General features: G+C 35.3%; 2 protein-coding genes across 4 annotated transcripts; one reads left to right on the top strand and one right to left on the bottom strand.

The window, feature by feature from the left end:
- Positions 1-42722: 42722 nt before the first annotated feature.
- On the top strand, positions 42723-58875 carry Scox (Synthesis of cytochrome c oxidase). 2 transcript variants are annotated; one of them, XM_089233611.1, is made up of 9 exons: positions 42739-42960; positions 44632-44748; positions 51606-51696; positions 51868-52065; positions 52248-52334; positions 53814-53929; positions 55724-55869; positions 56783-56819; positions 58743-58875. In XM_089233611.1, coding segments are annotated over exons 1-8 (963 nt in total). In that variant the 5' UTR covers positions 42739-42753; the 3' UTR covers positions 56784-56819; positions 58743-58875. The 2 variants fall into 2 exon arrangements, with proteins under 2 accessions (XP_089089738.1, XP_089089737.1); XM_089233612.1 differs by lacking the exon at positions 58743-58875 and having other exon boundaries at positions 42723-42960; positions 56783-56995.
- A 338-nt stretch (positions 58876-59213) lies between these two features.
- On the bottom strand, positions 59214-131917 carry LOC149085542 (solute carrier family 2, facilitated glucose transporter member 1-like). 2 transcript variants are annotated; one of them, XM_089233609.1, is made up of 10 exons: positions 131618-131917; positions 78055-78153; positions 77616-77901; positions 72836-73114; positions 69773-69861; positions 67954-68052; positions 66110-66322; positions 65579-65654; positions 60555-60682; positions 59214-59718 (listed from the first exon to the last, which is right to left on the bottom strand). In XM_089233609.1, the coding sequence occupies exons 1-10, from the start codon at positions 131777-131779 to the stop codon at positions 59575-59577; spliced, it is 1575 nt and encodes a 524-aa protein (XP_089089735.1). In that variant the 5' UTR covers positions 131780-131917; the 3' UTR covers positions 59214-59574. The 2 variants fall into 2 exon arrangements, with proteins under 2 accessions (XP_089089735.1, XP_089089736.1); XM_089233610.1 differs by lacking the exon at positions 131618-131917 and adding an exon at positions 107306-107524.
- Positions 131918-144179: the final 12262 nt, after the last annotated feature.

Genomic DNA, 144179 nt, shown 5'->3' with positions numbered 1-144179 from the left:
AAACAATTTTTTGTGTATATATATATACCTGTATAATTTATTTTTTTACAAAATAATAAAAAGCAACTTGTCTTACCCTACATAGACACGAACTAATTATTTTCGCTTGGTTTCTGCTACGAATACATCTGTATAGAAAGCAGTTTATTTATTTATTTTTTTTGAAACCTTTATAGAGACAACATATTTTAAAGAAAATCACCTTAATTTCTTGAAGGAATGCGTTGTTGTAAACTCTGTGTTTACGGAAAATTACCTAATAACATCTCTAAAATTGCTCGGAAACGCCGCATTGCACGTAAACTCATCTACAGGGTGCATAGAAAGTCCCCTTATCCAGAAATAACCCGTGAACCGTTGATCCTAGAAGCATACTTCAAATTGCAAAAGTATCCAAATACTGTGTAGACATCGGATGTATCATTCATATAGCAAGTGGTTGTATATAATTGTGAAACTAAAAAAAAATTACCCTTCCATTTTGCTGAGATATTTGAATTCGAGATTTTGCTGAAAATGAGGGAAAGTACTGAATATGAAGTGTAGAATGAGCTTAGTTTATGCTGTTCTTTCCATTATTTTCGGCGGTTTTCGAATACAAAAATATCTAAGCAAATATTGCACTCAAAAACATGGAATTTTTTCTTTGTGCTCAGGAGAAACAGGGCAAGACCTTTTCAATTGAGTTTTTTAGGACAGAATGAACAAATAAGAAAAGTATTTTTTTTTTTAATTTTAATAACTATACAACCCCCTTGCAATATTAATGACATATCTGAGATTTACATGATGTTATATTTGGATTCTATGTACAATTGAAAGTATGCTTCTAGTATCAATGGTTCGCGTATTAATCTAGGATAATATGCACCCTGTATAAAAGACCTTTAAATAGAATCTGAAACTGGGCAGTTTATTGGAAAATGTTTATTTTTTTATAGTGTGGAAGTGCTTCCATTTTAATTCGAAGCTTCGCGTGTACATACATTAGAGAATATCCTAAACTAGTTTCAACATATGGCATTCATTGTTAAAATTGTTCGAAACACAAAATTGTTATGAAAGCTGCATTGGAAGAAATACCGAATTGCCTCAAAATAGAACTTTCAAACACATTAACACCGTAGCGCTTCTTCAACGCAGACAACACGAAGTTCGCATTAAAAAAATCAGTTGATAATAGGGAAATGTTTATTACGTACAAACATCAGGTACAAAATTTATTAATTTTTGTCGCGTCATAAATTTCTAAGAAAACCAAAATCATCTTTAGAGAAATAAGTGAAGTAGAAATTACAAAATAATACAAATAATTTCTTGCGGATTTTCTCTCATTATTCATCTGTAGAATATAATATTCTATAGACGGTATTATGGAATATCTTAGACGCTCTCGCTTTAGACGTGAGAAACTGCAGCGTGATTTATCGTCGACGCCATTGCTTTTGCTCTCGTGCGATTCACTCTTCCTTGTTTAGTCGTTACAATGAAAACGCAGTGCTGTTTGCAAGAGGTGAAGGGCCGTGGAGGAGATAAACTCTGATGGTAAGCACCATCTCTTAAATGATGTTTCTGATGCAAATGAGGCCGTTTCAACGTCACTGTATGCGTCTGATTCAACTGCTTTGTGTGATATGTGTGAATCATATGAATTTCTCACATATATCGGGTGTGCATAATGCATTGGTACATCGGACATTGCTTATTCATACATAGAATTTTGTTGAAAAAGTAAAACGTTTTTGAGAATGGGCCCAATATGCTTTTATACGAGTCATATTATCATAAATCAAGCAACAGCATAAATATACTTTATTTATCAAATTATTTGAAATTTAAAATTTATTCACACTCATATATACAACATAGCATAAACAATACACACAAAGACAAAATACACATAAAATGCAAACACAAGTATAAGTACATATATATATATATATATATATGTGTGTACAAACATATCACCATTTGCCCAAGGGATTACATAGTGCGTCCAAAGGGCAGATTGATATTATATATATTGGGCGTTGACAAAGATCAATGATACATAGATAATATCCAGTCCTCATTATATTCGTAAAGAGAAAAAGAGAGAAAGTATATATATATATATATATATATATATATATAATGGTTTTTCCGCATTCCGTTTACAATTCCGTTTGTATATAAAATGGTTTTTCTGCATTCAACGGTGTTCTTTCTCAAATTTCCTCCGTTTTTCGAATTCGAATATCTCTGTGAATATTGCACTTAGAAACATGGAAGTTTTTTTTGTTGGCATCAAGAAAGACAGGGCAACAACTTTCTAATTGGAAGTTGGAGCACAGGGGGACCGCATAACCATTTAGATTTTTTATTTTGTTACACACTGTATTTTCACTATCAAAACTGGAACAGGGTAATTTTTTAACGCCTTTTGAGCATTTTTTAATTGGAATCATACCTCTATGACGGACGGTTGATGATATAAAGGCTGCATTAGTACTTGCAGGACACCCTTGTATTTGACAAGGCTTGTAATCCTTGCAGATGTGTTTTTGTTTTTGAGGATTTGAGTGAACCATTGTTTTCTATTGTATTCGGAATATTTGTACATGTGTAGATTCTTTGTAAATTTGCACTCTGTATCATAGTGTACTACTTCACCAAACACCAACTCTGACCATATCGCTGTATTGCAATTTACTGCCATTAACGAGATGAGTTGGAAATGAAGGCGCCGTCTGTCGGCAGTCGCCTCAAGCTCGTTAAAGAAAATATATTTTCTATATCCTCCCTCGGGTTTGAACCTGGGACCCTGACAGCAACCTTTTTGATGTCAGGGGTCCCAGGTTCAACCACAGCTGGTAGACGAGCATCTTACCACCACGCCACTCGGGCATAGTGTACTGGAGTACCCACCATACCTCAGGCATATTTGTTTATTCGGTGGCATTTCCGTTCGTGTAGATATTTAGGAAATGGGTCGTGTCCTGTTATGAAGATAGTCACCTCCATGTTCCAGTTTAATGTGTTGTGTGTGACTCGAGGGACAATTTCGTGCACTTTCCTAGCTGTTGTTCTTTGGTTCCAAAGTTGCTGTCATTTCTGGAGGGTTGCTTGTTTAATTTGTCGCTTCAGAAGTGTTAGTGGGAAAGGGTTATAAAGTTTATTGTCACAAGTTGATGGCAGTATATATTTACAGTATAATTCATTACTCCTTTCTTTAAATTTGAAAGAACAAATTAACCGATTGACATGGATTTTTTTTTTTTGTATTTCATTTTCAATTAAATGAAATACAGAAAAACCTGCCTATAACGATACAGCATGGACCGAAAAAATATTGTTATAGACAGGTTATCGTTGTGGACAGTTTGAGCATTTGCACTATTTCCTATTGAATAGGAATTCCACCGGCACCGAAGAAAATATCGTTTGAGGCAGTTTATCGTTATACACAGGTTTCACTGTATTTTTTAAAGTCATTTTTGAAAAATCGACTTCAAGGGTCGCGACACCCCTTTAATTAAAATTTTCAATGAATTCAGTCTTTGTTGCATCTATTTTACTGAATCCTAAAATCATTTCAAACTAGATCGCAGTACAAGTATATTGTGTAAAGGTGCTTGAAAATTGCACAATTCTACTGAACTTGAAACTTTCATAGTTAGCCATTAATCCAATTGAAAACATGACCTAACAGACGTGAATAAATTTAATCATTTGCTTCTCGAGTTGAAACTCGCGTTTCCACAAGATGAATTTCCTCTCGTTCTCTTCATCTAAATTGGCTTTTCGCGCACTGTTGATTTCGACATGCTGATTCGCCAACCAACCAGTCACTGCGTCCAGTAGTACAGTTTCCTTGCATGTAGTTTTGACGTATGTTCAGCGGTGACTTTATCTGAAGAAAGGCATCACAAGTCCGTTTCGAGAGTGTCTCTTAAGCTAAAACTATTCACTGGAAAGTATTCAATTTTGGTTGAATTACATCGAGCATTGGCTCATAGCCGTAGTAGTGTTTCACAAGTGACACCAGTCAATTCCTTATTCTGCTACGTCGTTGATATGTTAAATAAGAGAAAAAAATTTTAAAAAAATTGAGCATGCACATGAATTATATTCCTATATAGTATACAGGGAGATTTCATAGTTCCCCTTGCCGCATTTTACTTGCAAATCATTGATCTTAGAAGCATACTTGCAGTTAGAAAATGTATCCAGTCAACGTGTAGAACCCAGATACGTAATTCCTGTTGCAAGGAGTTGTATAATTATTAAGATATATCAAAATTAACTTTTTATACGGTTACCCTGTCCACAAAAACGCAATTTAAAAAATTATTTCCTTGTCTCTTCTCAGTCCAACAACAAAAGTTCCATGTTTCTAAATGCAATATTTGCAAAGATATTTTTGTATTCAAAAAAGAGAGAAAAGTTTTAAAAGAACAGCATTAACTAACGGACAATGCTTTTACCCTCATTTATGCTGTTCTTTCCCAACTTTCCTCCTAATTTTGGATTCAAATATCTCTGGGAATGTTGCATTTGGAAAAGTGGACATTTTTTTTGGCCTCAGGAAAAATAGGGCAACAACTTTCTAATCGGGTTTTTTGAGGACAGGGTGTTCGTAGAAAATGTTAACATTTTTATTTTAATATTTATACAAGCCTTTGCAATATGAATGACGTATTTGGTTCACCTGTAAAATGCGGCAAGGAGAATTATGGAATAACCTTGTATATTTAATCCTACATTTTTGTAAGTTGTGCACTTGAAATGAAAAATATTGTAAACAATGTGTGTGGTTAGTTTTATCACGTTAAGTTCGTGTTTCAACACTTTGCCAGATGATAATATGAACGATGGCCAAAACACGGATTAGCTAAGATCCTGTGCCATGTTCTAAAATATTGACGTTAAGGTGTAATTACAATGTTATAACGTAGAGTACCCCCCCCCCCCCAGATATATTAAGTACAGGAAAAATATCTCCTCGATCAATTGTTGGTTAGGTGAAATGTCCTGGACATATTTGGAAAATTAATAAAAAAAAATCAGCCAATTGCCAAAAAAAAGTGCGCTTTGCACTAAAATACTTATTATGTGGCCTAAAGTGTTTCTTTTTTGATAAATTTAAAAAAAATGTTCAAAATTTAACTCACAGATGACACTGTATAACGAAAAACTTTTCATAACATCCAAAATGCAACACAAACGATGCATAATTAATGTTTACAAAGATTTGCATCACGCACACACATCCGCCATATTTCAATATGAGTATGCTCTGTGACTCAGGATTCATCCAAATGGGTGGAAGGGTGCTCATATTGAGAAATATGGTAGTTTTATGTAACGCAAATTGTCATAAACATCAATTATGGTCTGCTTATGTTGCATTTTATCTGTAATGCAAATACAAATGCAAGGGCCACAACCGGCAAATTGCCCAACGAGGTATCTGACAAAATATGCCCATAAAAAAATATGGACGTCAAATTTAACCAAAATACCCAATACAAAATCATATATCACCAAAAAAAATTTAATAATACTAAATTTAATACACTAAAAAAATGATTATGGTTGTGTGGAAAAGTCGAGTGTTTATATCGTTTATTATGTCGAGTGTTTCGTGGTACAGTGCCACGAACACTCGATTTAGTAGAAACACAGTGGTTTAGTGCAAACCACACCACGATTGAGTAATTTTTCATTAATTTTTGAAATGTGTCCAGGACTTTTAACCCACCCTGTATGGTCCCATTGAGTGTGAACCAAAGCCGCTTGAAAGGTACACTTAATGCAGCTTTGGTGTGAACCCACCTTCATGGTCGCACATTCATTCACCTTACATTTCCTTAAATCCCATCATAACATGCAATCGTTTTGAGTAAAAATTACTCAATAAAGTAAATGATTAAGAAAAACTATGAAACGCACACATTTTTGAGTTTCTACTCGGTTTTTTTTTCAGCTAATAATATAGAGAGAAGCACGATTTCCCTTTCGTATTTTTAAGAATGACGCGTTGAATGTTAACAAAGATACTATATTTGCCTTTTACGAATTTATCATACCTTCAAGTTTCCTTAGAAATTAAGTGACATGACAATTTTTTTCATTTGCTAGTCTAGTGTGAGTGCGGTGGAACGAATTTTGGGTCGAATCAAACGATATTTTTGGGTACGAAAACCCACACATACACAGCGCTTATATTTTCTCTTTGAAAAGATGTTTGTTATTTTTTTTCTTTATAGAAATGTACACATCGGGTATTCCGATCACAAATATTTTTATGAGCATTTTAAACTGATGGCATCACTACATTTGCCGAAACATTCCGTATGTTGGGGGAAAAGGAACAAGATTTTCAAGAAAAGGGAAGAAAAAAAAAATGCCACCCCTTTTTTCACGAACACACACAGAATGAAATTTTGTAGGGAAGCGTACTCGAATGTCTCATTGAAATTCTATTCCCCACACAATAAAATTGCACTTTTTGTGCCAGACATCGCTATGTCCTCCATAAATGTAACAGAACATCGAGCGGGAATGGATATAGAGAACGTAAAATTTGCTCAAAATGAAAAGTCTTTATATGGAATTGAAATACAAATGCTATAGTGGTATCTTTTCTTCTCGCGCGCATCCAAAAAAATTCCAATGTTCTTACTTCTTATTTTTTTTCAGGCTGAACTTCTGTTCGGTCTGAAATGAAAGACGTCGTACATTTGCAATACGTTTCCTTGACAGGGCATTTTTTTACTAATGTCTAGAATCTCTTCGTAAATACAATTCCGTGGAAATACGTAGAATTTATGTGTTTCCTATGTGTGCATATGTATACGTGGGTTTTCATAAAAAGTTTGTCAGAAACTAACATGCCGAAAAAATTTTACGTATGTGTCTTAGTTATATGAAATATATGTATCAGACACGGCGCTAGTTTTTTATTGTACATGACGGTGTTTGAAAGTTATCAAATTCATGCGTTCGTTTCGAAAATATCGTGCATGAAGTAAACCATCGTTTCAAAAACACTACAATCCACAAACATGTCATTTTATAGATGTCTGAGACTATTTCGGTGTGTCTCGAATACAAGATCAAATGCATTAGAACATGTTCGAGTTAAGTTTTATCTACGATTACGAAAAATGAATATTTGTTCCACAAAAAATTTCGTTAAAAAAATTTGACCTTTACTAATGGCCGATGTAATGAATCAACAATGTTTAGCCACAATGTTATAAGAAAATATTTTCCTTGACGTCTTCGAAAATTCCACCAAAATCAAATGTCACCTCTGAAAGCTTCCTCTATTCTATGCAAAAAAAAATTCAATTTGACTCTTCGCAAAGCAAAATAAAAATTTTAGCGTACCGTAAACACGGGTTACTTTGGCCTATTTTTGTTTAAACTTTCAAATTCACTTTCCAATAAACCCAATGTGCTATTACTATTTTCAAGTTCTGGTAACCTTTTTTATATTGATAGGCTATCTTATATTATACATATACAGGGTGGTTAAAACTAAACTGACACTACTCAGACGCATGTAGCACCCAATCTGATTGAGATATTTGATGAAACTTGGTATATAGAATATATGAACCCCATGTTGGAAAAGAAAGATTCAATAAAAAAAAAAAGTTCGTTAATTTTTCACCTACAGGTGAAAATGCGGCGATTTTTTTTTTTTTTTATCGCACTTAACTTTTCCTCGTGGTCCAAATAACGTATACACCAAGTTTCAATGAAATGCGTCCACCACGACGGGCGCTACACGGGTCAGAGTAATGTCACTTGAACTAAGCTCAGTAGTGTCAGTTTACTTATACTGACATACTGGCACTCAGACCAGAGGTCGGCAACCTTTTTGACTGCATGTCAAAATCAACCAAAATGTGTGCATTAAGAAGACGTTTCGGGTATATACTTTATATATCCGAATATAATTATACTTTATTTTCGGAGCGCAAGTGGGTTACTTGAAATTATGAAATGGGTCACTCGGTGACCAGCGGGTCATAGGTTGCCGAGGCCTGACTTAGACCAATGTAGCTCCCGTTGTGGTGGACGTATTTCATTGAAACTTGGTATATTGGTATACACGTTATTTAGACCCTGGGGGGGGGGGGAATAACTGCAATAAAATAGCGCCACTTTTTCATTTGGTAATCAAAATCGAACTATTTTTTATTAAACCTTTCTTTTCCCCATGGGGTTCATATATTCTATATACCAAGTTTCATCAAAATATTTCCACTAGTATGGCCACTGCATACGTCTGAGTAGTGACCGTTTATTTTTAATCACCCTGTATAAACAAAAAAGGGAGTCGTTTTTTGGTGGCTGTCTTATGTTCTGTTGTGTAAACAAAAAAAAATGGTGTTTTTAACTTAAGTCAAATAAAAAATAAAAACATTTTGGGCCAATGTTACCCTTGCATATTCATAACTTTTCCCACTTTACTTTTTCCTATCTTAAAGCATTAAAGGGAGAGAGCTATGATATATCTTGAAACTGAGCTCGTAATGAAACTTCTCAAATTTTGAAAGAAAACTTATATTTCATCTGATCATAAAAATAGTAATATTTACATGTTTTCTTGGAACTTTCTCGTAACAATCTTGTCTTGTAAATTGTTGACAAAAACCCTATTTTAAGTCTTTGGAGTCTTAATTATTTCTTTTATGTCATTCCAGTTATAAAACAAAATGTCTTTGTCCTGATGCCATTTCCAAAACTTTTGGGCACGTTCTATACTATACAGTCCACAATAGCTCCTTTGTCATCCGCAGCTAACACCAACCCTTTCGACCATTCCACTGAAGAATCACAAAATTTTCTGTTTGCAAAAATTTTTCTTTAAGTCATATTTTCAATTGTTCGTGTCTAATTCCTGCTTGAACTGGGTTGGACCGATGCTCAACTTTTCCCTCATCGGATTGAAAAATCTTATCACCATGACCAGATGACACAAGACATCCTAAATTGTCACTGTCTTCGTCTGTTGAAGAGAAAAGGCCATAAGTTGTTTTTTTTGTTTTCTCTTTTCTAGATTGCATTTTCTTCTCTTTTGTCTTTGCAGTATTTGCTTCTTCTGCTTTCCCGGAAATTTCGGCACTGAAACCTTGGGATTACCTGCATGAAAAATGTCCAGAAAATGTATTCTTAAGTTTGTTTTCGATGGTGCTGCGGGTATTTTAAAATGCTCTGCAGGTTAAATATAGTTCATCTCACCAAATCTAACAGCATCTAAAATGTTTTGAATATAATCATTGATGTAGCCTGCACATCGTTTTCCAGGCTGACGCTTATATTTATACACGATCTTTCCCATCTGGAAACAAAAACTTGAAATAGGAAAACTACTTTGGGGTCCATCAAAATGTTAGGACAAAGTAGAGTGTATTTTTCAGGTTACCAGAGCTTGAATTTCTGATTATTTTTCGGGAAAAAGTAAATATTACACGAAATTTGAATCATACAGAATAATTTATTTGAAAGCATTAAATTTTCTTTCTATTTAGGTACTTACCTATTTTTAAAAGCTGGATTACAGCCTACACGGTTGTAAGTTTTTTTGAGAGTTGGAAAAACCACGTGCAAAAAAAAATCACAGTATAAATACTTACCTGCTGCTGCCTAGTAGGTAATTTGTGAAGTAGACAATACACGCCGTTACCTTGCTTACTGCCACTACCTAGCAGAAACTACAGAAACTAGTCCCAAAAATTATTAAGTAATTAGAGTACACGTTTTATTATATTATCATTTTGAGCCAAAGAAGCGTACCAGGGCCAAAATAGCCCGCGTTTACTGTATATGATTATTATATCCATATTCTATCCGACAGCGTTTGAAATCAATGAAGTGTATAGATTTTGTTTTATTTTGAGTGTATTGATTTTGTTTTATTTTGGGTGTATTGATTTTGTAACATTTTAGTGTGTGGTATGAATAAAAAAACTGATCTTTGCATCCGACGTTAATTTTATATTATGATACATCGAAAAAACACATAATAAATGTGGTAAAACTTAAATCTCGACAAACTTTCGAGAGTTTGTTATTGAGAGATTGAAAGTTTCCTGAAAAAAATTGAATAAAATTACACTCATTTATGAGTAATTACAGAAAAATTACCTGTTAAAACTGAATTCTAGTTATTAATTTTCGATTTTTTTTTTTTTGTGCATTATATACAGAATGCTGATGCCACACGCATAACACAGACCTCCTCCTCCTCCTCCTCCTAACCAGATCATGGCCCAAAACTTTGCCAACGAAGAGATGTAAGAAGGTGGTCAAAGACCTGGGTCATGCTGGAAAATATAACACCGACCTGTAGATATTACAGAGCAGCGTTTCTCAACCTTTTTGAACCTAAAGATCAGTAAAATGTCTGAAACAATTCAATGGGCAATTAACTTGCAGCATGAGTTGTGTGATCGTATGACTTTTATTCTGCTAATCTGTATTTTTTTTGTCCCGACATTTTTGTAAAAATACCCCGTTTTTCCCGTATTTTCAACAAAGCATGATCATTGGAATCTTTACTAAAATCATGAGTGAAGATAAATTCTAAATTATATTGTGATAATTGCGGCTATAAATATAAATTTTCATCTAATAATATATTTTTCATGTTCAACGATTTTTCCGTGAATTAAATTTCATATCACTCCGGCTTCTCACCATCCTCCAACAATTATAGCATTAATTCGAGAATTTGTTAAAAATTCAATTTTTGACTACATTTAGCAGTGTCCCGTATTTAGAATCGTATTTTCTCGTATTTTTCTCGATAAAATATATGGTTACCATAAGTTAATTTTTTTTCATTTGAACCCGTATACTATTCATATCAATTACAACAATCGAATAATTATCATTCAACTAGAATAAAATTGTCACGTCTGCCTTCGGACCACTTCTGGTCTTCCTACCATAGGTTGCGAAACGCTGTTACGGGGAACCGATTTTTATCCTAGTTATGTTACAACCAGTGGATACCTCATAAAAATCTCAAATCTCATTCGTTGATACTCGTGAAGTAAAAAAAAGGCATTCGTTTTTTGTTTTGTTTTTTATTCTATCATTTCCAAAATTTATGCCAATGTTTCTATTCTATACAATATCATACACCTCTGTTATATGGCGGCTTTCGGGGTATAAATTTCATGTTCGTAGAAGGTAAAAATGAAGTCTCGTCTGTATAGAAATGTTCCGTTTATAAGCTTTAGCTTAACAACCCTGAAAGTACTAATGAACTCTTTGGAAACACTGGTAACGGTGATGTGATCCTCAAGGTGTAGTAGTAGTTTCCCGTTCGACTTATCCAATTTTCGAAGCTTCAAAGATTTACGAGATCCAAGTGCGAGAAACTAAGCATTTATTATGTAGCTGCTGACATAGAACAACATATCTTTCTTTATTAGAAAGATTACCTTCAGTACGTATAGCGAAAACTCATTTATGGACCAGCCGATGAGTTATCGACTTCTTTGCCAGTACTGACCTTCGGCTATGGTTGGGCGCGCTGACTAGGCACCATGAAGTTGGCACTTTTTTCCCTTCAGCACAACAACTTTTTCCTCAGCATGACATCAATAAGTTTGGTTATGAAGGGTTGCTTGCTTCACTGTTTTGGGGGGAAGTTATATATATCGAAGACTACCTAAGATAATGAATTATTATATCATAGTTCTGACATCACGTTGCTCTCTTTCGCTTTCTTTCACTTCGATATTAATCTTATGATAATTTTGTTTGTACAAACAAAACACTTCTAACAAATATTACTTAACATTTTTATCCATGAATCTGTTCAAGAGATTTAACCCTCAAGTCCGTAGTTTTGCATATGTGAAAAGGGTTCTTTAAACGTTCATTATTGTAGACAGTTGAAGAAATTTATAAAAATCAGAATCACCTTTTCATATGAGGTGAGGTCGTACTATATTTCGCTTTTATACTTTGAGTTTGTTGGTAGATTCCACAATTAATGCCAGCAACTCTTTGTTTGATGCAGAGCATGTGTGGCTGTGATTTCGCTAATTTGTTAAAATGTTTTGTTCACGTTTCCTTTTTTTACCTTCAAATTTACAGTCCGAGATTTCTTATCACTATAGTTTCGAGTCACAAAGAACGTAGTTATATATTTGAAAGTAATATTACTCTTCAATAGATTCATTTTATGTGTGACTTTTGAGGCTTTGCGCGTCTTCAATAAGGCCCTGTATAAGCAGCACAATTCGAAATAGGTTTTTTTAACGACTTTTCCGTCTTTCAATACGTGTTATTAACTATGAAAAAATTATCAGTTAAAAAAAATCCAGCATTTAATGCTTAAGAAGATAGGATGCATCCAGATTTTTAATAACAGAAAATTCCAGTCACGCGAGAAGAAAATCTGATTCATCATGGAATTCGATGTCGCAAAAATTTAGTAAAAACTAACATTGAATAGATATTTTTATCGTTGCTATAAATATAATCGTTTTGTACATGAGGTTTAAAATTAATTGTGAACAAATATCAAAGAAGGTATATGTATATTTGAAGGCTCCTGCAAGAAAAGCAAATCACTCGTTGAAATAAGTTAGTGATCTGATCAAAGTAAAATGGAACATTTCTGCCATCTTGTGGCAGAAATGAAAATCTAAAAAGGGCGATAGACATTTAGTTATTTTTGTACACGAAAATAAAGATGAAACTTATGTATAATATTATTATTTTTTACCTGAAAGTTTTCATTTTTTTTATGTAGATGGTATGGAATTTGAAACATACTTTATTCTATTTCATACGATTCAACGATTCAAGTGTTTTTGCAATCTTTTGCCATCGGACAGAATATAATTTAACGTCTAAGAGAGTGAAATATTTTCCCCATGGGCGGAGATGGAGTTTGTGCATGGGGGAGCAATGCCCCCTCCCAGCATTAATGACGGAGCAGACTGATCTAATGTATATGCACGTATATGAATTGGCGTCATCATTATCATGCGCCGCCCCGCTTCCATTGTCATGCCCCCCCCCCCAGCCTTTCATGCCTATTCCCGCCTATGATTCTCCCAAAGACAACAAACTATTTAATGATGGTTTGAACAACTTCCGTGTTTTAAAATCTAGTGTAGTAAGTAGAACTTAAATACCAACCGTTGCGAATACTTCCCATGGTTGTAGTCGTCACAAATTCAGTACGTTATTCAAGTCACTGTAGTAAAACTCATTAAAGAGGAGGTCGTATAAAAAGTTTTAATACCTGTTTAAACTGTATTCATCTGATTGCATTTGTTGACATTTTGTCATTTGATCATTTTTGTCTCACCACAGTCATTTTCTGAACACGAGGGCTAATTAGACCGGGACCTACAATTTATTGCCGATTCCGAATGGCAGCCTTTTTTTATATTCACCGAGAGGTTGGTGCGCTAACCTCTTGATTTAGGACTCCCTACGGTAGCAATCTTTTTCTGTGGTCATGTCGCCGTTTCTGTTGTACCCCTGTGCCAAGAAAGTTTCTGGCAAAGACGAACCGGGTATTGAACTCGCGACACCTCTAAGCATCCTTTGGTACTTAAGGCAAGTATCTTATCGACTTGAGCTACCGCGCCCTTGTCAGTTTGTTTCACCACCATTAGTAATACTATAAGTTAAATAAAAATGAAATGAGTAAATATTTTAAGAAATATATTTTTTATAAACTTACATGCACGTGGGGCCCAATCACATCCGTAGACTGGTAGGAATGTTTGAGGCAGTTGTTTTGACTATACGAGACGTTTCCGTCCATAAAAATATATGAGTATACTCAATCAAATTAAAAATAACTGTACCATGATGTCTAAAATTGTTCCATTATGACAGTGAAACAACCATTTAATATATTTGGATTATTTCGCATTTATATTATATATTGTATATCACTTAAAGTGAGTCATTATTCGAATGCCGAGTATTTTTTTTGATATTGCTAATACATAATTAATGCATATATGATGCCAATAAAGCTGCTTAAGAATTACGGATCCACCTCTAAGGAAATGGCAAACACTCAAACAGGTGTCCTCCAAGCAAAATCAACTGAATGGCAATATCATAAGTGATATGAATAATTTATAAAGTTGATAATTTATGTGCAAATTTTTAAAGTACTGTTTATGTTTCAAAACCAAAAAACCAAAATCTCGAAAAAAAATAATTATTAACGATTTGAATATAATTAATGCGGAAAAATTGACAGTTCATTGCCTGCTACATTGACATGAGGTTGAGCGGAGAGTTTAGATAGACTGTTGTATGGTAATAATTTAGCAGGGCTTTTGGGTGAAAAATATTGACATAATTGATGAAGAAGTCATTTATTTAAATAATTATTTTTTAAAGTGATTTATTACCAGAAAAGTGGTTAAAAGTCACAAAATATCGTTCAATGTATGTAAAAAAATATTCAGTAACGAATTTTGAGCATTACTCATTGGTTTCCCGGGAAAAAGGTACGAAAAGTTTAAAAACAATGCAAAAAACAACTACGTTGTATACAACTATGCATACTATATATTAGCAAAATTCTGATTCCTATTTTTAAGGAAGATATTCCAGTACTTCCTTCAAAGCGTCGAACTCCATCAGGACAAAGCGTCGAACTCCATCAGGACAAAGCGTCGAACTCCATCAGGACAAAGCGTCGAACTCCATCAGGACAAAGCGTCGAACTCCATCAGGACAAAGTGTCGAACTCCATCAGGACAAAGCGTCGAATTCTATCAGGACAAAGCTAGCTGCCTCATCTCCAAAAGTATAATCGTATTTCTGAGAAAAATGAAACAGATACTGGAATAAAATCAACATACAATTTGAGCATATTCTTATACTAGTCTTCAAATATAGCACCAATGTGGATTACAGTGCCTTGTGAAACACGCGTTTTCACAAAATTTCAGAAAAATCCCTTCTATCTTGAAAATGCAGATTTATTATGATAACCAAAAAACAATGCTATCAAATAGAATACATAAGAAAATAATTTACTAGTTTTATGTAATTTTATTTAAACTGCCAGAACCATTTCCAATATGTGTAAAAATCCTCTGTAATATCACACGTACATGTAAAGTATATATTATTTTTATAAATAGTGTAGAAAAAATTCGATTTATATACTCCATAAATGCAAGTTGCAAACTAACGGCTACTGATATCTATCGGACTGTCAGAACGCCTGATAAGCTATTTAAATTGTTTTTGTCCCATCCTCTAGGCTCATGCAAAACATAATATGAATTGACATAGATATAACGTACGTACTAAATTATTTGAAATCGTATAAGGCCAAAGAGTGTAAAACATGTGTTAGCATTTGCAGTAGCAATTACATTGGTATAAAATATTAGATGTCTCTCGAATATAATTCATTCGCAGCATGCCTATAGCTTCATTTTTCACAAAATATGCATCATTTTAATTAAATAAGTAGAAATTTTAATTGAAGTTATTTTATGACAAATGGTTATCGTTACCATCTGTTTCTTCCCATTTCAAGCTTCGCAAGGCTTTAGTAAACGACCGTCGTTTGTTAACTCTCCTATCCTTTGCGTTTCGAATAATTGGGAAAGCCAAACAAAGCTTTAGTAAAACACCACCGAAAATCTCTTTCTTAATTGAAACGTTTGTCGTCAAATAATCTGGTAACGGAGTGGTAATGGTAATAATAAACGGAATTTCTACGCTTCGCAGAGTTAAATGCTTATTATAACAGTTTTGCTCGAACACTTCGATTAATAATCTTTATTCATCGAAGCACAGGATCATATTGATCTTCTCCCATTAGGCAAATATTGCTGAATCTACACAAATTCGGTACGAGCCACGTGTACTTAACACATAATGCGATTAGGAAAGAAAGCCGATGAGTATTTATATTATATAGTATTTGTATGAGAGAGAAAGAGCGCACCTTAACAAATTCCAAACTTTAGAATACTCGAATGAATTCGTAGGATACTCTGCTACTGAAATTCTGCGTATAAAAAAAATCAATATATATTTTCTTCGTTAATACACTATAGTTAGAGTAGATCAGAGTTTCTCAACCTGTGGTTCGCGAACCAGAGGTGGCCCGTGACGATGGTACAAGTGGTCTACAGAGAGCCCCTGATGGAATGAAAAATTATTCATTTGTGAAACTAGCATTAGTAATATACTCTTGGGTTCAAATGGAAAACAAAATCCTCATCGAGGAAAAGATACGGGGAACCTCTAATTGTCTCCAAATTTTCTCAATAAAATTTAGGAGTGATTCTCAATAAAATTGCTAGTTTTTACCAAAATTAAGGACTATTGCACAAATCGCAGTAAAAAAAAATATATTTCACGAAGAAACGTTAAAACCTAGTGATTACATTTCATTGAGGCAAAAATACAATAAATTGGGATCTCGAATATGGCAAAATACAAGGCATCATCAATTATCACAAACGTTGCTCTAAGTCAGCAAAATCGCCAATTAGTAAGGGAAAATTTGATAAGTGGGGGGGTTAAATGAAGTTGATATTTTCATATGAATTTTTTTTCTATATTTTTCATATTAACCGACTTCATTCGAGTATTATGCATAATCACTAATTAAAAATAATAAATGCAGTGAAATTTATCAAACTATTACCGAGACTATTGGTGATTATGCATAATCACCTGTTGATCACTTTAATCGTAATTTATATACAACATATCTATTAAATAGCATATTATTTAGCTTTTGACTGATTCTAATATAATGAATTTTGATAACTGTCATAGTATAAAAGTGGATAAGGGTATTAGTACTGTATATAAGCAAATGTATATGAAGTTTCCTCAACTAAACATAGAATATCTCTACATTTTTCAACAAATTTTATGCTGAATTAGTAAATTCAAAGGACGTAGAACATAACAAAGAAAAGTTTTAAGAAACAAGATACATTTAGTAATCATTCCTAATGAAACTAACGCTTCATGTTCTCCTTTCTGTAATTTGTTTTTTCGACTCCTATTTTCTGTTGTTGTTTTTTTTAACTGATGCCATTCAGAAGAAACACATTTTAAAAATTTGAGCTTTCTAGTAGTTCTAAGGATGAGAAGAAAATCTATTTTTTTTAACTTAAAGAAACACTGAAGCGAATTACTTACATCTGAAATATTTTTTGCTTCTTCAACATTTTTTCAAAAATATACATAGTAAAATAGCCATCTATTCATTCCTCCTTTTCTCACTTTGGAAAATTCCGAGTTATTTTATTTTTCTTCTTTTTTGAGGAAAAAATGTTTGTTTTTCTCAGTGTCTCCAGAAGTTCAACAAAACGTCATTATCTTCCACTTTGCGGTGTTTTTAAATATCTAAAACTCTACAAAGCGCAAAAATTTCTTTGAAACCACACTGCTAATTTACCCTAATGCCTTTTTACGTAAGTTTCTAACAGTAGAAAAACATTTTTTTTTCTGATGAATAATATCAATAGAAATGGGAATGTTTTCAGTAAATTTTGTTATTATTTGGCATTTTACATGATTTCAGGGGAGTTGATACTTTTAACATGGTGAAAAACTATGCTCTAATAGAAATATCATTAAAAATACGATTTAATCATTGATTTTTTTCAAATTTTTCACACATTTTCTTGATTGTATGTGCTATCCTATGCGTGTATAAAGTTTTAAATATCTTAAATACTTATGTTTTTGTAAATTTTCAAACAAATCATTAAAAACAGTGTGCACGCATGATAAAATAGCATGACATCAATAAATTGAAAAAAGAAAACTGTTCAGTACATTAAATGAAGCAAAGGTTGAGATTTCATTGACTCTATCTTATTCAAAATTAAATTTTAAATTTCGAAAATTTTTAAATTTTAAATTAACCAATATTTAATTTTAGTATATAACCAATATCTCTTACAGGTAGTATATATGTAAAAGAGAAACAAACACAATTCCGAAAAATTAAAAATAATTCAATAGTTGAGATTATTAATCATACAGTTTGGAATTAATAAACCTCATTAATTTCCAAATGGCTTCCAAAGATGTTATGCGACTTACAACAAATGCACACTGTATTACACGATTAAGCATTTAGAAATTGGAAATCGTTGTAAATTATATACATGACAGTAAGGAAAGTCCCTAGGCCGGCCACATTCTACTTGCGAACCTTTCATCCTAGAAAGATACTTCCAATTAGAAAAAGTATCCAAATAACGTGTATAGACTTCAGATACATTATTCCTATTCCAAGGGGTTTTTTAGTTATTAAAATACAAAAACTACTTTTTTATACAGACATCCTGTCCTCAGAACCCTAAGTAGGCAGTTGTTGCACTGTCTCTCTTCTGAGGCCAACAAAAAAACTTCCACGTTTCTGGGTGCGATATTTATTGAGATATTTAAATTCAAAAATTGTAGAACAGTTGTGAAAGAACAGCCAAAACTAACGGGCAATGCTGCTTTCTTTTATTTATGCTGTCCTTTCCCAATTTTCAATCCCAATATCCAATTTACAAATTCAAATATCTCAGTGAATATTGCACTTGGAAACGTGGATCTTTTTTCTTTTTTTTTCTCCTCAGAAGAAACAGTGCAAAAACTTTCTAATTAGGTTTTTGAGGACATGGTGTTTCTATAAAGAACTAGTTTTTGTATTTTACTAACTATAAAACCCCTTACAATACGAATGACGTATCTAACGTCTACACGTTCTTTGGATACTTTTTAATTGGAAGTATGTCTCTGGGATTAACGGTTCACCAGTAAAATGTGGCCTAGGGACTTTCCTGACTACCCTATATATTTTGAAATTCTTTCAATTTTTTTTTTCGAACAAAATTCTTATCTTCTAGACTTTTAATACATTTAAACTAGAACAAATAAATAAATAAATCCTCCGAATATATCACACACAAGTTTTCACACAAAAATCGAGCTATCCCTTTTAAATATAGATTCACATTTCTATAGAGATTTATTGGTAAATATTAGAGCTAATAAAAGAACAGAAAGGAGAAATAATTGGACTGTAAATCACGCAATTGCTCTAAAGTAATTATTTTTTCCCAAAAAGTCTTACATTCTTGTGTTTAGCTGTTTAGTTCAGATTTTTTTCCGTTTTTCCACATTAAAAAATGTTCTCTGTTTAACAAAGCATAAAAATTGACAAGTCTCTCGCTAATGAATAAGCCTAGTGAGTATGCACTATTGTTTGATTTCTTGCTCTGAAGAAAACTAACCGGAAAAGGAAAAAATAATAATATTCTGAATTACTTGCAAATAGCTAAATATCTTAAGAATTGCTTTGGATCCATTAAAGCCTGTTGTTTACAACAGCTTTTGTCAGCAAATTAATTTCTTTTTAAAATTTCGAAAAAAAAAATCTTTCAAATGAGTAATTACTTTACGCTCTAGAAGAATCTGAAAGAGCTGCATTTATAAGAAATAAACTCGTGGACTCAAGAACTGAAATTACCTTGCTACTTCATTAACCTCTTGACAACATTTACATATAAATCATATATATAAATTTTTTGGTAAGGTGGAGAGAGAAACTCTCCGAGCTAAATTCAAAGAAGAAATCGCCAAACTTTTTCCTTTTTCCTTACTCTTAGAATATTAAATTTTCAAATACCACAGGAATTCAATTTTATGAAGATTAGAGAATCAGAGTAAGAGAGAGAGAGAGATAGAGAGAGAGATTCTTTTAAATATCGATAAATACACACACTTCACTGATGTCACAAAAATTTAATTCTTTATAAAAATACTTAACTTTTATTTTTTTTAAAGAAGTTCAAAGCGTTAGGGGACCTTTTCTTCAATATTGCTGCTCATCAATTTGCACAGCGTACAAACCCAACATAGAATTATTATCATTCCATTGTTATTGTCTAATATCTTTTTCGTATATATTATTCATGCATTTTTAATATGTTTCAGATAAAATTTCTCAAAAGAAAACTAAACTTCGAATTTTTTATCATTATATGAAATATCAATAAGTAATTTATACTCAAAAATTATAAGCATTGGAGAGAGTGGTTAGTGATTTTTATTACGTGTTCTGCATTAGCTATGTAAGCTAACGTAAGCTACACGTAATTAAGTTTTGTCGTATAATATAAAAATTATTTGAAGAAATGTTTTTTTCTGATACACCCATGAATAATTTTAAATATTTTTGTTTATGTACTCCAATCTCGTAAGCTAACATACGTTTTATATACAGAATGTTAAAAATGATTCGTGAAAACCATCAACTGAAAATCAACGAAAAAACCATATACATATTATACAAAGAAGTCCCATTCGCTAGTTCTTGTGTTGTTGATGATCACCCCATACAAAACGTATTGAACATTTTTATAATAAAAACACATGTAAATTAGCACTGTTAGCTTATTTTTAGTTGGAACAATACATCACCACAGCAATTTATTTAATTAGAATGGATTTTTAATTAGCTAAAATAGTTAATTAAGGGCGAAATATAGAGTTGGAATCGATTTTAATGTTATTTGTAAACGTATAAAATCTTGCTTAGCAAATTTAATAATTTTTACCTTGAACTTTATTTACGATTCCCTCAATTTGGTGTGATTTTATAAATCTCTGAACACGTAAAATTTTGACAGCTTTCAAAAAAGACACCGACAAGAAATCAACTCTTCTTAGATAAAGAAAAGTATTGTACTTATATAGCTGTGTATTATATACTGAAGTGACACTAAAAGGTGTACTTTCTAAATTACTGAGGAAAAAAAATTGAGAAAATAAATTGGTATATAATGGATTCTTTTTATCGCGTGTTTGCCTAGCTGTTAATCACTGTTTCTGCTTCCAATAAAACATGAACGTGTATTTGTAGAGTAATAGGCTACATTACGATCACAACATAAATATTTCATGCATTTCTTACATCCTTTTTCCTACTCACGTGTATGAGAAACAATTTCTAATGAATTAGTTTCATGGAGTAAAGTGACTTGGTTATAGGAAGACAATTGTGTGAAATATATACAGTCAAACCTCGTTAATGAGTCACTCTTGGAAGGGCAAAAATATGACTTCGTAAGCGGAGTGACTTGTTAAACGGAGAAAGCCATAGCTGTCCAATTCCTGTCTGAGGACAATTGGGACTTCCAAAAAGTGACCCAGTAAGCGGAGTGATGTGTTAACCGGGTGACACACTAACGAGGTTTGACTGTATATACTGACTTATTCAACCACCAAATATTCTGATTTTCAAAGAAGCTATGGTTTTACCAAAAAATAGTGATTTGTGAAAAAATTTCATAAAAATCATTGAAATTCTAAAAAAAGTAACAATTTCCAGAAATCCTTTTACAAATTTCATTGATGAAATTTCTTGTGCTCACTCTGATTCTGAGAGCTCAACTCACATTTTGCACATGTGTAACCCTGCACTGTCGCATCACCCTTCAACCAGGACAATCCATCACTAGTTCGGTATAAACAAGACTCGAATTATCAATTATCTATTAACGGCTCTTGCAGTGTTTATGACGTGCTCTTTTCACGCTGTTTAGTTTTCGCTGCTTTCCAAATCTCCAACCAGTTTTACCAAGAGAGAATAACTGCCGTGGTAGGATTAAATATAGTGCTTGTCAGCCCCTAGGACGGGGGAAGCGGTCATTAAAAATAAATTCTACGTCCGTTACTCTTCGCTTTAATTAAAACATTAATGGACAGGCCGAGTAAACGACTTCCCGAGTTGCATGTTTACGATTCCACAACTCGCTCGTATGGCTGAGAGGTCTCTCTCTCGAAATAACTAATAAACTAAACGACGAAAAAAATAACTGTTTGCATAACCTTCCGGTTAGATTATTAGGATTCCGCGATAATTCCGTAACCAAAGCATTTATGGAATTCCCGAATTACCTTCAGGCTCATGAAACCACAGAACAGCAATCTATAAATCTCCATTAGAAGAGATAGATAAAGCAAATAAAGCTGTTAATCAAATTTATATATATGATCGGGATGCACCTTCATAAAAGTGGAAACTAAAATCATCTTTATTTAAAAGGAGCGAATCTCGAGACCATTTTCCAACCGAGGTTATTCCCACAAGTGCTCTTCAACCAGTTTATTAAATAATCTCGCAAACTCACCGAGATAGATCTACATTAAGGTGCATTCCACTAGGTTCCCTCCCGATGCCCTCTCGAAAACACGAGGGCTTCGTACTTTTTTTTTTCTCTTCCATAAACCTAGAAAAATGTAGTGGGTATTTATAGATAACATTCGTAATATACGACCAATATTTGCCACACTGTTCCGAAATGCTTCTTTACTTTGAAAGAGAAAAAAAAATTCAAAGAGACCTCATGCTTGGTGCTTTTTTTTCTTACTCTAACTGCAATCGCTCAAAAGCGAAGGCAAACAGCGTAGACTTTTTTCATTTTTTATTATTTTCAAGTTCTCTTTCTGATAAATAGAGCAAGTGGATGAAATGATTTTCCTGAAAAATATAAAGGAAAAAAAAATCTAAAAATCTCTTCCGAGCGAATTTTCTTTGCTCTTGAATTGATTGACAAATATTTGCAATGCACCAAAGCTCTATATTCAGAACTCTCTATCAAAAAAAAAGATTATAGAAGAACCTATTTTTTGCAGTAAGCTCATCTCATTTTACTATAGGTTGTTTTACTTTTTCTTTCTCTATCTCTTTGCTATCTGCTCCATAAAATTGATACATATGGAACAGGGAATAACTGAACTCTGTTTCTTCTTGTTCGTATAACATTTTACTATGTATAATCTTTGCAAGTTATTCAGGTTTAAAATGAAGCCATTTATTTCAGTCCTCATTGTTTGAGAGCAAATATTGAAATCTAAGCTTCAAAAAAAGAGAAAAATGCTTCAAGTAAATGAATTCATGCGAGCATATGGTAAATTGCTCGCAAGTGGACCTTCTTTCTCAGAGGCAGTGCAACATTTTACGAAATTCATACTAAAAAATTGTTTATTAGCGCGTAAGATCTATGAGTAAATGGCATCAGAATATCGCATGTAAAAAAAAAGCTAATATAATGGCGTAGTCTTCTTCATTTTAAAGAAATGATCTTTTTTATGTGCCCATACATATACGAGTATAAGTGAATCTTTTTAGATAACCCTAAAAAAAATGAGAAAATATTTGAATGGGTTCTTATGCCGCCTTAACTCTGAAATATTTCATGTATATACACTTATATTCATATTCTAAATGTGTTTTTTATATTATTTCCACCTTCGTCTCTTTTATTCAATAATCTTCTATCTATTTAATATCTGCGATGTTGAAATGAATTTCTACAAAGCATAGTAAGGGAATTCTTAAAAGGGATTCGTAAGATCAATATTTTATAAGTACTTCCCGTTCTTGAGTTTCTGGCACATTTCAAAACGAATAGAAATTAAGCACCCCGCGCAAGCTATATCAATATACATTAATCAAAAGACATGAGACGCAAAAAATTCAAAAGCATTAATGAATTTATAACCACGTTCATCACTTATAAATATATAGTTTTTCAAATAAATTCAAATTGAGGGTATATTTTTTCTTTTAAATATTCTGAAATAATGATGAAACCAATCAGAGTGGAAAATTTTCAGTAATTTTATATATCTTAAAAAAAAAGTTAATTTTGAAAATCACCAATCATTTTAAGTAAGAAATCAGTATAGCTTTTTATTTGTTTTTTTTCTCCTTTTTTTTAATCTTTGTTTTTTAATTTCTCTAATTACTTCTCTTCACGAGCAAACATCATTTTAGTTCCGCGTTTGCTACTTAATCAAGTTCTGTTTACTCACTTAAATCTTTCCCGGCTGTAAATTGTGTTTTGGGCTCTTACGATAACGGGTTTTACTCCTAAAACGCATTCGAAATTTTATTTTCATTGTGTATATCTAATGATGTGGACCAGTAAAAGTAAATATAAGCATTAGAACATAAATTTCTAATGCGCAAACTTTCATAGCTTCTGTATTAAATTGAATATTTCGATATTTGTTTTTAGTTTTTAAAAAATTATAAAGCAAACACGTCTTTTAACAAGTATTACAAAGTGATGGTTATTGTCTCTCCTGGTTTATAACGAAGATAAATATAAATTGAATTCACTCTAAGCATCGGAAAATCAGACGAAATATACCACTCGAGATTTTCACGCTACCATTTACTGATACGGCATTTATTACCACCAATCTAGCTTTGTTTGAATTAAACTTTCTGAATTTTTCGAATATGCATAAGGACCAATTCTCGTGAATACAGTCAATCTACGAAGAGACAAATTTATTCTTACTGAGAAAATATTAATAATACTAAAGAAATTTCGCTGTATTGAGATTAGTCATTTTTAAAATCATGGGTTGAATATAGAGCAATAATGTGAACTTTAACACAAGTTGCATTTGCTTTAAAATTAAATTGAAAAACTTTTAACATGCTAAATAATTTGTTAAAATTTATGATAAATTTTGGTTTTTTTCAACATTTTGGTAAATATTTTTAGAGAATATTTATAGTCTTATGAAGATGTAACTACAACCTCTTATTTATTTTTCCCCCTTATATTTATCAGCATCTTAAATATTTTGCCCTCTTTTACGACAGTAGCCCAATTATTCAAATCATACTTATTGTCTACAATTTTGATAATCAAAATGCACCCACCGTGCGTTGCCACAATGCTGTAATTACTAATTTTGTTTTGTTTTTTCCTTTCCCCCTTCACCCATCTATTACTTGATATTGTGATATTTGACTGACTATCAACTCCCTCCCCCATTTATAGTTGTGTTTATATATAAAGTGTGTATATAGATATTTTTTCCCTTTCACACATTGTATTTTTTATATGAAAACCTATCATCCAGTAGGTGGCAATCATATTCACCTTGGATGGATAGTCTATATTTGTGTATGTTTGTAAATTTCTTTTGTTAAATAAATGAAATAAACAAACCACATGTATTGTATTTTTTTTCTTTTGATTTCCATTCATATGTGTGTCTTACAGGATATAGAATAGTAATATTAAAATAATCAGATTAATACTTGTATCATAATGCACTATATGTATGTGTACAGTAGGGCTCCAATTATCTGAGATAATGTGGACCGGAACTATTCTAAGATACGAATCTAATAATACGAAATTTATTAGATTTTAAGGTTAAATAAAATTTATGAAGAAGTAAATAGTGGAAATTACATTACACAAAGTTTATTCTAAAATATTGTACAATGCAATAAAAATATCAAATGAATACAGTACAAAGTTACATCACAATTAAATTTCCCGAAACCAGTTTCTTAATCAAGAAAAATGTAATGCTCAATCTCTCTTAGAAAAACACATCTAAGGCTTTGATAGTCGATTTAATTTCCTACAAACCTCTTTCATGAAAAGTCGGATAAAGAAAACCAATAATTGATATATTTCGTGAATTTCTTTTTGTATCTTTCCTTCAACACACAATGACGGCATATTTTTATACCTGTCTCCATTATAAGGAGGAAGGCCTGTCTCAAAGACCGCTTGTAACCAAATCTTGATGAAGTTCGACTGCGCAGATGTCGTTTCAAGGAAAGGTAATACCGTCGCTGACGAGGCAACATTACTCTCTGCATCTTGGGCACCCCTTTCAAATACCTTACACACTCCATCTAACGCATTGCCTTGCTCTAGCTGGATTACCATTTAAATTAAAGTTCCCGAGCGTCTTGTGACTTCCTAAATACGTCATCTGAATAGAATGGATGAATTGAGCTGATCGCGGGAGAACTACAACAGTTATATGCAAATCACAGTGCATTCTGTTTCCCTTCTGAGAATTCCCTTGAATCAGTAAAAGCAAGCAACGCTGGGCATCTTTCTTCCTTTGCTCGATGCGAAGGCACCTATGATAACAAATTGTTCGTCGAACATCTTATTTTACCCAAGTTCTTGCAATCAACTCATCAATCTCAGAAGCTTGTTTCGCAGAAGGATTACACAATTTTCTTCGCCCACATCCAACTAGTTCTCCGGTTTCTACACGAAAGCTTATTCGCTGACACTTCAATACCCAAAATTGCGATGTATCAACAATATTCACAGAAATGTTTTCTCGCCAATCACCAATTTTCACTGAGTTTTGCTACATTTTTTTCTTCACTGATTGTTGCCATTATCTATTCATACAGTAAATTTGAGATTGGGCAATGCATTTCTGTTTGAGTATCACACTTCAATTGGTCACATTTCTCTTATTTTTTACGCAGTTTCTTTTTTTTCCCTCGAAGAAACAATTATTATAAGAAACGATTAGCAACAATACAGTAATGCTCACTAATGCGTTCGTAGGAAAAAATAAGCATCAATTAACCCTTTCAAACGCAGAAAGTAAAAGTTACAAACGTGTTATATGGGTGAAGCTCTATACATTACAAATGAAAACCCCTTAAAAAGGTTCTAACGGTGGAAATGCAAATAATGCGTCACTATCCTTGTTGAAAAGCAGCAAATTATGAGCAATAGGTGAATCTGGTGCATGGGAGTGATATACACAAAACATAATTAAGTACAATACAAAGGCATCGGAGAAGCAAAGGGTAATCATTTTAGGGAAAACCGATTTTTCCATGTTGAAGACTTCTTATAGTAGTATCTTCATCCTGCGACACACACTAAAAACACAAAAGCTATCATATTTATTAATAAATCATATAGGCAATCAAACTCAGTAATTAAAAACTTTCTGATGGAAGTCATAAAATGGTGTTTGTCTTCGTCATATGAATCGATAAGGTGAAAAATAGTAAGATAGAAAATAGCTGCAAAGAAAAGCAGAATTAATGAGCTGCATAAATCAAAATATGCTTCGCGTGTCTCTATGCAGATGATATCCGCCCGAATGTACAAAAAAAGGATAGGTCGAAATAAAAATGAAATATTGTGGAACTCTGCTAATTCGAACGTGGTTAATTTGAATTTTGGATAATTCGAACTTGTTTACGAACTCCTCTGGAGTTTTCTGTCTAATTTAATGTTAAAATTTCTTGTTTGATTCGAAGTTTTTCCGAATATTTCAAACAAATCGAAGTTGGAGGGAAAAAACAATTTTAGTAATGAGTGAATGTAAGCAGTTGGAGAAAATCCACAAGCACGATGGGTGCCGTTTTTTCCCGACCTTGACTTCTGGCTCGAAAAGTCATGCTAACATTCTGTCCGGTGAGCAACGTGTAAAGAATTGTCGGGAAAGTCGTAAAGATAACTCCAAGTTTTATGGCAACTTATAACCTTCTTTGTCTCGCTCCTCGAGTATGTGCGGTGTAGAACAAAACAATACAATTGTTTTCGTCGCTAGTCTCCATTATGCACCCCCGTACCTCGTGCTCGCCTCACTGCGTGTTCGGCCTAAGTGATCAGTGGCAAGTAAGCCTTTTAGAGCACTTAAGCAACCCACAGCACATCTTCAGATGGCAGAAGCTACTCGCGGAACCTATACAGATCACTTAAGTGACCGGCGACACAGTTCCAGAGCACTCAAGTGTCCCGTATTTTCCAAAAAGTTGAGCACCCTTGCCCTAGTGGTTTGATGGTGGTGGACAGAAGCGTACGCAGAGGATTGCTCAGCCCCCCCACCCCCAAGCCGACCAAAAATCAGAAGAAGAAAAAATAATATTTCGGTGAAAAAATTTAAATATTTTGAAAGAAAATACCCTTTATACAGTATTATATACTATATTAACTAATTTTTGATAATTTAAATGCTTTTTGAGGGGTGGTAACTCTAAATTTCTCAGAAGGAAAATTTTTGTGCCCCCCCCCCCGCCCAAGACTTTTGTGCCCCTTCCAAAAAGGTCGATCCTGCGTGCGCGATTTTTGAACTTAATTTTCTCTCTTGCCCCCTCGAGTTCTTTTCAGTCCTTTATTCAAGACGCCCCCAAAATTTCATTCACAGACACCCTATATCATCGGTGATCAGAGTTATCCGAATTTTCAAATGAGTCTTAAAAGAGGCGCACTGAACTTTTCTATAGCGCGGGTTTTTCGACTTATTTATATCATAAAAGTTCAGAAAGTACAGAAAGATAAACCAATATTATTATACATACTAATACGTTCAAAAAGTTCCGAAACTTATTTTGTTACGGAATGAATACAGATAGAACGTGGTTAGTTGGTGTTCGAAGTAACCACCTTGTGCAATTATGCATTTTTGCTATTGTTCATACAAAGATGCAAACGTGGATTCCAACCTTATTTTTGTCACATCCTCCAGTGCCTTTGTCGCTGCTCGCTGCACTTTTTCGAAACCTGAGAATCGTTGCCCCTTAAGCAAATTCGTTGTCCCAGAAAAAGGAAAAGTCATATGAGACAAGATCAGGGAGGGACCGAGAGGGACCCGTGAGACGGCGCATTATCGTGATTGAGCTTCCAAAGATCTGATCGCTTGCATCTCACCGAATCATGCAGACGTTTCAGGACTCACAGGTCCTTCCTGATGTTAGATTTACCTGTCCAAACATTCTAATACTTCCACATCCAACTTATTCTCCTGATCTTGCCCCATATGACTTTTCATTTTCTCCTCGGATGTATCAATTTTTTGGACAATGATTCTCAGGTTCCGAAGACGTGCAGCGAGCAGCGGTGACGGCGCTGGAAGATGTGGCAAAACAAGGCTTGCAATCCACATTTACATCGTTTTATGACAACAATTTATAATTGCACAGGGGGTAATTACTTTTCGAAGGGAACACCAACTAAACAGGTTCTATCTGTATTCATTCTTCCTAATAAAATAAGTTTCGGAACTTTTTGAACGGTAGTATACACTAATACAGCGTTTCTTAACCTTTTTTCGCCCATGGCCCCCTTGGAACCATATTTTGCTCCTGTGGCTCCCTGTCTCATTCAGGGGCCCCTCCTCTCATACAGAAGAAAACTCTAAAATTCCTACCTGAATTAATTTTCAGGTTTTCTTCTTATTGAATTGATTTTATGAGTAATTTTGTAGTGAACAAAATTTTTTTAAGTAATATGATCTCTTCATGGAACTTCTCACTAGTGCGGGTGTTATGCCGGGTCATCTGAGCATCACAGGTTACTGTGGCAAAGTAATGTTTTCGGGCCCGTTCTAAGCTGGAAGTAACAGTTTTAAATATTAATATACTTAGTATCGAAAATCATAGCACCAAATCTCATCATGTAAGATCCCTGTGAACATGAGGCCCTCCTCGATTCATTTCTGGATGGGCCTGGTTTTAGGGGATAGTTCCACTATATTATGAAAATAGTCATAATTTTCCCACCATATTTCACTTGAACGATTTATCTCTTTGAATCTGAATTTTTCACAACTTTCTGCGCAGCCCCCTTGGCCACCTCTCATGGTTCCCTGTCTATTTGATTTTCACCTGTGGCCCTTAGAACAGGAGTGGCCAATCCGTGGCACTCGTGCCACAATTGGCACGTTATGATATCAGGAGTGGCACACGAATGCTTTTCAAAAATTAAAAAAATTCTATTCCATTTCTCAATCGAAGAAATTTCTCCCCAACTTTTAAACAATCCTTTTCTTATGAATGATGGTCTCGTAGGGCTGCCAAACCTGTGTTTAGTATGGTATGTGATGAGATTTTTTTTTTTTCTATTCAATGCGTTTCTGTTCGGTTTTTCATCTTAGGGCATAGTTGCTGTACGTCCCGTGTGTACGACACTCGGGATCGTTCCCATGGGAGGGGGGGGCATTCATTGTACAATAGAATCAAATTTTATATCCATGAATTCTTGAGTAGGGGAGGGGCCCAATCACACTTAGTTCTCGGGTTGCGGTGTTGATTGTTTTGATGCACTTACTACCGATATACGTACATACACAATCTGCATTGCGGTAATCGAATTTATCACTCAAAAGTAAAAACATTTTAAAACTCAAGAGAGTGACAAACTGAACATTTTGATTAAAATAAGAGGACAGACGAACAATATGTCTGAAAATGCTTGTGTCCCGTAAAAACTGGATGTATAGTTTATGTGTTAAAATTCGTAGAGTGCCATGCGCATCGAAAATGATCTTCATTGTGGCACGGGCTGCAAAAATGTTGGACATCACTGCCTAGAATATCACAATACCGCGACCGTAAGAAATCCATAGGGGCCCCACAATTGAGAAACACTGCATTAGCATACCACCCTCGGCGAGACACAGTGTATGGAAACAATAATAGTAACGTTGAACTCTGCCGTTCGGATTCAGCAATAAATTGTAGGTTTCAGTCTAATTAGCCCTCGTGTGTCGTAGCCATGATGCGACAAAAATGATCAAACTAACATACCATTGCTTACTTACATCATCGATTACTTATTTCTCCTGGAATATAAATCAAAAAATAAACTCGAATAATATTGTTCCGAACACTGAGATAATTCATATCATGATGCACTGACTCGGAACACTTATCAATAATCGGATTGTAAGCAGGATGATCGTTTTCTAACTAAGTGCGAAGTTCTATTTTGCTAAATCTGAACCGAAATCAATTACTAATTTCTGTTTCCGTAGGGTAAAGTAAATTAATTATTAGCCGATACTTTCAAGTCACGCCATGTCAAAAACGATTTTTCTTTCATTAACGGCAGTCTTCTCATGGTCCCTCGCTCTTCGCAGAAGCTGTCTCATAAATCAGTATTATTTTCAAGTGCAATTTATTTGACACAGTAATCGTGAAAGAGGTAGAAAACTTCCACTACCCGCGATGGTAGGGTATTAACATAAACATACTTTTTTAAACTAATTATGTATATATTTAACGATATATTTGGTATATCAACCAAAGACACTGTCATTTTTTTTTGGAGATAAATAATAGCTTTTTAACAAAGAACGTATATTCTGTAATTTTTTGCTCGTCAAAATTCATTTTTATCTTTTCAAAAGAAACAAACAATGGTAAAAACTTCTGATAGTTGAAGACATTATTTCGTTCTAATTTTATAACATTAATTTGGATAATCGGGCATTTAATTCCTCTTTAATAATAACAATTGTTAAATCACAAAATAAATCCTCTTTAATCTCAACGAGAGACAATAAATACAGGGTGGTCATAAAATAACTTAGCCGATATACGAGCTCCTATCGGCCGTAAAAATCAACTAATGTGAATGAAATTCGTGTTTCTAAGTATGCGCCCAAGAATGAGAGGGAAAAACTCTAGGTGTCGAGGCTACAGTTACAGCAACAACATTTCGAAAAATTCAAATAGAAACACTCATTTTTATGCATTGCAAAATGATCGGCGCAGTAAAAAACCGTGAATGGTGTTGAACTGACATCTGAAGCCCCATAAACGCAGGACGCAGACAAAGAAAGAAGATTCCACCAAGGGGTTGGTGCGCTAACAGCTCGGAAGGCAGGGGGCTCGGTCTAGACGCTCGTATATCGGCAAAGTTATTTTATGACCACCCTGTAGGATGAATATACTGTAAAATCAATTATTAATAAAACTTTGGCTTTGAAACAGAAATTTAAATAAATGTATAAGCAATTAAATTTAAATTAATATTCAATAAATAATTTTTAATTTTATTCTGTATAATATCAATTAATTTGATTAGTTACAGTATAACACTATAGTAGATGATAGAGAATACGCCAAGTCCTATTAAGATTTCTTTAGGATAATTTTATTAGAGAAAATAGAAATTCAGTCGGCCCTCGGTTATTCGTGGTTTTTGTATTCACGGTCTCTTTCCCTGTTTTTTGGAAAACACCGTTGCTGTACTAATTCTAGTATCCGATCAAAATATAAATTGTACGTGTTAAAAATAGACATTTTAAAAGCCCCACCTGAAGGTTTTTCTATTGCTTCTGGAAATGTTTCTAAAGACGGTTGTTTAAATGTTCCAGAACGTGGAAAACTTTAAAGAAAAGTTCAGAAATCGACAGAGGAGGGGTAAAAGCTGACTGCTCCTGAAACCGCAACGATACCCCTAAAAAAATCCAGATTAAGGACATTGTATCATAACGCAAGAGCTTCGTAAGTTTAAATTGGTAATGAATTGTTTCCATGACATAGGCTCATCTATGGCACGTTTTTCACATGTTGAAAAATTGATAGAGGAAGCTTTGTTATACCATACTCTAACAAATGAACTGAAATGAAAAAGATACGGATATAACAAACATTACAATATTCTTTCTGTAAACATCGCCCAGAATCACTCTGAACGCCTTTTTCTATTTCTGCCGCACAAAGCAGATATAAATAAGATGCCTATAAAACAAAAGTTTATGGTTTGTGTTATTCGCGGTGACCACCGGAATGTGACATCCCGTGAATACCGAGGGACGATTGCAGTCAAATTAATTGATTCATTAATTATCGAAGTCATTATATTTAAATAGTTTCATGAGATTTTAATCTCTTGTGTTATTATTTTTTAAATAAGAAATGTAAATTTCAATATCTGCAGTCATTGATAAAAATTTGGAGCTATCAGTGTTATACTACAGTTCACATTTCAGATCGGAGAAGTGATGAACCCGTCAGGTTGGAAAAAAAAGGAAGAACTTTAATGTGTTTGGGTTTGTTCCATCCGAATAAGCTGCTGTCGTATGGTTTTGAGAAATAAGTATCCTTCAGCGATTCGAGATTGTAAAATGGTGCACACTAATGGACCTTCGGGAATCGTCGAAGACCTCCTGACGGTTGAGAAAGCATCCACTTAACTCCTTCGCACCTTCCGCTTATAGTGATTCTCTCGTGGAGGAATGAAGAATTTCTTTGATTCCTGGTCACGTATCACGTGATCTCAGTATCTCTTATTTATGTCTCTTTTTTTTCTATCAATATTCTTCTTTCAACTTCACCCGCTGACTCCCTCTATTCTCGATCAGCCCGTCAACTCCCAACGGGACTCAAACTACTATCTGAGTAGCATAGCAAGTAACTAATACAGAAATGTAATTATCCTTTAGTGGTTACTCCTGGGATCACTGGAGCAAATATAATTGATTATCTGAGTTGCATCTGCTTTTATTTCTCGCTCCAATAATTTAGTTAGGGTTCCAAACCTATCCGGACTACTCTTTCTCAGCACCATCGCTATTATATATATGTAACGTCTGTTGCTGCGAGTCCAAACTATGGAGTCCCGTAAGGAATTTCTGGCGACCGCTACTGTCGAGTACGTGGCTATTGAATTGTTATCGCCAATGCAAAAACAACATAGTGCGAGTTTTCTTACATAACTACAAGCGTAGAAAAAATAATTGATGCCATTATCAGTAAAAGTCTTTCTGTTGACACAAATTGCCATTATGAAGTTACCAACAAAAGTTTCAGTTCGAACCTAAGAACTGCAAGCGAGTCAGCGAATACGATTGTTTGAAACATTAGCAATATTTCCGACACTGACATTAATTTTGTGAAGATAGATTTTTTTTTTAGATTAATACTATAATACTTGTATATTACTATAATATCTACAATTTTATTAGCATATCATGGTTGAAAAAAGAAAATCGTTACGTGCTACATGCAACTTGATGGATACCTCGCATTCTCGTTTTTTTTAGACTCATTATATATACTGATTGAACGGCGTGCCAATTATTTGTAATCTTCCAGTTCCTGATGATTCAAATGAATGGTCATTCAAGAATACAGTATTTGAAATACACGGTTACATCGTGAATTCGACGCTTTTAGAAAATTTCTATTGACAGTCATCGCAAAATCTGGTGATAATCAACTTCCAAAATTTCAAACACGTTAGCTTCGGCAAAAAAAACTCCCAAGATTCAATTTCCGCGAAAGCGTAAAAGGAGTACAATGATCGCACATACATAATCCGAGAGTTCTAATGATAACAAATCTACATCACCGATTACATCGCTAGGGCTTAGATTCATTTCTCAAGATCGGGAATCTTGAGAAAATTTGAATCGACCAGTCAAATAACTCGATTTTGATAACAACCAATCAGAACGTTGCTTCAGACTTACATGGACATCTAGCTCTAGCCCAGTAAATTTATGATTTTATATGATAGTAATTCATTATTAGCTGAAAATTTGAGTATTAGTTCCTCTTCAGCCAAGCACTTTGCCTTGTTAGATATTTTTCCTCATATATAAGGTAAAAAACAAACATTTTTCATGCCCTACAAAGTTTTTATATAGTTTTATAGTATATTATATAATATTATATATTATATATATATAGTATATATAATCAATAAAAAAATGTGTGTGTCAAATGAGTGTGCATTAATTTTGTTGACGTCAAATCCCAAAATTTCTGTATTCCAAGTTTGTAGCGGAACTAGTTTAATTAGTTGAAATAATTAGATAGGAACATTAATACAGTAAAACTCCTCTTAACGGACACCCCCCCAAGATGCAGTCACCCCTCTTTTACGGTCAAAAAATAATTTTCTGTTGTATAATAAAAGTATGTATTTCAAACCAATGATTCTTAAAAGCAGTCAACGGGAGAAAAAACCTTATAGTATAATAATCTATGATCTGAATAAAAGGAAAATATGGATGGAAAAATTACAAAAAGTACAATTTGGCGATTCAAAAAACAGTGATGATAAAATTGACGTGCATTTTTTTTAGCTTGCATAATTTTAAACATTAATCTTTTAACAAATTTTTCATACGAATTTTCAGTTAAGAAAAATATCGAATAAAGCTGAATTTGAGGATGGAAAAACTACCAAAATATAGCATTTTATTTTTAAAACCAGGATTAAAATAGTGAAAAGAAAATTTAAGATGTGCGATAAGAAGCAAATATGGAGAAAAATACATTTTTTTATTGTGGGTCCATTCTCTCGATTAAAGTATGTGAAAATCTCAACAGAACAATTTTGAAGATGTTATCAAAGACTTTGAAACTAGAAAAAGAATAGGAGAAAACATTCAAATAAATAAAGTGAGTGCTCAGAAATATTCAGATCATGTGACCTAAGATAGTATCGGATCCAGATAACACTACCTATAGAACAAGGCCTCCGCACGAAGCTTGTAACGTCAATGAAGAAGACCATTCCTACTATTTCCATTGGATATACTGCAAAAAAGGTTGAAGAAGGCCATTCCTACTATTTCCATTGGACATACTGCAAAAAAGGTTAAAGATATCGTATGCGTCGGCCTGCTATATTCAATGGCAATAGGTAAAATGGCCTTTTTCAGTGGTGTCACGAGCTTCGTGCGGAGACCTTGTTCTATAGCTGGTGTGGACCCAGAGCGACTAATCGCGTATGATTTTGTGGGATTGTCCCGTATTTTACTAAATAGACCAAGTTCCACCATATTATCTGGAATTCGAGAGGAGTGATTACCCTTCCCCACACTTTTCGATCCGCGGATGGTCTTAGTTAGATTGGCTACTTCTGAAATATAAAGTATTATTTATTGTTGTTTTTTTTTTTCATTGATAAATTCAACATTGTGTAAGATATACTTATGGAGGACACCAAAATCGCTTAAGTGCTTAAAGCCTTCGAATGTCTTAATCCGGCTTTGGCCCCCCTCCAAAGGTCGATCCTGCCTACACCCGTGATTATACATATTCCGATTTCTTGTTTCTCAACCCTCCAGATGCTAAGCTAGAATATACTCATTGAAAAAAAAATATAATTGATTTATCCAACCAAAAAAAATCCTTTTAAAAAATTCTCATTCCGTGAAAAAAAACTTGTAACCAATATTTCCGAAAAAAATCAATAAATATAAAATAGTATTTTTTTTCACTAAAGCTTTTTAATATAACTAGCATGTAAATAATAGTCCAACAGCTCGTTACATCAATACCAGAGCTTCTGAATTCTCAGCTCCCAGTCAAGAACTTCTGAATTTCAAGTCCCAGCTGAAAGCAAACACACCAGAGAGAGAGAGAGAGAGAGCACCGTTTAATTTATTGCTCCTTGAGAGTAATTAAGAGATGTTTCTCATAACAAATGTCTTAACTTCTCTAACGGTAACTTGATGAAGAAATTTAAGAATCAACGCTTAACGAAACCAGCGCAGCAAAAGTTGTACTCTAGCAGATAATTCTGAATCTGGCCCAAAAGTAGCATTAATGATATTGCGAAGAGGAAGGCAAACTATCAGGCAAACAGGCATTTACTTATTGACATCCTCTACTTGAGTAAACTTGGCAAGGAAACGAATTCCTTAGAGTAACGTTTAAAGTTGTTCTCTTCGCATCAAGATTCAAACAGTCGAAAGTTGTCCTGGAGCCTTCCTCTTTCTCTTGCTAGGTAAACGCTAGTAGCTTGTCTAAAAAAATGTTTTATTTCGTCAAGAGAACAGTTTGTCCTCACTAGTTCATTAACTTTTCACTTTCCGTTTCTGTAACACTGAATATTCTAAAACACCCAGGGAAAAAAAGGTTGAAGGAAAAACCTACAAGTGTATAAATAGTGTGGAGTCTGTTATTTCTGACTTCAAGGGAAAGGCAAACTCTTATTACTTTTCATTAAGGAATGACATTTATTGCGTGAGTAAAAACTATGCAAGCAAAACCGAAGGAAATGGGTTTTCTATCTCAGGGCTAATGTTATGTTTCTAAATAAAACAAAATACAACACCAGCACTTCAAACGGAAATTCTCTCTTAACTTAACGTAAAATTTATTTTTCTAGTGAGTTTTTGTAGATTCGCATATGCTTTAAAACAGTTCTTGCATAGACAAAGTTAAAATTTCTCACGATATACGCTTTGGAATTCCTATCTAAAACATTGATATAGCTTTGAATGAGTTATACCTAGGGTTGGTTTGATTAATCGTCAGTTGTGGTTGAAAGCTTCAGTTGAGTTTACCGACTCGATCAAATTAATACAAATAGAGCGCCACAGCAGGCAAAATGCCCAACGAGGTGACTTGGTTTATTTGAAAAACCGATTAGATCTTTTAAATTATGCTCTTTATCTAACATTTTAGGATAGTGCCCACATTAAAAAAAATACAGATAATTTTATCGATGCACAATTAACATTAAAATAACGAAAACATGATTCAAAAATATTAAGATTGTCTTTTCAAAAAACTTCATAGAATGGGTATCTTTACCAAAACAGTGTGAGATAGCCGCATTATATGAAAAAAAACAGTTTTGCCCATAAAAAATGGTTTCACCCTACTTTAGCGGAAAATTTCAAATTTTAAAAAATAAACTGATGATACGTGTGCGAAACATAATGATTCAATCAAAAAAGATGGCAAAATGCGTGAAATATTTTTTGCTTACACACAGATAGCAAGCTATCCATGAATCGGGAGTTCTTCACCTTTCGGGTCCCATTTGCTCCTTCTCACAATAAGATGGAGACTAACGAAGCCCATTACCAATGGTACTAAAACTTTTTTGACCCGTGTCTCCCTTGCCCGGTCATCGTTTACCCACGGCTCCTCAGAACAGCCTAGCAAAGTACCATTTCAAAGCAGTGAACAGACTCGCATTAAAGTAGTAAGCTCATCGCGACACCCCTTGGAGCCGCGATTAACACTTTGAGAAACATTGCTCTATACCAATAAAATGAACAGCCACCACGCTTGACAGAGTAATATTCAGTATGTAATAATGAATAATAATGAAATGATTGTCATGGCCCCCAGTTTCTCAAAAGAGACCATTCTCAGGATAAAATGCCAATTCCAAGAAGCAAAAATAATAATTTGCATTTACTTGTTGTAATACACGAGGGAATTGACCCATACCTAACATAGCATTTGCATCTTACATGAAAACTTCGCCGAACACCTAGTGAAAAATAATTTTTTATTATGAGTTTCCTGGCTAGTGAAATCGGAAACTGGAAATCATTTTCAATATACAGGGTGATTATAATTAAAGTTCCCGTACTCTCAGGGCCGGATCTAGACATTTTTCAAGTGTAAGCGAATAATATTTTCGATGAATGATATTAAAAGTGTAGAAAAATGTTGATGGGCAAATATTCTGCAAAGAATCATAACAACGCATAGGCGGAGATAGACTTGGAAGTCTGGGGGGCACGTTCATTATTGCTGGGGGACAAGATGATGATGTCAATTCATATATACATATATATATTAGATCAGTCGACTCCACCTTTAAAGCTGGGGGGGGGATGCCCTCACGCCCCCCCCCCGTATCGCCGCCCATGTAACAACCACAATTTCCTTCAATAACCGTAGGTACCCCACGAATATTAACGACCAATGGTAAAACTATAACTCTTGATGAAAATGGAACGAAATTCTAATTTTTTTTAATAATTATGCGAGCAAGTTTTATTATATAAATATATACCACTAAGAAGGAAACTCTCCTGACTGTCATCTGCTGAATTTAATTTAAATTAATAAGGTGAATGTATATCAAAGAAGTGTAAGGTATATCAAAATTTTTTTATTTTGACAATTAAATGACTGAAACATAAGTCGAAACTTCTTGTTTCTGTTTATTACTCCAACATTCATTTTACAAAGAGACTTTTTTTGGTCTTCAGTTTGGCGAAATCCCTTATTATTGCACATCCGTATCCATTTCGTTAAGAATGTCATTTTTAATGGACATCAAGGCTAGTCCATAACGAAAAACGTCACTCTCTCTTGTTAATACGACAGATACGGAAAACAGGATGAGTGAGAAGATATGATGTTTCAGGTAAGGAAAATTCATCTCTGCCGTCTCGTTTGCCAGACGAGTGCTCTACCTACTAAGCTCTGAAGACAGGTAGAATTTCCCCTCCTTCGAGCGTATGTATATGCTGAATGGCTCCGTGCAATGGACGGTGGCAACATTCTGCTAATAGCTCGCAGATGACATCAAGGCCACCAGATGGCGGTATATGACGAAAGACCTCACTCTCCCTTGTTAATACGACAGATACGAAAACTGGCTGAGTGAGGAGATATCGATGTTTTGGTTCATCTGTAATAACATCGTATCTGTCTTATTAACGAGGGAGAGTGACGTCTTTCGTCATATACCGCCATCTGGTCGCCCTGATGTCATTTGCGAGCTAGTAGCAGAATGTCGCCACCGTCCATTGCACGGAGCCATTCAGCATATCCATACGCTCCAAGGAGGGGAAATTCTATCTATCTTCAGTTTCCTTTTCAAACTGAGCACCAATTTCGATTTTGTCTTCAAGCACTGTTGCGTCTGTAATAACACCATTGACTCCATCATCAGACCTCATGTTTTCAAAAACCCTTGGACACGTTTGATGAGATTCATTGAGCTTTGTAGATCGCAGGTGACTTTCTGTAACATTTTACTAACCGTGTTTATTTCAAGCAATATCTCATGCCAGGTGAATACATAGCAAAAGAACTTGGAACTCTGCAGTTTTCGAGCAATTCCCAAAGCAGTGTTTCTGATGAAACTGTCAATTCTTTTTATCTTGTGAGGCTTCATACACAGCATCATAAATTTCTTTAGGAGAGTACCTTAAGGGCAATATGGCCTCAATTCTATTTTCCCAACGAGTGGTGCTGCTGAGAGGTTTTACTGTTAATATGGGTGAGGGCTTCTTTAAAATGTTTCAACGGTAAGTTTATGCTGAAAAGAAGTTATACACACTTCTTGAATGTTACTAATGAAGTCTACTGCTATGGTGCAGGACAGGGCAACATTGTTTACAACAAAATTTAGGGAATGGCTCTCACATGGTACAAAAAAAGCCCGGAAGTTTAGACTTAATATTCTCCTTTGAACTCCAACATGCTTTCCTTTCATGTTGGAGCCATTTTAATACCCCTGGCCTCTCAAGTTTTTCAGAGGAATATTCCGTTTACCTAACTCATTAAGCAGCGTTTTCGTTAGACCTTCACCTGTAGTACTTGTGATAGGTGCAAAGCCTAAAGTGTTCTTCGACGCTTTTACTCCCTCATTCTCCTTAATTTTAACAAACCGTCATTTGTTCGATTTTGCTTAAATCTGGTGTGCAACCAAGAATGATTGAACAATATTTTGCGTTGTCGAGCTCATTTAAAATTGCGTCTTGAACCTTGGTAGAGAGAAGGTCGATGCATTTTGCATCGTTTTACTTAAATAATGTAGTCGTGTTTCGACAGCAGTAGTAACCCTTTTCACATGTTCAGCCATAATATTATCAAATTTTTGCAATGTGTTCGACTAATTTAAAAATTATCCATCGTTGGTTTTGTAAAGAGTTTTTCACTGGTACCTCTAAATGCTGAGCCTTGAGTGCCAAGAAATTGAACAAATAAATTGCAAAGTAAGCGTTTCAGAACTTGGTTCCTATGTTCTGTTTTGGCTTGAATAAGGCGTTCATTCTTTTCATCAATTGTTTTATCAAAACGTAAACGTATGCTCAACTCCCGCCTGCCAAGAACTTGTGAAAAGTCTGGCTTGGGAGCCCGCTAAAGATCCCAGCCTAGGGCTCTGCTCTAGGATATGGGGGCCTTGGGGTAGATCGGCTAAAAATTCACTCTAAATAAATAAATTATTGACAAAAGAGTGTGGGGCGGAGAAATATCTGTATTCATATATATATGAGAAATTTTATCTGTAGATTTTCGACAATAAAGTTGAGGAAAGATAGTTAAGAATCACTATCCTGAGCTAATTTATGATGCTGTGTGTGATGCCTCCCAAGATCAAAAAATTGACGCGTTTGGCAAAAGCACTGATTGGGGGAATTGCTCAAAAACTGCAGTTTCAAGTTCCTTTGCTGTTTAGTTACCTAGCATGACATACTGTTTAAAATAAACACGGTTAGTAAAATGTTACAGAAAGTCATCTGTGACCTACAAAGTTCAATGAATCTCATCAAAAGTGTCCAAGGGTTTCTTGAAAACTCGAGGAATGATGATGGAGTCAATGGTGTTAATACAGACGCAATAATGCTTGCAGACAAAGAAGTGCGCCCAAGGAACATAAAAAAGCAATTCTCTCAGGAAAGTGAGGATAAACTTATTGGGGCTGGGAAAAGATCTTTCAAAGATCTTTGCTTAACAAAGTGATCACATCACTGAAAGAAAGGTTGCAGCTTATAGAAAACCACAGCAAAAGCTTCGAATTTCTATATCAAATAGACAATCTGCGAACATGGGATAAAGAGGATTTGAAGAAAGCGTGTTCGAATCTTGAAATTGTGTTGAGTGATGAAGAGGAATGTCGGAACGTGGCATTGATGGAAATGATTCCCTTAACGAACTCCAAATATTTGCAACTATGTTGACCTCCGGTACCTCTTCCGCCAAAGCCTTATCTTTCATCGCAAAAAATGGCTATGTCGATTCATTTCCGAATGTTTTTGTAAGCTTAAGAATATATACTGCTCACTCTTCCAATATCAGTGGCCAGTGGCGAACGTAGTTTTTCAAAGTTAAAATTAATAAAGACTTATTTAAGATCAACTATAAGTCAAGAAAGATTGAATGGACTAGCCTTCATGTCTATTAAAAATGACTTTCTCAACGAAATGGATACGGGTGCAATAATAAGGGATTTTGCCAAACTGAAGGCCAGAAAAGTTTATAGCATGAATGTTGGAGTAACAACAGAATCAAGAAGTTTCGATTTATGTTTCAGTTGTAATTATCAAAGTAAAATTTTTTTGATATGCCTTACTTATTTGATATATATTCACCTTATTAATTTAAATTAAATTCAGCAGATGATAGTCGGGAGACCTTCCTTGTTAGTGGTGTATATTTGATAAAAATTGCTCGCATGATTATTAAAATTAGAACTTCGTTCTATATTCATCATTAGTTATAGTTTTGCCATCGGTCGTTAATATTTTTGGGGAACCTACGGATATTGAAGGAAATTGCAATTGTTATGATTCTTTGCAGAATATATATATTTGTCCATTAACAATTTCCTACAACTTTATTATCATTTAGGAGGTTACAACGCCAAAATATTATTCGCTCACACTTGAAAAATGTCTTTTAGTTAATTTTGTAATTAATTCTCGATTTATCATATTTACCAATGTGAACTTGGAGAAATGCATAATCTTCGTTGAATATGATAAATTCTCAGTTTATAAACAAAAATGAATAAATTAAGACTTTCGAAAAAAAATTAGTTTGCCTGATTTTACTGCCTGCTTATGGGGAGTGAAATAAATTAAAGCCTATTCCACGTTACCGTGGATCAGAAAAAGTGTTTGTCATCTGTGGGCTGACCATATTTGCTCGAGAAAAATACGGGAAATCGGGCTTCGAAATACGGGACATTGCCAATTACTGCTAAAAATTATGTCAAAAGTAAGCAAATACGCCAACTCGTGCTAAAATCACAGAAAAGTTGCCAATCGGAAGCGAATGAAGCACTACTTCGTTGCAGTGAATTAAAATAAAAACATAAGAAATATGTGAGAGGAATATTCTTATTTGTAATCATAATTATACTAGCATAATTTCTGAGTTGGGAAGATAATTTTATTCGTTGATTTGAAGAAGAAAAAGTCAAGCTGGCTTCGTTAGAAATGAGGCGCCTTAGTGGTGACATCACGTTCGGCAGCGCTGATTCCAAACAAACATAAGCTGAGCAAGATTCTAAAGGAAAACGCCACAAAGCTTCTTTATGTGTTGGAAGATTCCAGTGTAATTGTCGATGTCCCGTATTTTTCTTTCAAACAATATGGTCAGCATAAGTATAAAGGCTTCACCAACAGAATCTTTGGTTAAGGCCGTCCAGCTAACTCAATAACCGGTACATGCAGATTTTTGCACCTTTAAAAAGTGCGTGGGTCTTACCTGTGTTACACACGGACCGTCAAAGTAAAACCAACTTCAGTTTTGAGAAAATGATGTACGTTCATTTCCTCAATAATTTTTTAAATGTCGGAAAGAGAAAACTAACTATTGGAGGTGTGAAATTTGTGAGAGATCTTCACCGGGCATGTTCCAAGTCTTTCGTAAGGGTAAGAAAACGTACAAATATTTTTATTTCTGGCATTCTAACTGTATTTTTTTAACTTCCGTGTAAATGCTAAGCAGTCACTTTATCGACCCTCTAATAAGTCCGAAGATTATGTCACTCTCCATTGTTGTATGAAGGTTTCAACTACTGTACTGCCAGACATGACCCATGAGGGATGTTTGGTTTCAACCGCTGGCTGATGTAAAGATAAATCCAGAAAAAAAAATTGAACTGCCTATGCCGGGAATCAAACTTACGTCCTCACTTGCCGGGTGAGTGTGCTAGACCACTATGCTGCAAAAGTAACGAATCTCTTTCTTTAGAGGTTGTGTAGGCCTTACATGCACAGTCAGACCTAACACTAAAATCTCCCCACAGCGCAATGCTTATTGTTCTCAATGAAAAAAGACCCAGAATCCTTTGCATTATCTTCAGCAAATGTTACTTCAATAACTAGCTTATCGCTTGAAGGTTTATCGCCAAGATGGCATTATGCCGTCATCCCTTAAAATAAAATTACATTGGTAAAATGATATGACCAATTAACGATTACGCTTTTATTTAGTCTGCTCGCGTGACAATATTACCATAATATACAATTTAATAGTAATATAACATAATGATCATAATAATAATGATATATAATACCGCAACGCAAAAAAAAACCGTTTGTGATTACTTTATTAGTAAATACACCTGTAGGCCGAACTTCGTTCGGCTCGGACGTCGCTTCGCTCCTCCGGCCGTTACAGGGGGCCCCTGCCCCCGGAATGAAAATATCAACTATGTTTTCACCACAACCAGAAACCCTGGCCCCCACATGGGCAGGGCGGACAGGGTCCGGGTTCCAATTTTTTTTATTTTTCATTAATTACAGATCAAGAAATGATGATGGAAGGGAGGAAAAAAAAAAAGTGACAGTGAGAGTGGGATTCGAACCCATAACCTTCAATGCTAGAGCCACTTACGTTAACCACTACAACAGTTGCGATCGAGAAATCTGGGTAAAAGTAAGAAATATATTGTTAAACGCAGTTAGGTAATATGTTGGCGCCAATCAACATATCGTCTAAGCACCAATTTTAAAGCAGCTCCGTTCATGCATTGCGCTGTCAGGAGAAACTACAAGACCTAACTGAGGCCAAAGTTCAAAATCACTGACGCTGCCACCAGATGGTGACGTATCCAAATATGATGTCACTCTCCACTGCTATACGAAGGTCTTAACAGCTGGCTGATGCAAAGATAAATCCACGAAAAAAAATTTAACTGCCTAGTTGGGGATTCGAACCCTTGTGCTCTCACTGGTAGAAAAAAAGAGTTTAATTACCCTTATGGATGCCAAGTTGGCACCAAGACCTTGAGTTGCAACCCTAGCGCATCCTGAGGCATAACATAATTTATTACATTTAGTTTTTGTTCATACCTGCAGTGGAAAATGTTTCACCATAATGTGATAAAGTTGAACTTCTTTTTTATTCTTTATTTAATATTTATTTTTTCTCGCTGGAGTTTTGAAGGGATATTATAGTTTTATGAAATTAAGATAAGAGTTTTCAGATTAAAGACCTGTTAATGTATCAAAATTTTACTTTATGCCAGCATAATGTCCTTCTTCCCATGCCTATACTTTCACCATGATAATATTGTATGTATGTTTATCGTTTTGCAGGCTGTGTTATGCAATGGTCTCGTCTCTGCAACCATAAGATCTTCATCTTCAAACTTACAGTTGCGTTTATGTAGTTCACAAGTACCAAAAAATCCTAAATTGAAGAAACAGAAATTTGTAAGATCACATCTTTTATATCAGTTGTTCTCAAACTCTCTTTTAAATCGTGGAACACTGGTGTTCACCTAACATTTATATGGGTCATTCTCACAAAATAAGACAAAAAATGAAAAAAAGTCTACAAAAAATTCTTACGACACTTATTTACTTGCTGATAAATGAAATATAGTCAGAAATGAAGTTTGTTAAAAATTCATGAAACATTAATTTAAATTTAAGCATATTAAGAGATAGGCAAAATGTATTGTTGGATTTGCCTATTTCGGTACTTAACTTGATATTTACACTTAACGCACACAACATGTTCCATATATTTTGGTATTTTATTTTCAATTTAGACAATACTGACAATTGCATTTTTATTTCTTTTACTTTTGTTTCTTGCTTTTTCTTTCATAAATTTTATGGGGACAACAGATTTGTAATTTATTTGTTTTGCTAGAGCACGAGTTGCATTCTTAAAACAAAGTCATTAGATGAAACGTTACTGCAGCTTGACGATGTAGCCAAGAAATTTGGATTTATTTGCTTTTTCCCCCTTAACTTATGATCAAACCTTTCTTCTGGTTACCCAATGCTAGGAGAAAGTAGAGCAAAAGATATTTTTACATGTTTTGCAACATTTATCAAACACTGAGCATGTTGAAAACATATGCTTCTCAGAAATAATATGTGTCTGAACTGAAACACGTGGTAAAGTGAAAATTTTCAATGACATTTTTCTCATAAAAAAATAGAAAGACATCTAATAAAAACAGTTGCATCTTTTTCCCTGAATGAACTAGTTTGTGAATTAATCCAGGGCTTCTGCTTTTTCTACTTTTTGGTAAAATGGCCTACTTCCTAGTTTTTGTCTTTCTTTTCCTATTTTTTTTACCACAAATGCTATCAACAGAATTCGCGTAATTGATTTTAATTGAGGAGGGAATCCTCAATATATTGCCCAATATTACAAATGTAGATTACAAAAGATTGCAATTAATGATTTTACCAAAGCAGAAATTATATTGTTTTTAAGGTTATATATGTTTGGGGATAGGGGTCGTATGTGGACCTTGCATAACAAAGCAGTTGGGTATATAGGCCAATTCTAGGTTTGTAGTATTAAATTGCCTTCTATATTTTTAGGATATGCAGAGGCATAAACAGTATTTACAATACTTAGCAAAGAGCTAGAAATGAAAGTGTTACATTAATCAAAAACAATTACACTGGCATTGAACAGTAAAATGTAAACGGATCCCTTTTTAAAAAAGGGATTAACAACGCAGTAAAACCATCTGGTTCACCTTGACTTATTTACATCAGACCTTGTAATTTACACGTTTTGTACTGTGCTTTTGGAAGTGGTCTTGAAAGAGTGTCATTCTTAAAATCTTACGTGTTTTCATAATTGTCCGTGCATTGTTGAAGAGAGCTGACAGACTGGACTGTGGAAGACTCCACAAAAGAATGTAATTTATATTGTGAGAAGAGACAGAAAACAATTATCTGTGGTTGCTAGTACCCTGTTTTGGCCAAAAATTGTTTTGTTACCAAGTCATTTCTGTCATTTTGCTTTGGCTCGAGTCAATCTTTTGAATATTGAACTACTGCTATGAAAAATTTAATTTTAAAATGTTTTAAAAATAAGTTTTTTATTTTATTTTTAGGGTTTCTTTTTTTATTATGCTATGATTATATTGTCTAAGGGAGTTTCCTTCCCCCGTCCTACTTTTTAGTCCTGCTTTTTGCAACTTTTTCTAATTTTTTGAGTGGGAGCCCTAATTAATCTACAATTCTAATTGATTTTAAAGGAGATTCAAGTGATGGCTACATCAGGGCCGTCTTAAGAGCATCATGGGCCCCCGGGCCAAGTGGTTTTTCTGAGCACCTACCAGGTAAATTACAGGAAATTTCAACCAAATCAAATTTTTGTGAGGCCCCTCTTCTCTCAACGCCCCCGGGCCATGCCCGGGTAGGCCCATGCGTTAAGACGGCACTGGGCTACATTATTCTTAACCTTATTATAGTACTTGAATCAATATTTTCCAAATGTCATGAATGGGAAAAAAATAACTGGAAAATTTTCATTTGGCTATAAACTATTGATAAAAATATTTAAAATTGTAAAAAAGATTAAATCTGAACGTATTTTTTCCCTAAAAATATGTTATTGAGAAAAAGAATATATTTTTATTTTAAGATAGAAAGTTACCTTAAAATTACAAAATGGGCTGGGGACTGCCAAGAGCAGGGCATTTTCTTAACAAATGAAAATTTGTTCAAGCAAAAATCTATTGATGAAAAAAAATAGTGGTGACTTTATAAAATCTGGAATATGAATAGAAAGTGATGGGAAAAAAAGTTCTGTGTCAAATACATTTGATGTAAACTGCTGGGGACACAATTCAGGTCAATTTTGTGAAAATCACCCATATACAACCTCAGACCTGCCAACTCTCCGGATTTAGGTGGGAAACTCCAGATTTTTCATCCTTCCTCCTGCTCTTGAGATTTTAGCAGAAAATTAGATTTTACACGAGCTTTCACGTTGTCGTGACGTCAATGACTGCCGTCATCGTTAGGGAAAACACCCATAGAGGCAACACCACACTAGAAATATTTAGTGTGGTGTTGATAGAGGACAGCCATGGTCATTTCCATCGAGCAGCCGTAAAAAAAGTCTTGGTGACCGCATTTAAGCAACTGGCAGAGACGTGACTGCTTACGTAGCGTTTATCGGCAATCATTTATCAGGGGCATGCCTTGGTTGCCAAAATGCCTGTATAATCGTTATTGTATTCCATTAACAGACGTGCGGTAAACACAAGTTTTTTTTGTCAGCAGCTTTGTATTTTGAAGTTTTTTAATTGTTTCCTCTGATTAAACGTCTTCAGAAAGAAAATATAAAACTTAAAGCTATATAAAGGTTTTTAGAGTTCATATACCCAAAATTATCAATCACTGATGGCATCCACGAAAGGAAACACTTATGTTTTATCAACAGTATGTAGATGTGATTTCTCTATTCTGCCCTGAAAGACTGACATGGAATTATGTTCTGCTCAGGGGCAATGCAAATCCTGCCTTGGGGGGGGGGGGATGGAACTTTTTTGTAATTGATTAAAAAAAAAATTCAAAAAAATTTTTCTTGTGAGGTTTTTTTTTTTTTTTTGATCGAGTCTGAGTGCCGGGGAGGGGAATCTTCAGAAGAATCTCCGGATTTCTGGATTCCAAAAGTTGGCATGTCTGCAACCTAAATGCACTAAATTTTTGCTCTTTTATCTTTCCTGGGGAAAAGTAGAAAAAAGTTCAAGAAACACTGTTTTTTTTTTTATGCACTACTCTACCTTCAAAAAATGTGGCCACGACTTCTATTTTTTAGGCCTACATTGCACATATCTTTGTTTTTTCATGATATATTCAACTGTAGTTTCACAAAAGTTGCCCTATATACACTGCTCAAAACAATTAGGGGAGCAAGCAAAAAAGTGAAGAAAACCGTGCGAGACAGCCATGTATTGGCATACAATGGATAGTACACGCGTATCAATGCGCAATACAGAAAAAAGACTTAAAAAAATTTGGAATTATGCTTTAATTCTTTGAAAATATGGAAAAAACATGAAAAGATGATTTAGGGCAACAATTTGGTTACATGTAAACGATAAAAAAAAAGTACTGTTTAGACATGATGCATGAGTTTTAATAGGGCGTGTGGTATCCTCGAACAGCTAAGACTGCTGCACACCTGTTTGCCATGGATGCGATGAGGTTATCGATCAGACTTTGGGGAATACTGTTCCACTCCTCAAGAAGTGCAATCTGCAAGTCTCGGACAGTATCGGGCAGCCTTGGTCGCGCAGCAATGCGTCGTCCGAGCATGACCCAAACATGCTCGATTGGATTCAGGTCAGGAGAGCACGCTGGCCATTCCATACGCTGTATTGTTTCAGCTTCAAGCATGTTCTCCACCAGACGAGCTCTATGCGGTCGGGCATTATCATCCTGGAAAACAAAAGAATCTCCAATGGCTCCAGCATAAGGGATGACATGAGGTCGCAGTATCTCGTCTGCATACCTTCGGGCCGTCAAAGTGCCATTCCGTATGATATGCAGGTCCGTACGTCCGCCTATGCTGATTCCACCCCATACCATCCAACCAGCTCGTCTGTATTGTGACCTTTCACGAACGAATGCGGGGTTATTTCGAGTGCCCCTGTCCCTCCATACCAGAACACGTCGGGTGTCACACTCCAGACTGAATCGGGACTCGTCTGTAAATAGCGCTTGGCTCCAATCATGTTGCTCCCAATCTCGATGTTCAGCAGCCCATCTTCTTCGGGCTGCACGGTGGCGTGGGGTCAACGGAATGCAGACCATTGGCCTACGTGCATAGAGCCCTCCCTCATGAAGCCGATTACGTACTGTTTGGCTAGACACCCTTCGTCCTGTTGCCAAGAGCAACCGTCTTTGCAGCTGCGTAGCATTCTCTGTTCTGTTTTGACGGGCTGTTAACCGTATATACCGGTCATCAGTTGCTGTAGTGGCGCGTGGCAGACCTTGCCCTGGTTGACGCCTAACATTTCCTGTTTCTTGGAATCGATTCCACAGCCTTGCAACAACACTTCTGGCGACTCCAACAGCATCCGCGACACTACGTTGTGTTTTCCTGGATTCCAGTCTGCCTATAACACGCCATGCCATGGATTCTGGTAAATCACGTTGTTGAGACATCCTCAAGTCACCTTGTCTCAAAAAAAAATACTGCGCAATCGAATTTCACAGTTACGGCAGTAAAACAGACGTTTCTGCAACATCCCGATTTCTGCCCTTATCTCCTTTTTCTGGTTTTTGACGTCATGAACTTTGATTTGCATATGAAGTTTTCTTCTTCCGTTTCCTGCTAGGCTTTAAATTATGGATGATTCATTTTATGTTACTTATCGGTATACATCTTTGCGTAATTTTGTTAAAACCATGTGCTCCCCTAATTGTTTTGAGCAGTGTAGTTAACAACCAAGTTATGAAAATAAAATATATATCCTGCACAAGTGCAATTAAAAATTATTTATTAAAAATACTCATGTCTCATTGAATAAGGAATTATCACAGTCTAAATTTCTATAAATGGTATCTCGGGTATAGTGCCATATTTTCTGTGAATTTCATAAAAATTTGTTTGAAAACCCCACATATTATAAGCAAAAAACATGCAATGAAATTTCATAGAAAACATCTTCATTAATATGCATGATATTCTCATGAAAATGTGCAAAAGCATTGCACAAAAGTTGCTACAATATATTTTTCAAAGTTGAAGTCATTTGCAGCTTTTTCTGATACAGGGTTGATCAAAACCATTTTTTTTTCCTTATTTAAGTTTTGTTGCCCCCCCTAAATGCACTAATGACTAAATTTTCACTGCAAATTGTGAATAAATGCATAGGGTTCATGTGACCAGAATTTCAGAAACGATTCATCCAATATCTTTTGAGAAAATGTCTCAACTCCACAAAAGACAACTTTTGACAATATAGTGTACCATCTGAACCAAGGGGTGTGTAATTTGTGAGCCAGATATAGCAATATAGCTACTATTTGTAGGTCGCCAATTGATGTAGGCCTACTCATATTATGTGGATGAATGCTTTTATTTTGGAACACTGTCATAAGCCAGAGATGGTGCCCCTCTGGTTTAGATCATAGATTTCCAACTGGTGTTCTGTAAGAGCTCTTTTAGAGTTCTACAGCATCAAATATATATCCCCTATTACTTGAAAACGGTTCGAGATAGGACAGGGTTGATAGGATGTTTCATGTTCCACTTAAGCTCATCTATCACCCCCCTTTTATTTGGCGGAACAGGTCACATTCACAGTGTATAGCATATTTCTACAGTAATAACAGATGCAGTGCAACTGCCCTGTAAGCGCTTGCATATATTGCTGCTGTTAAGTTTAATAGTCATCTGTGTAGGTCAAATACTACTGCTAGGGAAATGTATTGATTCTATATTGCCTTCCGTATAAATTACCCCATTTGTTATCATCCCTGTTTCATTTTAAAATTTGTTTAAAAAAAAATTTCTGTGCTTAGACTTCCCATATTATTCTGATCTGCAGAGATAGTAATTGCAATTACTGTTATTGTTTTGTTTTTTTTAATTTCATGTGTTGGTGGAAGAAAATGATCTCCTGGTAACATCATTCATTATATTGTCTCTTTAAGTGATTTATTATGGCTTTATGACTAAATCTTCAACATTGAGTTTTCCCTCTGAGAGAGCACTATAAAATATGTGTGCAGTTTTTGTATTGATTGATGGACATCAGACAGGAAAAACAACCTCAATTTCTATTATCATACTCTTTAAAGATATGTCCAAATACAGGGCACATAATAGGCATTGTAATACAAGCTTTTTTTTATGAGTTTTTCTCCCTTCTGCAAGGTGATGACCTCAGCATTATGGAAATTTAAAATTTGAAAGAGGAGTAGTCTTAAAATCTGGTAAACATGTTAGTTCAATTCATGCATCCTAATATCTTTAGTCAATAATCATACTCACTGCTTCTCTCTCCTTGAATAATTGTATCTTTACGCAAAAGCAAGAGAAAGACTTGTAAACATTTATTATTTAACAATAACTATCGTGAATTCTATTACATAGCCATAAGTATTATATTATAGAATTTATAATGTAATTAAAAAAAACCTTTCTGGCTTACTTTCAATACTACTACTATTCAATTTTTTCATCAAAACCATAATTATCCCTATGCAGATGTTCTTGAATAGTTTCATCTCACTTTATTTCTTGTATTTCTTGATTGGTTCACCACATTAGAGCTATTTTTTCCTCTACTCAGCCCATGACATGGAAAAATCTCATCGTAATTTTAGGCATTGGTTCAGTGTTTTTGATCGGTATGTTATCTGCCAAAAAAGAAAAACAAAAATGTAAGTTTACATTTGTTGGTGTTTTTAATTTCACCCAAAATTTCAGTTTTATTTGAAGTTCTATTTAAATGCAAATATTTCTTTATGGTGTTATTCTTAGAGTGAAATAATTATCAAGTTGAACATTTGTATAAGGCGTATGTTTCTTAAATTACTGTATTTTTCATTAAGTCTTGGACAAAGAAAGAAAACGAGAGCTTGGCAAAGCTGCTATTGGAGGGAAATTTGATTTGATTGACCATAATGGGAAATCTATCTCCAGTGAAGATTTTCTAGGATCTTGGCTGTTAATTTATTTCGGTTTCACACACTGTCCAGACATATGCCCAGAAGAACTGGAAAAAATGGTTAATGTTTATGAAATTTTAGGTAAACTTTTTTTAAAAATTCAAAACAATTTAATTAGTCTGAATTTACAATTTAGAAGAATTAATGAATGTGAAGTGGTTTCAAGGGGTACATCTTTTTTGATTAATGCAGTATATTGAATAACTATTTAAATGATATCAAGAATGGTTTGAAAACTAAATTCTGATATTCAATTTTGATAGAAAAGGGAGGAAATAATATTGTGCCTTTGTTCATTACTGTTGATCCAGAACGTGATGATATGAAAGCTGTGGCAAAATATGTCAAAGGTTTGTTTAATTTGACTATTTCATATTACAAGTGTACACAGTTTATTTTCCATTTCAACTGATAAAAAAAGATTGTGTTCACAATCAACAACAATTTTTGTAATTTGATAAATTTTGCAAATTTATCACATTTACCTGTGATTATGTATAATCCCAGCTCAGCTCGTGTTGGTAAATATGATGAATCTTCAATGAATTATTAAAATTTACCAGACATTTTGCTCAAACTTCAGTCTAGGATGATGGATTTGATTGGTGATGTTGATTGTGTTTAAAAACATTGATAAAATATGAAGAAAACTAACATTACAATTGATACAATATGATCATTTATGTTTTAACCTCATAACTCTTATTTTCATTCAATTTAATTGTTATGCAAAACACTGAAGTGCCCAAAAAACTGGCACACCCACCTGAGGTGTAGATCGAGCACTCAGAACTGCTACAACTCGAGCTTGATGTCTTGGGATTTAGGTGACCCATGGAGGACAACACATAAGTCAGAAAAGTGTTCCTGGAGCTACTTGGTAGCATTTCAACTTCTGATGCATGTGGTGTTGCATTGTCCTGTTGGAATCATCCAAGCCCATTGGAATGCACACAGCATGAAAGGGTGAAAGTGATTAGGAAGGATGCTTATGTACTGGTCACGATTCAGAGTCGTCTGTAGCCTTATCAGGGTCCCATATCATGCCAACTTCACACGTCCCATACTATGACAGCCATATAGCCCCTCCCCCCCACTAGTTGTGGCCTTGCCTGCTGTGAGAAGAGGATAGCATGATACTATGGCAACTCTATATGAGAAACTACTAATTAAAAATTATACGCAGAATAATGGAAAAATTGGTTACTGTTTCTTCCCACCATTTGAAGTAGCTTATATAGTAAACCACTCAAAATGATTGAAACAGCTTTCTGCATGGTTAGAACCACACTTGGTCAAAATAAATGCAACCCTAGTTTTTTAAAAAACATATTCTGATGCTTGTTAAAAGTAAAAACTGATCTTAGTTTTAAATTTAATATGGGTCTGTTAACAGAACAGAACTATTACTACATCAGTTTAAGACAATTTAAATAGTTTTGATCCCTTTTAGCTGATTAAAACCAATTTTAGCCAGCTAAAATTACAATCCTGCTGATAAGTGGTTGAATTTAAGTAATACTTTTGCATGATTTCTTCCATATTTATAATGCTTACTAACTTCATTTGGAACTTATAAAAAATCACCGTTAAAAGTGATAAGTGGGGGAAAATTTATCAAACTTATTAAGACAATTGTTGATTTTTATCTATAATTACCGGTGATCATCCATATTCATCAATTTTGTCACATTCACTGTAAAATGTGTATCTATTATTTTTAGTACTTCAAATTTTTAATTTTATTCTTGTATATCATGTTATTCATACCCATTTTTAGTGTCATTGATAATTTCAGTCTGATCACTTGTATCATTCTATTTTTCTAGAATTTTCACCCAAGCTCATTGGTTTAACTGGTACAAAAGAACAAATTCATAGAGTCACAAAAGCTTATAGAGTATATTATAGTGCTGGTCCAAAAGATGAAGATAATGATTACATTGTAAGATAGATTTAATTTCTACATATTCATTATTTATAAGAGCCCGATGTCAAAGCAAAAATGCTAAGAGCAGATAAGAGCAGACATTCTTAACCTACCCCCCCCCCACACACACACACACACACACACACACACACACACACACACCATTTTGAGTTTATATTTAGTGATTTATTTAAAGTTTAATTAAAAAGTTTAAAATTATTTAAAGTTTTTTCAATAATTATTCAAATAAATGTCATAAGATGCCATGTAATTTCAATTTACCTAAAATCAAGCAGTTACAGGCATCCCCCCCCCCTTTTACGCAATCAATTGGTTCCACAAAATAGTCACATAAGATGAAATTGTGTGAAGTGAGTTGAATTTAACATAAAGATAAGGATTAGGGGTTGTGGTTTTCTTCAGAAGGATTCAGAAAATTGAACCCGACATCAAAGGAACTTTTTTTAATGAATTAGTTATTCAAACTTATGAATAAATCATGTGGAAATATGATCATAAAAATATCATAAAAAATCAGTAGGAAATATGAATAAATTATTTGTCTCAGTTGCATCATCAAATCCAACTTATTTTGTCATCCAAAGGATTTAACTAAGTTAAACTCCAAGCTAAATTTTGCAGGTTGGTATTCCTAAGTAAACTTTTAAAAATAGTGTTACAGCAAAATCGTGTAAAGGGGGAATACCTGTACTACATTAAATAGTTGCTTGACAATCTCATTAATGTGGGACATGGTAAACTTATTCTAGCACTGCATTCTTGAAAATTATGAAATTATCATATAAACCTTTTTCTGTGCTCGTCGGAATTTGAATGATGTTCAGCTCTAAACATTCTTGATTGAATAAAAGTGATTTCTTTTAAATACAGAATTTTTTGTGGCTTTTACCATTATCAGTGTTAATTACATTTTTAATTATGAACTGACTTGATTGGTATATGCATTTTTAAATGCTGAAAGAGTAAAAGCAATTATTAAAAAAAACATTATTCATTTGAAACTGATATAACATATGCTCAAGAGAGGGACTAGAAAAGAGTAATCATTATACAGAATTTATCCTTATTGAAATTTGTTAAACTTTGGTCTATGTGTGCATACTTCTTATAGAGATATGTAATTTTATTGGTGTTTATTACTACAGAGCAGTGTTTTCCCAAAGTGGGCAATATCCCGGTGGGCAATAGAAGCTACGAGTATAACATAGAATCCTATGGGTTTGCTTGAGTCCGGGGAAGATGGCAGAAAAAAAAAATCTGAAGAAGGGGACGATAGAACAAAAAGTTTGGGGAACTATGTTACAGAGGGTAAAGTTATACAGGAGATTAAAAAGAAAAATTATACAAGAGACTGAAGTTATATAGGATCGAAAAATTTCAAGCAAATATGATTTGAAGAAATTAGTGATATTTCAAAGTATAAGTGTATTTGTTGTTGATTGATTGCTTTTATATACAATGTTGTCTAGCTTTATCCAAGGAGCTGCCATTTAAATATTTTTAAAGAAACCTTGTACCAAAAATAAAAACATTTATAAACAAGTTGGTTATACATTATTGTTAGGGGATACCTTCCTGTGCAAAAAAGGTGTAACAGATGGCTCTATTATATAAAGAAGTTTCACTGTATGGGAAATTTTAATAAGTTGTAACAGCTGGTTTTCATTTTTAAAAACTTAAACTGATTTTTCATAAAATGTCACCCTAGTGTTTGATTTCCAAATATTTATGCTTTCATATCTTTAGAGAATATTTATGTAGAATGTGCATAAAAATAATCTTTTGCAGGTGGACCATACTATCATTATGTATTTAGTTAATCCAAATGGTGAATTTGTTGATTATTATGGTCAAACAAAAACAGCTGAGCAAATAGCCACTGGCATTGCCAAACAATTTGGAATATATAATGCAGCAAAAAGATCATGGTTATGGTATGTTATATTTGAGTATTTCACTCTATCAAATGTTTTTGCTGTGAAAATCATGCTAATAAGCAGTGTTTCTGGCCCAGGACTTGATGGATGCATGCAGATTGCAAACAAATTCACTTTATGCATTTTGTGGGCAGCAAGAAATATGCTTCTAAATTTCAAGTAACAGTTAAGTAAAGTTTAATAAACCTAAACTAAGCAATTTCTCCTATATGAAGAAAAAATAATATAAAATCACTTGTTTTAATAAAACTGTAAATGTGCAGTTAATTCAAAGTATTTTTCACTGTTGAAATACAGTACTTTACTCAATTCACTTTTGCTTATACAAATTACAGTGGAGCTTATTTTACTGCTGCTGTGTTAATCATGGTCTCCATTGAAGTCACAAAATTGCCTAGCAACACTTTAGTGCATCATCACCATGTATTTTCTGATAATTTCATGTGTTTGTATTGTCGTTTTCCTCAGAAGGGAAATTTTCATTTTAGCGTATTATTTATTACAAATAGCTTCCATTTTGGTTTGTGGCTAAATGAGAATACTGTTCTTTCTTGTGGGTTTCTTTTTGAGAATGACTATAAACTTTATTGACTTCATAAGAATGGAACCATGTTTCTATCTATTAGATGAAAGAGCCGAAGATATGTCTACTAAAATAGCATGCAATGATTTAAAAAAAGCATTGTCTATTTCTTCATATAACAGTCCTTTATAAAAAAAAAAAGATTTTTACAATCAAAAACTAGTTGACTATAAAAAATTATATAAATTTATAAAGAATATTTTCTTGGTCTTCTAAGATTATTTGCAAAATAATAAAAATTACCATCTTTTGATTTCAATGATTCTGAGTTGATCTCTAAGTGAAAATTTGTCTTAGCGATTTTTTTCAATTTTTTTTTTCTTTCAGAAATCATAGGAGCATTTTTATGAAAATGTTTGGACAGGTATAAATAACTCAACTGCATTGAAGCATAAAATTGTTATTTGTAATTATATATATAGAAAACATCTTTGATCGCATAAAATGTTTTATTTGAATGGTGGTAATGCAAAGCAAGCCAGCTCCACCCCTTTTTTTCTTTTTTTTTGAGTTGAAATAAATTTATGTGCTTTTGCATTATTTTTATTGTTTTGATTTAATCAAAAAAATTCCTTACAATTTTAACTCTGTAAATTTAAAGCAGTTTCCCAAACTTTTTTGTTCATAGCCCCCCTGCTCAGAAAATTTCTTTCATCTCCCTTCCTGAGTGATCCCATAGAATCCTATATTATATTTGTAACCAATATCACCCCTCTACTACGTTCAATCACCCTTCCCCCCCAGAAGGCAATAATATTGCCCACTTTGGGAAACTGATTTAAAGCATTACTAACTTAATAAATTGATTGACAGTATGGAATAAAAATTTATTTTCAGAAAATTCATCAATGGTGCACAGTCGTATGAAGGGTTAGGTTGAATAACGGGTCTATGTTAACCCTTTATGCATGACATTGTGAAATTTAGAATAAGAAGAAAATTATAATAAATTAAAGTATAAATGTAATGTGTGTGTGATAATAAATAGTTACGTAAATTATTCGGTAGGTCATTTTAGTTAATTAATGACAACAAAAATGTTTTTGAAACAATTAGTTAAAAACATCTAACCTGGTACTTTAAAGTACCGTCAGGATATAAAAGGTTTGCAAAATCAGTTTTTGATCAACGTTCTCCATATAGCTTCCGTTACGAGCACCAACGTAAATGCAGTTGCTATGTGCCACTTTACACAGCTGCAATCGTGAGTTCTATAGTTGGAAGAACTGTCTATATCACCATTTTGTTCATTGACAACATCAACTGTGGTTCAACCAAACTTTTCAGCTACAAAAGCGTCAGAATTTTATAATAAAAAAAAATGATTAAATTGTACAGTGTATTTCAAAATTCACATTTTCTGGGGGAAATTAATGAATGTGTGTGCAAAATATTCAGTAGGTTGTCTCAATGCAAACAAATCTTCAAGGATTTTTGTTTAGCACTATGTAGTTTATTATACTCAGTAGTTCTTTTCAACCTATATTATGCTTGAAAATTTGTTTCTCGTTTTATATTAATATGCAATATATGAAGTGTTTGACCTGTGGGTGCTGCATAGGCCTAAAAAGCGGGGGGGGGAGGATTGTGCTGAGCCAGCTTCAGCACAGAGCAATTGTTATGAATTTTTTCTATTTTTTATGCTATAAATTCAATATATTGGGACCCATGAAAAATCTGAGACCAACCAAAAGCCCAGTCTAGTTGCTCTGCTGCAGTATGAGAGCCATGGGCTGCTCGGCTCAGCTTGAGCTTCATGTAAAAACTGATTTTTGAATAAATTCTGATTGATGTGCTTATTTAAGGCACTCTGACTCCAGCATCATAATTTTACCTAAAAAAATTAAATAAACAGTGCCTAGTACAGGAATCATATATTGCTGCATTCATATTATAGTGATCTTTGGTTTTAGTTTAAAAACTTCTTGTTTAAAATATTTTAAAAAACAAGAGGCTTGTATTAAAACAAAAAACAAATGAGAACAAATACTTGTTCTGTGGCCTAATATTGCTACCTACTCCAACAATGACTATTCACTCATTGACGTCCCCGCAATCTCCCTATACTTATGCCATATCTGCTATTGCTATGAAATCATGGGCAGAGATATGGGGACATTGTTTCCCCCCCCCCCCCCACCTCCACCAGTTTCAATGGCAGATCCACTGATCTATTGTATATGCATATATATGAATTGAGATTTTGCCCCCCCCCCTTTTTTTTTCAAGTCTCTCTTCACATATGTATGGAATAATCTGTTTTTCTCATGTATCATGGATTCTCTAGTTTTGGTGAATCATCATATGGGTAAAAGAAAAAGTATTTCATTGAAAGAAGGTGCAAGAAAAAATGTACACTGGAAGGGTCAAAGACTATTTTCCAAATCAGATTTTCAAGAATATGGTAAAGAGCATGAGTGAAAATGCTCCCTTCCCAACCTAGCACATTAGTGATGAGCCTGACTGATCTAATATGTATATATGTATTATTCCCTGGTCATGTCCCCCCCCCCAGCCCCAATCCTCCTACTTCTAAGTCTGTCTCTTCCTATGGTAAAGAGATCTGTCGTTATATCGAGTATCAGTTTCACTGTAATCTGGATATTATAAGATATGCATTATATTATTTGAGAAAATATGAAGACAAATTTCATTTTTCCTAATTTTATGTGTAATGAAATGTGTATATTTATGCTCTTGCACCAATAAAAGAACATTCAACATGGTGACTGAAGTTTCTTGTCCTTTTTCTCTTGCATTAAAACAATATTATTCATTTTATTTATCACAACCATAGAGATACATCACACGTGAAACAGCACCACAGAATAAACTTATTTTCTTTTACTTATAAAATACATATCTCACATTCATTCAACTATATTAATGTCTTTCATCATTTTCATATTTTTTACAGTTCATTTTGATATTGTCATAAATCTCTACTGTCCTTTGTCAGTGTTTATATAACTGTTCAGCAGTTTCTTATTGCAATACATGATTGCATGGAAGATAATGTCTAAAATATTTGGCTTCGCTATGTTGAAGTGTGCCCACATACATGGTTATTGCACTTATAGCAAGTGCACATTGCACAATCTGTTCTAAATTCCAGTAATTCACTGATAAGCTTTCTGACGGAAAATAGCTGCTATTTCTTCCACTGTCTTGTTCTTTGTCTCTGGGACACACTTGTATGTAAATAGCCAGAATATTGCCAGTAAAAATGTGAAAATCAGGAACACATACACACCAAGAATATTCTGAAAAGAAATAAAAAATTGTATTCATTTTTTGAAATGCCACATGTGAACCTGCCGAAAATGAGCAGTGATCAAAGCTTTCAAAATATTTAAGAAATATTGTATAACACATTTATGTATTTTAATATTCCAAAAGTTTTAACCCTAAAATTGGTAGAATACTGGTAATAAAATAAAAACAAGCAGTTATAAAGGTATAATATGTAATGTATATTACATGTACATATTTTTGTCTTTTTTATTTTGTAGGTGGCATAAACATGTCACTGAAATGTTTATCAATATTTCTGCTGCAAAAGCCATATATGTTATTTGATTGTCACAAGATACATAAGCACTCAACAGGCTAATGACAATTTTAAAATAGACCTTAAATTATTTTGTTTCGTTTAGTCTCTCTCTTGAGAATTAAGGACATGTAGCAAGTTTTAAACACAATTTTAATGTTTCAAAAGGTCTAATGAAGATAAATTTTTGTAAATATGATTTCTATGGCTCACCAAATATCTTTGAGAAAAATATTTTAAATTTTCATGTTTTTATCTTCAAAAAATTTAAAAGTTCTCAAGATTGAAGTTAAAGGTAATATCCTCATTATTAATTTTATTAATGAAATTTAATTAAATTTTATGATTTTTCTTTGAAGTGTTCTTTGCATTAAAATCATTTTTAAGCAGAATCAGCAAATGAAATAACATTTTTGAGATTTGGACTTGTTTACACTTATATTTAAAACTAGGTTTCGATTTTGTGTTCTTTCATTTATGCAATGTTACTTCCAACTTTATTGGCACTTTATTTTTAAAATAAGTGCTTATTTTTAGTCATAAACTCACTTGAAGTGGTAAGAATCCAAGCCCAACTACGAAGTTTGCGCTCCAGTTCACTGTGACTGCAATGCTTGTTGCTATTGGGCGAGCACCCTGGCCGAATAATTCAGTTACCAGAAACCATGGAATAGAGCCTGAAATGTTCATAAGAAATTTATTCTAAAAAAATGTCTATCCATACATAGTTTGACATTCATAAAAAAAATAGTTCTTGGCCAGATTATTCAATTATAATGTGTTTTATCTTTAGAAAATTGGAACTGTAGACTTTATATAGTTTCAATTCTTTGTTGAAAATCAGTTTTTTAAGTATAAAAATTTATAGTCATCATAGAATAAAGAGTTTAATCAGATGAATGTTTAGATGAGAGAGAGAAGGAAATTAAATTTTAAAGGTATTCCAGTGTAGCTATGATGAAATTAGATATTTTATATGACATGTATGACATGAATGTCGCTCTCCACTTGTTAATACAAGATATACAGAAGACTGGATGTTGTGAAGATATTTATTATTTGAGATGTTAATTTTTTTTAAGGAAGGAAAAAACTCATCTCTGCCTCTACCGGGAGTCGAACCCGGGTCCCTCGATTGCCGGACGAGTGCTCTGACCACTAAGCTACAGAGGAGATAGAGATTTTCCTTCGCTAGAGCGTATATATGCCGAACGGAGCCGTGCAATGGACGGTGAAACCGATCAGCTAATAGCTCATGGACGACGAGCCACCAGAGGGCTATATATATGACATGAATGTCGCTCTCCACTTGTTAATACAAGATATACAGAAGACTGGATGTTGTGATATTTTATACCGGTTATAACAATTTTTTTTCATTGTGTACTTGCAGTATAAAAAATTTTTAGATATCATTTATAATGAATTGTCATATTTATAAATATTGGATATAATGAAGGGGGGTGTGTGTTGTGTTGTGTGTTTTGTGATGAGAGATATTCAAACTTATTTTATAAGGTCAAATAATATGAAGTTTAGGTTCTCTTTTACAAGCCAAGTCTGAAGGTGATGTACTGTACTATTCTGAAAAAAGTGGATGTGTTCTATTTATTCACACAACCACTTGAATAACTACTTGCTCTAAAGATGTATTGACATAGCCACACATGTTGTCTTAGCCTTGCGTATTGGCTACTGGGGTCAGTCATTTGTTGACAATACTGTATTTCCCCAGGCCCGTAGACAGAAATTTTGTTTTGTGGGGGGGGGGGGCAAAGTGATAGAACAATAGATTTGGCTGTAGTTTCCCCATCATTTTCTTACATTTTGTGAGGCGGAGATCACCAAGACCTGCCCTCTCGCTATGGCCTTGATTTCCCGCATTAGTCAGCATGCCAAGAAGAAACATTGAGGTAGAGCAGCATGTAGTAAAATACAGCTTTTTCTGGCATGGCAGTAAATTTGAGTTAAAGATTCTGGGTAATTCTTGAATATCTGAACTCTAAGAACTTATTGAATTGGCAGATTAGCACCTTGTCTGTTCTCTGTATTTTAGGATCCTTTCAGTTTTACAAACTACATTCAAATAGTTTGAACTTTGTTTGCTTTTTTTGCTAGCAAAATGTTCAAGTGTCTCAGACCAGAGATGTTTTTGGGGATTAAGATGTTGAGAATGTAATCTTTGATTATACAAGGCCATAAGAAATTTTTTTATTGATTTATGGACCCATTTTAAAAGAAATAGTCATCCAGTTTCCAAAGATTTTGGAAAAATCAGATTTCATTCCTGGGAATGTATTGGTTATAACAAATGTGTATAGTATATTATGAATATTCTTCACGGTCCTGTGAAACTTTGATGTATCCCGGCTTGACTGTATTTTATCTTTAAAAATCACAAGTACCCCAATATAGTGACATTTATTAAAATATTGGCTATTATACATATTCGTTCACACAGATTAGATGGGTTTAATGGCAAAATAAGTAGATAGTGAAACATTTTTGTAGTCCTTGAACGTGTAAGTAATATTGGAATAAGCAAGCAAAAATTAAAGAATTGCAGAGCAAAACATTATGCAGTACAAAAATGGCAACATATTTCTTGAAACTCTTAAAAAGCAAAATTAATATACAAAATATTTGTACTGTGTGTATGAGGATGCTAATATTTCAATTAGCACAAGTGTGCAAATTCAGATGGGAGCTCTTCCCAAGAGGCAAATATAAGAAAAATTGGTCTGTCTCGTGAAATGTAGAATGATCCAATGAACTTACACGATAAATCTCCCCTTTTTAACACATCACCCTGGATCCACACCTGAATTAGTAAATGCTCAATCAATTTTTAACTGTTTAATATCATTTATTTTTATATACGGTCAACGTCGTTTATTAGAATTATGGGTAATGTGATCATTCTGGTATTGTTATCACTTTTCCAAGAAAAAGAAATGAACCAATACCATAACATGGGGGAAAATTGGTTTATAGTTATTGCGAGACTTTGAATAATGTTATAAAATTTTTCCGTCAAAAGTTTGAAGCTAAAGTTTAACCAAACTTAATTTTTTTTCCTGTAAGCTGTTGTTATGAAGCTGCAAGACTGTATTAGGCTAGATGTTCTCTCTCCACCACCCCCCCCCCTTTCTGTTTTGTTGACAAACATTTCCTTAATGTTTTAAGCATTCTGTAGTATTCGCTGTAGTATGTGTGGAGCTGCTTTTGCAATAACCATCCTATAGTGAAGGTAAATCTATGACAAAAAAATTGTTTCTATATCAGTTCTTTATCAATTCTTTCAGTTGACCAGATCCAAATTTCTTTTCCCAAAAGACTTTCTCAAGGGATCTATGAAACAAATTGTGTACATGAAAAAAATATCACAATTTGTGATATACATTACACAGTTTCATTCTAATGCCTCATGTCTGATTAACAAAAATGTAAAATATTAAGAGGTTCCATTCTAGAATAGCAAAAAATATATTATTGAACATTTTGCAATCAATTATGTCGGAAAGAGAAACAGTTTTCCTGCTTTGCCAATATACCCATTTACCATACTTCCTGTGCAACCAATCGGGTTGTATGGTCACTGTGCTTGCGAATGGGACTTTCTCCAGATATAAATACAAATACAACGTCACAACAGACAAAATGCCCAATGAGGTGGCTGAAGAAAAAGATACCCATAACACACACACACACAACAAATATGGATGTCATATATTTCTAAAATGCAGCAACCCAATTAAAAATACAATTACAAAAACTGTAAACAATATATAGATTATAAAATAATATACCATGCCCATAAAGAATACTGATTGTTGTCTTTTTCTAAGTATGGATAGCATCTCTATTTACCCCCCAACATGTTTATCATATTTCTTTTTAAACGTGCCAATTGTATTAGAATTTACTAGTCCGAGGTAAGCTATTTCATTTATTAACAACCTTATTAGAGAAAAATTCCCTGCGACACACCATAACATACAATTGTCCCTTGCCAATCGATACTACTACTTCACCAAACACCAACTCTGGCCATATCGCTACATTGCAATTTACTGCCATTAGTGAGATGGGTTGGAAGTGAAGGTGCTGTCTATCGGTGGTCGCCTCGAGTTCATTAGGTAAAATATCTTATCTATATCCTCCCTTGGGTACCAATCGATACTGGTGTCCCCTTGTAAAAGCAGACAATTGAAGGTGTACTAATAATTCATGGTCCATCCCATTGACAATTTTGAACACTTCGATCATATCTCCCTGACACCTGCATTCATCCAATGTAAACATATTCAAAAAATGAAGTCTCTTCATAACTCGAGCCTTGTGTGTCAATAAGGACACTCGTAGCTCTTCTCTGCATTCCTTCAACCAAGTCTATGTCCCTCTATAGGTATGGTCTCCAAAACCTTACAGCATACTCCAGTCCAGGACGAACTAAGCCTCTGAAAAGTGGAAGAATGACTAAGAGCACGTGAAGATACCTTTTTGAAAATGATACTGATCATTCTATTCGCTTTTTTGACCACCACTGAAGAATGTTCAGAAAACCTAATATCGCTCATCAATAAGAATTCCCAGCAGACCCTTGGTTATCCAGACTAATGGTGGAGAAGGTGATCACAGATAACCAAAAAACACGGTTAAACCACAAGAAGTGGAAAAAAAACTAAAAACAACAAAATGGCAAAAAAAGTATTTATGTATTTTTCACCTGTTTGGAATGACTATCCAAACAGGTAATATAGTATATATAGTTATATTATCCATACACAAAAATATCAAATGAAAAAATTACTTATTTATACAATTACATAGCCACACTACTAATAAACAGCGCTTCGTTGATGGCAGAAACACAGTAGAACCTCGATTATATGGGCAGCTGGTGGGCAAGGTGATCATAGGATTTTCTAGTCAGCCATTCTACACAGTTCTAAAAGGTACAACAAGGATGACACAAATAGTGAATATCACTGGTCCAGCTGATGAGTCGTGGTCACATTACCACATCTGAAGTTATACCATACTTATGCCTTGTCTTTCAGTTGTAAAAAAAATACATTTCAACTAACATCCCCCTATACATAAGAAGCTTTTTCATAGCATCACCTGTAATTGCCTGTAAATCTTCAAATGTACATCGCCCCAGGGCAATTTCTGGTTCTTGTGTGTGCCTACCAGGAGCTGCTGTTTCAACAAGTTGACATGGGAGTACAGCTCTGAGAATAGGGGGGGGGGCAGTTCTGTAAAAGAATAGAATCCAGCAGCGCTTTACAAAATGGAAATACTTGTTTTCATTACCACCTTCAAAAAATCGTATGTATCCAATAAAAAAAAGCAAGCAACAATAATACGAATAGGGAAGAGTCAAACAATAAAACTAAAATTATCGTAGCATGGTTAATCCATGCCCAGATAATCAAGGTTCTACTGTAGTTATAATTTAGTTACTGTTATCACAAACCCTGAGTCCCGATGTGATCACATTAAGCAGGGTGGACTGTACTTTTATTTATGATTTTAAATGTGCAGTATGTAAATAATGTTCTAATTACCTGGTCCAGTTGCAAACATGATGACAAAAGCGATGACACAAATAATACTGATGTAGGATAACCAAGGAGCCACTTCCTGGAATAAAAATGAAAAATTTGAAATTTTTACTATTCCTGGATAATAATTTTAATTTTCCCTGGATTCATGCAATCAGGTTACATGCAAAAATAATTTATTTCTGGTACTTATTTGTTAATCAAATCAAATAAACATACACAGTCTGGCATTCAGAAATATGTTGTGTGTGTGATTATACTTTATATATATTAAAGCCAACACTTGATTTTTTACAAACTAGTCCTCTGTTAATACATCTCTTCAAACAATACGTCATTTCCTTTGACACCTTTCCCTATCTGTTTTGTCTATTTACAAACTAATTGTTCAAGTCTATACAAGTTCATGAAAATGAGCATTGACTGTACTATTATATATCTATTATTATTTATTAAGTATTCATAAATTATGTGTAAAACATTTTTATGCACAGTAATATACCATATCTAGCATAAATTAAAACCTTGACTTACTTGCAGGGCCAAACACATGGTTAACAATATAGTCATGACCAGCATTCCTGCTAAACCAATCAGATGTAAAGTGCGGCGTCCTGCTCTTTCAACAAGCACAAGTGATGTTAATGTCATTACAACATTGATGCTTCCCATACCTAAAGTAGCCTTTAGTGCATCATCTGCACTTAGTCCAGCATTCAGGAAAATGTCAGTTGAGAAAAAGATAGCCTGTGTGAGAATTGAAAATACTTGGTTATCTGTAAACATGATAAATATATATATGTTATGGCCAAAGCCCAAAATGGGCCAGTTTGCAAATTGGCCAATGTTAATCTTTTGTGTGATCTTTTCTTGATTTCAGGCTTTCGCTAGCTAGTTCGCAAAATGGCATGGCATGATCAGCCAAAATCAGAAAAAAAAAGGCATGATATTGAATTTATTTATTCTTTATTTATTATGAAACGAAATATTGTTACAATATGGCACTTCTTTTGTTACCACATGCACACTACCGTCAAATTAAAAGCAATAGATATGCTGCCTACCGGACCATCTTTCATCAGCACATCAGATTTTGGCCTGGGATCTCCAGCAACCGTAAAATATCCAGCCAAAGTGAAAAAACACTAGCCATTCCTAATAATCAGACTTTGGCCACATCCCTTGGCCAATGCAGGAAATAGCCAGACTTCAGGCTTTTGCCGTAACATATAAAACTTATGTATATTTCTTTTTTTTGCACAATTGTTTTATTCAATGTGTAATCAAACTTTGTTTCCTCCATTTTGAAATTCCAAACAATAGCATCACTACCAATTTTTAATATATAATTTACAACAAAATCCAAAAAGATTTGATGAAATTCAAGTTCAGTAGAAATGAATTACATTTTATTTTCCCTAGCATATTCAAATTCAGCGTCTACATTGCTAATGACCATGACCATTAATCTGTTGTAACAGAGCATACACTGCTAATGGTACAAATGCAATACAGATACAATTATATTATAGAAGGTATATTAATTATATTAAATAATGGACACAACTACTACCTACCCCAATCCTTTGGTGAAAGGTGTGAAAAAGAGCCATTTAAAATTGGGTATAAATTGTAAGCACTTATAGACAGTGGTACAATAAAATGACCAAATAAGGATTCCAATTAGTTGAATCAAGTTTTTCAAGTAAAATATTTCTTATTTGATTATGCTCTTCTAATTCAGATAATCATTTATAAAAACTGAATTATAAAAGTTAAAAATAATAATTCATGTTCATTTTACTTTATCAAAAATATCAGCTTATATAAACACGAAAAATGGATCCATCACTGACAGCAGAGAACTCAATCTGTTTTTTAGTCATCTCCCTTTCTGAAGTGAAAAGGTGTAGGTAATCACTAATTTGTTCTGAAATTCTATGAACTATGTGAAAATGTTTACTTGCATATAAACTATATTTTATACTATAACAAAAGAAGTTTGTGCAATACCAGTTTTATTTTTTTAATACAGTGAAACCTAAAGCGTACACTGTATGAGATGGAAACTTGTGTTGACAGAATCAAAAGATAGTTCCATCGATGATCAATGCTTTAATGTGTACCTCTATAAAGTGGAAACCTGCCAAAAATGAAATGTTATTTCCAGTCTCTTTATGTTCCATTTCATACAGGTTTGACTGTATTTGATTTTTTACATGCTTCCAAATTACATTTTCTTGGGAAGCACAACATAGGTCAATGTTAAATCTCTCTTGATTTTCATCCTGTTTCACCTTTTCAAAATGATTGAGATTCACACTCTCTCTCTCAACTTCACATCAGATTTTGTGAACAATCCTTTTTGGTAAACTTACGGCATTGATTCCAGAAAGTTGTTGGGACAGCATTATCATAACCGAAATTATCAGTGGTGTTCGAAGTATTGGGTTGTGCCATATTTCATACAGTGTTACCTATGGAAAGAACAAAATTGTATTAAATCATTTTTCATTAAAAACTTGCATAACTGAAATACACAAGCAAGAATATGAATATTCAATTAAAACAAAACTGATACTGTATATCAGGAATGGATGGCCTCTGTACCAATTGTTTCCCATCAAGCTCTCTCTCTTTCTCTTGTGGCCCACTAGCCATATAGAAAATTAATTGATATTATAGCTTAATGGTAATTGATTTAGCTATATAACATATGATTAGTATATCTTAGTGGCTCATGAGCTTCATGGGAATTTTCAATACGGCTCACATTGTGGGAAAGGCTGAAGACCCATGCTGTATGCAACAATATATTTCCCAAGGTATGTTGAGATATGAGTGTTACAGGACCAATCCTATGCTGATTGTCAAAGCATTCACATCAATATATACACTGAGGCTCATTCATTTCAATACACCCTTTTTTTCTTTTTTTTTAATTTTTTTGAGTTAATAAATGTGAAATCATCCAGACCACTTTGTTCCATATTTCAAAAATTGTTAATTTTTTGTCTTGATTTACCAACATATTGAGTATTCAATGCAATGGTTAGAAAATGTTTAAACACTTTTGGGATTTTTTTTTTGATAAAAATGATGTTTCATTAAAAACATAATAAATTTCAATTTTTAAAGATATCGAAATGATCCGAAAGCATCATATTTTGCAACAAATAAACTAAGTTTTAGTAATATAGATACTGTTTTGTTAACTGTTGAAGAAATCGCTGAAATGGACTTCAAATACTTCACTTTTCTGTGCAAAAAAATGTTTATTGAAGGAAGTAAGACTCTCTCTCATAATTTGTTTACTTTGATAGATATCTTATACATAATAGAGGAAGTGTGAAATCTCAGAAGCTTTTCCTTTCTTTTATACATGAATTGTAAGACATGGCAACTTATTATAAAAATGCAAAGTTTAAGGTGGAATGTATCAGAATAGGGGAATGTGTGAAAAATTCTGAAATGAAATTTCTGAGGTACATTTCAGCAACTTCAAACAGTTAACAAAACAGTGCTTATTACTAAAATTTTCTAAATGTCAAAATGAAATTCATCCAAGTGCAGGTAAACAGCGGGAGTAACTATTACTGAAATTTAGTTCATCTCTTGCTGAATATGATGGTTTTTATAACCATTCTAATATCTTCAAAAATTAGGAATGTCTTGATGATTTCATATGGATTGACCCTAGACTCAAAAAATATAGAATATATTGAAACTAATGAGCAGTCATGTATGTTATATTAGCTGTTGAGCATTAAAGTTATTAATTTGAGTTGATATTATGAATTGAATCAAATTCACTGTTTAAATTATATTAACTTTGGTATCAAAACCATGAACTAGATACAGATTTAAAATTACAGTAGTCTCTATAAAATGAACTTCTCTCTGTAAGGAATTTTTCTATATAACAAAATTGTTGAAGAAACAAAGTAGCTCTTTTTATATCAAGATGTGACTATATTTCTTCCTCCTTTTCACAAAGTTATAAAACGAAAACAAACAAGTGTTGCTTGGATATGCTCCAGCCATATTTTATTTGAGCAAACCTTCAAGTGTTAATGAATCTTACAGAAAAATTAACACTGTTTTCCATAGCATTTCCAATATTTCAAGCAGTACTGTAATAAAAGAAATTATACAAGTTAATAATGACACATTTTATTTATTTTCATAATTGCTCACCTTTGGTACTAGTTTCATAGCCTCATATTCTGCCCTCATCTCATCCATTTCATCATGCACTTCTATAGTACCTCTCAACCAAGTTAGAGCTGCAATGGTAGTGTATAATATGAACATATTGTATATTATTGAAAAAAATTTCAGAACCCATAAAATTTCTTACATCAAATACTATATTGCTTATTCAAACTATTGCTAAACTTGTAAACTAGGTGTCTACTTATACCAATTTTGAATAGCTAATTCTTAAATCGTCAGTTTCAGTGGTAACTTCCAATTATAAAAAATGTTTCACAGATCATCCTAACAGCTATTCAAGTAAAAAAAAAAAACTATTTCTGTGTGTGTGAAAAAGTTAAAACATTTTTTTTTATACTTAGGTAAGTCACATTTGGTAAAAAATTCTTAAAGCATTGGCATGTGAAACAAAAATAATTATTATTCATTATTTTGCCACCAAAGTTGACTAAGTTACAGCTAATTAGAGTTGAGGTATATATTTTTTGGTGAAAAACTATCATTCTCTGGTTCAGATGTCATTTGTGTTCTGGATGGATGCACTCAGAGTCAACCCCATCTATAGCAGAAAGCCTCCACACAAAGCTCATGACATCATTGAAGTCATCCATTTCACCTATAGTCATTGGATACACTGCAAAAAAGGGTAAAGATATTGCATGTGTTGGCCTGCTTTATCCAATGGCTACAGGTGAAATGGACTTCTTCAGTGACATCAAAGCTTTGCTCAGAGGCCTTCTGCTGTAGATGGTGTTGTCAGAGTGCAGTAGTGCAGAGACTGCAGAAAATTTTATTTGGCATTTTTGTAGGCAGCATTAGGTTTTAGGTTCTAAGCCAATTTCAAATGCTCGGTTCGTTTAGTTTAGTTTCAAATGTTATTTTGCAATAATGGTATTTTTGAAATTTTTTAAGAACGTAGATACAAATGTTACTTAAATTTTTAGAATAATAAAAGTATTCATATCCATTCAAAGTAATTACTAGCTTTGTGTTTACCGTAGATGTATATTTTCACAGGAACAATTGACTCTAGGGCTGATGTCATTTAAGTAATTAAATTAATTAGCTTCATAAAAATTATGTAATTTATCTTAGATTCCTTACTTAGCTGACCCTGTTCGATATTGCCCGAGGTCATTCAGTGATGCCCCGACCCTCTGGGCAGTTCCAAACAGTGTAAGCTCTTACAGAAAAAAAAATTTCTATGAAAACTTTAACTATAAAGTCAAATATTTTGTGGTTGGTAATGAAACGGTATTTACTAACAGTAAATTTGTAATGAACTATTACAAATAATTGAGAAATTAGTGATTTCCCTTAGGTGTTTGGCATTACCCCGCTCTCCCCCCTAAGTCTGAAAATTCAATCCAGAAGTGCTAAACTATGAAAAGAAATAATTAACTAAGTCTCAGCTTCAATAGTTTCTACTAGATTATGAAATTAATAAATTTTTAACATGGGACTCTCTATGAAAAAACATTTCTGATAAAATCTTCTTTTTCTCAAAATGAGGATTATTGACTTACACCACAAAATTATTGTACATGTAATGGAATTCTCAAATCTTTATATATAGTGAAACTTCGATTAACAAGCAAAAATTTTGAACAAATTTTGATGCGAATAACAAGTGATGATTTGCATTACGAGCAAAAATTGTGCACTTCAGTCATTTGGTTTCAACAGCGTTTATCACAACTGAGTCTATAGTTTTTTTGTTTTCACTTGCACATGTAATATGGGGATAATATTCTCCCCTACAATCCCCGGTCAGCGTGCCTCACTCCAAAATTTACATGTGCAAGGATAACTGGTTATAATACAAAACTAGATTTAGCATTGAAAGTGCACGTATGTGCATTTAAACTTTTTTTTATCCTGCTTGGAGAAAACTGTGGATTGATTACATTATATCTGTCCAATGACAATGCAATTTCCCATTTCTGAGATATAAAAAAAAGAGGCGAAAGCAAGTGTCATTGGATAGGTTCTTTTTCAAAATCATACAAAATACATGTTTACAGACAACAGTGGGACCGTAAATCATCCTTAACTATAGTCCTCCTCTCTCTCGTTGTTTGGAGTAAGTTAATTTCTAAACATTATTGTACTCTGTATTTTGTTTATGGTGTTATTGCATCATTATTTCATTATAAGATTATTACATTATATTACTTATTCATGGTATTATTGATTGAATGCCGTTTTTATTCGTCATTTTTATGTGAATGAGTAATTGCAGAATGAATTATCAGCGTTTATATTATTTCCTATGGCAGGGGTTCTCAAACTTTTTCCACCCGTAGCACCCCTTTCCCTAATCAATGCTTATGCACTGCTTCCAAGAGCAGTTTAACAAAGAGTCTATTTTTTTATAAACCTTTGCCGGGTCCGCCCTTGATGATGGGCCACCTAGGTTGATGGCTCACAGTTTGAGAACTTGTCCTATGGGGAAGTTTGATTCAATGTAAGAGCAATTCAAATAATGGGCATGTTCACTGAACAAATTAAGCCTTTTAGCTGAAGTCCCACTGTAGTTCATTTATCTGCAAAAACTTTTCGAGAGAAAATGTGTTTTCCCCTTCTCTCCCCAAAATGTGAGAAATTATTTTAGTTTCATGTAATTATGAAATATATGAGAAAAATTCGCAAGTATGTTAAGCCTTCAAACAAGGTTTTTCAATGACTAATGAATGTTGGTTGCATAATATAAACAAGCATTTACCTAGGTGTGAATGTTTTATATGTGAAATATTTTTTATATGAACTATACAGTGCTTTTATTATTGCGTGCTTCAACATTCAAGTGATTAAGTACCTTATCATGGAGAAAAATCTTTTTCAAAAACCTGAACATTTCATACTTTGCATGCAAAGGAATTTAGATCTGATGCATTGTGATTGTAGAAGGTGAGAAGAAGAGTATTTTTATAGATAGAGATGCAAGGATGAAGAAAATTTTTGCAATTGGTGGAATGAGATTGTTTATTCAAAACAATATTGAGAATATTGTAATGCAGGGGTGCAAAAAAACTTTTATTTTACCTTTTTGTGCTGGCACATCTCTTCCTTGATTGATGAGGATGTATTTTGGTGATTCTGGGCAGAATGGTAAAGTAATCATCATAAAAATTGCTGGTATCAGTGGTATGACAAAAAGAAACGGCCATTTATCATTAGTTCCCAAGACTTGTGGCAAACCAAAGGCTTGTGAAACTAGAATTGAGATTGTTATGACCAGTTGATATATTGTGCCAACTGCACCTCTGAGATGCAGTGGTGATATCTCAGATAAATACATAGGAGCTAATCCAGCATTCAAACCTAAATGAAAATAAAGTAAATAATTTTTCAAAGAGAAAATTCACTCAGTTAAAAAAAAACAGATTTATAATCACTCACCCAAACTGCATACTTTATCATAACAACATGCTGCTATGCTCATAATTTATTACTTGATTGTTGGTTATCATATATTTTACAATCTGCTGTCGGAATAACTTTATAACACTGAGCATTTTCCTGAAATTAACTTTTAAAAAACTGTCATTTCAGTTGAGGACACCCTGTGTAAGGTACCTGTGGTGTTAGTATGGCCATGCCAAGCTCCATCAGTCATTTCAGATGTACCTGGTTTGGGAAATTCTAAAAACCAGTTAATGGTAAGAAATTATTTCCCATATTGATGGAATATTGTAGAAATGTTGAATTAAGCAAAATTTTGATCTAGAATAAACAGCAAAAATGTTACTTCATTAATTTTAATCCTTAATCTGCTCCCATCATCTGTAAATGATGAGAGTAGTAGCCTGGTTAATCATCCTCTGATGATTTGAATCTTTTCTTTTGATGAAATTCTTAACCTTCTGCATGTTCACATCATCCCTCCTAGGATGATCTTAATTTTTTTTCAAAAATCTTTTTTTAACATGAAGTTTTTAAAAAGTTACATCTGGAATAAAAATACCATTCAACTCGTAAGTAAAATGTGGGTTGTTCGATCCAAAATGAGAGACCAGGTGCTTGTCAATGCTAAAAGACATGCTCCATTCATTTGCCCATGCTGCAATCCTGTTTAGGTTGGTCTCTAGAGCAACTCCCTATGTCTTTGATTCATGACTACCCCCATCAGCTTCATGTCATCTATGAAGTTGCTAACAATCCCATCGATACTCTGATCATGTTTATCAATAAAAAGTTAAAAATTATAGGGCCAAGAACACATCCTTGGGGAAATCCACTTGTGACACCTATCCAATCAGAAAATTCCCATTCACCATAACCCGTTGTGACCTATCTCTTAACGACGATTCTATCCAATTCAACAAGTTGCTTCCAATCCCAATCTAGAATACGCTTCAATAGTTGACCATGTTTGACTCAATCGAATGTCTTCTGAAAATCAAGATAAACACCATCAGCATTTTTGCCCTTACCTAAAACCTTAGTCACATGATCACAGAAGCAAAGTAGGTTGGTTCCACACAACTTCCCTTTTCTGAACCCAATGCTGATACATAATACATTATTCCCATCTATCCACTTCACCAATTTGCTTTTGATAATAATTTCCAAAATTTTCGAGAAAGCTCATCAGACTCACTGGACGATATTTGAACGCAGCTTCTCTACTATCCTTTTTAAATATCGGAACCATATTGGCAAGCTTCAATCCCTTGGGAAGATATTTCAGCAACACTACTCCTGTTAATTTGTGTGACTGGCCCCAACAATCTGTCATTTTAATCTGTCAATTTATATTGACAGATTTGATAGTGAAGGTGTTTCATGGGGTGACAAACAAAAACAAAATTCAAGTGGAAGATGTGGAAGTCCTAAAACTTCCAAAAAATGTATGTGCAAGTAAAGCACCAGGACTAGATGATATTGGGCACTCTGGGAATGTGCTAAGGAATTGTTGGGGCCAGTCACTCAAATTAACAGAAGTAGTGTTGCTGAGGGTATCTTCCCACAAGGGATTGAAGCTTGCCAATATGGTTCCGATATTTAAAAAGGATAGTAGAGAAGCTGTGTTTAATTATCGTCCAGTGAGTCTGATGAGCTCTCTCGAAAATTTTGGAAATTATTATCAAAAGCAAATTGGTGAAGTGGATAGATGGGAATAATGTATTATGTATCAGCATTGGGTTCAGAAAAGGGAAGTTGTGTGTAACCAACCTACTTTGCTTCTGTGATCATGTGACTAAGGTTTTAGGTAAGGGCAAAAATGCTGATGGTGTTTATCTTGATTTTCAGAAGGCATTCGATTGAGCCAAACATGGTCAACTATTGAAGCGTTTACACTAGATTGGGGGAAACTTGTTGAATTGCATAGAATCGTCGCGTTAAGGTCACAACGGGTTATGGTGAATATCTGGTCAACCCAGAGTTGTCAGTGGATTCATCCATTTGTGGTGTGAATTTGGGGCACCCAGTGTGGCTGATTGTACACGTTTCTTCTATTGATATCAGCTTTACTAGCTCAAGCTATACGATAACTTATAAGATAGGGAGCTCCCGGTGCGTCTTCATCATTGGTTTTACCAAGTATTGCTATGGTGTGTCCTCTAGAAAAAAATTAGTTTATCTTTCAACCAACCTTATTTTTGTTAAACCAGAATCCGGTTGTTTTTCCATTTGCAAACTAATTATGCAAGTCTGGTCGGGTTTGAAGAAACATGTGTAGGCTGTACTTGGTAATTGACAGCCATTCTTTATTAGTTTTGTTATTATTTCTCTTTAAATTTTTGAAAACTCTAAGATTAATCTTAAATATTTAATTACAGTTTTTTCGCTTTTATCTGTAATAATTTTTATACCAAAAAAGCTATCCAAATATTATGTAAAAAATTTGATGGTAAGTTTCAAAATGTTTGAATAATACATGCAATGCTATTTTCCTGTGATATTGAAATCAATTTTTCAAAAAAAAAAGTTAACTTTTTTGTTTCTCATTCTTTGATTTCGCGTTAAATTTTTATTTATTTTATTTTCTCTGATCACGGAGCAGCAGTTGAGAACCGCTGAACTAGAGCCACCCTTTTGTGGTTCGATCTCGAGCAGTGGTTCCCAACGTGGGCGTTAATGCCCCCTGGGAGCAGTAGGAGCAACGGGTATAGCATAGGATTCCATGGGTTGGTTAGATTGCGTTGGGGGGCGCTGGAAGAAAAAATTTCTGAAGAAGGGGCGGTGGGTCAAAAATGATTGGGAAACTATGATCTAGAGCCCCTAAAATGTGGGTTTAAAAATGCTTAAGTTGGGTCCACCATAGATGTAAAAGAAATGCTGACGGATGTGTAGATTACAACTCGAAAATGTATCAAAAAAGAAAAGGTACGCAATGACTGTGGTTCACCAAAAATAAGGTACGCAATGACTGTGGTTCACCAAAAATAAGGTACTTGTGAGTAAGATTTTTAGATTTAAAAAAAAGAATCTCTAAAAATCTGTCTTTTTGGAGAATATGAAAGAAAAATTCCAAAAAATGTTCCAAAAAAAAAATCCGAGAGATATTATGAGTAGAAAAAATAGGGACCGGAGGCACCAAAACCATTCACGTGCTTAGGGCCTTCAAATGTCTTAATCCGGCCCTGACTGTATTTGCAACGTTTGAGTTTGAGTACTGTCTTTCAACGAAGACAATTGAAAAAAGGGGAATTATTTTGCTCAGCCGTTTTCAGAGCAGCATTTTTGTGACTATTCCCCCAGCCTAGGGATTAGGCGTACGAAAGTGTATTTTATATTCAATTTTTTTCTTTCATTATTTCTCTGACAGGTTTGCTTGTATTGTCCCCCCCCCCCGCTCAATTTTTGTCTGATCTTGGTCGATCTGTGAAACATCTGAGTTGTATTATCATCTATTTTTCACAAAATTAAACTGAAAACAAAGGGAAAATTCTTCCTCCTTGCGAGACAGAAGCATATCTTCGAGAAACAATAATCATTAATAGTGTGACTATATTTTCTCGAGAAAAATACGGAAATTTTGTTCGCAAATACGGGACATCAATTGTTACCAAGTACGAAGGTTTTTAACAACTGGCTGTTGCGAAGATGAATTCTTTTGGAAAAAGAGAAAATTCAACTGCCTTGCCTTTACAGGGAATCGAACCCACGTCCTTTCACTTTTCGGGTGAACGATAAAGGCAATGAAGAATCTCGTAATCTTTCTATATGTTCAGAAATGCTGCCTCACTATCAGTTTCTAACTATTTCAAAATCCTTCAACTCATTTTTGACAATTCAAATATTGTCAATACCTGTAAGCATAATATGGTGTAATCGAATCACCATACGTCCCAGTATTTCACGTATTTTCATCGAAGCCAACTCGACGTTATTTTTCTTCAAACCAACGATTAAAATTATCTTCCCAATTCAGAAATTACATTACGATAATCACGACTACAAATAAGAATATTCATCTCACATATTTGTGCCGATTTTTTAATTCACTGCAATTTGCAGTAGCGCTTCATTTCCCGTGATTGGTGAATATTCTGTGACTTTAGCGTGAGTTGGCAACTATGCTTACTTTTAGCATTATTTTTGGCGATAATTGGCAATGTCCCGTATTTTCTCGAATTTCGAAGCTCGATATCCTGGTTCTCTTTTCGCTGATATTCTTAGCTACAAGCGAAATTACAATTGTTGAGTAGTTTTTCTTAGGTAAAACCACTAACGTTTTTGGTAAATTAAGTAAATCTTTTAAAAATGCGATTATTTTGCAGAAACGCATTTCTCTTTGATTATGTCTGTACATAAAATATGTGTAAAATCTGTCGATGTATATTATCATAAAATAAGAGGGAAAAAATGCACTCACCGGAATTGAACCCTACGAAGAAACGCCCTAGAATGATCATCTCGTATGATTTCGCTGCTTTCGCACAGCCCATCAAGATGGATGCTATGAAAACAAACACGATATTCATAAGTAGGCCGCCTTTACGGCCAAAACGTTCAGCAACGTATGCTGTCATCAAAGCTCCTGCCATACCGCCAACACAAAAGATGGACACTAGGATGGAAAATATCAGCGTGACGGTGTTTACCCCAGGATCTTCGCCGTGTCTTGATGCATATGTTTCATTGATGAAATTTTGTATCAGCTGCAATGGAATAAATTGAAAAATATATGCACTATATACATGTACTAAAATGCACAATATACAATTTTAGTGAAGGATTTTATTTAACGAGAAAACTTCATTCTAAATGTTAAATAGGTATTCAAATTGGGATGAGGAAATAACGCAACTTACAGTCTGTGGGATATTTGTTACTCCCGTATTGTAGCCATGTTGGAATGATGATCCGAATGCTCCTGCAATAATGGCTAGAACTAAGTGGCTTGTTAATCCCTGAGAAAATAGAATAAAAATATGGCTTATGTTAATATTATAAAGCGTACTGCAATGCACAGGATAATTTAAAACTTTTGGTAGTTTTTAACTGGCTATAGAACATACATAAATGAGCATTATTTTGTCATATAAAGTGTGTTCGAATCGCTGTAGAAAAGTCGGCAGAGGGTCTTTGTGGAAAGTATGATACCACCTCACCCGAGGCAAGTACAGTCTCATATTTTTCTCGACATGTACATAAATTGAGGGCGCATATACATGGCTTCAGCATGATGAAGCAAGCGCCGTGAAATGTTCAATTACTTAAGCACTATATTTCTTCTAAAATGGATTGAACACGGTTGGTCTACTGCAGTGTTTCCCAACCTTTTTAATGACGTGGACCGCCTTCAATTAAATTCAATGCATCACGGACCCCCTATAGCAGTGGTTCCTAATGTGTGGGTCGCGAGAGATTCTCCAAAAAAAAACACGTCCAAATAAGAAATTCATTTTTATTTTGAAAACGTCAAAACTAAAAAATGCCTTTACTCAGCTGAGCTAATTACCAGGGGCGGCTTAAGCGAGGGTGCACCCAGGTGGCAGTCTGAGCTTTTGTTGATTGGAAACATGAGTTTGATTAGAAGCATAAATTTTGGAACAATAAAAATTCACAACAGTACGCACTGTCACTCTTTCAAACCATACCTGGACAACGAAAAGGTTGAGAAAACTTGAGGGAACAGGCAGGACCGGGGTCGTAATACCAGAAACAAAGTGGACTCGATCTATCTACGCCCATGTCTTTAAGTTACTTTTTCGGTCACTCACAGACTCTCTAGGTCACTCTTTTTGTCGCTCACTGACCTAGCCCCCTCACTTTCTAGGCAGAGGCGGATTTGTAGTTTTACAACCGATGGGCCTGTACAAACTTTTTACGCCCGTCTCCCATTCTACTAATTTTCTTGGCCCATTCATTCCTCAAATTTGCCACCCCACTGAACTTGTCGTAGCTATAAGCCGTTAAAAACCCTTGTAAATACCCAGTAATTTTTTGGAAGCGGTCATAAAAATGTAAAGAAAGAAGTTGGGTTCTCTCTTGTCCAGGGCCGGAGCACCAGAAATCACTCACTCTCCCAGTTTCTGCCCTGGGAACCTTGGAGTAGGTATTTTTGCTTTAACAACGTTTCAACTCTGTTAACAGAATTTAGATTAATTAAAAAATGCAATCCCCTTTCTTCCTTCCTAGGAAGATATGATGGGTCATCAATAAGAGCTGTAATGTGGAAAATGTTATCTGGCATAATTAAGAACGGTGAAATGATTCTGGACCAAAAAACGGGACAATTTCTTTAAAAGCGGGACGTGTGATCAAGTACACTTCGCAGGCTAAACACAATATGTGTATCTTCGGACGGGTAGAAAATCAGGTTCATCCCAGAATCAGTTTCCCACCCGGGTTGTCTTTAAGGCGGTACATGACGTAGAGCCGCCCCTGCTAATTACCATGTGCCATATGTTTAGAGGTGTCGCGAGTTCGATACCCAGTTCGTCCTTGTCAGAAAACTTTCCTGACACGGGTACAACTAACACCTTCTAGAGCAAGCTTTAGAAGTTATTGGTACAACGGAAACAGCGACATGACCGCAGAAAAAATTGCTACAGCAGAGAATCTCCCATCGAGGGGCTAGCGCACACCAACCTCTTGATGAGTATAAAAAAATAAGCCTGCCGTTCGGATTCGGCAATAAATTGTAGGTCCCGGTCTAATTAGCCCTCGTGTGCAGAAAATGACCGTGGTGCGACAAAAATGATCAAATGATCAACCATGTGCCATACAACAATTTTATCAAATTCTACTTGTACAATAATCAGTATATCACGTTAATACTTATACAGGGTGACTCAGAGAAAATCACCCGATTTGAAAATTGTACATGTCTAAAAAATGAAAAACACAATGATGAATAATATATATGAATATAAGGGGAAAAATGTCTACGTTTCATGAGCAGTTTTTTGTTAATGGTCGATTTAAATGAAGAATCATTTTGAAATCGGATGATTTCTTAATTACCCTGTTTAGGGTTACCAGATATCTTTCTTTAAAAGGACATTCTACTTTTTGATTTCATATCAAGCGTCCTCCTACGTGACGGAAAATTCACCCTTTGTCCTTCATTTCCGAAAGAAATTTGTGTCGTTATTCATTGTTTTTGCACATTAGTGTGTTCTATTGCCCCTGAAAATTTAAGAAACAAAACAGAGTAAAAATCATTCCACGGACAAACATTTCGGTCCTATGGGTGTCTATATATAGTTGTAACTCTCATTGCAAGGTCATTTCCCAGCAAAATCGGTAGAACCAACTTGAAAAGCGGAGTGACATCGAAAAAAGTTAAAATTTGGTGGCAATAAAAAATTTTCAAAAATTCGTCAACGAATACGGCTAATACTAAAAAATTCCTAATGCATTTCGACACGCTATGGGTGTCGTCTTCAGAGGATAAGAGTATCACGCTGACCGAGATTCCCACTTGGATTGTGTGTGTGTTTGAGAGTACCAAATCTTCAATCTCGGTTGCTCAGCGGAACAAAACAACTACGTTCAAGTCAAACGTCTTGGCAAGAATGAAGCGAAGTGCCTGCGTGTAAAGGCCCCCTACACACGCTCAGTTATACCTGTACAGGCTAGAACTCCTTAATATGTATATGAAGGCGTCTTAGTACAGGCCAACTGTGGTTTACAACAAAATTGGTTTTTTCAAAATTTTCCTCCTATTTTCGAATTCGAATGTCAGTGAATATTGCACTTCTGTTAGAAACGTAGAAATTTTTTTATTGGCATCAGGAGAGATATGGCAAGAATTTTCTAATTGGGTTTTTTGAGCACAAGGTGTCCATGTAAGAAGTTAATTTTTTTTTATTTTACCAACTATGCAACCCCTACCAAAATAAATGACGTATTCGAGTTCTACACGTTATTTGGGTACTTTTTTTAATTGGAAGTATGCCTCTAAGATCAACGGTTCACCAGTAAAATGTCGTGCGTGCTGTTACCTAATCACCCTGTATATGGGCGTGCTAACCCAGGTTGACAAGATATATTCGCTCAAAGTACCAAAGGATGTTTAAAGGTGTAGCGAGTTTCGATACACCTGATTCATCCTTGCCAGAAACTTTCCTGTTGCGGGGGTAAGACAGAAACGGCGACAATATGAACCACAGAGTAAGAATAATATCTTTATCTTTAGTCTATGGTATGAACACAAAACACGATTGCTCTGGCAGGGAGTCTGACACCGAGGGGTTAGCGCATTAACATCTCGGAGAATATAAAAAGGCTAAATGTCGAACGCTGCTTTTCGGAATGGGCAATAAATTGTAGTTCTCTGTTTAGCCTTAGTGTGCAGAAAATGACAGTGGTGCGACAGAAATTATTAAAATATGATACATTGAACATTTTACAGAGCGTCCGTCAGTGATGAGTGGCCGTGCCAGGCGAATAGATGGTGTTCTTATAGGATAGTGTTGGTCACGCCCAGTGACCAGCACTAGCGGTAATATAAAAAAGTATTATTTATTATTATAATTAATAAGTTATTAATACTGTACTACAGGCATCTACAACCCTTTGCTCGAGAGCACCATGGTGCTCCCTGAAGCGTGCTCGATGCTTGTGTTCGATTTTGTGCTCGAGAGCATTTGATCAACATTACAATTGAACACCTTGTACATATTGTATTCAAAGGTCGAAATCATCTTGATTTCATGCATTCGTATGTCAAACTTTCTGTAAAGGTGCTCTTCTTTTGATGATGGGTACAGGCAGTGCTAGTGACTAGAAAAGATTGAAAACCTCTGCTGTACTATATACAAGATGCATAGCTAACACTTGACACCACAAATTACTGGTGTGAACCGTTGATCCTAGAAGCATACTTCCAATTAGAAAAAGCATCCAGATGACGTCTGGACCTCACATACATCATTCGTATTGCAAGGGATTGAGTAATTATTGAAATAAAAAAAAAAACTTTTTATACGGACACCCTGTCCAAGAAAACCCAATTGCCCTGTCTCTTCTGAGACCAACAACGAAAAGTTCCACATTTCCAAGTGCAATATTCGCTGAAATATTTGAATTCGAAATTCGGAGAAAAGTTGGGAAAGAACAGCATAAATGAGACACGTCATGCTGTCAAAATATGAAGAAACTGAGTGGCAGAAAAGAATCGTAATACCAATTTGTGGAAAATCCCTTATCATCCAATGTAGTCTCAGCCAGTAACTTGAATTACAGTTCACGATATCGTGTATATCTTTCCGAATTTTCATTACACTCAACTGGAATTTTTATTTACGTTGCACTAGATATCTGGCAACCAAAAAATTATGGAAAAATAAATTGATACTTTTTACCAAGGGGGGCCTCAAGTGCAGAGGGGTCTCATGAAAATGAGATCAGGTTATCATTTTCGAGATTTTTTTAGAAAGTTGTTGCCATATCTCTCCTGATTCCAATAAAAAAATTTCGACTTTTCTAACATAAGTGCAATATTCTCTGAAATATTCGAATTCGAAAATCTGAGAAAAATTGGGAAAAAAAACCAGGGCCGTATAACAAGGGCTGTCTCACGAGGCGCTGGAGTTGGTACCTGCAGACGTCATTAGCCTGCAGAACCAACGCCATCTATAGCTAGAGTTATGGGAGGTGTTGGTTTGGATTAAATAAAAATCTAGCTGTGCGCAGCAAGGACCATCCCAACAGTATTGGCTTGCGGGCGAATAGATGCTCTAGTAGTACCTACCTATCAGCCACCCCAATTCACAATAGGTATTATATGTTGTAATAAACATGTATTTTTAAGTTTTGGTCTCATTAACACTTTAACACTGAATTAATGAACACTTAGAGAAAAGGGGGAAAAAATTAAGAGATTGAATATTTTTCCCCGAAGTGAGCGAAGCAAAAGAGAATAAATATGGGGGAAAAAATTTAACATTTCGGTCATTTTTTCTATTTTGCGCCGTGCTCAGAGACGCATTTATGGTTTTGCTACACGAATTTTGCTGCCCTTCTCCCATTCTAGTCTAATTTTCTTGACTACTCTTTCCTCAAATTCGCCACCTTGTGCTACAAGCCACTTAGTCTCCCCCCCCCCCACTCTTGCAAGTGCACCTGAGTTAAAGTCACTCTTTTAGTCACTCTCATACTTTCACACACTCTAGGTCACTCACTGACCTAGTCCCTCGCACTGTAAGTCACTCGTTTAGTCATTCACATGCTTGCTCACGCTCTAAGCCACTCTTGCTCACTCACGTGCTTGCAAACTCTCTAGGTCATACATGCTCAATCCATGGCCAGCGGGCCAATTGGTGTCATCGAGATGTGGCCCGCGACCTCAAACCTAATTTTGTAAAAATGAGCTAAGCGGCACATTACCAAATCACTTAAGTTACCTGTGATACATTTACACATCATTTACGTGACCTGGGGTGCTGTACCAGATCATTTAAGTGACCCGCGACACAGTTCCAGAACTAGGCAGCACGTGAAACATTTGCAGATCACTTAAGTGACCCGCGACACCTTTCCCATTACTTAACCCTTTAAGCGGTTTTTAAAATTTTCCTGATCCGCGTTATAACTGCCACATTGGAAATAAAAACGTGTTAAGAACCCGAGATATTCCGGAGTGACCCAAATAAAGCAGATCAAGTTTGACGAGATATCTCGGAATTGCCGCTGTAAGGGTTAAGTGAGTTGGGTCACATTTACACATCGCTTAGAAGACTTGGGGCCAGGGCCGGAACTAGAGGGGAAAGGGGATCAACTGCCCCGGGCGGAAAAATTTAAGGAACGTCAGTTTTAGGTGGGAACAAAGAACACCGTGTTATAAAATTACCGAATTTTGAAATTGAGGGTACGGCAAAAATCCTAGTTGCGGCCCTGCCTGGGCACTAACAGATCACTTAATCCCGCGCTCTCCAAAAGGTTGAGCACCCTTGCTCTAGGTCACTCTCTATCCTAGTCCCTTGCTGTCTGGGAAGAGGTGGATTTATTGATGGTTAAACAAATGTCGCCGCCATTCTACTACTTTACCGCACACCAACTTTGGTCATATATCGCCATACAGCAATTTCCAACCAGAGAAGTTGGGTGGGAAATAAAGGCTCCATCCATCGGCGGTCGCCCCGGGCTCGGTAGGTAAAGAACTTGCTTCTAACGTTCTATGCCCGGATTCGAATCCATGGACCTTGATGGTAACCTTCATAGTGGAAGATGAGCATCTTACCACGGCGCCACTCGGGTGCTAGCCGCCATTCTACTAGTTTTCTTGGTGGCTCATTAGTCAAATTTGCCGCCCCTCTGAACTTGTCGCGCTGGGCCATAGCCCACTAAACCCCCTGCAAATACGCCACTGGCCGTACCCGGTTACGATCAGTGTCGTCTTAATGCATAGGCCCACCCGGGCTCTCTCCACCACGCCTCTGCCAAGGGGGCCTCAAGTGCAGAGGGGTCTCATGAAAATGAGATCAGGTTATCATTTTCGAGATTTTTTTTTTTTAATTTTTTGCCACAAAAACATCTCCCCATGCACCATCCAGTATAACATAGGGTCATATGCAATGGTACAATCAGTATTCGCATATACGTACATGCATTCGCCATGGAAAATGACAAAAGAAAAACTAATTTTTTTTAAAAAAAGAAAAAATATATATAATAAAATTAAAATAAAATATAAAATGATAAAAACAGTAATAATAATAATAATATGAAAAATAAAAATAACGAAAAAAATAATTATTATTTTAAAAAAAAGCAACTGATGAAAGGAAGAAAAAGAAATAGTGGAAGGAGTTTTTAAAAAAAAAACATAAATACTTTAAAACAAAAAATTAGAATACAAATACAAGGCCACAGCAGGCAAGATGCCAAACGAAGTGGCTGTGAAAAGATGCCCATAACAAATATGGATGTCATATTTCATAAATACAGCAACCCCCAATCACAAAAACTGAAGCCTATATAGGGTAGGGGGTCGAATTATTGCCTACGTTCCTAATATCGCCTACCACGGTTTCTTCTTCATTAATGCTGGTAGCCACTACCGGAACTACGAAGCTTTCCCCTTCAGTTGTTGTGTGTGGAAACTATACGCACTTGTGTAATTTTTTCTTTTCTGTGGGAATATTTCCTTTTCGTGTACGATGAGTTAATAAACACGTTTCATTACTTTTAGTATAATTAATAAAGTTCAAGCGATAGCGACCGTAACAGGTTACATTTTGGTGTTTTTGATTTGCGATTCGATTCTCCCAGGCTGGAGGCTGCCATGTCTGAGAGTTAGGTTGTTCCCAATATCGCCCTAAGCGATATTAAGAACACTTTCGAAGTAGGTTTTTTTTTTTCCCAGATGTCACATAGAAAGACGTGGAACAAGATTAAAATGAAAGAGATGTAAAAAATAGCGGTAAAAAAAATAGAGATGGGACTATTGAAAGCATCGGTAGCTTTTCAGGTACCTGGATCTACATTAAAAGACTACGTAAAAACCTGAAGATGAAGTTCAAAAATTACTTGATGTGCCATTAGGACGAAGGCCTTTTTTATCTCCTTGTGTAGAAGATAAATTTGTTGAGTATTATTCAGAAATAGATGAAACTTGTTAATGGACTTAGGACTGTAAAGCTGTGAAAAGATGGAATTTCAACTTGCTATTAGAAATAATTTACGCCACCCATTTTCTGAAGAAAAAAAATTCAGGTAGGAAATTCTCTCTCTCTCTCAAAAAAAGAAGGGGAGAAGCACTATCACTTGAAAGTTCGTCAACTTCTGACAAACATCAGGCAAAGCTGTAAAGGAACCAGTTTCGGAAAAACGGAAGGAAGAAGGATCGCTTCAGAAGATGAAGAACCTCCATATGTGTCAACTGACGACAACAACAACAGTTGTGGCGAAGATGATAATGATGCTCAATTTGTGGAGGACTTTACTCAAACGATTGTCATGGAGAAATATGGTTAAAATGTTTGATGTGTAACAAATGGTCCCACGAAAAATGCGATAAGAGGAAAGTAAAGAAAACAAAACGTTATGTTTGTGTAGAATGCTCCTAAGTTTTTTTTTCCTTTTTAGATGTATTTAGGTAAAGTGTTTGAATGTACGTTAATTATATTTCTAAAAGTACAAAAAAACTGTCTTGTTTTTTCAAAACTTTCAAAACAAAACTTTCGATTTTGTTGTCTTAATTTTCACGTTCAAGAAAGAAAGTATAATCGTAACATAAAAATTAAACTTTATTTCAACTCATTTTAGACGTAGGCGATATTCGAAACATATAGTGGGTGATATTGGCATCACTTTTTTTTAATAGGAAAAATTCAGAGGTCGCAAAAAAAATTTTTTGTTGTGTGTTAAAATTATCTGTTATATATATAGTTGTAATTCAGTTTATTTTTGATAACAGTCTAGACAATATAATAGAACAATTTTACACACGCAGAAGAATTAGTTCTGCAATTAAAATGTGGGAGATATTTGGGGCCCCTACCATATATATACATGATAAAATATTATGCAATGCCCATAAAAAATATGTTGTCTTATATAAGAATGGATAGCTTCTCGATTTACCCCAACAAGTTTATCATATTTCTTTTTAAACGTGATAGAATTGTGATAGAAGTTACTACTCCCGGGGGTAAGCTATTCCATTTATTAACAACCATATTGGAGAAACACTCCTTGCCTAGAATTTTCCTTACCAATCGATACTAGTGTCCCCTTGATAAAGCAGTCGATTATCGGCGTATAAATAAATCATGATCCATCCCGTTGAAAATTTTGAACACTTCGATCATATCTCCCCGAGACACCTGCGTTCATATAATGTAAACATATTCAAAAAACGAAGTCTCTCTTCATAACTTAAGCCCTGTGTGCTATCAATGGGTGCAGAGCCCTTCAACCAAGTCTATGTCTCTCTGTAGGTATAGTCTCTAAAACATTACAGCATACTCCAGTCCAGAACGAACTAAGCCTAAGGAAAAGCGGAAGAATGACTTTAGAAGAACACTGAGAGACCTTTTTCACAATAAAACTGAGCATTTTATTCGCTTTTTTGACCACCGCTGAACAATGTTCAGAAAACCTAAGCCGCTCGTCAATGAGAATTGAACGAAATAAGTAAAAAGGAGAAAACGAAATATAAATATACAGTAACTCTCTTTTACGGACACCGGAGGGACAAAAACATTAGTCCGTAAATAAGGAGTGACCGTTAATCAGGGGTTTGAAATACATACTTTAAACGCATACGGGGAAAATTATTATTTAGCTGTAAAAAAGATGTGACCACGTCTGAGGGGTGTCCGTCAAGAGGGCTTTTACCAAAGCTGTGTTAAGAAGCTTTTTCTTTTACTAAATTAACCTCTCGATGAGTATAAAAAAAAACAAGCCCACCCGTTCGGAATTGGCAATAAATTGTAGGTCCCGGTCTAATTAGCCCTCTTGTGCAGAAAATTACGGTGGTGCGACGAAAATTATCAATTATCAATTTACTAAATTAAATATGAAGGAAAATTTTCGAGATTAAGCAAGTAAACTGGTAGGAAAGTATTTATAGCATCGGTAGTGCCTCTCTCAGAAAAATTACAAAATTACTTAGCCCATGATGCCCTTAAGACGACCCTGGTTACGGCGAAACTTCAACTTTGAAAATTTAAATAATCAAAAGAAATTATATTTTTCTCTCGAGGAAAGGGGGGGGGGGGTCCCGCGTCTTGTAAGAAAGAAAGCTTAGCCCTGCGTTTTTGTTTGAAAAGGAAAGGAATATGAAATGGAAATTTTGCAACGAAACTGATTTCAAGTCATTTCTGTTGAAGTTCTGAATATTAACAAAGTTCAAAAGCGGGTCACCGGAGTAAGCTATTTAGTATTCTGTCTCAACACTTCTTTTCCTCTTTTTTAATCCTTAAATAAATGCGTGTAAGGAAAAACAAAAAAAAAATGAACACGCGCACGCATTCACGCAGTTGCGTCATCCAACAAAGAACGCCGAGCCCCCGCGTTCTGATTGGCTCTACGACTATCCACACCTCTTTTTTGACTTATTTCAGAAGGTGCCGCATTGGAGCAAGGGTTTGCTACTTTTTGGCGCTTTTTCGCGTCCCAAAAGAACAAACGTAAAAAAAAAAAATTACCACTTGTTGTCTTTCTTGCAACACAGATAAAAAAAAAATGAGTATGGTAGTAACGCTTCATTATAGAATCGCTAATGATTGAATGCAATATATTATTGCCATATGCAATATTTCAAACGTTTGTTGTTTCAGGCTGTAATGACGTAGGCGAATCGATTGACTGTTTGACTGCGTATCCTCGTTCTCCTTCATATAGGTTTGCGTCAAAAGCAATGCGTCTTATAATCAATGAGAGATCGGATTATAAGCATTATTATTATAATCGATGACGACCAATAAACGTCGATACCACTTAGATGATTTGTCACGACATCACACTAGTTGGTGCCGCTTTCAAGTTGATTGAATGTGAAAGAATAAAATCTCTAATGTTTGAATGCGATAAAATAGGCCTACGTATATAAATTAATTAAAATAATTTACGAAAGGCCATTGAAATAATTATCCAAGTGGAAACTACGAAAAAATAGTTAAAATTTTTAAATTCTAATTTGAATAATATATACTCTAAAACAGTGGTTCTCAACCAGAACCATCTTGTGGTTATGGTTCTGGGATATTCTAAGGGACACGGGTGAAAATCTAGTGGAAGGAGAGCCATGATAAGAGTGCTTATGCGAGCCACAGAGCCACAAAGAATTGTGAAAACTGTGATTCAAGTGGTGGAGAAAACTTAGATTATTTCCAAAATCAATGGGGGGTAAAACGGTTTACCCGCATTTAATGCTGTTTTTTCCCAAATTCCCTCCATTTTTCGAATTTGAATATCTTAGCAAGAATATTGCATTTAGAAGCGTAAATTTTTTTTTTTTTGGCATCAGGAGAGACAGTGCAACAACTTTCTAATTGGGTTTTTGGGCACAAGGTGTCCGTATAAAATTAATTTTTTTTTATTTTAATAACTATAAAAATCCTTGCACCATGAGTGACGTATCTGAGTACTACACGTTATTTGGATACTTTTACTAATAGGAAGTATGTCTCTAGAATCAACGGCTCACCATTAAAATGCCGTGCATGCTGCCACCTATACATCCTGATTTAAATCTGATTCAATGTTGCTATCCTGTCTCACAAAATTTAGCGAATTTTCTCGTTATCATAATATGTTACAATGTAAACTGTTAAATTGATTTCTTATTTTATAACCAATTTTTCGTATGTGTGGGTGTATATATATTTTACTGCCAAAGCCCGAAGTTGGCCACTTCGCGAAGTAGTCGGCCCAGTTGGCCCGGCCAATGTCCGAAATTCGTGCTTTGGCCAGCCCTTATATGTCGATCCCTATATATGTATCACTCTAAGATATCAATATTCTGATTTCTTTGAACGTTAGAGTTGCATAGCTAACCATAATAATTGTGGTTAGCTATGGCTAATTATAAATGGCCATAATTTTCACAAAAATATACTCCAACGCGGTGATGACCCCGAATCGTAGGGATCGATATAGGGATGCATAGGGATCGATGTATAAGCCCGACGAAAGCCCGAATTTCGGACATTGGCCTGGTCAACTGGGCTGGCCACTTCGCGAAGTGGCCCATCTTCCACTTTAGCAGTAGCATATAGACTGAAGAGCCAAAAAAAACTGGTCCAGGCCTGCGTATGCAAATAAAGAGATATGGAACCAATCAGAGTACGGCGCTGCGGTCGGCAACGCCTATATAACACAACAAGTGTCTGACATAGTTGTTAGATCGGTTACTGCTGCTACAATGGCAGGTTATCGAGATTTAAGTGAGTTTGAACGTGGTGTTATAGTCGGCGCACGAGAGATGGGACACAGCATCTCCGAGGTAGCGATGAAATTTGGATTTTCACGTACGACCATTTCACGAGTGTATCGGGAATCCGGTAAAAAATCAAATCTACGACATCGCTGCGGCCGGAGAAAGATCATGCAAGAACGTGACCAACGACGACTGACGAGAATCATTAAACGTGACAGACGTCCAACCCTTCCGCAAATTGCTGCAGATTTCAATGCTGGGCCATCAACAAGTGTCAGCGTGCGAACCATTCAACGAAACATCATCGATATGGGCTTTCGGAGCCGAAGGCCCACTCATGTACCCTTGATGACTGCACGACACAAAGCTTTACGCCTCGCCTGGGCCCAACAACACCGACATTGGACTGTTGAGGACTGGAAACACGTTGCCTGGTCTGACGAGTCTCGGTTCCAATTGCTTCGAGCTGATGGACGTGTACGGGTATGGAGACAACCTCATGAATCCATGGACCCTACGTGTCAACAGGGGACTGTTCAAGCTGGTGGAGGCTCTGTGATGGTATGGGGCGTGTGCAGTTGGCGTGATATGGGACCCCTGATACGTCTAGATACGACTCTGACAGGTGACAGGTACGTAAGCATCCTGTCTGATCACCTGCACCCATTCATGTCCATTGTGCATTCCGACGGACTTGGACAATTTCAGCAGGACAATGCGACACCCCACACGTCCAGAATTGCTACAAAGTGGCTCCAGGAACACTCTTCTGACTTTAGACACTTCCGCTGGCCACCAAAATCCCCAGACATGAACATTATTGAACATATCTGGGATGCCTTGCAACGTGCTGTTCAGAAGAGATTTCCACCCCCTCTTACTCCTACGGATTTATGGACAGCCCTGCAGGATTTATGGTGTCAATTTCCTCCAGCACTACTTCAGACATTAGTCGAGTCCATGCCACGTCGTGTTGCGGCACTTCTGCGTGCTCGCGGGGGCCCTACACGATATTAGGCAGGTGTACCAGTTTTTTTGGATCTTCAGTGTATATAACAACACCTGAGGTTTCATTGATTCAGATGTTAGGGGCCGTTCAAGTATTACGTCATCACCGATGGGGGGGGAGGGGGTTTCCGATTTGCTGGCTTTTGATGACAAGGGGGGAGGGGGTGTGGATAATGCTTACGTCATCAACCACCCTTTATGAAAATATGAGTTAGGATTCAGAGGGGCAGAACTGATGACAAAATTTTGCTGACAAGGGGGGGGGGGAGGTCAAAAATGGCTAAAAATTTGCTTACGTAATACTAACGGCCCCTTAATGTTCTTGGATGAAGAAAGAGTTCTACCTAAAAATAAAATTTCACAAATATATACAAGGATTTTGTTTAATGGATTTCGGCTTCAAAGAGACAAAAAAAAAATACGTAATGAATTCTTACAAATCGATATGCATCCCTCAACGCTCCTGATGCCAAGAAATTCTCTATTTCATCACCACATTGGGATATTTTTTTAGAACCGATTCTATCTTAGAATATGCAGCCAAAACTTTTTTGAGAAAACGACAGCTTCAAATTAAGCCGTTAATTAGGACACTGATGCACTAGAAATATATGACAGAATCTAGATTCTTTTAACTCAATAGTGAATGTGTAGATTTTGTTACATTTATTTCATCAAAAAAACTCGTTAACTGAAGACGCGCTCAAATTCTAAGCTCTAAGAGCTTCCAAAATTTCCTTGTATATAGAAACCTGAAATTTAAAGAAAAAAAAGGAGTTCTTGACTTGTCTACAAAGTATTAAAACAGCTTTTGAACACAATGCCACAGGTTGTGCTGTTCACAACAAAAAATTTCGTTTGGAATGTTTCCAAGTATGAACTTCTCTGTGCAGTCTGTTGACACGGTATTTGAAACAACTTGGCATTCGTATGAAAATGTTTCTTTTTCTTGTTTTTCCGAGATGGAAATCCAATGACATCCTGAAGTTGCCACAAGGGCAATGAAGATGAAGCAGCTTCTCCCACAATCAAGTTCTCGTTTTATGGGAACGTTGGTTCTTAGGATGACTGATATCCGACAATTCCGCAAATAATATCAATGAAAAATTTACTAATTTGGTAAATATATTTTTTTACGACGTCTTTCTTGGCCTCCATAGAAAAGTTAGTGTTGAAAAAAACCAAAAAAATCTTCTCTTTATATTTGTATAAGGGGTTGTCACAATCCCTGAAGTGGATTTTTCAAAAATGACTTTAAAAAATATTATATTTAATTGAATTACAAGAGGTATCCTGGCTATTAGGCCATAATCTAAGGTAGTGATGGGCAAACTACGGCCCACTTGGAGATTCTCTCCGATCCGACGCAGATTTAAAAATAATAGTATAGAAATTTTCTATGAATAAAAAAAATCATTTAAGAGGGGTGTTACTTTTTTTGCATATGGAAAATATAATTGTGAGAATTTAAATATGAATTGATTTTAAAACTTTTGCATACCCAAAAAATGGAACACATATGCAATAAATATGCATAAAGTTATTATCATATACGTACTGTATTTATTTTTTCTTCAGTGGTAAAGAATAAACCACACATGGTCTCTCATTTACGATGAAACCGTGGCAGTCTTCAAAGTTACAGCACATTAACTATTTAATTTCTAAGTATAAAAATTCCAATTATGAATCAATGTCCAAATGTGTCTAGCCCGATAAAAAAAATTTTCTTGTCTTTTGACCCTCTTCTAAAAAAATTTTGCCCCATCACTGGTCTAAGGCATTTTCTTCTTGCTGTTTCGTCCACCGATGCATCTTATGAGGTTAAACACACGTAGGTTTCTGCGACAAGCGAGGAAGGCTAATGTCCCGGATACGGCTTGTAACTCATTGAGTGCCGGAAATGAAAGCATCAGACAATACTTCAAACACCTCTACGGGGAGGAAGTTGCCAAATGGATATTTCTGGGTTGTCGCAGAAACCTACATGAGTTTAACCTCAGAAGATGCCTACCACAGATGTGGATGAAACGTCAGGATGAAAATGGTTTAGACCAGGGGTGGCTAACTTCTCTCAACCGAGGTCTAACATGATAGTCAGACGAAGTGTCGCAACAGAGACAACCAAACCAAGCAAGAATGTAAGCTTTTGCCGGTTCTTGGCTAAACAAGAACAAAACGAAACTCCGGCATATAAGCCGCGCCCAGTTTTTTTTTTTTTTTTTTTTTTTTTATTGCTTGCTATGGCATCGCGGTCCACAAACATTTTGAAGTGATTTATTGACTAATTAACTCAAATAATTATTAATGAATTATTAACTGAACTCTTCATTTTTTGGAATAGAGTATTTATATGTTCTCTTATAGACAGTGAAATCAGCTCAGAAGAAAACCACGTAAAAAGCTGCAGCGGGGACTACAACTTCTTTCCAGACTAGACTCAAATGTTTATCTCCATGCCCGGCTGATGGTGCGATTACAGACGGGCTAGTAAACAGCCTAGGAAGGTGTATTTAATGTACATCAGTAAGTACAGACTGTCAGTAAGACTAAATTGAATTTTTCTCGAGTTTTTGTCAAAGTCGAGAGATGAACTCCCTAAGTCCACAAGTGGATTTGGAGAAAATGTTTGGCGTCGACTCACATCTGATTTTTCAAGGTTCTTGGTAACTGATTAGATTCAGCGAAGTCAGTAGATCCTTTTATGAAAAATTTACACTTTGAAGGCTTTTCCCAAGCACTCCGGGATAGAAATGTAGTGGTGTTGTACGTTTTTTCCAAGTTTTTTCAAACGTGAACATAATCTTTTCCTGAGATTTTTCTGGAATTCTAATCCTCAAGTTGATGTCAGTTGCTTGCAGCTCGGTCAAATCTTTTCTGTGTGCCTCGCGTATTTTTTTTTAGTTTTACTTACTTAAAAGGAAAATTTTTGAGGGAAATTTTGTTCCTCGAGATTGCCATCACTGACCTCCGATGATTGCGCAAGAAAATGTACTACCGTTTCTTCCATAACTCCCACAGTAGGTTTTTGAAATCGATTATGTAACCTATGTGTTTAAAGAGATTTTTTGTTCGTGTGTTAAAAATGCAAATTGTTTTTGTCAAATGAGAATTTTTTTTTTCTGCATCAACCGCAATTTCGTCAATTGAAACTAATTCAGAAATATAATGGTTTTTCAATCTTGTCGCGGGCCGCACAAAATCAGCAAAAAAAGGACCAGCAGTTTGCCACCCCTGCTTTAGACCATGGCCTAACAGCCCGTATACCCCTTGTAACTCATTGAACGCCGCCCATGAAAGCCTCAGACAATACTTTATTACATTTAATGGCAAATCAAATGTAAAAAATTTCGTGCCAATCACAGTGTTGTGTGTGTGTGATTTGTTATTTCAAAAACACTTCAAACGCGATTTTCTCAAATTGCAGTTTTTGACCTCATCCGTAAGATTAAGAAAAACCTATCACACCAAAAATTCTTAAATTTTGCAGAAATGTTTATTCGACACGTGTTAGTAAAATGAACCTCCGATTCAGCAATTGACCAATAGAAAGAATTTTTTAAAAAAATGTTGAATTCAGATTTTTGATATTTTATACTTTTTCAAACTTCAAAAATTCATAAAATTCTAACAAATGGTCAGATATCCACTTTTGAGGTTCATTTTACGAATCAAAATTACTTACATCGAAGAAACTTTTCAGCAAAATTTCAGAATTTTTGTTGCTGTAGTTATTTTTTAATCTTACGTATGTGATCTCAATCTGAGAAAATCGCGTTTAAAGTATTTTTCTTGTATACATTTATACTGTAATTCATTATATCTTTCTTTTTATTTTGAAAGAATTAATTAACCGATTGACATGAAATTTTTTGCATTTTTTTGCAATTAAATGTATTTTTTTTAATCATTTTTGAAAAATTGACTTCAGGGGTCGTGACACTTCTTAAAAATATATCTCTGTGTTGCGATATTTTTTAATTTTTTTTCATCGTGGTATTTATCTTATAAGACTTTTTTTTTTAACTTTTATCTCAGCTATTATATAATGAAACGGATTTTCGACAAGAAACTTGAAGTATTGACTGAAGAATAACCTTGCGTGACGCATAACAGAGATTTTGTGTACGATGTGTATTTCTGTTCCGTAACGTATTTTGAAATTCTATAGCTTTGCGTGGGAAAATATGTCATCGACAATGTACAATAGAAAGACGAGATGAACTGTAAAGTTCATTGGCTATGACAAAAAAAAATTGCCATGCTACCGAGTGAACCGAGACGCACACGTAACATTGTAAGACCAACGACTAAAGGAAAAAAAAAATTCTTGTCTCTGTCCATTTTCACAGTAAAAGATTAAGTCCATAACTAACTGATCAGATTTTTGCAATTGGTCGTAAAATAAGGGAGAGTTTTTTGGGTAAAAAGACTGCCGCGCGCGCGTTTGAATCGAGTTCGAATCCTCAACGATTTTCTGACACTAATGGTTGTGTCATTGAGACATATTCGATCATGCCACTCTGAATCTAGTCTAGATGACACAAGATCTTGAACACTACGACCAACTTCACACTAGCGTCAACCTCGGAGCCCAACAGTCAATCAAAACGCGGCAACTTACGTTCAAATGTTCAAGACATGAATATAAATCAGTGATACCTTAACGGGTGTGCTAACAGTCAAAAAAGAGCCCCCAAGTCATTCAAATTTTTTATTCATTACGAAATTTTCGCTAATTTTTTCGTAATTGAATATAGTGATTCCTTTTTTTTTCACAATTCTCTATTCAGCGTTTTTCACCATTAAAAAGACATTTTTTACAGAAGTTAAAAAGAGGAAGTGCCTCAAAAATGTTTGGACACCGGACTTGATTCATTAAGATAAACCTGACCGCGACCAATCTTTTATTAAAATTAGTAAAGGACCCCTAAACTGACCTGAAACCAAGATGTGAAATTATATTTATACTCAGTACAGCTTAAAATCAGTATTAAAATTTTTGAGTTGCGCAAATAACTCTCGGGGGTTGCGTGCCACTAACATTGGGGATCAATTTACTTTGATGACGGCCTTTCGGCCCGAGAATTCCTCTCCTTTAAGGTCCATAATATTAGAAACTCAATATTTTTTAAACTTTAAATTCAGTTTCTTGAAATTAGACGCTTATAACCTCGTACAAAAACGTCTAAATCCCATTATACAGTATTTGTTCAACCAATATGATATAAAAAATTGTCTATTCAGGAAAGCGCATTATTAACTTATTTTGGTGGAACTTTAACCATAAGGCTCAACGCTTATTTCAAGGAAACTATAATAAACCTTCATATGTATATTATGCTTCTATGGAATCGAACCAATACAAGCTTGTCGTAATACTCAAGACTACGTACGAAGAGAAATTACAAAATTTAATTGCTGTTAAAAACGGATTTTCTACTTAAGTTGCTTGAACGTAAGGAAAATATTATTTTACGGGCATTTTTTTTGTGCCGCACTTGCTGTCAGTATTCGTCACATAAATTAGACAAATTGACGCACGATAACACGGTTGATAATACGTATATCAGTTGTAGTCTATTACCTAAACACAAGAAGAATGGACAATCACCATCGTGCTGCAGGTGTCACAATACAAGCCGACACGCTCGTTAACTTTATATGCTTTTCGTGATACGTATTCCTACATGTTTAAAACTACTATTCGGTGAATTAGCGTTTTCTTCACCGCTGACGTAGAATAATAATAGAGCATTTACTCACTTCTGTATTGAACCTAATAGTTTCAGCTACAAGACATACGCGAGTAGCGTAAATTAAGAATATTCTCAAGTCCAAACAAACAAGATCAGTTTCTTTCAATAAGTAATTTTACACTTTAATCGGTGAAAAATTATCTTGGAAAAAAAATACATCAATAAAACATTTTTTGTCATGATCTTGAAAATATATTCGAAATATTTTTAGATCCAGGACAAAATAGTCAAATCACTCTTAAACCCACTTCTTTAAAGAAACCACAACCGTGTAGGGCTAATTTTTTTTTCAGATCAGGAGTTTGGTATCTACGGAGGGTTGAGGTGTCTAAGTGGTCTGTCATCTTTTCATAACAAAGGTTTTTTCCTGAAAGCTCCAGAAAAATCAGTTTTCCTTGAAATTATTTTTTGCTTGTAAGACACTTCAGACAAGAAAGCTTTGATATAAGAAAAATTGCACTTCAGTGAATTAGACCACTTTTATTCTCAACCTCTGATATATTAGTTCATCTCTATTAGGGTATAGTCAAGTTGAACCGACATTGGACGATTCCACCGACGGCCGACGTCGCCCGATCTTCAAACAAAGCAAAAGGTATACAGGTGGTCTCAGAGACTTTCAGTGCCTCCGACCGCATCGTCCGATTACACCGACGATGGGTATCAATCGGGCAAATTTTCAATTCCGTTTGTTTTTATGGTCCGATCCGATTGACGTAGATCGTTTCAGTAGAAATACTACCCTAACCACTCAACTTCCATCTGGCAGTCGAGTGGTTAGGGAACTAGCTTCTCACTATGTAGGTCTGTGTTCGAATCCCGGTTCGGGCATGGATGTCTACTAACCCAACACTAACAAATTCCCTGAACGAATCGTGCTGATCCCTTGGGAATACGTGAAGATCGCGTTGTTATAAAAATAATAATAATAATAATTCTCTCTTATATAGGTGATATACATCCTCGGAAGTTTGACTGCTTTTGGATATTCTATCTTTTATATTTTAATCTATTTAAATCTCTCTTTTATATCTCATATTTTATTCTCCAATATATGATAAAAAAATTCGTTTGCTCATTCTCATATACTCGAAAAATTTGTCATCCTGTTCAAGGAGTTGGTGAAACAACGTATGAAATTCTCCGTACTTTCCTCTATTCACAAAAACGTGATTGTAAATATTTTAATGCGGGACTTGTTCCCAAACACAAAAATGAAGGATCGTCCATTTTTTGCCTGTGCACTGTCGGAAGCACTGTGACCACCCCATCGACCGACGTCTGATGAAAATAATCGGACAACCGATGTCGGTGCCACTATAACCATGGCCCCCACATCCTGTAGTGGGGCCCCTAGGTTGGGATCTTTTGCGGGGCCCTACTGTAGCTAATTTATAGCGTGAAAAAGCAAAAAATTATGATAATCGTCCCGGGCCCCAGGGCTAGAGCCCTGTCAGCCCCCCCTATGTTGGGGCCATGACTATAACCATACCCTTAAACGGCCAACTCTCCGATGGGCTTTCTGAAGAACGGAAGGTGGACCTCTTAGAAAGGTTTTACTAAGATTATGTACTCTCCTCTTCTTATTTCTAATGCAATAATAGTTTGATAGTGGAATGCGTCAAAAACGTTGATTTTTTTAGCATAAATTATTTAAAAATCAATAAACATTGTCATGTGTCGAAATCACAAAAATGGTTGAATTCATAGCAAGGGAAAAGGTCATGGTAGTGACTTTTATCATTTAGTTTGTGATTGAACTAAAAGGTAACTAATGCATTGTAGTATGTTTTATCAGCTTTTTTAAAGTAAGTCTATTCCATTTTTTGGATGCTAGCGTTAAAATAGTAATCATTTTGAGACTGAATTCGGCCCAAGCAGTTCAAAATTTATTTCAGATTCATTGGTTCGTATTGAAAGCATAATTAAAAAAAAAGAAATAAAGAAGAGAAAAGAGAGAGAAATATACTGTAGAGTATGCGTTTAACTCAATAATGGAGTAAACTTGGTGCATGCGTTCATTGAATGATCAGCTGTTTAAACTGACCTTGCAGCTGTAGATCCTTCAGCTCTGCAGGAAATATACGATCGCTTGTTGCGTCGCAAGATATTCGTCAATGGGACAACCCTGACAAAAACAAGCTAACAAGTGACACAAGATTGATCCAAATTTAAGATTTCACGCTACATATCGCGTCGATTCCTCTTTTGAGAAGAAAAAAGGAAAGTTTTCTATTTATCTAAAGAAGTGGTTTCAATTCTTCATGCCTCAAGTGCTCGTAGGAAATGCGTATGCAACTTGGTTGTTATTTTATGCTTCACCATAGCTCAACTTGTTTTTATTTTTTCATTATTTGTGTTTATTATTTTTCAATTACCCTCCTAAAAGGTTCTTGACGTTCTTCCAGGGATATGCGTACCACCATTAATTGTTGGATCTAGAATGGAGAGGGGAGGGTTCTTAAAGTTAGGTCCACAAAAAGTTGCAAAATATCCACGGGATGTGTTTCAGAAAAAAAAAAACAGAAGTTAGGATGACAATACAGTTATCGACTATTGCAGCGGTTCTCAAACTGTGCGTCGCCAAATTTTTGTCAGGGGTGCAGCGGAGAGGTGACCCTCACAAAGGTTTTTTGACGAAATCCTTAGTTAAACTGCTCTGGAAAGCCGTGAATAAGGGGCCATTCAAGTATTACGTAAGCAGATTTTTAGCCATTTTTGACCCCCTCCCCCCATTGTCAGCAAAATTTCGTCAGCAGCTTAGAATATTTCATATCTAATCATCATTCAAAAAGGGTGGTTGATGACGTAAGCAACCTTCAAACCCCCCTCCCCCCTTGTCATTAGAAGTCAGCAAATCCGAAACCCCTCGATGCTGACGTAATACTTGAATGACCCCTAAGCGTTGATCGGGGGAAGGGGCACCGCGAGTGGAAAAGGTTTGAAAACCCCTGGACTATTGCGTAGTATTGGAGTGTGGGGCTGAGGCCTTAGTTCTCTCGATGTTTCAAGAAAGGGTTTTAGGTGAGTGATAGTTCACCCTAGAATAGTAAAAATCGCTAAACCCTCTGAAAAATGTCTTCTGTTTTTAATGAAGCAGGCTTTTTCCAATTTTTATCATTTGTAAATAAAGGGGTTTAAGGAAAGAGTTCCATTGAGAAATTCACTTTACAAAGTATCTAGGCTCATCAATGCTAAAATAAGAGGCTTTCAAGGAAGTGAGATATCTCGTCAGGTTGAAAAAACACTAATCTAGAAGGTTACGTAAATATTCAGTATTTGAGGAGCGTAGTAGCCCACGTCGATAAGATACTCGCCTTAAGTACCAAAGGATGTGTAGAGGTGTCTTGAGTTTCGATACCCGGTTCGTCCTTGTGAGAAACTTTCCTGACGCACGGGTACATCAGAATCGGTGACATGACCACAGAAAAGATTGCTACCGCAGGGAGTCCCACGCCTAGGGGTTAGCACACCAACCTCTCGGTGAGTATAAGAAAAAAGGCTGGAATCGGCAATAAAATGTGGGTCCTGGTCTAATTAGCCCTCCTGTGCAAAAAAACTACCGTAGTGCGACAAAAATGATCAAATAATAAATTCAGTATTTGAAAGGTTTTTCTTATATTCAATTAAATTCAGAGATATATTTTACCAGCAATTCTACCAAACACATTCCACTATAAGTATCGATTACTTCGAAAACCAGTCAAGATATTCGTTACCGTATGCATTGATTTTGCATAAAATGAACTTTATTGACTTGAGATAATTACAGAAGTTTTAGTATCCATAGGATTTTTTTTTTATTTATTTAACTGACGTAGTTGCAGTAACTACTGTATTTATAAATGAACCTAAAAGATAAATTCCCCCATCGAGAGTTATTTTCCTATTTTCTTTATTTGAAATTTATAACATAAATGAAAAAATGTATTATTTCTCTCGAGAGAACGTTTAATTTATTTTTTTTTTCTTTTCAACGATTTATATCGAGGGATAGCATTTTAAATAAATCGGCCAAACCACGGATGTAGAGAAAGAAATTCTTATCATTGCCCTTAATAGTTTCATTGAAGCAACTGAACAACCGTCTGGTCTACTGTACGAGATGGGGAAAAAAAGAAAACATTTTTCTTTCCTGGCTGCTCTCCAAAGCCAATGACGTCGGTTAAAAATAAGGAAGACAGAGATGGAAAAACATTTCTCTCTACGATATATACATATATATCTAGAAAGGTATTGTAGAGAACCTTGAAGAAAGCAAAAAAGAAACCAGAATCAACAACTACCTCAGTCGCCATCATCAGAGCAAGGTAAAAAAGAAGGCGACACCTTCAAATAATCAAGGAAGAAAATGGGCGGCTGCTCAATCTGCTGTCTGTCCTCTAAAAAATACGACACTCGTACGTGTGCGTACATTCATTCACAACATGCATCTGCCAGCAATTCCTCTCTCTCTCTCTCTCTCTCATGTATCCTGCCGGTTGTACGCATGTCACTAGTACATATTTCACTTTTTTGCAAACGTGTTCGTTTAAACTTAGCGTTGATTTTTCAGTTTTATCAACGCAAAACATAGCTTTTAACCATTTATATGCCAATGTTGCACAGAAGCGCCGACATGAAGAAAATACCTGTGTTGAGGAAGCTGAAAGTTGCCAGTCGTCCAGTATATACGGGACTCAAGCCCATATGTAGGAGGGGGATGCGTAAGTTGTATTGCATATAAATTAATTATTGGGGCGGGGCTTAGCCCCCCAAAAAATTTATTGTGAGGTGCGGGCTGAAATAACCACATTCCCTAGGTTCCGGTACTAATGATGTTGCTCTCAAGCAACATGGTTTTCTTATACAGGGTAATTCTAAATTCATGGGACAAACTTTAAGAGGTGTTTTAACACTCCTAAACAAGCATTTTCGGTCATAGACTGTGCGGTCTAATAGCAATAGGAAAGGCAGTAGAGGATGTTTTTAGAGAATGCGCAATAGCACTTCACCAAAAGTAACTACCATATTTTCCTAACGGATTTGCCGTAATAAGTTCAATCAGTGAACGCGAGAATTCGAAAGGTTCTTAAAAATTGCAGTTTATCAAAAGTTTTCTAAACTCTGAGGTACCCCTGAACTTTCAATTAGCAAAACCTCAGCTGATTTTGCACTTGAAAACATGAAATGTTTTTGTTGGGCTCAATAGATACGGGGTTTCCTTTGTTTCTTATTGGAAATTACAGGATAAGAGGAGGGGACCATATTTAATGGCCTGGGCTATAGCCCGTCCTGCAGACAGAAGTTCGTGAATATCAGGAAAACAATAATCCTTTACAATTGTGCAAGTCAGGGCCGTAGCTAGAAATTTCTTTCAGAAGGGAACCAACTTGCATTTCTGGGAAAGCTGACCAAAAAGTGATAGAACAACAGATTTGATTATGTTTTCTCCCTTTTTCAGTCATTTTCTCTTATTTCAGGGGGAAGGGGCAGACCCCTTCTGTCGCCACTACAGCCTTGGTACAAGTTACTCGCCCAACATAAATGTGACACTGACATTTGTCACAAAAAGTCTTAGACGTTACGCTCTGTGACTTTTATATTCCTATATGAAGGACTAAATTTTTGCCCGTTCACTTCCCGTAAGTTTAATTGGGCTAAAATATAGAATCATAGCCATAGGCGGAAATAGACTTGGAAGTCTGGGGGAGGCACGGTCATTATTGCTGGGGGGGGGGCACGATGATGATGATGTCAATTCATATATACATATATACATTAGATCAGTCGACTCCACCTTTGACGCTGGGGGGGGTGGGCGTATCTCCTCCCGTGATCATAGCAGCTGTGGCGACAACGGGTGCTAATAAGGATGCGTTCTAGAGTGTTTCACAAAAACTTAATTATCGTATCTGGCGGGTAGCAAAGGATTGGCACATAAAACATTCAAAATTTACTCGAAAAAAAAACATGACGATGCATAAATGCATACATATAATTTTCATATATCCGTGATGCTTATTTTTCCATAAATTTTTGGATGTTCATTTCTTTTGTGCCACAAACTCATTTCCTCATTACTTCATACAAAAATTTTTAATGTCTTGCTCAGAGAAGTTGTCATAGATGAATACACACACAGAATACATAATTATAACCATTGTAATAAACTTATTTGTACGTTCATCCATTGTGTTAGAACTTTTAACAGTCTTACCAGATTTGACAAAATCTTACTAAACGGATATATCAAGAATAATTTTTTCGTCCTGCATGAACCACTAATGTCTTTCTTTTTCTTCGGTCAAGCAAGTTGCTTTTTCTTGCTTTATCATTATTATTATTATTCCAGTTTTTTGTTTCGAATAACTTTTAAAACTTTAGTTTTATTCCTAATGAACTCAAAAGGAATGAAAATATCCTTATAAGAAACTCAACATGCATAATTATAACTATCGTATATACTCCTGGTTATACATACATTTGTCAATTCCAATGATGTTAAACAACAAAATATACCGGGTGATTATAAGTAAAGTTCCCGTATTCTGTACTACAAAGCATCGTTTTCTCAAAAACTGCTTATCCGATCATTGATCATTTTTGTCGCACCACGGTCATTTTCTGCATATGAGGGCCAATTAGACCGAGACCTACAATTTATTGCCGATTCCGAACGGCAGGCCTGTTTTTTATACTCATCGAGAGGTTGGTGCGCTAACCCCTCGATGGGGGAACTCCCTGCGGTAGCAATTTTTTGCTGTGGTCAAGTCGCCGTTTTTTGTTGTACCCCTGTGTCAGGAAAGTTTTTTGACAAGGACGAACCGGATATCGAACTCGCGACACCGCAAAACATCCTTTGGTACTTTAGGCGAATATCTTATCGACCGGGCTACCGCATCCCCTGCTTATCCGAATACAGCCAAATTTTTAGGATATCTTAAAGAGACCCTGGGAGAGAGAGAGTGGTGTTTTTTTTTTTGTTTTTTTTTGCATTTTACATTTTCCCATGGTCTATATAGCGTACATAGCAAGATTCAATGGAATACGTTTACCATAACGGGCGTTATATAGAAACGGCACCCCCACCCAGTACCATTTGGGAGCAGTTTCTAGGAAATAAAATAACATTATGAAGACCGAAACTAGTTTCGAAATCAGCGACCAACCTAAAACGACAGATTTTCTAAAGAAATGATAAGATCCTGGTGAAGAAATTACAGAATATGACAAAAATAGTCAGTATTATTTCAAGCGTGCAGCCTTAATTTCTTATTCTATTTCAACACAATTGTTTACATATAAGGGGCCGATCAAGTATTACGTAAGCAAATTTTTAGCCATTTTTGAACCCCCCCCCTCCTTGTCAGCAAAAGTAAGCAAAACACTGACCCCTCCCCCCCTTGTCAGCAAAATTTCGTCATCAGTACTGCCCCTCTGAATCCTAACGCATATTGGTGGGATCAACGTTATTTGTAGGCAATGAACTCAAAATTTATCTTTAATAAATTCATTGCGACCCACCCTCTATAAGCCATACAATGATATGGCCCTGGGGGTTATCTGATGCTACCTGCCCTCTTCAAACTTAATTTTATAAAAATGAACTAAGCAGCACATTTACGGATAGCTTAAGTGTCCCGTGGTACAATTCCAGAACATTTAGGCGGCCCGTGGCACATTGTCAAAGCACTTAAATGATCCGGGACACGGTTCCAAAACACTTAAGCGATCCATGACACATTTAGAGATCCCTTTAGTGACATGTGACGTAGTTTTAGAGCACTTAAGTGGTTCCCCCCCCCCCCAGTGCGGTTCTACATCACTCAAATTACCCGCGGCACATTCTCAGATCATTTAAGTGATGCGTGGCACAGTTCCAGAGCACTTAAGCGGCCCGGACACATTTCCAGATCACTTGAATCCGCGAAAAATTTAGAGATCACTAAAGTGGCCCTGTGTTAAATAAAGTTACCTAATAAGTTTGTCCTAAAATACCGACATTTGAAAATATTCAATTAAAACTCAATTAATAGATTAAAAAATTTTCATTACCAGTTAAAAGTTTAAATCGACTCCCAGCCCTAAAAAATATTTGTATCGAATTTGAAATAAATCCAGATTAAATATTATTTTTAATGATATTTATACCAGAAGCAGAGTTTCCTTGCTCTAGTAAATTTTTTTCTCTTATCTCCTCCCCCCCCCACCCGCCAACCCATAGGATTCTATGTTATTTCCGTAGCTTCTACCGCAGTCCCCTGGACCATTCCATTGGCCCCCGGGGTGATATTGCCCACATTGGAAAGCACTATACTATAAAGCATAGTTTTTCTGGCTTTTTGACTATGCTGGAAGGTATGAGACGCTCCCTTAACAATTTAAATTTCATGGTGGGGAAAAAAAATCTATACAGGGTGTCTTTTGTAAGTCCTAATGGGGCTTTATCTCATCAACCGTCCGTCGTAGAGGTATGATTCCGATTTAAAAAATGCTCAAAATGCGTTCAAAAATTACCCTATATCAGTTTTGAGAGTGAAAATATAGTGTGTCGCAAAATAACAAATAAAAATTTTTATACGGCGTCCTTGTCCTCCAACTTTCAGTTAGAAAGTTGTTACCTTGTATCTCCTGAGGCCAACAGAAAAAATTCCATGTTTCTTGGTACAATATTCACTGGGATATTTGAATTCAAAAATGAGAGAAAAGTTATAATAAAACAAACGGACACAACGCTCCTTTCCCTCATTTATGGTGTTATTTCCTATCTATTCTCGGGTTTTTGAATTCGAATATCTCAGAATATTGTACCTAGAAACATGGAATTTTTCTGTTGGCCTCAGGTGATGATACAGGGTAACAACTTTCTAATTGGAAGTTGGAGAACAACAGGAACGTATAAAAATTTATATTTTGCTATTTTGTGACACACTGTATTTTCACTCTCCAAAGTGGTACAGGGTAATTTTTGAACGAATTTGGAACATTTTTTAAATTGAAACTATACCCGCGTCATAGTGGTATCCGTCGCGACGGACGGATCATGAGATAAAGGCTGCATTAGCACTTGCAGGACACCCTGTATAATCTAAAATATATAGTAATAACATGAATACTTTTATGTGATTTAATTTTGTGTCAAGGAATGCTTTTCTTTTTTTTACTGAGGGCATAAACATGGTACTTCTGGCAGCCGTTACATTCAACTAGGAAATCGCGGTCACGCTGGAGGCCCTGAAGAAGGTGAAGTTATTAAGAGCACCACCTATAAGATGTACCTTCTGTAGAACAAGACGCCGCCAGTGCGTCTCGATATTTCCTTAAGTACTCAATGTTGACTGACTACAAAATAGGACCGAGTGCAAGGAGGGGCCTTAAACGTGAGCAATACATCTTTGTTTCGAGGAAAAGCAACAAAAAAATAAAGCTATTTATTTTTTAAACGTTTCGTACGAAAAACATTGTCAACAAAAAGTAGCACTGATTGATTAATATACATAACAAAATATATAGTGCATTTTGCGGCCTCTTCGGAGACTCTTCGTTTTTCATCCTCTAGCGATTTCTGTTGAAAAACAGGTTTGTTGAACAGTCACAAAATACATACATACATTCGATAAATTATTTTTTCCCCTTTTCAGGTAATCACGACAAAATATACCAAAAAAACTCGTTTTACTGATGTGCCGTCGCATTTTCTACGCGAATGTAATCTTCCCTAATTTTCGATTTCGCTTTGATTTCAGTGATTTTTTTTTTTTATCTCCTCCAAAATTGAACCACCGAAGAAATTGGAACTTATCAATCGTTCATATATATATATATAAGCAGTTTGATCTATAATCCTATTATAATCCATCATAAGCCCTATTTAAAGTATCAGTAGTAGACAACGCATTTTGAACTTTTCTGTTTTGGTTTTATTTCAAACGAGATTTTTCATTCCTAATTCGATACGGGGATGAACTAATAACTATTGAGATTTGAAAAACCATACACTGAAATTTTTCAATGAATATGAAACGTTATTATTTATGTAATTAATATACAAATTAGTGTTTATTCATATCGATTCTAATTAAGAATATCTAAAAAATATAAAATGGAAACTATAAAGCAAAATTTTATAAATTTATGGTAAATATAACGGGTCATAGGCGTACGCAAAATTTTCTCAAGGGGGTTTTCAATTTTTTTTCTTCTCATGGGGTTTACGTTTTTTTCTGCAAAATAACACTATAACCTCGGCTTGAGGGGGGTTAGAATCCCAAAACCCCCGCTTTACGTACGCCAATGTAACGGATTAAGGAAAAATGCGTATTGTCTCTTCCAAAAGAACTCTTAATATCTTTTAAATTTATTAATAAATGGCGACTTTTTGTAATTTATGTGAGTTCGTTTTTTACATTTTGATATGAATTTTATGAAAACATTAAATACAGACTAAAAAGAAAAAAATATATTTTTTGGCCTTACCTTAAAAAAGGTTATTTGGTCTTTTTCGGTTTTTGTATCTGGATCGATGATAACAAATTGTGGTAATGCTGGTTTCTTTGCCACTGATTGGGCCATTGTTATCTTTTCAAACACTTATTTTAAGTTCTACCGATTCCCGCCCAGGCCGAATCTTCTACTAAAGCGACGTTTTTTATTTTGATTGTACGCAGAGTTTCGGTCTTATTGCTTACGTGCAATAACAACTGGATGACGTTGCAATGGTTGCTTACTTTCATTAACCTCGCCAGAAATATCGCCAATGTCGTCGTAACTTAGTGCGCTGGATCACTGTGACGGACGGATCAAAACACGTGTTACATCATCTGTCGAAGTTTTTTTTTCCTCGTTTCAATTTCTTACATAATTATTTACGTTACGTCGAACTAACGAGCCATATAACTTTGCTTTAGCTAATCAATTCACGTTCATGTACGATATTGCGCAATCAAATGTCACGTCTACTTCAAAAATGATGTGAATTTTACATAACATTAAAATCACGCCGGAATAAACTCTTCAAGAGCATTTCCTCTGCACGTGACTTGAGTTCCTTTTCTCGGATATTACAAGAAAACATTCTCTGTTTGATAACAGTTTACAGCAGGCTTCTATAATGAACTGGTTAAAACGGCCAAATAATAGCCAGTGCGTTTATCAGTATCAACTTCGGTCTTTCTTCCGCTTTTAAACTGGTATCAATGAAGGATTAGGACAATCAACTGTTTCCAGAGTCTAAACAAATTCATTAGAACGTTTCCTGGCTGCACCTACAAACAATTGCTGTTTATCTCTCTTTCGGGACTGATTCATATTACTAATCAAATTTCGGAGCTGTGAATTGTTTTTTTTTAGTTAAAATTAATTAATTAGCTTTTTTAAATTAAAATATGATTAATAAATTTCATACACGAATTTTCTGTCGTATTTGTCTTTGTTAACATTAATGCTGAAGTTTTTTTGTCTTTCCCCATTTGGATCTATATTAGTTGATGATTTGGCTTCGACTAACAGAATGTATTGATTATAGGTCATTGAATTTCTTCGATGTCGTTCCTCCACATACCAGGTTTTAAAGAGAAAATTATTTTTTTGCATATCTAATTTGATTGCAAAATATACGATGTAGATTTCGCAATGCCGAGTATTACATAAAAAAATCTGGAATGCTTGTGGTATTGAATAATTCGATAATTTGTGTTCTCTTGCTATTCACTAATGAGATATTGAACGTTTGAGGAATTGAAACTTTTGGCTCACGTGACGTCGGGCATGTGCGCCAATACATTTGCGGCAACAGTGTTGTTGGACGTGACGGTGAAGGTCACGCAAAAAAACATAAGCTCATATTATCATAATAGCCTACCTACTTACTCGGCAACAAGTTATGGCCTCGTTCGTATCTTGTTATGTGCCATGATGCACGTGCGACCGGAACGAAATCCTTTAGGAATTTTTTTTAACTCTGGACATTGAAGTATTTTTAAATTTTTTATTTCTTTATTTAATTTTTTAATTAGTTTGAACAAATTTTTTTTTATTTTGGGAGAATGGGTTTTTTCAACAGTAGTTCACCATTAGGAAGACAATCTCAAAATTTCTTTTCCCTGAGACATGGAAAACTAAGTACAATATTTTACGAATTTTAAAAATGTATAAGTTTTCTTTTTTGCTGAAAATTCATTTTAAAAAATTGAGAAAAATACGATATGGTTTCATATGCTGAAGTTGATTGTGAATTAATTATGTCTACAAACTTCAATTAATGATGCAAAGAGCAGCGGACTTGATATAGTTTTTATTCAATAAATGCAAATTCGCGCTTATGATGTCGACACTTTCTTTTAATTAGAAACATTAAAGCACAAATAATGTAATTGAAACGAAGAATTGTTCATTCTCTTTCTGCCGATGGATAGTTTTAGTGTTTGTTTCTATTACCTATTTACTTTTATATGCCCATTCTTTCGAAGCAAGAATGATGTCAACAAAGGATACCTTATGCTATTTTGAGATCAGTCCGCTCGAGAAAGCTGGCTATTCATTTCTCTTTGGAGTGGATCGATAGCCAACTCCATGATACTGAAACAGTTGGACTCACCAGAATTTCCGACAACAGCTCGATAGTTGAGGTTCTCAGTTAGACACCAGGGCGTCAAGATTTGTTACGTCTAGACGATCCAACAGGAGCGTAATCATTGCATCATCCTTGCAAAATCCATTAATCAAGCTCTGCAAGTGCCCTTGAATCGGAGTGCCAGATTTCACCTTCTCCTTCTGGTGAAATTTTTACAGCTGAGCTCTTCTTTTCTTTAATGCTTTTTTGTTATATAAGCGATGAAAACATGGCTATCACATGGTGTCATCTTTTGTACTAGATCAGTGGTTTTCAACAGACGTGATGCGGCACTCAGGTGTGCCGAGAAAGAGAAGTGAGCCGCCAAGAAATAAAAATAACGGCCGTCAACTGCTGAAAATATTTGTGGTTAGCTCCAGAATTTCAGAAATTATCTCGAGTACGAGTGATAAAAAGGCTTGAAGATCCTTGCATTGAAGCAATAACTTGACCAATGGTTTTTATTGCAAATTGCATAACGTTAAATTTCAATATAAAATCCCTTTACACCTTCAAGAAAGTGTTTAAGAGATAGCATTTTCTTTTTTAATGATTTTTTTCGATAGAAAAGTTTCATGAAATATGTCATCGGATTGAGATGGTTAAATCATTGAATTTGACTATAAATATCTATAATATTATATATTTTAAGTATATTTTCACACCTTTCTCCACAGACAGCTTTGTTTTCAAAGCACTTTGCATTTTGTTTTCTTTATTTAACCTTGATTTATTTCAAATTCGGTACACATATTTTTTTAGGGCTGGGAATCGATTAAAATTTCTAACTGGTTAATGAAAATTTTTTAATCTATTAATTGAGTTTTAATTGAGCGTTTTCAAATGTTTTTTAGGACAAACTTATTAGGTAACTTTTTTTTATTAATTAATGCTACAAAAATATATTTTATTAATTTCGCTTACCTGTTCGTTATATGTAAACAATTGTGTAGGAATAGAACAAGAAATTAAGAATGCACGCTTGAAGTAATGCTGAACATTTTTGTTATATCCTGGAATTTTTTCACCAGGATCTTGTCGTTTCTGTAGAAAATCAGTCATTTTAGATAAGTCACTGATTTCGAAACTACTTTCGATCTTCATAATTGTTACTTTATTTCCTAGAAACTGCTCCCATATGGTAATGGTGGGGGGGGGGGGGGGGGGTGATGTTTTCCGAATACGAAAAATTGCTGTTGACAGTGGGGACAACAAATTTTGGTCTTGTTTTCTGAAACTTCCATCAAACCCCGATTTAAAACTGAAATCATCACCTCTGTCTCCGTTGAATTGATTTGTACTTCCCCCATGTCGAAAAATTAGATCAATATATTGATTCCAATATTTTCGCATACAGCTTTGTTTTGACTGTATTTATTGCCTCCTAATCATCTATTGATTTTAACTTCAGTTCGATATTAACTTATTGTTTCAGTTCTTTAAATCAAGTTCGATATTTTTCAGTCATGTGTAACAACAATACCTTATGTGAAACTCTTTTCGTGTTAATTTTAAAAGAAATTGAAAGATACTTTTGTTGAAATGTATCGAAGCGTTTTTTATTAAAAATTTTTGAACTGATAAATAGCGTGAATTCAATTTTCACAACGTATATAAAAAATTTCTATGCTGAATTGACGTTATAAGGTTACATCACGGTTTTGGGAGCCATTAACATTGTATATCAGGTAGAGGTTAGCCCACTTCGAGAAAAATCGATCTTCCACGATCTTATAGTCAAGGTCATCCTTTCGATAGTATTTGCACTTATACTCGGAAGCGTGGGAAAGGAATATCGCCATCCCAGAAAATTTCAATCGATACTAGAGCATAAATTAAAAAAAACTCCAGTATTATTCGACTCCACATTTGTATTAGAAGAATTTAAATATTGGAAGTATATATACAGAGAGAGAACATGAACTAATCAAGTGAAAACTCTTATTTAGCATATTCTTTATATATATTAGGTTTATGTTAAGAATCAAAACATTTTGCACTTCCCCATAAACATTTTATGTAATTATAATGACATAGGGTACGGATTAATTTCAAGAGCAGTGAACATTGAGGAAAAAATTTCGTCGAATTAGGAAAACTTGATCATTATTAATGAAAATATTTTATACATACATCCCAGTAACACAAATTAGCTAATTATCTGTTTTCCTGTACGTAGCGTGTTATAAAGGAATTTTTACTTAAAACTGAACCAGATTTCAGGCTACCAAATGATACCCTGGGTGTTTGCCTGCTGTAATTAGCATATTAGGTGTTAGAGCGACATCAAACTAGCCTGTTTTGATTTCACTCAGTTTTTTGTCCGTGGGGCCTCATATAACATTACTTAAAATTAAGATACTTCGAACCGGGCAATCGAAAAATAAAAAATATATAAGTTTATACACCAGACTTGTGATGAAGGTAGGCTCTACTCTTTGACTAACAATAGATAAATATAAACAATAATTCAGTAAAAATACATCAAAATAAGTTAAAACACAAATTTGATCAGAAAAACAAAACAAGCAAAAGAAAAAAATATATGAGGGAGATGACGAAAATTAAAAAAAAAAATGATGGAGATATTGATAAAAAAAAATTATTCAGATATGTGATAAATTATAAAGCATAGCATGTTAAAAATGATGAAAGATCAAGGATAAAACCTGCAATCGTCTTTACTTAGAAGCAAACAAAAAATAAAAATACAGTAAAAGTCCGAAAGAAAAGTAAGTTTTTCCCTCTTTCTCGTCAAGAATTGAACATAATGATTCTTATCCAGTGTCTGACAATACGCATCAAAATTCAATTTTACTCCTTTAAATTTCGTTGAGGAGTGAAAATACTCCAGATTTTAGGTAATTTTTTAATCGTAATTTTTCTCACTGATATAAAAAAAAATTTGGAGAGGAGTAAACTCTTCGAAATTGTATTTTCGGATAACACTGCTGTTATCATAGCACGCGCTCCTCGTAAAAATTACTCTGAGGTGTTTCTAACCAAGAGTGGACACAGAAAATTTAAAACCTTTACCCCCCCCCCCCCTCCTATTTTTGGGCTTCCACACTATGAAAATACGGGATGCTGATGATTTTATTCGACTTCTGCCTCTCCTAGTGGCTAAGAGACCACGGGACCAGAAGTTTGAAGTCGTTTACGAATGACTGAAAAAATCGTGTAAAAAAAAAAAACCCTCCCGATTGGTGTAAAAGTATTGATGATTCCACGAAGCCATAGAATTGAGCAGTGATATAATATAATTGAGACTTTTAATTGATTAAATCGCTTCTATAGCGAAACTATGCAAAACTGTCTCAGAAAATCAACAGTTGTGAAACCAAAAACCAATTCCATGACGAGTTCTGACCATTTGTAAATATTTCAACGAAATGAGATCTAAAAACGTTTTAAGGCGATTGTCCTCCTTCAAATGACGAATTTTGTCAAAATTTCCAAAATTGTTTTGATTTATTCATTCGAAAGAGCAGTTACATGGAATCCAAAACTGTTTCATTTTCGTTTCTACAATAACCAGATGCGAAGTTATTGAAAATTAAGTAAAAACGACTTTAATGATCTTAGTTTGAAAATAAAATCTTTCAATGCGTTTTCTAAAGATATGTTCTCCCCCCCCCCCCCCACTGTATTTTAAACAGTTATGACTATGCAATGAACTAAAAACTAAGCAATATGTCTAAAACTTTTTGATTTACATGATTTTAAATTGGGAATATCAAATATTTTAAACAAAAAATGTGTATTTTTCACGAAAACTTTTATTTCACTACTCGGAAAAATGCCATCGCAATAATGTATGTGAAGAACATTTTGATACAAGCAGTAGTTTTAAGCGTACAATGTCTAGCAGAAGTACTGAATACACATATAATTGGCAATATATATATGTATATTTTTATTTTTTGCCAAATTATTCATGAAATGAAAAATTATGCATTTACAGGGGAGCATTTATGGTTTTTCCGCTTGTGAGCTACACGAATTTTGCCACCCTTCTCCCATTCTAGTTTAATTTTCTTGACTACTCTTTCCTCGAATTCGTCACCCAGTGTTGTAATCCGCTTAGTCTTCCCTCAACTCTTTTATTCATTGACATGCTTGCACACTGTTTTGGTCACTCACATACTTGCACACGTTGTAGGTCACGCTTTTTGGTAGCTCACCGACATGGTTCCTTGCTTTAAAGATAATTTTTTTAATCATTTACAGGTTTACAAATGCTCCATGTCATTTTTTGGTCATTCATATGCCTTCACCCACTCTAGATCGTTGTTTTGGTCATACATATGCTTTAACACTATCTAGGTCACTTTTGTTCACTCCCGTGCGTGCAAACTCTCTAGATCACTCTTTCGGTCATACACATGCTTGCAAACTTTCTAAATCACTCTTGTTCCCTCACTTGCTTGCAAACTTTCTATATATAGGTGTCACTCTTGCCTCACTCTGACCTAGTTCCTTACTTTCTCGATATAGGTGAATTTATTTAGGGTTATGCCAATTCTGCGGTTCTTCCCCAATTCTACTAATTTTTCTTGGAAACTCATTCCTCAAATTTGCAGCCCCTCTAAATTTGCCATCCTGAGCTATAGCCCGCTAAGCCCCTCTTTAAATACATCACTGGGCATTTATTTTCTTAATTTTATACCATATCCAAACCAAAACCACGTGCGTTTTATCCACACAATGACCTTTTTAAAAAAAATAAATACCTCGAAGGAGGTACAGAAGAAGCAGCAATTTTCTACAATTTTATAACCTAACAGTGAAAAAATTGGATATCCGTTTATAAAGGAGAAAGAAGTTGGTTGTAACGGCAATTTTCCTCGTGATTGTGAAGTGTCGTTATAATGGAGTTTTACTGTATTTGGGTTCGTTGAGGAAAATTCTCATTAAGCTAGTGAAACTTCTTTTTATATAATATTAGATATATCATAAATATCACAAATGCAGTTGTTAAGAGTTTCCCCATCAATATCTTTTCTCGATAGAAAAAGACGATGGAACGAAATTCCAAGAACGTTGGGCATAATTCGATACTGTGAAAGTTTTAACATTAAATGTTGCTACTGAAGCATATCGTTTCGATTTTCTTCATAATTCAGGACGTAGACCCTTTTACGATGACCAGTTGTGTATGTATTATATACTGTAAATACAACATTCATTCAAACAAGTCAACCGGAAGGACCACATTCATGAGGCATACGCACATTAGACGGAAAAATCGTGTTCCGAGCTCTATTTCTGACCACTATCTAAAAATGATAGTGTTCCTCTTCAAGGACGACTGCATTGTATGAAAGAAAAAAACTTGAATCGCCTTTAGCAAGAGCTTCGTGTTTTATTATTGTTATTTATATTTTTGCTGAGAGAAAAGAATAAATAAAATAAATCTCTCTCAGTTTCCATGGAAAAATCACTCACTCTTTCTGGTATTTTCACCAGCCCCTGCACATCTTGGAGAGAGTCCATAGAGCAGTGTTTTTCAAAGTGTGAGTCGCGACTCATAAGGGCGTCACTAACCTTTGTCAGAGGCATCGAGGAGAGCCGGAAATATTGATTTGTATGCCTATTTACCTATTTATGCTTCGAAATGGTTCTTTCATGTGGGAAAATATCCAACAAAGTATTCTTGGACAGCCGTAGAGATGAACCACACACACAAATTGATAAATTGGGTAAGGGAGTCGTGGGTGACAAAAGTCTGAGAACCATTGTCCTAGGGCAGCGGTTCTCAACCGGTGTTCCGCGGAGCCCTTGGGGCTCCTTGTGCACTCTCCAAGGGCTCCGCGGCCGCTTGTGGAAAATAGATAAAAACGATAAAAACAGTAAAATTAAAAAAATTATAATTGTGAATATTTTTAAATAGTAAAAATAAATCAGTAACTTTGATGAATAATTAAATAATGGGCCTGTGGGGCTCCGCCATAGAACATTTTGCTTAAAAGGGCTCCGCGGTTCAAAAATGTTGAGAACCGCTGTCCTAGGGTATACATGCTCAACCCGCGGGCTAAATGTGGCATGACCTCATGTGGGCCCGTGACCTCAAACCTAATTTTGTAAAAATGAACTAAGCGGCACATTAAATAGTTCACGGTGCATTTTCAGATCACTTGAGTCTCTCGCGGCATATTTTTCATGTCACTTTAGTGTATCGCGGCACATTTTTCATATCACTTTAGTGTCTCGCGGCACAGTCCTAGATGACTTGATTGTCTCGCGGCACAGTCCTAGATGACTTGATTGTCTCGCGGCACAGTTCCAGATCACTTAAATGACTTGTTTGGGGACATGCGGCACATTCCTAGATAACTTGAGTGGTGTGCGACGCAGTTCCAGTTCACTCAAGCTGCCCGTGGTGCACTTGAGTGACCTACGGCGGCACTGTCCCAGATCACTTGAGTGGCCCGCGACACGTTTTTATACCACCTCCTACTAACCAGATCATCGTTCGCCGGTGTCTCAATGAAGAGATATAAGCAGGTAGTCCTGGGCCGTGCTGGAAGCTGTGCATGTGTGTTTTTCTGGCAGCTTGGAACTAGCTAATCGATTCAACGCCCATTTTAAAGATAACAACGGTAATCTAGCTTTGAACGATACTAATGAATTCAAAAATTATTTACATCCAACTGTAAATTCTTTTGTTTTGTTTGATATCGATAATACTGAGGTCATAAATACTCTAAACATCTCCAAGAAATCTACACCTGATTACGATGGAAACAGTATATATCTTATTAAAGAATTTGCTCGAAATAATGTGGAATTTCTAACAACATTTATTAACACATCTTATAATTCGGCTATATTTCCAGATTCCTTAAAACGAGCAACCATCACTCCGATCTACGAATCTGTAGAGAAAAATTAGAGGTACACTATACAGAGAAGAGCCCCTCGGGGATCAAATTTGGCCCCCTTACTTTTTATAATATTCATAAACGACTTATGTAAACTAAATATTCATGGTACTATGATAACTTATGCCGATGATTCAGTTCTGTTATATTCTTACAACGATTTTAATACACTAACAACTCAAATAATTCATGACCTGTGCTTAATCAGAAAATGGTTTCTAGCTAATAATTTAACCCCAAAGACTTAAGTCATTCATTTGAATTTAATTTACTCCGAAATTGATTTTAATCTAAAATTCCATAGTCCAATATGTCTGATGAACCTCGACTGCTCATGCCAAAAAATTCAGCAAGCACAAAATATCAAATATATGGGACTTTATATTAGTAGCAATCTAAAATGGAAACTTCATGCACTGGAAATAGCTAAAAAACTACGTTTTATCGTATATAAATTCGATTGTCTCAAACAAAATGTAGCAGCAGAATTTCTGAGAGAAATATACTATGCGTGGGTTTATTTTCAATTGTCAATTATATGGTATCATCATCTGGGGAGGCGATTACAAGATAAATCTACCACCTATTTGTTCTATTCAAAACAGATGTTTTAAAACTATTTGCAGTGCTCGCTCTCAAATTCGAACTTATAAAAATTTAAATCTACTTCCCATAAGACATATAATACCATCTACTGAAACATACTCTACATATATCGTAATAAATCAATATGCACACAAAGAAAGCCCATATCATTGAGAAGACCAAACGAAATTTAATGCTTACCCTCATTTAGAAAAGAAATATTTTAGTTTGTTTCTGTGTAAAGTTTGTTATAGTGCCATCTGTAATCTGCAATTAATATTTCAAACTATGGAAGAAGTGTAATGATTAAATATTTGTACCGTCGTAGGCTTCGAAGTTTCGAACCACGGAAAACCAACTTCATTTGACCACCACTGTGCCGGATTCGAAAATCGACAGTGCCCTCGCCAGGCACACTAAAAAATTATACAAATGTAATATGGTTAACAAAGCTCGTACCTTCACCCTCTTTTTTCCCTGTCCTCAATATAGGATACAACATTTTTAACGGGTGAGGCGGAGAGGTCAGGTCTAGAGGTCGCAACTAGATACTTAATCCGCAGATCAAAGAAGCATTTTGGCGGTTCGAGTAATATTGACGGTGTGGTAGAAGTGTGAATTCGGTGCCTCTTCTGGTCCAGTGCTTGGGGCACCAGACTCATATGCGTCACCTCCCCCCACCCAGTAGAAGCCCTGCGCGTAGGACCCAAATGGAAGATTTTTATTAATATGAATATACAAGACTTTCGATACATAAATTGGGCTTGTAGGGGGGGGCGATAAACTTTTACACCCCCCCCCCCCAGGTACTCCTCTAACTCGATAAGATGGCCCTGGATTTAATGATACGTGTGTATAAATTATCTCTTTCGAAACACGAATAAACCAGTCTTTTCCTCCATGCGGGAAAGAATGGGAAAAAGATGGTTCTGTGTCCCTTTAAAACCGGGATGTGAGACCAAGGAAGTAGTGAGAGGGGCATCGGTAAGTCTGGTCCCCTCCATTCCCGAAATGTGAGAAAATGATGGCAGGGTGTCGGTGCTAAAGGTATCCAAAAGTAATGGCTTATACTAAGAGAACCACACAGGCTTAGTTATGAAAATGTTGCACAGTCAATAGGAGATTGCTCACTTTAGCCTTTAACATTCGGTATCAGGGTCCATAGGCTAGGATCTTTCACGGGCCCCTAGGACAGGCTTTTCACGGGCCTCTTTATATTGAATTTATAGTGTGAAGAAACAAAAATATAAAGAATCATCCCGGGCCAACGGGCTGGAGCCCTATCAGAGCATTACCTCTTAGAGAGGTTCTAGAGCAGTGTTTCCCAAAGTGGGCAATATCGCCCCCTGGTGGGCGATGGAAAGGTCCAGGGGGGCGATAGAAGCTACGGGTATAACATAGGACCCTATCAGGTACCCAGGCTGGGATCTCTGTCGGGCACTTAGGGCAGGAATTTTTACGAGCCCCCTTTCCTGTATAAATTCGTAGTTTAAAAAATACAAAAATAATAGGACTCATCACGATCCTTTGAACTAGAGCCCTCTCATCCTCCTACGGGGATGACTCAAAAGCCTAGATAATCCTCATGCAGCCGTCTGATGCAACGACAGAAGACTGACTTATTATGAGTATTAAACACAATGAAAACAATGACTATTTTAACTGAGGTAGATCATAATACATCTATAATTCCAGATTCTCCAACATTCTAATGCTTTTAACAGGAAAAACAATCCTAAATTATTATCTAAAATTTTCATGATATTCAAATTCTTAGCTGTTTAACTTCGTTATGCTCGGGAACAGTTACTAAATCACTCAATTGTCTTCCGCTTGTAAAAAAAGTTGAGCACCCTTGCTTAGAAAGTGATTCAAACATCAACTGGCTGCAAGCGACTGGTAACCGGTCTAACTCATCATTTGATCATTTTTGTCGCACCACGGTCATTTTCTTCACACGAGGGCTAATTAGACCGTGACCTACAATTTATTGCCGATTCCGAACGGCAGGCTTGTTTTTTATACTCATCGAGAAGTTGGTGCGCTAACCCCTCGAGATGGGGGACTCCCTGCGGTAGCAATTTTCTCTGTGGTCATGTCGCCGTATCTGTTGTACCCCTGTGTCAGGAAAGTTTTCTGACAAGGACGAACCGGGTATCGAACTCGCGACACCTCTAAACATCCTTTGGTACTTTAGGCGAGTATCTTATCGACCGGGCTACTCTAACCGGCGTTGATGAGATCTCTCGTTGATAGAAGTTTTTTTATTTTAGCAATGGCAAAAAAACCAGACATTTTATAAAGATGATGTCCCAATGGAACACATTTTCTTATCCCCTTGAAGCTGGGTCCACACCCATAGAACTCCGCAGAATTCCGCAGTTCAAAAACCAGTTTTGGGTGTGAAAATTGCCCATTAAAATTGCCCGCGCTGTGATAGCCACACCTCAAAACCGGTTTTTGCACTACAGAATGCCTTTGCGGGTGTGAACCTGGCCTTATTTTGCACCTTCCCAAAATCGGAAGAAAGCCTACGTCATAAAAAATGGCATGTTAAAGGGGCTTTAGCGACTTCTGTTTGTTTGTCAGTTAAATGGCTAAAGAGGGATGAGGAATTAAATTAGTTACGATCATCTCCGAAACTCATGAAAACTTATCCCAAGAGTGAGGATGTCACAGGTACAGTCATCGAAACATGTCATTCCAAAAACTTCGGACTGCAGCCAATGTCTAGAATCCTAAGACATCGAACTGACGATGTGTCTGATTGCGTCAAAATGTCAAGAAGGCAAATCTGCGCATACAAGTAGCCCACGTTGTCTGCGGAACTATTTAGTTACCATTTCACAGACTGAAGAGAGAGTACCGTCACGTCCTTTGTCTGCCAAGGAAAAGCGTCATCCTTTTTTTAGATGGTGCGTAGTTATATTGGCCTCTAAAATTAGATCCCCTTTCGTCGGTTAAGCTAAGAGTTAGATGAACTGAATTAGAAAAAAAAACGCGCGTTTAATCGCGTTTGTCTCTCACCCGACCACATCGGGTTTTTTTTTCAAAAAGAGACTATCAGTGAAAGGTTCAAGTTCATTTTGCTCACAGTTTGAAAAGAAAAAAAACATTAGGAAGTGTGTCGGGGTAGTTAGGATAGCATAACGTGAATAATTTGTTGCAACACCGAAAGAGCACATGGTCTATTCTCGAAATTATATTCTTAGGTGGTAGTACTTTAATACAGTTAGAAAAGAGATTCCGTACCACCACTGTCAAGCTTATCTTCATTAGAGACTTTCCAAATAGTCTCTCAGACAAAAGTTGATTGTTGTTGTTGACAAAATTGACGTTGATTATGATAACGTTGTTTTTCAAAAAAGACGATTGTCGTATGTTTCTGCACGATTATACTGTATAGAGTCAAGGAGGTTATAATCCCCTTTTGGGAAAAATTGAAGCCGTTGTGGCACAACCCTATGGACTGATTAAGTAAGCCCAAACAAAACGCTCTTTTCCCTATACTTAACACGTGTTTTGCCGGATCGAATACTTTTAAAATATTAATAACTAAATAAATTTAAGCACCATGACTGTTTAATGCGTCTTCAGGTAATCTACATGATCCAATATATATATATATAAAATGGGGAGAGATAAAACTTTATCCTTATATAAGAGAGAGGGGTCGTTATATTTTTAATTTATTTTTGAAAGGGGTAAATCACTTTTCACTCTCAACTCGTCATAAGTTTTTAGTTCAGTGCCTTCAATTTATTTTAAAAATTCGATGTATCCCATTAATGTCTGTGGGAATATGATTAATTAAAATAATATGAAGCTCCAATAAAATGCAATTTTCATAATTTTTTTTCTTTTAACTGTTTATTTTGCCTTTTTGTTTCGTTCATCATTATGACAGATCCGGTCCATTTTGAAAGTGTTTCAGGCCCATGGGAGCTCGTCTTAAGCTGCACATGAGGAATTTTGATTTCTGAATCAATTCTGAGGTGCTCGAGCACCTTCTGTCCGGGCCGTAGCTAGGATTTTTGCCGCCCATGGCAGTTGCCCCCTCTAGTTACGGCCCTGCCATCTGATACCATCCTGATAGATCCACAGTATTTGGGTGTGGTTTGCGTTAGAGCTGTTGGGTGTCAAGCACCATGGCCCCCCATCCTGAAGCAGGACTCCAAGGCTGGGACTTTTGGTGGAATAACAGGTTAGATAGGTAACGGGCCCCCTATTTAGTTAATTTAACGCGTGAAAAAACAAACACGTATTACTGAAATATACCGCCCATAAAATGATGAGAATCGTCCTGGGGGCCCCAGGGCTAGGGCAACACCCCCCTAAAGAACTCGACAACACCCTCTTTAGAGGGTATTGGCTAAGGCCATGTCCGCCCCACGTTTTACGGGGGGGGGGGCCTTGAGCTGACAGAACTCCAGCCCTGGGACGATTACATTTTTTTTTATGTTATTCTTATATTATTTTTATATTATTCTTTCCTCTATGGTATACAGTATGTATTCTGTATACTAAATATTTTTTGATGCGAAAAAGTCTTTAAAATCAATGCCGAGTGTGAGGAGGCAATCGCGTCCAAATGAACGACAGTTTTTGTCAAACTATAAAGTTTGACAAAGTTTGGAGTTATTGAAATTTCTAATTTCAGTAACTCCATTAAAAATAGACATAGCGCTGCCATCTTGGCCTCATTTTAAAGAAGAAAGATGAAAATTTGTGCATAGTACTATTTTGATATTTGTGGCAGCCTGACGTCAGGAACTGCGCATGCGCAAATTGAACCAACGATTTTCGAGTTTTTGGATTTGACACGTATCTATAAACGGGATCATATCTCAGAAAATACTTATCCAATCCTAGTGAACTAAGTGGTGTTTTGAAGAGAAGTATATGTGTGTGTGTGCTATACTCATTTTGAGGTTTGAGTTTTTATCTCGAACACTCAAAAAGTTACAAGGCTGTAAATTTAAAAAAGTGTCAGCATTTTTCCGATTTTTTTCAAAATGTCGCGATATATGAGTAGAAAAGCCAGACACATCCCACGTTAATAAATATGAGCGATATATGAGTGGAAACTACAACCAAAATAAGAAAAATTGGGCACGAATGCGTAAAACACAAAATGAATTGGGCACGAATGCGTAAAACACAAAATGACAAAGAGAATGAAACCAAAAAACGCTGGGCCCGAACCCAAAACCAACGCGCAGTACCAACACCAGCTATAGCAGCTACTATAGCCGGTGTTGGCAGTACTGCCGCGAAGCGGTGTTGGCAACGCAAGCGCGCTCGGGCAACTCTCTGGTGGCATCTGACGGGGGCTGTGGATTTCCTTCCTAACAGTGCGATGGAGGTCGAACCCAGACTCATTGGACCCACTTGGCATTCCTAATGCGGTGGCGGGGCCCGAAATTAGACTTGCATCGGGGCCGACAACTACTTTCCGGCCGACGCAGTTACTTTTGTGAAAACGTAAATCGTTTATAGTAAATTTCAATTACACAATTTTTTTTAATCGTTCAATTCATTAACAACTGATATTTATTGAATACAGGGTAGTGGTATGAGAAGTAAGATACATATGGCTTTGAAAATATTTGAATACCTCTTGCAAATGTCAAATCTATACAAGTTTTCCCTTGCGTGGTTGGTTTATCCAGTGCCGTCTTAACGCATGGGCCCACCCGGGCACGGCCCGGGGGTCTCAAGAGAAGAGGGGCCTCACAAAAATGAGGTCCGGTTGAAATTTTCTAGGATTTACCAGGTAGGGCCTCCGAAAAACCACTTGGCCCGGGGTCCCATGATACTCTTGAGACGGCCCCTGGGTTTATCCAAATCATCCACTAGTTCAAGTTTAAAGGTATTTAGGTAAATTTCTGAAGGTATGCACGCGTATGTCACAGTGGGAAAATAGACGTATAATTTCTTTCTTATACTATGATTGGGGCCAGTGATCAATAATTAATCGTCTCTGCTCTCTGTCTTGTATCATACATCAAACACCATAGGTAGTATTTTCTCCAGAAATGATGTTAGATTTTTATACAGGGTGTTTCTGAATTCGTGGGACAAACTTTAAGGCATGATAGAACCATATAAAAAGATATATTACCTCTTATACCTCCTCTAAGCATAGAACACGCCTAAACAAGCATTTTTCGTCATGGAATATGTGATCGAATATGAAAGATTGAGGCGTAAACTCTGCAATAAAACACATCGGTGACACATTGACCACTTTACGATTAAGGACGTAATATTGCGTCCAAACGCCAGTGGAATAAATTCGAACAAGTTGTCAGAATCGTCCCTGGCCCCAGGGCTGGAGCCCTGTCAGCCCTGCCCTTGTGGGGGCCATGGGGTTGGAAGACACTGAACTAGACAGATGCCATAGTACGAGAACTATTATTCATCCTAAAATAAACTGGCATAACCAGAGGTAGGTGTCAGGTAGTGCCGTCTTAACGCATGGGCCCACCCGATCACGGCCCGGGGACCTCAAGAGAAGAGTGGCCTCAGAAAAACAAGAAGTAGTTGAATGTTTCGAGAAGTTATCAGGTAGAGCCTCAGGAAAACCACTTGGCCCGAGAGCCTATCATGCTCTTAAGACGGCCCTGTTGTCAGGGCCTTAACTAGGGGAACATAGGTGCAGATAAACATGAAAGGTTGGGGGGGGGAGAATACATTGGTGAATACATATATATGCACACACATTAGATCACACGGTCAGCTCCGTCATTATGTTATAATGTTTCTCGTTCAAAATTAGGGAGAGGCGAGAGGGGCTACCAAAATGGACACTGGCCTTTGCGAGGGAGTAAATTTTGCGGCCCTGGTAGGTGTAAAAACCACCATCCGAATTAAATTTCCTGCAGCTGTGAAGAGAGCTGTCTAGAATCATAATTTTCAAGGTCTATATCGGAGATGTCGAACAGAAAAACCAAATGTCAAAACATAATACAGTAATATTTCAAAGTTATGAGACGTTTTACGTCTGAACCGAACAAACTAGATGGCGACACCACACGAAATTCAACATAGTGGTGTTGTAGTCTAAATTTTATTATGCCATCATAAAATCACTACTTATCTATAGATGTAGTCTATGATAAGTTTTTGAATACACTATAATACTTATTTGAACACAAAACAAATAAAATTTTATTTTCGCTGCCTCTGCACAAAAATTTCTCGTTTGAAATTCATTATACGCAGAACCAATGTTTCATCACAGAATATAGATAAATTACTAAATATCGTGTCATTTTTTTTATCCTTCAGGTTAATGATCAAGTAAGGGGGAACTAAATGTCTATTTCTTTTCCTTTTATATGCGATCGACCGAAATATCGTATAAAAATCGATCGAAAAGTTATTTCAGTTTCTTTTGATGACGTCGCCTTGCCGACGACTTCTGCGCACTTTTCAATCAGTAAAGTGACAGAATTTTCTAAAGCGAATGAAAAACATAAACGACAATTCCAAATGTTTCATAATTTCTGGTGGGTAAGTTAAGGCCGTAGACAGCTCAGAATCAGTCAACTTGAATTATAGATGCTACTGCCAAAGCCCAAAGGTGCCTAGTTGACCCGGCAAATGTCCGAAATCCGGGCTTTCGCCGGACTTTGTAGCCTTCCCTCATAAGTGGACCCCTATGCATCCCTATAAAAATCTATCACTAAGATATCAATATTCAGATTCCTTTGATCGTTAGGGTTGCGATAGCTTACCATAATAATTACAGTTAGTTATGGATAAATGGCCATAATTATCACAAAAAAATACGCCAACGCGGGGATGACTCCGAATCATAGCGATCGATATAGGGATGTATAGAGATCGATATATAGGCATAAATTTCAGGCATTGGCCAGGTCAACTGGGCTGACCCACTTCGCGAGGTGACCAACTTCGGGCTTTGCAGTAACATAGACATCCTGTGATTTTATAACCCAAAATGCAAAGGATTTATTTAATGTAGGGACTGTTTGACAGTATACAGCAGTGTTTCCCAAAGTGGGCAATATCGCCCCCTGGTGGGTGACGGAATGGTCCAAGGGAGCGATAGAACCTACTGATTTAACATAGGATCCTATGGGTTTACTTGAGTTGGGGAGCGATGAGAGGAAAAAATTTCTGATGAAGGGGGCGATGGAACAAAAAGTTTGGGAGACTATGGTATACAGGGTTCATAGCTAAGTCCCATTGCCGCAAAATTACTGACGAACCGTTGATCCTAAAGGCATACTTCCAATGAGGAAAAGAAAAAATATCCTAATAACGTGTAGACCTCAAATCCGTCATCCATATTGCAAGGGGTTGTATAGTTGAAATAAAGAAATTAAATTTTCATACGGACACCCTGTCACAAAACACCAGTTTAAAACTTACTTCCCTGTCTCTCTTGAGCCCAGGGTGGAAAAGCCTTTTTTGGACAGGGTGTCTTATGAAAAGTTAATTTTTTTATTTCAATAAATATACAACCCCTTGCAATATGAATCACGTATCTGAGGTCTACACGTTATTTGGATACCTTTTCCTGATTGGAAGTATGCCTCTGGGATCAACGGTTCGCCAGTAATTTCCGGTGCGTGCCGATAACTATGCACCCTGCACCAGTATTTCTCAAACTTTTGTCACCCGTTGCTCTATTGCTCAATTCATGTCTCTTCTGTGACTCCCCAGAATAGTTTAGTAGATATATTGTCACTCATAAAAGAACCACTTCGAAGCGTAAATAGTCGCACAAAATCAATACGCCAGCTCGCCTCGAATCCCCTCTGACAAAGGTTGGTGGCACTCCTAGAAGCCGCGATGCACACTTTGAGAACCACTGCTGTATACCCAAGGCCGCAACTAGATGCTTAGTCACCCGGGCAATCATGCATTTTGGCTCCTCCTTGGGATGTTGGAAGAGAGGTGAAATTTTCACCACCCCCCAGTTGCGGCCCGGTGTATGCCCTTCATAAAGCGCAGGTTAATATTTTTTACGATGTCTTCCAGGTTGAGAATAAACAGACTGAATTTGAATCAATGATGTCGGCAGTGTGTGCGTTTCGTATCATAAGATGGAAATGTTGAAGAAAGTCGAGCTGCCCGTCACTGCTTATGATAGAGGGTCTGTTGTTCGCTTCTTGACCATAAGAAATGTAACAGAAATTAATCGCCCGATCTATGAAATGTATCGTCCGAATAAAGTGAGTGGTATCGAAGTTCATAAATCGGTGAGACTGTTTGAGGGGGTTGGTGTACACGCAAATTTTCCAAAAAACACATTTTCCAATTTTTCAATTTTCAAATACTATGAAATTTTCTGTGTCTAACTGTGTCAAGTTTTTGTTCTACCCTGTAATAGAAATAGTTGTAAAATTTTAATATAAACTGCTGGCTTCTCTCTCTTAAATATTAATTTTTTCAACTAAAATGTTCTTTTCTCAAAACTAAGTTTTTGGTTAGATAAGGAACATGTTTTCGGAACACCACTCATTCAAATGACTTGAAACTTTGCGTGTCTCTCAACAGTATGATGTTACATACTCTAAAGCAGCGGTTCTCAACCGGTGCTCCGCGGAGTCCTTGGGGCTCCTTGTGCACTCTCCAGGGGCTCCGCGGCCGCTTGAGGAAAATAAAAAAAAAACAGTAAAGCTAAAACAATATAATTAGAAATATTTTTAAATAGTAAAAATAAATCAGTAACTTTGATGAATAATTAAGAAATGGGCCTACGGGGCTCCGCCATAGAATTTTTTTACTAAAAAGGGCTCCACGAGTCAAAAAAAGGTTGAGAACCACTGCTCTAAAGCGAGGATTTTTTTATTAAAATTGTTTGAAAAAATTGTTATGGCACAAAATATGGGTAAATTTTGGTGATTTTTGAAAAAGTTGCATGTTATTGGAGTTAAAATTCATCAATATGAAATGAAATGCATGCACTCTGATACGTCTTAATGCATGGGTCTGACCTCGTGATAATGGAGTTTGATGCAGTTATTTTCGTGAGTTCGTACATGAATTGAGAGGCAGACACTTTTTTCAGCTTGGTAGGGAACTCAGAACACATCCCTTTTCCCGGGACTCATATTCCTGTTAAGGGTTCATTCAAGTATTACGTCAGCATCGATGTGGGAGGTGTTTCCAGGTTTACTGACTTTCGATGGGGGGGGGGGGGGGTTGAATGATTCTTACGTTATCAACCACCCTTTATAAAAATATGAAATATTCTTGATGCCATCTCACTCGGTGTGCCAAAAACGAGAAAAACCTTTCGCTAGTTTGTGGGGACCTGAACTGTCGCGGACCGCTTAAGTGCTCTAGAAATGTGTCGCGGACCACTTAAGTGCTCTGGAACTGTGCAGCGCGTAACTCAAATGATCCATAATTATGCCGCGGATCACTTAAGTAATTTGGGAATGCGCCACGGGTAACTTGAATGATGTACAACTGCACTGGGGGCCGCTTAAGTGCTCTAAAACTGTGCCATATGTCACTCAAGGGATCTCTTAATGAGCCTACTTGAGTGATCTGAAAATGTGTCACGGGCCACTTAGATGCTCTGGAATTGTGCCACGGGTCACTTAAGCGATCTCTAAATGTACCGCGCTTAGTTCATTTTTACAAAATTAGGTTTGAGGTGAAGGGCCACATCAGATAACCCCGACGGCTGCATTTAGTCTGCGGGTCATGAGTTTAGCATATATAGCTTAGAATGTGGGTAGCAATGAATTTCTTAAAAAGCAATTTTAAGTTCTTAGCCTTCAAATAGCATTGAAATTAATAGAAATGGATTATAATAATATATAAAAGGTATTTTCTTCCGAAATTTTTAAATTTTTTTTTCAAAATATTTCCTAGCATCAAAAAAAATTAATTTGCGATCGTCTGGTAGGGGCACGCCCCCTCCCGCACATACGTCTCCGATCCTAATATGCGTGTTAGGAGGTAGGGAAATTTCAGCACGCAGGGTCTACATATAAAGTCAATTTTTCTATTTTTATGTAAACGACCCCTCGATAAATAAGAAATTTTGCGTAACCACACCCGTCATTTGAAAACTTTATCTAATTGAAAGTATGTTTCTAAAGTCAACGGTTGCAGAGATATCCACTGTGCAAACAATTTGGGACCGCTTGTACTGTATACGAGTAGAATATACCTCTAAAACATGTGGGTCGACCTTGCGTAACTCGTACGTTGAAAAGTTATTGCACTGTACCAATTTTTTTGTGTAGTGCCTACCGTACGTGCAAGTGCTAGTTAATGACTCAAGGACAAGTTCAAAGAGAGATGCTCTTCCTGTCTTGGAAAATAAAATAAACAGTTTTTACTCTTCCCCGCATCTTCTTTTCTTTCGAAGGAAAGTATTTTCTAGTTGTTGGCTTGGGCCCAGAAAAGCATTTGACTTTGCAAATGAGGCGGCAACAGATGGCACCAAATCTTTACGATTTATTCCTCTTCCTTCATGAGAACCGATCGCTATAAAAAATGCTTTCTTCGCCTTCCTTTCATTCATCCGAAATCAATTAATCATTTTTTTAATTATTTTCTGATTATTAAGTCGTGGTCCATACTTTTTTTTTTAATAATTATATATATATTTTTTAATTCCTCGTGAAATACATAAATTGCTCTTGAAGTGCATTCCAAGGTGTTATTCGATGTAACATCAGTCAACTCTTGCTTCGAAAAGACAACTGCTGTTCGTTTCCGAAAATAGTTTTGTCTCGCATATAGGTCACAGGTTATACGTTCGTCGAGTGGAGGAGGAGGAAAAGCCATACGCACATCAGAACGTGAGCTTGTGCGGCACATTTTCTTTTGGCACATTTGACATTCTGATGTGATCCCATCCCTAGGTCCTCTCGCGGCAGTTGAGACATCTCACAGTGAGTCAGTTCCCACTCGCGAAATAGAAAATGAAATGCCGTGCCGGCTTTCGAAAGTTTGGCTGCTGACCAAGAAATAGAAGGGCAGATCAGCATTTGGGATAAGAAAACGACGGTTCGAAGATTGAGCGCAGGAAAAGTTAAAAATTAAAAGAAAAATGGGCAGGGGGAGAATATCTTGTGAAAAGCTTTATCTCTCGTTCGTTTCTATTTCGAAACGTTCATCATCGAATTATGAACATCATCTGTTCCTATTATGACGGATAAACTTGCAACACATGACAAATTAATTTTTTGTCAGCAATTTATCGAAGTAAAGAAATGTTTTAGCACCTTTTAATTTTCTATTCAACTTAGATGAACGAAACTTAACACTAAACCAAGCTTAACAATGCTGGAATTTCATTTAAAAAAACCTGATACGAACCAAGTATTGACACTATTTAAAGAAATAATTGGATTGTTTTGTTATCTCTCGCTCTCCATGTCCAAGATAATAGATTACGATGTCTTACATAGATTTTATTGATCGAAATACCTTCGATGATGTTTCAAGTTAATGTGCTAAAAATTGGTAACAATTTCAGTACATATTACATCTTTATGAAATATCAATATTATATATTCTTAACTTTGAACTTAGAAAAAAAGTTTAAAAATAACAGATTTCTACGCTCTTAAACATATCTTTGATATTCGTTGGTCAAGTCAACTGCGTTTTCTTTTGCCGTCATTTTTACATTAAAAAATAATAAAGCTGTTTCGAGAAAATTCAAAACAGTTATACACCTATTTTTACAACTTACACCTATTCAGAAATACGATAAACATGTTAGGGTAAATCGAGAAGCTATCCCTACTTAGAATAAGACAACCATAAATAATTTTTTTTTTGTCATGTATATATGTATATTGTTTATAATTTTTTTTTATTGCATTTTTAATTGGGTTTCTGTATTTTAGTAATATATGACATCCATACTTGAATGGGCATCTTTTTCTCAGCCACCTCGTTGAGCATTTTGCCTGTTGTGGCTTTGCATTTGTATTTGTATTACTATTGATCGTATGAAGAGTTGAAAAAACGCGTTATAGTTTTATTCCAAATTCTTTCGTCTTTAGTTCACCTCCATGAAAATGTCTCATGACAATTAAACAATTGATGTCTAGTATACAATCGTACATTCCAAGACTTCAAGTTTTTCCTATAGCTGAGCGTAAATTAATAACAACAGCTTATGAGACAGCACAGAGATTGTATGTATTTAAGTTTGAGTACCTCTACTGTGTACTTCCTTTTCAAGTATATGATGGCATCCAATCTAAATTGTTATAAAGAGAATCATATCACCGCCTAAGTCATTCAGAAGAGCTAATCACCTTATCATGCAAGTATAATGATCAAAGATCATCTTTTAAAACTGGACTGTAAGGGAGGTATAGTCAAATAAAAAGAATCTTGTCTGACATCAAGTCCACAGATCTAAAATCTTGAGAGCCAATCTTCATTTTATGTCTCCTCAATTTATATAACATCATCCGTAGTATACGGCACGTAATCATGCTAACTATAAGAAAGCGTGAAACACATTTTTTTTTATTTAACTGTCAATTTTTAGGAAAAACGTCAATTTTTAGGAAAAGAAAAAACAATTTTTAGGAAGAAGAAAATTAATATGAAAATTTTTGCGTCGATGTCTCCAAAATGTCTCCCGAATCATCATTAAAATGAACTATCAAAGTTCAGTAAAAGCTAAACTCATGATAATGGCTGGCCCTAAATTCATCATATAATGCTGAAATTTTAAGTTTTTTAAAAAATCGGAAATTAGAACTATTAAGATGAAATTATCATTAAAAAATGCTAATAAATAGAGCACGTAGTAGAGCTGACCTTGAATTATTTCTGAATGAAATTCAAAAATTTAAAACTGAGTAAACATTTTTGGCTGTGAGACATCGCCAAATCAAAATGATATCGTTAACATTTATCGCTCGTATACTTCATGTTCGTTTCACCGTATAACAATGTATGCTTGCTGAGTAAAATGTTTGCCAGGCAGTAATTCTAACTCCATATCACATCAAGGAGAAATTCCACTATTTCAGGTAAAGTATAAAAAAAACTCTCATTGCACCAGAAAAAAAAATACAAACATTCACTAAAAGAATCTAAACAGTTCATTGACATGTTTCATGTGTTCACACATTAACTTTCCTCATTTTTCTCAGTCACGACTCCACTTTGGCTTCTTTCCAATGGACGTCTCCGAAACAGGTCAAATACTCTCCGCTTCTTCAAATATTATATAGTACAGTATTCGATAAATATATTATCATATACTGACACAATATACTCTAATATCCATCATAGAACGCATAAATCAAACTCATAATTGATAAGAAATATTCTGCTACGTATTTATATAAATTATTGTACATAAATCTCGGAGATAACCGAATTTTTAACGAAAGTTTCAGCTTTTTTTCAAAAAATATTCCACTTTTAATTCGTACTATACATAAATTAACTTGGTCCATATGTCTAATAACTCGACATCAATATTCAAATGACCGGCACTGACTATCCGTGAGATATCGATTAAAATATAGAAATTTCACACGTTTTATGATGAATATGACGTTGAATTGATGAAAAATAGAGGGATTTTTCTGAATAATTGACAAAGTCATTGAAGGGATAGTATTTATGATGGAAACTTCACCTTCTAACTGAATATACATGGTATTTTATCACACACTTGGTGAATAGAGATTAGAAAGAACTACATATTGTACGTAATAATAAACTTACATATTCATCACGCCGTCTTCCGGGCCTGCCCGTGATCGGTAACATAGAGATGTCGGTGACCGATGAAGCTAGAGAATCGGCTGGTGAAGCACTTCTTGACCGATCCCGGTCTGGTAAATTGAGATGGGTCATCTCGTTCATCTGTAGATGATCTTCCATCATTTGTGGTGTCTAAGATGCCGGTGCGCTTCAATAGCGATCGGACGACCTTTCCCCTGAATTTTTTTAAAATAAAAACAACAAACAAACAAACGCGACTATCGTTTATACAAGCATACTGCTAAAATACAGTCGTAGACAATCTCTTCAGCAACCAAACCGAAATACCAATTCAATGGAGGGGTTACAAGCTAAACTTTTTTTCAATTTTACGCCAATTCCCGAGCCAAAAACATTTTCACAGCTGGGAAAAAGCGCCGTCAAGGTAGTAAATGAGATGTTTCAGAAGATAGTTCCGAAGGGTATAAAAATTCTGTGATTGATTTTTTCCGAAATTAAATTAAAATATACGAAAAAATATTAGTGAAAAATAGAGATATTGAGTTATGACAGCTTATTTCCGTAAAATGATAATTGGGGGGAGTATAAAAAATAAAATTTGCATCCAAAAAATGTTAATTAGTGAAATTTGCGCTTTTCTTTATCAAACCGAAATTTATTCCGTAACATTTGGATGAAAATTCACGAGATACCGGTGACTGAAATACTTAATTAAAAGAAACGCACACTTTGCCACAAAATGAATCAAACCAGAATACAAAATTTTCACGGCAAATATGAACACAAAATCCAATGATAGAGTAAAAAGTACTTAAAACTACTTGATATTTTACAACTTTTTACGTGCTAAAATAAGCAAGTCTGAAAATAATATGTAAAATCAAGAATAATATTAAGAATTTCAGTTACTGATATCTCAATATTTTCAACCAAATGCTACATTAAAAATTTTATTATCTTCTAATTATTTTTATTTTAAAGTTACCAAGAAATTTACGAAAAAAAATTTATTAAGTTTTCTAGACAGCAATGTTCACACTGAAATTAAAAACAAAAAATTAGTTTGTATTTTTCTTCAAAAATGAATGATTCTAGAAAGATACATTTCTCCGTCATAAGTATTGAAATGAAAGAAATTTTTGTTTTCCAAAAAATTAAGTTTTTGAAAAACCTCACTTCTGCAATAAAAAATTAACAACAGTTTTTTCACAGCGAAAAATATTTTTCAATTTATCAAACATGTTTGTGCTGCTAAAAAAAACGAAAAACTAATTTAATTGAAATTTTTTGGATTCAGAGCCGTATAAAAATTAGAATCTTTATATTTCCTTTAATTATCATTTACGGACATGAAAATATCCAAGATGAATTTTTCTGCTGATATTTTCAAAAATTAACGTCAGCAATTTTCAAAAATTAACGTCACTTTTTATTCCTTTCGGACACTCATAAAATACTCCGAATAATACTTTTAAATGTTCTGGAACTGGGCCATATTTAGGCCTTATATAATCCATCAGGATGTATTTTTCTATGTGAGTGTGTTAAGTAACTTCATTTACACACATAAAAGCAAAAAATTCATTATTTCTCAAATTTTAGACGTTTAACAAAGTTTTTCAATGGCATGATGTTCTCTGTAATAGAAATATCATTGGAAAAATATTATATATAAAAACCATTGATTTATTTCAAACTTAACATATACATTTTTCATTGTATATACTATCCTATGCCATTAAAATATTTTACATACCTTTAATAGTTGTATTTTTTGGAAATTTTACATATAAATGCATTATTCGCTCATGATAAAATAGCGTGCCATCAGTTTGATTGAATAGAAAATTAATTCAAAATATAAAGTAGATCGTTCAGTTTCGGAAAATGAGGCAAACTATTTGAGATTCTGTAAAATTCATAGTTTCCGGGTTTTTGGCCGACGTGACAGAACGTTTTTATCTTTTTCGACGTTTCGTTGATTTGAGATTCATTCATGAATACTTGATTAAAAAAACTTATTCAATGTTTTTAACCCTCTATTTTTATCCCAATGAAAACGTATTGGATTGTTTTTACAAATACGGTTAAAATTGGTGCTGTTAGCATATATTTTTGATGAAAACAATACATGGCAGAACAGGAATTTAATTAGACTGGATTTTTTTTAAATTACCTATAATGGTTAAGTAAGGATAAAATATACATCTCGCCTTGATTTCACTATTATATATAAACTGATAGTCTTGCTTAGCAAAGTTGAATAGCTTTACCTTGAATTTTATTTCAACTTTCCTCAATTCGGAGCGATTTTATAAATCTTTGAAAGCGTAAAATTTCAACAGCTCTCAAAAAGTGACAAGGAATCCACTTTTTCTGGATAAAAAAGTAATTCTACTTATTTCGCCAGATTTTGTATTGAAATGACACTGAAAGATGTCATTTCTAGTACAGAAAAAAATTGAGAAAAGAATTTGGTATAATGAGTTTTTTTTTACCATGTAATTTGCCATGTATATTCGAATATACACACCATAGAGGGTTGAAAATTCTAATTTTAAATATGATTTAGTCAATAAAATATTTTACCTCGTTTTATGAACTGAGCAGTTTTCTTTATTTTGAATCAATTTTTATTCAATCACATTAATGCCATGTTATTTTATCATGAGCGCAAGGTGTTAATATTGCATTTTTTTGAAAATTTGCCAAAAAATAACTGTTAGAGATGTGTAAAATATTTTAGTGACATGGGTAGCATATCGTTTCCCTTACGCCAAAGACATGAATGTGCAATTTTTTTTCTTTTTGGATTTATCAGCTGCTCGGATAACTTATTTTGCTATCCAAGTTTTGCCAGTAACGTGAATGCGTATCCCCTACGGAAAAACATGTTACAAAATATTTTAGGAAAATGGCAGCCATAGAGTAACATGGGTAGAGTAAACATTCAAACGTCATTTCCCTATTTTCTGAAATTTATACATTCATGTTTCTGGCATAAAAGGGAACGATATACATTCAAAAATATGCGTATCAAATTTGAAATAAATCAATGGTTAAATAATATTTTTAATGATATTTCTACTAGAGCATAGTTTTTCACTTTGTTAAAATTTAGAAGATCTCTTTAAAACGAAGTTTTTTTTTCATGATGATGCAACATGCATGTGAATGTTTCGTTCGAGTGGAGAATCACCGGCTTTATTTACCGGGCCGCGGCAATTTGGGCTGATTGTTCGTCGCCAAAGAAGCGAATTGAGAGCCGATTTTGAGAGCCCAGATGTTTGAACGCATCAACCTCCAACGCAGGCAGGGATCAATAGAGGAGAGAACATCAGCGCGCATGCTCTAAAATTCGACGAGCCTCTTTGCTCTGAGCTGCGCCTCAGCCACCGGACATGTATAAAAAAATTGACTCAGCCACAATATCGTTCCATCGCGCCCCCAGTGACGTCAAACTGACGCCCCATGACGTAAATGACCTCTAGATGTTCCTCAAGGTCAACACGGTCGAGCCATAACGGCTGGCGTACGTGGTTCTTTCTGATCTCCCACCAGAGAGACATGTTCCACTCAATATTTACTAACACCTGAACTGAAAGATATTTTTGAAAAATCGACTCTCTTCTCTATACGTTTTTTATTCCAGGAATAAGGCTGGCAGCAAACCACAATGAGGAATATATTCTTCGTTTTTCTCATTTTGCCAAGTGTCTTTTATCAGTCAAACAAATCTTGAAACTCTTTTTGAAGTAAACGCTAGTAATAATAATAATAATAACACAAATGGGTTCGTTGCGGGTGCACAAAAAAAAAGAAGACATTGTCACGAATAAAAAGTCTCTGGAATTGGAATATCTCCAAGACAAGAGATATACAGGGTGATTATAATTAAAGTTCCCGCACTCTGAGTAGTTTTTCTCAAAAACTGCTTATCCGAATACAGCCAAATTTTTAAGATATCTTAATGAGGCCATGGGGGAGAGATTTATTAAATTAAAAAAAAAATAGTTCAGTTTTCGACCACCAGGTGAAAAGTGGCATTTTTTTATTGAATTTTCCTTTTTCTCTTGGACTATATAGTGTTATACCAAGTTTCAATGGAATACATCCTCAAGAACGGGCGCTACATAGGTCGGAGTAGTGTTAGTATAATGACGGGTGCTACATTGGTGTGAGCAGCAGGGCCGTCTTACGAGCATCGTGGACCCCTGAGCCAAGTGATTTTTCTGAAGCCCTACAAGGGAAATTCTCGAAAATTTCAACCAAATCTCATTTTTGTGAGGCCTCCTTTTCTCTTGAGGACCCCGGTTGGGCCCATGCCTTAAGACAGTGTCATTATACTGAAATTACTCAGACCTGTGTAGCACCCGTTCTGGTGAACGCATTCCATTGAAACTTGGTACATACGCTATATGGACCATGATAAAATGTAAAATGCAATAAAACAGCTCCACTTTTTCACCTAGTGGTCGAAAATTGAATTTTTTTTTCATAAATCTCTCTCCCATGGTCTCATTAAGATATCCTAAAAATTTGGCTGCATTCGAATAAGCCATTTTTGAGTAAATCTACTCAGAGAGTACAGGAGCTTTAATTATAATCACCATGTACATAAATGCCTCTTGTTTCATTTTTATAACGTAGACCAGCTTTTTTTCAACCCGTCGTCCCGTGACGATTACGTAGATAATCCGTAGGCAGATTTGATAATTCGATTCTAACTGAATGAAAAATTATTCATTTGTTGTGATTGAGATTAATAATATCCATATTGGTTCAAATAAAAATTGTACCTCCATAGTTAGGTTCCCCATACATCATCAAGGAAAATGCTGGAAATTGCGCGCGATCCCAAATACCGGACATCATTAATTGTAGTCAAAAGATGCAATTTATACAAATACAACGCCACAACAGGCAAATTGCCCAACGAGGTGGCTGACTTAAGAACATCATGGATCCCCGAGCCATTTTTTGGAGGCCCTATATACTACTGCTACCCACGAACTAAACATTTCATAATTATGCATCTCTCAAATGCAACAGAGATTTGATCTCTCTTTCGCTCTCTCACAGCGATCATTACTACAAAAATTCGAATTTCAGAGAGTCAAATATTCATGAATAAGACAAACTTGGAGACGAATTTTTATAGTTGGTAGATTACTGAGGTTTAAAGCATCGCCTATTAATGAAAAAGAGTCTAGATTATATATTTGATCCACTGATGTACAGTACATCAGGAAAAGTGTGCAACATATCGCGCATCTCGAAGAATACTCTCACAACTCAAAAATTCACGAAAAATTTCCATATTCAAAACAACAATTTCTTTCTTTACAAGTGATTGATAGTGACATTCCTTTTGATACAAAACTGGCCTTTAAGCAGCAGCAGCAGAGGTTTCGTTATAGTGGGCACTCTTGTATTGAAAAAGTGAAGTTTATTTTCGTTTTATATATATATATATATATATATATATATATATATATATATATGGGTGCGATACATAAAAGTATAACTGCCGATGTATGTGGCTTTGGTGATGTTAAAAATGCAAGATTCTTTCTCTCTCTCTCTTTCATTGCAGTTCTTTTGAAATATGATGAAAGCGATCCTTAAATGAATTCTCAACCGTGTATCATGAAATGAGTTAGAGCCTAACAAAATGACAGAATTTGCTCTCTAGTGAATAGAATATATAACAGGAGTTAATCAGCAAAAATTACTTTATTTAGTCTCGTAATAAGATTTTATCTTATACTGTACATGCAAGCGAGAAAACAAGCCGGTTTTTTTTCAAAACAACTGGAATAGGTATACGAAATTATGTTATGTTTTTTCGATGCTATTCTATATGAACAGTGCACAACATATACTGTATGAGGAGTCTAAAGCAACAAGGAGTATAAGTGAAATGTTGAGTATATGTGTTTTATACCTCTTCTGCTTTTAAACCACTAACATGTTTTTATGATCAGCTTCATACTAAAGTAGTAAGAAAAAAATATTTTCGGTATAAAATTCATAAAATAAGGCTTCAATAATATTTTAGGTCTTTTAATAGCTGATTAACATCAGAATAATAAGGTTGGAGAACCGACTTCTGACTGCACATTGCCTTAAATAAACTTGTCTCGGTTTAAGGCACTGGCGTACGAAAAACAATCGCTAGGATCGATGTTGAGTCGTAACGTGAGGAGCTCGCAAGCGAAATTCACGGTCCAACACAACATCGGAAGGAAAGCACTGAGCAATGATTAGAAAATAGCAGCCAATTATCCATCAAACTTCCAGTGGGCGCGCGTTCTATGTAGAAGATACGCGGATTAACCCTTTAATTGGCAAACATCTCAGGGGAGAAGTGTGTTAGGGGAATTATCTCAGGGGAGAAAAATTTTGAGGGCTTATATTATAGGGTTTATATTCTGCAAAGGAGATACCTGAATGATATTACACATGATAAAAAAATTTATTCTGTAAATTTTTAAAAGATGACGATTGTTGAACTTCAGGGAACACACTGTATTTATACACTATATTGCCAAAAGTCTGTGTCCTTTTTGGAGTTTAGACATTTTTTGTCGAATTTCTGGAAACATACTGGGCAAATCGTTCTGAAATTTCGGTCAAGTCATATATATCCTATATTGCTACTCACAATTTCCAGTAAAAATTTAGCCACGTGTGCATTTAGTGGACCGACAAAATATCAAGTAAGTAAAAAAGTTTTTGATCCACCTTGTATCAAAAAATGCTGCAAATGACTTGCAACTTTACAAAAATATTGTACTAACTTTGTGCAATGCTTTTGTGTATTTTTATGAGAATAACACTAATATTCACGAAGGCATAAATTTCTTCTATAAGAATTCAAATTTTCAGCGCATGATTTTTGCTTATAACATTCCGAATTTTCAACCAATTTCCACGAAACTCGCAGGAAATATGACGCTGTACATAAAACATTTTGTATAGAAATTTAAAATGTGGCGAATTGTTATTCAATGAGATATGAGTATTTTTATTAAATGATTACGAATTGCTCATGCGCAAAAAATATTGATTTTTATTTTTTCGTAATTTAATTGCCAGGTATATGGTGCAACTAATATGAAAATTTCAGCTAAATGTCATGGTAATTCAGAAAGATATATGCGATATTGTGAGCTGTAATTTCGAAACGTGCTGAAAATAACTGAATATTAAGGGATTTTTCCACAAATTGGTATACGATTATTTGTTGTTATTTCATTTTTGACTTCGGTTTGTTTATTTTGAGATCATACACACGTGTTACGCTAAAACACTTCTCTTATATAGCATCAACACGCGTCTTCGCTCATTTGCATAATGCTGTTGGCTGATTCTCGAAATAATCGAATAACAGAAAATAATCGTATATCAATTTGTGGAAAACCCCTCATCATCCAGTTATTTCCAGCCTAGGTTTCGAAATTACAGCTCACAATGTCGCGTATATTTTTCCGAATTTTCATGACATTCAGCTGGAATTTTCATACAAGTTGCACTATATATTTGGCAATCAAATTATGAAAAATAAAATTAATATTTTTTGGGCATGCGCAATTGGTAATCATTTGATCAAAATGCTCATATCTTATTGAATAATAATTCGCCACCTTAGTGTGAGCCTCTATATTATAAAATATAATACTGACCAAATTTTATAGTTATAGCTTCAGCGGTTTCAGCTCAGCGATGATTGCCCCATATAATCTTTGACCCCCTATGATCCCCTTAGGGATCGAATTTTGAAAAACCCCTTTTTGGTAAGTATTTGTACTTACATCACATAATATGTAACTACTGACCTAATTTCATATTTATAGTTTCTGTGGTTTCGGCTCCATATGATTTCTCTATATAACCTTTGGTTCTATATAACCTTTGAACCCTCTTATGACCACCTTAGAGGTCTAATTTAAAAAAAAAGCCTTCTTGGTGAGTCCTTACATCATAAAATAAAACTACGGATCAAATTTCATATTTATAGCTTCGGCGGTTTCGGCTGGCCGATGATGAATCAGTCGGTCAGGGGACATGTTATTTTATATATATAGTACATATAGATATACGACCGAAATTTTAGAACGATTTGGCCAGCACATTTCGAGAAATTCGAGAAAATGTTTAAACTCTAAAAAGGACGCCCAGACTTTTAGCAATATAGTATATGATTCTCATAGATTGAAAAGTTTGCATTGTTAAAGAATGCACAGCAATATGTCTCCTCCACACATTGTATTTCCCTCCAAATGCAAGGGCCAAAAATCGTTCTTGCTGGCTTGTCAAGAAATAGGAGAAACGTGTACCTTTTTAGTCATTCTTCTGATAACTATAATGAACAACTCACTAACAAAAATCGAATGTAAAGGAGAGATCACGTTCCCCTACATACACCTAAATCAGTGATTCTATCGTCCATAGGCATGTTACGGCAACCCAACTGTTTTGACTAAATGAATTGCCAAGAGAACTCCCCCCCCCCCCCCTCCCCATTAGAATTTATACCCCAGTTATCTTTCTGTGACTTCGGCCAATTTAGATTATTCTGAAGTTTGTCTTTTCCCTCAATACTATCCACCATTTCTAGCAATTTCACATCAGCAGAAAATTTGCTGACCATCTATTTCAGCGATACAGACCGGAGAACACTTCCCTGTGAAACACCACTAATAAATTACGTCCTACTAGAGAGAGAACTCGCCATTCACCATAAACCTCAATTCTCCATCCTGCAGCTAATAATCCAGATAATTTAGCAGATTGCTGGTATAGTGGAAACGTCCACTATGTTGGACGTGGTCAAAAGCTTTTTGTCCAAATAAACGATGACAACTTCCCTCCGCCCATCTAAAACCGCAGAAGTCCGACATAAGGAGTACGGCTTATAACAAGGATCCCGCTATAACGTGATTTTCAAGTGATTGTCAAAGAGATAATGTTAAATATATTCGGTTATAGCGAGTTGAAAATTAGTAGGCTTTCGCTATAATGCCAAAAAAATTCTCGAAAAAGCCACGTTTTCTTTCTCTTCAATTTTAAAAATTAATCTAAGTATGACATTTATCATTTAATTTTTACTGCTTTTTCCTATTTTTAGGCTTTACCACTATAAATATAGTGGACAATGACGTCACAAGCTTCGTGCCGAGGCCTTCTCCTAGGTGGTGTTGGCTGTGCTAGCCACACTTCAAAACCGAGTTTTGCTTGGGTTCAAGCCTACACCATCTATAGCAGAAGCCTTGTTCGTGATGTCACTGAAGAAGGTCGTCTCACCTACAGCCATTGGATATACTACAAAAAAGGGTAAAGATGACGCATGCGTGGGCCTGCTACATCCAGTGGCTATAGGTGAGATGACCTTCTTCAGTGAGGTCACGAGCTTTGCATGGAGGCATTCTGCTATACATGGTATTATTCAAGCTGCATGACGCTGCGAGTGTGGATCCGGCTTAACACGATCAGTCCAAATAACAGCGCGTTTATACAATGTGAAGCATTCTCATAATACGTACACGATATCACTTCAAATACCATTAGTACGACAAACGTATCGGAAAAAATTATTTTGCATAAAAATAAACTAGTTTTTCACTTTCGCACGATTTGTAGAAATCTCAACAAATGTCATTTCTTACTGTTTTCTAGAATATTGGAATGTTCTCTTAAATGCAAATGCTGTTCTCGTATGGGGAGAGCGAGGCAAAACCGGGTAGGCGGGTCAAACCGAGTAGGGCTTCAGCTCCGAATCTACTGCTGCAATCCAACCGAAAACATGTAAATTACTGCTCTACAGCCTTTAAAGAAATTTGAACTAAGATTAGGGAGTGGGTGGTTAAAACTGTGCGATTTTTAAATTTTTTTTTTTTTTAATTTCTAGGTAGAAATAATTCAATTTTGTGCTTTATATGATCCGCTTTACTCGGCTAAATGATTGAAGAATCATAATCGTAAGTTCATAGTGTATTCGTTATTTTTTAAGTATAATTTAAACGCGTCAGTAGACTGACCATATTTGCTCGAGAAAAATACGAGATATTTGGTTTGTAAATACGGGAAAATACGTGACATTGATAAATTATCTCTAAAAAATCGCACCAAAAGTGAACAATGTTGCCAACTATTACTAAATTCACCGAAAAGTCACCAGCCGAGGGAAATGAAGCGTTACTGCAAATTTAAAAAAAAAAAGACAAATATATATGTTGGATGAATATTTTTATTTATAGTCGTAATTATCGTGATATAATTTCTGAGTTGGGAAGGTAATGTTAATCGTTGATGCGAAGAATAAAAAGTGAAGTGCCTTCGTTTAAAATACGTGAAAAACGGGACATTTTTGCAAAAACGTCGGGACAGCCAGAAAAACAGAAACAAGTGGGTCTGTCCCACGAAATATGGGATGTATGATCACCCTACGCATCAGAAAAGAACCAATAGAAAATTGAAGAAAAGTTGGAAAAAGCAGCATTAAATGCCGTTGTTTCCCAACTATGCTGCTTTTGCTGTTTTTTTCCCAACTTTCCTCCGTTGTTTTGAATATCTCAGTGAATATTGCACTTAGAAAAAGGGAATTTTTTGTTGGCCTCAAAAGAGGCAGGACAACGACTTTCTAATGAGGCTTTTTGGATCACGTGATGTTTCCCGTTTTTTGAGGGGCATACAAGATAACCAATATGGTGACGTCCAGTGCGATTCATGAAAGAAAAAAAATCTAAATTAAAGAAACACAGAAATGAATCGTTTTTTCTTTTTAATGGGAGCTAGAAATTTCGAATTTTTTTTTTAACTTCAAGTTACCGATCTGCCTGTTTTTCCTTCAAAAAATGCTTGATTAAAGCTGCAGTTCTTCGATGTAATTTATATGGGCCCATAATTTATTTAAAAACATTCTAAACTATATGGATTGATGCAATTGGATAATATAAGACAATACGGAGACATTAATTTTCATTTTCGTGCTTGAGAAGATATAAATAAAAATTTGAAATCAATGTTATTCCATGAATATCCACCTCAAAAGTGGGTCTGGCTCATTATTTCATATTTCATTTTCTAGGCTTCGTATCTCTAAGCGAGCTCAATATTTCGAAAACCAAAGATTCAATTCAATTTTTAAAATTATTGCTGCGGCGGAAAACCCCACTAAATAAAATTTCCGCATTTCTACGCTAAAATCGGCAATTTTAACATTGATCTCTATGGGGATCATCCAGTGTATGTCCCTCGGGAGTGATGCTGATGATTATTATGACGTCTATTCGAAAAGCCTCATTGGAAATTTCGAGCACATGGTGTCCGTATAAAAAGTAAATTTTTTAATTTCATTTTAATAACTATACAAGCCCTTGCAACATGAAGACGTATTTGAATTCTGCACGTTATATTTTGATACTTTTTCTAGTCTGAAGTATGCATGTAGGATCAACGGTTCGCTAGTAAAATGTCGTGCTTGCTGTAACTTCTGTACCCTGTATAATACAAGTCTATGTTATTAACAACCTTAAGAACCCAGATATTTGTGTTAGGCATTTTGAAGTTTAAATTCGGATCAATATATGATATCGCCTATCTCATTGACATCTTAAGAATAAATGTTCGTGGACAGCTCAAAACTTTTGGTACCGTAAATGCAAGCTACTTTGGCCCATAACGATAAAACGTACTCTACTATAGAAAACAAAATTGGAACTAGAGTATGTACCGCTAAACTAAGCAAGGCAATTGAGTGCATTGGGCGGTTCACGTATGACCGACTAGGCAGCGATAGTGGTGGTGGTTCTGTAGGTTATGATTGCACGTGGTATCTCGGTATCTTCGTGTCTCAAGTTTTCAAATGTGGGGGTTGTAATCCAAATTTTTCAAGTTAGGTTGCCTAATAAGAAACACAATGTAATGCTTTAACTTTATTATGATTCAAATTTCGTTTAATTTTTCATTTTTTCCAAAACATTAATCCTGGAACTGAAAACTGCGTTGCTACAGGAGTGTGACCGATTGCCACAGGGACTCCTCAACTGCCTCGTGTCCAGTATGCCGTCGCGCAGTGCGACCTGTCTGACTGTGAGAAGGGACCATACCCCGTATTAGACATTTGGACATTCCTGCAATGATGAGCTTTACTGACAATCATGAATGCGTACTATGACTTTTGTATGGTACATCTTTCTCTGTTATAAATGCGTATTCGTACCAAATTTCATTAAAATCTGTCCACTAGTTTTTCAGAAATTCGACATAATGTGCTAATTCTCTTAATTTTTCACTCGAATGGAGTAAAAGGTGCATTTTTATTCTACAATAGTAAAATTAAACGCATGTAGTTTTCATAATTATAGACGGCATAATTGTGAAAATGCCAATTTAATGTAAGGTTGCAAGGTTTTTTGGATAGTTCCAAGTTCATTTAAATTCTAATGTATCGCCTGTGAAATAAAAATATATTTTATTGAAGTTTTGGGCTACCACACACCTAGTCATCTTCCTTAATGTGTTGATTACTGCTTGCTGGGCTATGAATGTAATATTA

The sequence above is a fragment of the Pholcus phalangioides genome, unplaced genomic scaffold (assembly GCF_987345545.1).
Source record: "Pholcus phalangioides strain wild (caught in Gottingen) unplaced genomic scaffold, Ppha-v1.0 ptg000007l_1, whole genome shotgun sequence".
NCBI lineage: Eukaryota > Metazoa > Arthropoda > Arachnida > Araneae > Pholcidae > Pholcus > Pholcus phalangioides.
This window is presented reverse-complemented; position numbering and strand designations above follow the sequence as displayed.

What these genes read in the sequence shown, in the direction of transcription:
- Scox (XM_089233611.1), top strand. Translation starts at nt 42,754, where the DNA reads ATGCAGATTTTTGCACCTTTAAAAAGTGCGTGGGTCTTACCTGTGTTA. An exon ending in CAAAAAAGAAAAACAAAAAT is followed by an intron (nt 51,697 to 51,867) that starts GTAAGTTTACAT and finishes TTTTTCATTAAG; the next exon opens with TCTTGGACAAAGAAAGAAAA. An exon ending in TAATGTTTATGAAATTTTAG is followed by an intron (nt 52,066 to 52,247) that starts GTAAACTTTTTT and finishes CAATTTTGATAG; the next exon opens with AAAAGGGAGGAAATAATATT.
- LOC149085542 (XM_089233609.1), bottom strand. Translation starts at nt 131,779, where the DNA reads ATGATGGAAGATCATCTACAGATGAACGAGATGACCCATCTCAATTTA. An exon ending in TAACAAATATCCCACAGACT is followed by an intron (nt 77,902 to 78,054) that starts GTAAGTTGCGTT and finishes ATTCCATTGCAG; the next exon opens with CTGATACAAAATTTCATCAA. An exon ending in AGATGTGCCAGCACAAAAAG is followed by an intron (nt 69,862 to 72,835) that starts GTAAAATAAAAG and finishes CTACCATTGCAG; the next exon opens with CTCTAACTTGGTTGAGAGGT.